This window comes from Engystomops pustulosus, chromosome 4, assembly GCF_040894005.1.
Source record: "Engystomops pustulosus chromosome 4, aEngPut4.maternal, whole genome shotgun sequence".
In the NCBI taxonomy this organism is placed as follows: Eukaryota; Metazoa; Chordata; class Amphibia; order Anura; family Leptodactylidae; genus Engystomops; species Engystomops pustulosus.
Window position 1 is genome coordinate 224,333,784 of NC_092414.1, and position 144,179 is coordinate 224,477,962.

The window sequence follows — 144,179 nt, forward strand, 5'->3', positions numbered from 1 at the left end:
GTCTCTCAGATCTTCAGAGAGATTCTAGTGTAGGAGAATCCTAGAGATCGGTGAGTGAGTGAGCAATCTCAGTCTGGCCCATACCAGAGCAGGAAGAGCCTAGCCCCTGCCTCTGAAGAGTGGAGCATTAGACTAGAGTTAGTGTAGTGAGGAAAAGGGGTATCATCTTACCTTTAAAGGTGATACCTGAAGCCCTACAGGACAAGCCGAAGCTTCCTACCAGGACACAGCTGCCTCCCAGCCTGCCCTCTACATCCAGGCTGGTGAACTATCTCCTGAGGCTCCCTCCAACTCACATCTCAGCACCCTACCTACCTGTTAAAGGCACGTTGCTGCGGTTCCTGCGGTTCAAATAAAGAACTGTAAGTTGTTTTCTTCAACTTCTGTCTCCGTCTGGTCCCTGCTAATACGGCTGCCTTCATCACCGGCACCCTGTCCATCACCCAGAGACTCACACTCGGGACATTAGGGGGTTGCCCCAGGGAGATCCGCTATAGCAGCCTCTCCCTCATCTTTTCTTGCTAACACCACCCTGCTGGAGACCTGCCAGGCTGTAGTACAGCCCTCCGGTTCCCCCGTACCAAGCACCGTGACAATAGCGTGCTTAGGCCGCAACCGCCAGCCACTCCGGTACCGCGGGCCCCGGCTGTCACCAGGCCTCACCTCAAGGGCTAGGCCCCGGTGGGGGATGTTGCACTAGTCTCATCCCCCCACCATGGGGTATAACCAGTCTCATCCCCTCTTCATGGGGTATAACCAGTCTCCTCTCCCCTCTTCATGGGGTATAACCAGTCTCCTCTCCCCACCATGGGGTATAACTAGTCTCCTCTCCCCTCTTCATGGGGTATAACCAGTCTCCTCCCCCCACCATGGGGTATAAACAGTCTCCTCTCCCCACCATGGGGTATAACGAGTCTCCTCCCCCCACCATGGGGTATAACTAGTCTCATCCCCCCACCATGGGGTATAACCAGTCACATCCTCCCACCATGGGGTATAACTAGTCTCATCCCCCCACCATGGGGTATAACTAGTCTCCTCCCCCCACCATGGGGTATAACCAGTCTCTTCCCCCCACCATGGGGTATAACCAGTCTCATCCCTCACCATGGGGTATAACTAGTCTCATCCTCCCACCATGGGGTATAACCAGTCTCATCCCCCCACCATGGGGTATAACTAGTCTCATCCTCCCACCATGGGGTATAACCAGTCTCATCCCCCCACCATGGGGTATATCTAGTCTCACCCCCCCCCCATGGGGTATAACTAGTCTCCTCCCCCCACCATGGGGTATAACCAGTCTCCTCCCCCCACCATGGGGTATAACTAGTCACATCCTCCCACCATGGGGTATAACTAGTCTCCTCCCCCCACCATGGGGTATAACTAGTCTCCTCCCCCCACCATGGAGTATAACTAGTCTCCTCCCCCCACCATGGGGTATAACTAGTCTCATCACCCCACCATGGGGTATAACTAGTCTCATCCCCCCACCACGGGGTATAACTAGTCTCCTCCCCCCAACATGGAGTATAACTAGTCTCCTCCCCCACCATGGGGTATAACTAGTCTCACCCCCCCACCATGGGGTATAACTAGTCTCCTCCCCCCACCATGGGGTATAACTATTCTCATCCCCCCACCATGGGATATAACTAGTCTCCTCCCCCCACCATGGAGTATAACGAGTCTCCTCCCCCCACCATGGGGTATAACCAGTCTCATCCCCCCACCATGGGGTATAAATAGTCTCATCCCCCCACCATGGGGTATAACTAGTCTCCTCCCCCCACCATGGAGTATAACTAGTCTCCTCCCCCCACCATGGGGTATAACTAGTCTCCTCCCCCCACCATGGGGTATAACTAGTCTCATCCCCTCTTCATGGGGTATAACTAGTCTCCTCCCCCCACCATGGGGTATAACCAGTCACCTCCCCCCACCATGGGTATAACCAGTCTCCTCCCCCCACCATGGGGTATAACCAGTCTCATCCCCTCACCATGGGGTATAACTAGTCTGATCCCCTCACCATGGGGTATAACTAGTCTCCTCCCCCCACCATGGGGTATAACTAGTCTCCTCCCCCCACCATGGGGTATAACTAGTCTCACCCCCCCACCATGGGGTATAACTAGTCTCATCCCCTCACCATGGGGTATAACTAGTCTCATCCCCTCACCATGGGGTATAACCAGTCTCCTCCCCCACCATGGGGTATAACTAGTCTCCTCCCCCCACAATGGGGTATAACCAGTCTCCTCCGCCCACCATGGGGTATAACTAGTCACATCCTCCCACCATGGGGTATAACTAGTCTCATCCCCCACCATGGGGTATAACTAGTCTCCTCCCCCCACCATGGGGTATAACCAGTCTCCTCCCCCACCATGGGGTATAACCAGTCTCATCCCCTCACCATGGGGTATAACTAGTCTCATCCCCCCACCATGGGGTATAACTAGTCTCACCCCCCCCCATGGGGTATAACTAGTCTCATCCCCTCACCATGGGGTATAACCAGTCTCCTCCCCCACCATGGGGTATAACTAGTCTCCTCCCCCCACCATGGGGTATAACTAGTCTCCTCCCCCCACCATGGGGTATAACCAGTCTCCTCTCCCCACCATGGGGTATAACTAGTCTCATCCCCCCACCATGGGGTATAACCAGTCTCATCCCCCACCATGGAGTATAACTAGTCTCATCCCCCCACCATGGAGTATAACCAGTCTCTTCCCCCCACCATGGGGTATAACCAGTCTCATCCCTCACCATGGGGTATAATTAGTCTCCTCCCCCCATCATGGGGTATAACTAGTCTCATCCCCCACCATGGGGTATAACTAGTCTCCTCCCCCCACCATGGGGTATAACTAGTCTCCTCCCCCCACCATGGGGTATAACTAGTCTCATCCCCTCACCATGGGGTATAACCAGTCTCCTCCCCCCACCATGGGGTATAACTAGTCTCCTCCCCCCACCATGGGGTATAACCCGTCTCCTCCCCCCACCATGGGGTATAACTAGTCACATCCTCCCACCATGGGGTATAACTAGTCTCATCCCCCACCATGGGGTATAACTAGTCTCATCCCCCACCATGGGGTATAACCAGTCTCCTCCCCCCACCATGGGGTATAACTAGTCTCCTCCCCCCACCATGGGGTATAACAAGTCTCCTCCCCCCACCATGGGGTATAACTAGTCACATCCTCCCACCATGGGGTATAACTAGTCTCCTCCCCCCACCATGGGGTATAACTAGTCTCCTCCCCCCACCATGGGGTATAACTAGTCTCCTCCCCCCACCATGGGGTATAACCAGTCTCCTCTCCCCACCATGGGGTATAACTAGTCTCATCCCCCACCATGGGGTATAACTAGTCTCATCCCCTCACCATGGGGTATAACTAGTCTCCTCCCCCCACCATGGAGTATAACTAGTCTCATCCCCCCACCATGGGGTATAACTAGTCTCATCCCCCCACCATGGGGTATAACTAGTCTCATCCCCCACCATGGGATATAACTAGTCTCCTCCCCCCACCATGGAGTATAACTAGTCTCATTCCCCCACCATGGGGTATAACTAGTCTCATCCCCCCACCATGGGGTATAACTAGTCTCATCCCCCCACCATGGAGTATAACCAGTCTCATCCCCCCACCATGGGGTATAACTAGTCTCCTCCCCCCACCATGGGGTATAACTAGTCTCATTCCCCCACCATAGGGTATAACTAGTCTCATCCCCCCACCATGGGGTATAACTAGTCTCCTCCCCCCACCATGGGGTATAACTAGTCTCATCCCCCCACCATGGGGTATAACCAGTCTCATCCCCCCACCATGGGGTATAACCAGTCTCATCCCCCCACCATGGAGTATAACCAGTCTCATCCCCCCACCATGGGGTATAACTAGTCTCCTCCCCCCACCATGGGGTATAACTAGTCTCCTCCCCCCACCATGGGGTATAACTAGTCTCATTCCCCCACCATGGGGTATAACTAGTCTCATCCCCCCACCATGGGGTATAACTAGTCTCCTCCCCCCACCATGGGGTATAACTAGTCTCATCCCCCCACCATGGGGTATAACCAGTCTCATCCCCCCACCATGGGGTATAACCAGTCTCATCCCCCCACCATGGAGTATAACCAGTCTCATCCCCCCACCATGGGGTATAACTAGTCTCCTCCCCCCACCATGGGGTATAACTAGTCTCATTCCCCCACCATGGGGTATAACCAGTCTCCTCCCCCCACCATGGAGTATAACCAGTCTCATCCCCCCACCATGGGGTATAACTAGTCTCCTCCCCCCACCATGGGGTATAACTAGTCTCATTCCCCCACCATGGGGTATAACTAGTCTCATCCCCCCACCATGGGGTATAACCAGTCTCCTCCCCCCACCATGGAGTATAACCAGTCTCATCCCCCCACCATGGGGTATAACTAGTCTCCTCCCCCCACCATGGGGTATAACTAGTCTCCTCCCCCCACCATGGGGTATAACCAGTCTCCTCTCCCCACCATGGTGTATAACTAGTCTCCTCCCCCCACCATGGGGTATAACTAGTCTCATCCCCCCACCATGGGGTATAACTAGTCTCATCCCCTCACCATGGGGTATAACCAGTCTCCTCCCCCCACCATGGGGTATAACTAGTCTCCTCCCCCCACCATGGGGTATAACCAGTCTCCTCCCCCCACCATGGGATATAACTAGTCACATCCTCCCACCATGGGGTATAACTAGTCTCATCCCCCACCATGGGGTATAACTAGTCTCCTCCCCCCACCATGGGGTATAACCAGTCTCCTCCCCCCACCATGGGGTATAACTAGTCTCCTCCCCCCACCATGGGGTATAACTAGTCTCCTCCCCCCACCATGGGGTATAACTAGTCTCCTCCCCCCACCATGGGGTATAACTAGTCACATCCTCCCACCATGGGGTATAACTAGTCTCCTCCCCCCACCATGGGGTATAACTAGTCACATCCTCCCACCATGGGGTATAACTAGTCTCCTCCCCCCACCATGGGGTATAACTAGTCACATCCTCCCACCATGGGGTATAACTAGTCTCATCCCCCACCATGGGGTATAACTAGTCTCATCCCCCACCATGGGGTATAACCAGTCTCCTCCCCCCACCATGGGGTATAACTAGTCTCCTCCCCCCACCATGGGGTATAACCAGTCTCCTCCCCCCACCATGGGGTATAACTAGTCTCATCCCCCCACCATGGGGTATAACTAGTCTCATCCCCCCACCATGGGGTATAACTAGTCTCATCCCCTCACCATGGGGTATAACTAGTCTCATCCCCCCACCATGGGGTATAACTAGTCTCATCCCCCACCATGGGCTATAACTAGTCTCATCCCCCCACCATGGGGTATAATTAGTATCATTCCCCCACCATGGGGTATAACCAGTCTCAACCCCCCACCATGGGGTATAACCAGTCTCCTCCCCCCACCATGGGGTATAACTAGTCTCCTCCCCCCACCATGGGGTATAACTATTCTCATTCCCCCACCATGGGGTATAACTAGTCTCCTCCCCCCACCATGGGGTATAACCAGTCTCCTCTCCCCACCATGGGGTATAACTAGTCTCATCCCCTCACAATGGGTTATAACTAGTCTCCTCCCCCCACCATGGGGTATAACTAGTCTCCTCCCCCCACCATGGGGTATAACCAGTCTCCTCTCCCCACCATGGGGTATAACTAGTCTCATCCCCTCACAATGGGTTATAACTAGTCTCCTCCCCCCACCATGGGGTATAACCAGTCTCCTCTCCCCACCATGGGGTATAACTAGTCTCATCCCCTCACAATGGGTTATAACTAGTCTCCTCCCCCCACCATGGGGTATAACTAGTCTCATCCCCCCACCATGGGGTATAACTATTCTCATTCCCCCACCATGGGGTATAACTAGTCTCCTCCCCCCACCATGGGGTATAACTAGTCTCCTCCCCCCACCATGGGGTATAACTATTCTCATTCCCCCACCATGGGGTATAACTAGTCTCCTCCCCCCACCATGGGGTATAACCAGTCTCCTCTCCCCACCATGGGGTATAACTAGTCTCATCCCCCCACCATGGGGTATAACCAGTCTCCTCCCCCCACCATGGGGTATAACCAGTCTCATCCCCCCACCATGGGGTATAACTAGTCTCCTCCCCCCACCATGGGGTATAACTAGTCTCATCCTCCCACCATGGGGTATAACTAGTCTTCTCCCCCACCATGTGGTATAACCAGTCTCCTCCCCCCACCATGGGGAATAACTAGTCTCCTCCCCCCACCATGGGGTATAACTAGTCTCATCCCCCCACCATGGGATATAACTAGTCTCCTCCCCTCACCATGGGGTATAACCAGTCTCCTCCCCTCACCATGGGGTATAACTAGTCTCCTCCCCTTGTGGGCTTGCGGTGTGGGGTATGACTAGTCTCCTCCCCTCACCATGGGGTATAACTAGTCTCCTCCCCTCACCATGGGGTATAACTAGTCTCCTCCCCCCACCATGGGGTATAACCAGTCTCCTCCCCCCACCATGGGGTATAACCAGTCTCCTCCCCCCACCATGGGGTATAACTAGTCTCCTCCCCCCACCATGGGGTATAACTAGTCTCCTCCCCCCACCATGGGGTATAACTAGTCTCCTCCTCCCACCATGGGGTATAACCAGTCTCCTCCCCCCACCATGGTGTATAACTAGTCTCCTCCCCCCACCATGGGGTATAACTAGTCTCCTCCCCCCACCATGGGGTATAACCAGTCTCCTCTCCCCACCATGGTGTATAACTAGTCTCCTCCCCCCACCATGGTGTATAACTAGTCTCCTCCCCCCACCATGGGGTATAACTAGTCTCCTCCCCCCACCATGGGGTATAACTAGTCTCCTCCCCTCACCATGGGGTATAACCAGTCTCCTCCCCCCACCATGGGGTATAACCAGTCTCCTCCCCTCACCATGGGGTATAACCAGTCTCCTCCCCCCACCATGGGGTATAACTAGTCTCCTCCCCCCACCATGGGGTATAACTAGTCTCATCCCCCCACCATGGGGTATAACTAGTCTCATCCCCCCACCATGGGGTATAACTAGTCTCCTCCCCCACCATGGGGTATAACCAGTCTCCTCCCCCCACCATGGGGTATAACTAGTCTCATCCCCCCACCATGGAGTATAACTAGTCTCATCCCCCACCATGGGGTATAACCAGTCTCCTCCCCTCACCATGGGGTATAACCAGTCTCCTCCCCTCACCATGGGGTATAACCAGTCTCCTCCCCTCACCATGGGGTATAACCAGTCTCCTCCCCCCACCATGGGGTATAACCAGTCTCCTCCCCTCACCATGGGGTATAACCAGTCTCCTCCCCTCACCATGGGGTATAACCAGTCTCCTCCCCCCACCATGGGGTATAACCAGTCTCCTCCCCCCACCATGGTGTATAACTAGTCTCATCCCCCCACCATGGAGTATAACTAGTCTCCTCCCCTCACCATGGGGTATAACTAGTCTCATCCCCCACCATGGGGTATAACTAGTCTCCTCCTCCCACCATGGGGTATAACCAGTCTCCTCTCCCCACCATGGGGTATAACTAGTCTCCTCCCCTCTTCATGGGGTATAACTAGTCTCCTCCCCTCACCATGGGGTATAACTAGTCTCCTCCCACCACCCTGGGATATAACCAGTCTCCTCCCCCCACCATGGGGTATAACCAGTCTCCTCCCCTCACCATGGGGTATAACCAGTCTCCTCCCCCCACCATGGGGTATAACTAGTCTCCTCCCCTCACCATGGGGTATAACCAGTCTCCTCCCCTCACCATGGGGTATAACCAGTCTCCTCCCCCCACCATGGGGTATAACCAGTCTCCTCCCCTCACCATGGGGTATAACTAGTCTCCTCCCCCCACCATGGGGTATAACCAGTCTCCTCCCCCCACCATGGGGTATAACCAGTCTCCTCCCCTCACCATGGGGTATAACTAGTCTCCTCCCCTCACCATGGGGTATAACCAGTCTCCTCCCCTCACCATGGGGTATAACCAGTCTCCTCCCCCCACCATGGGGTATAACTAGTCTCCTCCCCTCACCATGGGGTATAACCAGTCTCATCCTCCCACCATGGGGTATAACCAGTCTCCTCCCCTCACCATGGGGTATAACTAGTCTCCTCCCCCCACCATGGGGTATAACCAGTCTCCTCCCCCCACCATGGGGTATAACCAGTCTCCTCCCCTCACCATGGGGTATAACTAGTCTCCTCCCCTTGTGGGCTTGCGGTGTGGGTGGTCTTGTAGGGTTGGGATAGAGAAACCAGTTTTGGGAAGAACATCCGCATTTATTAACTGTAACAACATCATAATCTGTATCATAACATAAATATGATAATTGAACGTTTCGTATATTATAAGTTCTGCTCACATGAAGCCCCAGGCTAACCCCCGGGGCTCCGGATCCTGGGGGCTGGTCCATCGGAGACCCGCTTCACCCTCAGAGCTCTTCCTGGGTCTCCTCCACGTGAACATGTCCCCTCTGTCGGGGCTTCCATCCAGGAAACAGCTGGGGACATTATTTTTGGGGCTCATCCTCGAGAATACCATCTGTCCCCCAGAACTCCTTTCCAGAAAACGAGGGCTCACATCTCTCTGGGGCTTATCCCACGGGAACCCTACCCCTTCATCAGGGCTCCTGGGCAGAAACATTGGGTTAGCCTCGTTATCGGGGCTCATCCTCGGGAATACCGCCCCTCCCTCAGATCTCCTGTTCAAAAAACAGGCTGGGGGCTCTTTCTTGGGGCTGGACCTTGGGAATACGACCCCTCCCTGGGAACTGCTTTCCGGAAAACAGGTGGCGCCATCGTTCTGAGGGTTATGCCACTGGAAAGCTACCCCTCCCTCAGGGCTCCCGTCCAGGAGGCTGGTGGTGGCACATCTCTCGGGGCTCCTCCTTAGATTCATCATCCTTCTCTTAGAGTTTCTGTCCACACAACCGGCTGTGACATCATTTCTGGGGCTAATGCTTGGGAATGATCGCACCCCTCCGTTGGTAACATGATTTGTAGGGCTCATCCTTGGGTACCCCGTCTCTCTGTTAGAGCTCTTGCCCAGAAAACATGTAGAGACATCTTTTGGGGGGCTTTGGAACAAGACCCCTTCATGAGAACTTCTGTCCAGAAAAAAATTAATATCTTGTTTGTGGTTCATCTGTGAGAAGTGTTTCACTCCCTTCGAGCTCCCGTCCAGAAAACAGGTGGAGAAATCTTTGTGGGGGCTCATGCGTGGGAAGACCACCTGAGTGTGACAAACACATCACATCATGGACGGCACAAGTGCACACTCACATACAGCCCCTACACCCTCTCCAGCCACATATATACAGCCCCTACACCCTCTCCAACCACATATATACAGCCCCTACACCCTCTCCAACCACATATATACAGCCCCTACACCCTCTCCAACCACATATATACAGCCCCTACACCCTCTCCTACCACATATATACAGCCCCTACACCCTCTCCACCCACATATATACAGCCCCTACATCCTCTCCAACCACATATATACAGCCCCTACACCCTCTCCTACCACATATATACAGCCCCTACACCCTCTCCACCCACATATATACAGCCCCTACATCCTCTCCAACCACATATATACAGCCCCTACACCATCTCCAACCACATATATACAGCCCCTACACCCTCTCCACCCACATATATACAGCCCCTACATCCTCTCCAACCACATATATACAGCCCCTACACCCTCTCCAACCACATATATACAGCCCCTTCACCCTCTCCTACCACATATATACAGCCCCTACACCCTCTCCAACCACATATATACAGCCCCTACACCCTCTCCAACCACATATATACAGCCCCTACACCCTCTCCACCCACATATATACAGCCCCTACACCCTCTCCAACCACATATATACAGCCCCTACACCCTCTCCAACCACATATATACAGCCCCTACACCCTCTCCAACCACATATATACAGCCCCTACACCCTCTCCAACCACATATATACAGCCCCTACACCCTCTCCAACCACATATATACAGCACCTACACCCTCTCCAACCACATATATACAGCACCTACACCCTCTCCTACCACATATATACAGCCCCTACACCCTCTCCAACCACATAGATACAGCCCCTACACCCTCTCCAGCCACATATATACAGCCCCTACACCCTCTCCAACCACATATATACAGCCCCTACACCCTCTCCAACCACATATATACAGCCCCTACACCCTCTCCAACCACATATATACAGCCCCTACACCCTCTCCTACCACATATATACAGCCCCTACACCCTCTCCAACCACATATATACAGCCCCTACACCCTATCCTACCACATATATACAGCCCCTACACCCTCTCCAACCACATATATACAGCCCCTCCACCCTCTCCTACCACATATATACAGCCCCTACACCCTCACCACCCACATATATACAGCCCCTACACCCTCACCACCCACATATATACAGCCCCTACACCCTATCCTACCACATATATACAGCCCCTACACCCTCTCCACCCACATATATACAGCACCTACACCCTCTCCAACCACATATATACAGCCCCTACACCCTCTCCAACCACATATATACAGCCCCTACACCCTCTCCTACCACATATATACAGCCCCTCCACCCTCTCCAACCACATATATACAGCCCCTACACCCTCTCCAACCACATATATACAGCCCCTACACCCTCTCCAACCACATATATACAGCCCCTACACCCTCTCCTACCACATATATACAGCCCCTACACCCTCTCCTACCACATATATACAGCCCCTTCACCATCTCCAACCACATATATACAGCCCCTACACCCTCTCCAACCACATATATACAGCCCCTACATCCTCTCCAACCACATATATACAGCCCCTACACCCTCTCCTGCCACATATATACAGCCCCTACATCCTCTCCAACCACATATATACAGCCCCTACACCCTCTCCAACCACATAGATACAGCCCCTACACCCTCTCCAGCCACATATATACAGCCCCTACACCCTCTCCAACCACATATATACAGCCCCTACACCCTCTCCTACCACATATATACAGCCCCTACACCCTCTCCTACCACATATATACAGCCCCTCCACCCTCTCCACCCACATATATACAGCCCCTACACCCTCTCCAACCACATATATACAGCCCCTCCACCCTCTCCACCCACATATATACAGCCCCTACACCCTCTCCACCCACATATATACAGCCCCTACACCCTCTCCAACCACATATATACAGCCTCTCCACCCTCTCCAGCCACATATATACAGCCCCTACACCCTCTCCAACCACATATATACAGCCCCTACACCCTCTCCAACCACATATATACAGCCCCTACACCCTCTCCAGCCACATATATACAGCCCCTACACCCTCTCCAACCACATATATACAGCCCCTACACCCTCTCCAACCACATATATACAGCCCCTCCACCCTCTCCAACCACATATATACAGCCCCTACACCCTCTCCAACCACATATATACAGCCCCTACACCCTCTCCAACTACATATATACAGCCCCTACACCCTCTCCAGCCACATATATACAGCCCCTACACCCTCTCCAACCACATATATACAGCCCCTACACCCTCTCCAACCACATATATACAGCCCCTCCACCCTCTCCAACCACATATATACAGCCCCTACACCCTCTCCAACCACATATATACAGCCCCTACACCCTCTCCAACCACATATATACAGCCCCTACACCCTCTACAACCACATATATACAGCCCCTACACCCTCTACAACCACATATATACAGCCCCTACACCCTCTCCAACCACATATATACAGCACCTACACCCTCTCCTACCACATATATACAGCCCCTCCACCCTCTACAACCACATATATACAGCCCCTACACCCTCTCCAACCACATATATACAGCCCCTACACCCTCTCCAACCACATATATACAGCCCCTACACCCTCTCCAACCACATATATACAGCCCCTACACCCTCTCCAACCACATATATACAGCCCCTACACCCTCTCCTACCACATATATACAGCCCCTACACCCTCTCCTACCACATATATACAGCCCCTACACCCTCTCCTACCACATATATACAGCCCCTACACCCTCTCCAACCACATATATACAGCCCCTACACCCTCTCCAACCACATATATACAGCCCCTACACCCTCTCCTACCACATATATACAGCCCCTACACCCTCTCCTACCACATATATACAGCCCCTACACCCTCTCCTACCACATATATACAGCCCCTACACCCTCTCCACCCACATATATACAGCCCCTACACCCTCTCCACCCACATATATACAGCCCCTACACCCTCTCCACCCACATATATACAGCCCCTACACCCTCTCCAACCACATATATACAGCCCCTACACCCTCTCCAACCACATATATACAGCCCCTACACCCTCTCCAACCACATATATACAGCCCCTACACCCTCTCCAACCACATATATACAGCCCCTACACCCTCTCCTACCACATATATACAGCCCCTACACCCTCTCCTACCACATATATACAGCCCCTACACCCTCTCCTACCACATATATACAGCCCCTCCACCCTCTCCAACCACATATATACAGCCCCTACACCCTCTCCTACCACATATATACAGCCCCTACACCCTCTCCAACCACATATATACAGCCCCTACACCCTCTCCAACCACATAGATACAGCCCCTACACCCTCTCCAACCACATATATACAGCCCCTACACCCTCTCCTACCACATATATACAGCCCCTCCACCCTCTCCAACCACATATATACAGCCCCTTCACCCTCTCCAACTACATATATACAGCCCCTACACCCTCTCCAACCACATATATACAGCCCCTACACCCTCTCCAACCACATATATACAGCCCCTACACCCTCTCCAACCACATATATACAGCCCCTACACCCTCTCCAACCGCATACATACAGCCCCTACACCCTCTCCAACCACATATATACAGCCCCTACACCCTCTCCAACCACATATATACAGCCCCTACACCCTCTCCTACCACATATATACAGCCCCTACACCCTCTCCAACCACATATATACAGCCCCTACACCCTCTCCAACCACATATATACAGCCCCTACACCCTCTCCTACCACATATATACAGCCCCTACACCCTCTCCTACCACATATATACAGCCCCTACACCCTCTCCAACCACATATATACAGCCCCTACACGCTCTCCACCCACATATATACAGCCCCTCCACCCTCTCCAACTACATATATACAGCCCCTACACCCTCTCCAACCACATATATACAGCCCCTACACCCTCTCCAACCACATATATACAGCCCCTACACCCTCTCCAACTACATATATACAGCCCCTCCACCCTCTCCAACTACATATATACAGCCCCTACACCCTCTCCAACCACATATATACAGCCCCTACACCCTCTCCAACCACATATATACAGCCCCTACACCCTCTCCAACCACATATATACAGCCCCTACTCCCTCTCCTACCACATATATACAGCCCCTACACCCTCTCCTACCACATATATACAGCCCCTACACCCTCTCCAACCACATATATACAGCCCCTACACCCTCTCCAACCACATATATACAACCCCTACACCCTCTCCAACCGCATATATACAGCCCCTACACCCTCTCCAACCACATATATACAGCCCCTACACCCTCTCCAACCACATATATACAGCCCCTACACCCTCTCCAACCACATATATACAGCCCCTACACCCTCTCCAACCACATATATACAGCCCCTACACCCTCTCCAACCACATATATACAGCCCCTACACCCTCTCCAACCACATATATACAGCCCCTCCACCCTCTCCAACCACATATATACAGCCCCTACACCCTCTCCTACCACATATATACAGCCCCTACACCCTCTCCAACCACATATATACAGCCCCTACACCCTCTCCAACCACATATATACAGCCCCTACACCCTCTCCTACCACATATATACAGCCTCTCCAACCACATATATACAGCCCCTACAACCTCTCCAACCACATATATACAGCCTCTCCAACCACATGTATACAGCCCCTACAACCTATCCAACCACATATATACAGCCTCTCCAACCACATATATACAGCCTCTCCAACCACATATATACAGCCCCTACACCCTCTCCAACCACATATATACAGCCCCTACACCCTCTCCAACCACATATATACAGCCCCTACACCCTCTCCAACCACATATATACAGCCTCTCCAACCACATATATACAGCCCCTACAACCTCTCCAACCACATATATACAGCCCCTACACCCTCTCCAACCACATATATACAGCCCCTACACCCTCTCCAACCACATATATACAGCCCCTACACCCTCTCCAACCACATATATACAGCCCCTAAACCCTCTCCAACCACATATATACAGCCCCTACACCCTCTCCAACCACATATATACAGCCCCTACACCCTCTCCAACCACATATATACAGCCCCTACACCCTCTCCAACCACATATATACAGCCCCTACACCCTCTCCAACCACATATATACAGCCCCTACACCCTCCCCAACCACATATATACAGCCCCTACACCCTCTCCTACCACATATATACAGCCCCTACACCCTCTCCAACCACATATATACAGCCCCTACACCCTCTCCAACCACATATATACAGCCCCTACACCCTCTCCAACCACATATATACAGCCCCTACACCCTCTCCTACCACATATATACAGCCCCTTCACCCTCTCCAACCACATATATACAGCCCCTACACCCTCTCCTACCACATATATACAGCCCCTACACCCTCTCCAACCACATATATACAGCCCCTACACCCTCTCCAACCACATATATACAGCCCCTACACCCTCTCCAACCACATATATACAGCCCCTACACCCTCTCCAACCTCATATATACCGCCCCTTCACCCTCTCCTACCACATATATACAGCCCCTACACCCTCTCCAACCACATATATACAGCCCCTACACCCTCTCCAACCACATATATACAGCCCCTACACCCTCTCCAACCACATATATACAGCCCCTACACCCTCTCCAACCACATAGATACAGCCCCTACACCCTCTCCAACCACATATATACAGCCCCTACACCCTCTCCTACCACATATATACAGCCCCTCCACCCTCTCCAACCACATATATACAGCCCCTTCACCCTCTCCAACTACATATATACAGCCCCTACACCCTCTCCAACCACATATATACAGCCCCTACACCCTCTCCAACCACATATATACAGCCCCTACACCCTCTCCAACCACATATATACAGCCCCTACACCCTCTCCAACCGCATACATACAGCCCCTACACCCTCTCCAACCACATATATACAGCCCCTACACCCTCTCCAACCACATATATACAGCCCCTACACCCTCTCCTACCACATATATACAGCCCCTACACCCTCTCCAACCACATATATACAGCCCCTACACCCTCTCCAACCACATATATACAGCCCCTACACCCTCTCCTACCACATATATACAGCCCCTACACCCTCTCCTACCACATATATACAGCCCCTACACCCTCTCCAACCACATATATACAGCCCCTACACGCTCTCCACCCACATATATACAGCCCCTCCACCCTCTCCAACTACATATATACAGCCCCTACACCCTCTCCAACCACATATATACAGCCCCTACACCCTCTCCAACCACATATATACAGCCCCTACACCCTCTCCAACTACATATATACAGCCCCTCCACCCTCTCCAACTACATATATACAGCCCCTACACCCTCTCCAACCACATATATACAGCCCCTACACCCTCTCCAACCACATATATACAGCCCCTACACCCTCTCCAACCACATATATACAGCCCCTACTCCCTCTCCTACCACATATATACAGCCCCTACACCCTCTCCTACCACATATATACAGCCCCTACACCCTCTCCAACCACATATATACAGCCCCTACACCCTCTCCAACCACATATATACAACCCCTACACCCTCTCCAACCGCATATATACAGCCCCTACACCCTCTCCAACCACATATATACAGCCCCTACACCCTCTCCAACCACATATATACAGCCCCTACACCCTCTCCAACCACATATATACAGCCCCTACACCCTCTCCAACCACATATATACAGCCCCTACACCCTCTCCAACCACATATATACAGCCCCTACACCCTCTCCAACCACATATATACAGCCCCTCCACCCTCTCCAACCACATATATACAGCCCCTACACCCTCTCCTACCACATATATACAGCCCCTACACCCTCTCCAACCACATATATACAGCCCCTACACCCTCTCCAACCACATATATACAGCCCCTACACCCTCTCCTACCACATATATACAGCCTCTCCAACCACATATATACAGCCCCTACAACCTCTCCAACCACATATATACAGCCTCTCCAACCACATGTATACAGCCCCTACAACCTATCCAACCACATATATACAGCCTCTCCAACCACATATATACAGCCTCTCCAACCACATATATACAGCCCCTACACCCTCTCCAACCACATATATACAGCCCCTACACCCTCTCCAACCACATATATACAGCCCCTACACCCTCTCCAACCACATATATACAGCCTCTCCAACCACATATATACAGCCCCTACAACCTCTCCAACCACATATATACAGCCCCTACACCCTCTCCAACCACATATATACAGCCCCTACACCCTCTCCAACCACATATATACAGCCCCTACACCCTCTCCAACCACATATATACAGCCCCTAAACCCTCTCCAACCACATATATACAGCCCCTACACCCTCTCCAACCACATATATACAGCCCCTACACCCTCTCCAACCACATATATACAGCCCCTACACCCTCTCCAACCACATATATACAGCCCCTACACCCTCTCCAACCACATATATACAGCCCCTACACCCTCCCCAACCACATATATACAGCCCCTACACCCTCTCCTACCACATATATACAGCCCCTACACCCTCTCCAACCACATATATACAGCCCCTACACCCTCTCCAACCACATATATACAGCCCCTACACCCTCTCCAACCACATATATACAGCCCCTACACCCTCTCCTACCACATATATACAGCCCCTTCACCCTCTCCAACCACATATATACAGCCCCTACACCCTCTCCTACCACATATATACAGCCCCTACACCCTCTCCAACCACATATATACAGCCCCTACACCCTCTCCAACCACATATATACAGCCCCTACACCCTCTCCAACCACATATATACAGCCCCTACACCCTCTCCAACCTCATATATACCGCCCCTTCACCCTCTCCTACCACATATATACAGCCCCTACACCCTCTCCAACCACATATATACAGCCCCTACACCCTCTCCAACCACATATATACAGCCCCTACACCCTCTCCAACCACATATATACAGCCCCTACACCCTCTCCAACCACATATATACAGCCTACACCCTCTCCAACCACATATATACAGCCCCTACACCCTTTCCAACCACATATATACAGCCCCTACACCCTCTCCTACCACATATATACAGCCCCTACACCCTCTCCAACCACATATATACAGCCCCTACACCCTCTCCTACCACATATATACAGCCCCTACACCCTCTCCAACCACATATATACAGCCCCTACACCCTCTCCAACCACATATATACAGCCCCTACACCCTCTCCAACCACATATATACAGCCCCTACACCCTCTCCAACCACATATATACAGCCACTACACCCTCTCCAACCACATATATACAGCCACTACACCCTCTCCAACCACATATATACAGCCCCTACACCCTCTCCAACCACATATATACAGCCCCTACACCCTCTCCAACCACATATATACAGCCCCTACACCCTCTCCAACCACATATATACAGCACCTACACCCTCTCCAACCACATATATACAGCCCCTACACCCTCTCCTACCACATATATACAGCCCCTACACCCTCTCCTACAACATATATACAGCCCCTACACCCTCTCCAACCACATATATACAGCCCCTACACCCTCTCAGCCCGCCAAAATCCTCACTGGTGGGAAACCCAGGCTACTCGCTAAGCTCCGCCCATCTGCGCATGTGGCGCTAAGTACCTTGAAGGAGGAGCTAGAGTGGTTGCAGCCCCGCAAGGAAGAGGGTTAATCGTCCATCTTGGATTCAGGCACACGCTGCTGAGGAGCCTGCCAACCATGTGTGCATGACGACGCAAGTATCCTGCCACCAAAAAGGAGCAGCACTGATCCCCGCTGAGCATCTCCTGCCTGCCGACTGAGCGGAAAAGGGACCATCGTGCACCGGAGCTGTCCTGTCACCGCTGTTGATCCTGAGTGAGTACCATTGGGGAAGTTAAAGGAGGGCAGAGATTGTTTTTCCGAAGTTAGGCGTATATTGGAATAGTGACTGTTCCTTAAAGGGACCACATCCAGCCATCACCAGCCATCACCCATAGCAACGGACATTGACAAGCCTGCTAGCCTTTCATAATCAGGGATACTAGCCCGACCATGTCGGATCAGGAAGAGGACACTGTGCTGGAGCGACTCCTGTCGCCGGAACCCTCATCAGGGCATTGGAGTCTGCCAAACACTCCAGATAGCCCGCCTAATTCTACTACAACCAGTGCCACCACGGTGATGCCCCTGGCTATGCCCTACTATTTTGGGGCCCCCTTGTTGCCCCACTATGACGGGAAGTTACACACTCTCTCTGAATTTAGAGCTAAGGTGCTAGCTACCTTCACCCTATACCCGCTCAAGGAAGAGCAGAAAGTGGGCATCCTAACCGGGAAGTTAAAGGGACCTGCTCTCTGGGAAGTCAAGTCCTGGCCCTGAGAGGAATGCCAATATATAACCCAAATCCTCAATAGGCAGCGCTCCACCTTTGAGAAGTGTACTGCCTCCAATCTGAAACAGAAATTCTTTTGGAAAAGACAGAAGCCCCAAGAAACTTTGTCCTTTCCCTGCAGGACACGTGAAAGCTATAATTTGCCTTGACCCTAAAGGGGCTGGGAATTCCGCCCAAACTTTACGGGAACAATTTATTGATGGGCCTCTGGATAAGCATCATAAATGCCAATTAAAAATGCTGTAACTTCTTTTCTTGAGTTTAAAGAGATTGCCATCGACATCCTGGGAGAATGCTTGCCTGCTGAGCCCCAGGAGGAGTCTGAGCATGTGGATCTGGAAGATGCCGCTCTAGCCTCTTCTCCAGTGCAGCTGGCAACACCAGCTTTGAGTGGCCGAAGAACTTGCTGTCCTAGTATACAATGACCAAAATACTAGAACGCCTGGCGCAGTTGGAATAACTTCCCCCTCAAAGAGGAAAAGACCACATGATGCTTCCTTACAGCCAGCCGCCCCACCCAAACAGGCCAGACTGCGGTGTAGCTACTGCCGCAGTTACGGACATGAAGAGAACGAGTGCCGTTGGTTAAACGAGAAACCCTTGACACTACGGGACAACCTTTAAGGGAAGAACCTCTAAGTCTCCAACATTCCACTTGGATGCTGAGGTATGTGGGGACCACCCCCACTGCTACCCTGAAGTGCTGAAGGCTCTCCAGAACTCCCTACCATCGATGCCCAGTGACTCTAGGAAGGTGATTCAAGAGACCATGCAAGTTCTCTTTGCTGGCCCAGATGGAGAAATTTTTAGAGTCTTGATCAAAGATTCTCAACCTGTCCTCCTTCAACCTGGGACTGAGACACTGGTATGATGCCGAACCTGCATTGGTTATTCAAGGTCAAGACTACCAGGCCATGGTAGAACCTCTACCAGCCGATGAAGAGCTACCCATTCTGGCAGCCAGGAGCCTAATCAGTCTCTCGAGGAAAATTACCAATCAGACTGCTAAACGTGGGAGACTCCCCAGTGGATCTGAGAAGATATCAAGCTGTAGCCACTCTCTTGAGCGTTCACCCTGAAGACTTGGTGGAAACTTAAGTCAACTGAAGTGCTGAAGGTGAGCCTGCCGAGCAATCTTGGTGGCTTGAACTCAATATTGGAGATGATGATATCATTCCTACAGACTAAGTGTAATGTGTACTGGAAGTCGTCATGCAGCACCACCAGGCCTTCAGCAAACACCCGCTGGACTTTGGACAGACTACCCTGATCCAGCACACCATCCCTACTGGCTCTCATCCTCCTATCAAAGAGAGGTATCGGCCAATTACTCCAGCCCGCTATCAAAAGGTGAAGAAGCTGGTACAGGAGATGAAGACAGTCAATGTCATCCAGGAGAGCCACAGCCCGTGGTCCTTGTGAAAAAGGATGTAACTTCGCTTCTGCATTGACTATAAAAATATCAACAATATCACCCACAACGACACTTATTCGCTGCCTCTAATGAAATAATCCCTCACAGCCTAAGGGTCGGCTGCCTTCTTCTCCACCCTTGACCTGATCAGTGGCTACTGGCCAGTGGCCATAGCGCGTGAAGAAAGGAAGAAGACGGCCTTCACCACCCCAATTGGCCTGTTCACAGCAGGCCCTTCGGCTTGTGCAATGCCCGGGCACGTTTCAGTGGTTAATGGAGAGATGTTTGGGACACAGAAACTTTGAAACCATCATTCTATACTTGGATGGCATCATCATCTACTCCAAGACCTATGAGGTTCACCTCTTTCAAATCTTGACCCAGCATGGGTTGAAGGTTAAACCATCCAAGTGCCATCTGTTACAGGCTAGTGTGAAATTCCTAGGACATTTGGGGAGTGCTGATGGAATTGAGCCAGACCCGGAGAAGGTTGCACCTGTCCAGAACTGGCCTACCCTGTCTACCATCTGGGATGTCAAGAGCTTCCTGGGATTTGCCAGCTACTACAGGCGGTTTATCCCGAAATTTGCCCAGCTGGTGGCACCCCTGCAAAAGTCCTAAGGGGACTTCCCAAAGATGGCCAACGGTCTTGAGCGCTCATCGACTGGACAGCAGAACGAGAAGCTGCATTCCAGATGCTGAAACAAAGGCTGACGGAGCCTCTAATGTTAGGATATACAGATTACAATCTGTTCTTTATTATCTACACCGATGTCAACAAAAAGGGCCTAGGGGTTGTACTATCCCAGCTCCAGTATGGAACTGAAAGGGTCATAGCCCACGCCAGCCATTCTCTCTGAGAACTGGAACAAAACGACCAGAATTACAGCTTGTTCAAGTTGGAGTTCTTGGCGTTAGTCTGGGCAGTCACCGAAAAGTTCTGGTGCCCTCCTTCACAGACAACAACCTCTTGGCGCATATGAATACTGCCCAGCTTGGGGCACTTGAGCAGCGGTGGGCCGACAGGCTGGCCATTTTCAATTTTACCATCAAGTACCGGGCCAGCAAAACCAATGACAATGCCGATGCTTTGTCCCGTCTCCCTGACCAGTGGACCGGACTCTCCACTGATGCTCAAATAGAAGACATTGAGATGCTGGTGTTCTTTGCATGCTTCATGCAACAAAATTCCCAGAGAGTCTACTCCTTGCCCTCTGAAGCGGCACCTGTTGCGCAACAAGAAGAGTCTGTGCCACCCGCAGAGAAGGACCTCTATTTGAGTCTCCAGGCTGATAGCCGCGGCATAGGAAAATGAATGGACTACCTTTCCAGTGTGCAAATGCCTGAAAGGATCTGTCGACCCCAGGCTGACAGAGAATTGTCCCAACTGTGGCTCCAGAGATAGACTCTAAGCATGCATCAGGGCCTACTATAAAGGAGAACTGACTGTATCAGATCATGATTCCCAGGAGGGATGCCGAGATAGTGCTGGATATGTACCATGACCAGTCCGGGCACTTTGGCACTCAGAAGACTGAGGCTACCCTCCAGAAGCGATTCTACTGGGTGCCCAGCCTGTTCCATTGCTCGGGGAGAGCGACATAACAAAAGGGCTCCTCTACACCTCATTGTGAGTCACCGCCCTCTGGAAATTGTGGCCCTTGACCACATGAAGTTGGAGCCCAGCAGGCCCAGTCATATGTACGCGATGACTGTCATCAACCATTCTACAAAGTTTGTGGTGGCAGTGCCAGTCAGGGATCTGTCTGCTAGAACCACTGCGGTGATCCTATGGAGAAGCTTCACCCTACTCTAGGGCTGTCCGGATAAGATCCTTACGGGCCAAGGGAAGTCAATCGAGTCCCAAGTGTTCCAAGAGTTGTGTACCCTCTAAGGCTGCAAGAAGTTGTGGACCACAGCATACCACCCACAGGGAAATGGACTCTCCGAACTAGAACATCATCAATATGCAAAGGGATGACTGGCCGAAGCTTCAACCTTAGTAGGTGTATCTGTATAACAACACCACTCACTGCTTCACTGGATACATTCCATATTACTTAATGTTCGGGAGACATGGCCATCGCCCCACAGATATGGCCTTGGACATGGAAGCCCCTGTCTCCCAATCTCTGCTCCCCCAGAATTACTGGGTCCAGGAACACCAGAGGCGCCTGGCGGATGCCAGAGAAATTGTAAATCTATGGTTAGAAGAGGCCCGAGATAAACAGAAGAGAGACTTTGACCACCATGCCTGTGCAGAGCAACTTGTCCCTGGGGAACGAGTATGGCTGCGGAACAACCACTCCACCAGTAAGTTAGATAGGCGATGGAAGGGTGAGCCATACCTAGTTAGGGACAGTGTCTCCCTGAAGTCTACAAGATTTCAAGAGGAGACAGTCCGATACTCCGGGTACACAGGAACCGACTTAAAATATGCCTACGATCCTTCACCCCTCTGCCAAGACCTCTGACCCCAGTGTCCAGTCTATGATACTCTCTTTGTTCACCAATCCCCAATTTTGTTGACCTTGTGACTGTGCCTCAGTTCTGTTTGCTTGTTTCCACACCAGTAGGATCTAGCCCGGAGAGGACACCATCCCTGCAGCAGTCACCAATACAGTTGCTCCTAAAGGATGACCCTGTTCCTGAGCCTGTTGCCCTCATCAAACCTGAGGTACTTGCGTCTCCAACTCCAGTGCCTGACATCGAGGACGATGATGACGAGACTGTTACGGGTACTGCTACTTTGTAAATATTCTTTAGATTTTTCTCCCAGTTGGGATGAGCCTATTTTGTCTTTTAGAGCCAGAGGCTTTTCTGGACTCTCATCTTTATTTATTTCTAAAAGTCAAGAGACTCTCCTTGAACTCTCCCCAGTAGTGCTTGAAAGCACTTCTCTCTGCTGAATGCGGAGCTCATTCCCCTACAAAGGACTGTGTCCCTCGTACTACGAGGAGATCCTTTGTCTTTGCACCTTTTTCCCCGTCTTCAAGGACTGTGCCCAGAGAATGGACTCTGATGGATTTGAGATCTCTGAGAGATTATAGTCTCATCAAGGAAAAAGGACAGCCTTATTACTGCTGCTTTCAGTCTTATGCCTTCTTTTTCAGAAAATGGACATTTATTATTGGTTGCAATGCACTTTATGCCTTACCTTTTAGGTCAAGAGGACTTTTTATTTAATTTTATGAGGACTATCATGCATACGATGCCTTTTCTTTACAGGAAATAGACATTCCTGTTTGCCACTAAAAGTAGCTATCAAGTATATTGTAACGTTATGTAACGTTTCTAAGTAATGTACCCATTGGGCTGTACCCTTTCACGACCCGTGACGTAATAGCATGTTGCGGGTCGGCTGTGGGTGCATGGAGAGGGCTCACGGGCTAAGCCCTCCCGATAGTCGGTAAGTCTTGCTGCATATCGCAGCCAATACTTTCCAGTAACACCCGCGATTGGTGCAAGCACCAATCGTGGGTGGTAATGTGCATACTGCCACCGGCAAAGCTGCCAGCGGCTTCATCGCGCCGCCATCTTGTTTGAGATCCTCGCTCCCTGTGTTGTCATCAGGGAGCCGCGATCGGTTGCCATGACAGCCTCGGGTCTTCTGAAGACCCGAGGCTGTCTGGATTTAACCCTTTTATTACAAAGTGCTAATTGTAATGATTGAGGATGAAAATCCCCATATACTGATCATACTGTAGTATGGCAGTATAGGATAGGATCAGACAACCTGGGGTTAAAGTAGCCTAGGGAGTCTGAAAAATAGTAAAAGTAAATAAAATTTAAAAAAAAGTAAAAAAAAAAATTATAATAAAAAAACCTAAAACCTAACACGAGAGGTTGTAGGGGCTGTATATATGTGGTTGGAGAGGCTGTATATATGTGGTTGGAGAGGATGTAGGGGCTGTATATATGTGGTTGGAGAGGGTGGAGGGGCTGTATATATGTGGTTGGAGAGGGTGTAGGGGCTGTATATATGTGGTAGGAGAGGGAGTAGGGGCTGTATATATGTGGTTGGAGAGGGTGGAGGGGCTGTATATATGTGGTAGGAGAGGGTGTAGGGGCTGTATATATGTGGTAGGAGAGGGAGTAGGGGCTGTATATATGTGGTAGGAAAGGATCTAGGGGCTGTATATATGTGGTAGGAGAGGCTGAAGGTGCTGTATATATATATATATATATATATATATATCTTGAATACATAAGCTTTCTACCTTCACCCTGCTTTCATGCTCTCCCACACACGGTCACTCCACCTTTTCCTATCCTCTGTTGACTCTTCTGGTCTCTTGTAGAGGCCTTGAATGTCTCTCAGCAGCCCATAGATGTGTGCCCTGCATCCAGACCCTAGCTGATCCTCTGCTTTCTTGGGCTGTATAAAGCACATGACCTATTGAAATGGCCTGACACAATTGATCCTCTGCTTTCTTGGCCTGACATATGACACAATTTGAATTCTAAATCCTGCGCCTAGTCCGACGGCCACGCCCCTGATTTGTGTCGCATGAAAGTCGACGCGACTGCGCCAAAATCTGATCACATGCTCCAAAAACCCCTGTTAAATGCAGCGCGGAAATAGTAGGGAAACCCGACGGAAATGCGGTCCCCATTGAGCCACTCCAACCTCTTTGGAGGAGCAAAGGGGGGGGAGAGACTGTATGGTCTTTACCCACAATTAGGCCGGAAGCTGCCCGTAGGAATGTGGCTCGTCTTCGCTGGAGGGGCAGTGACGCATTCCCACCCAGGTCAAGGGTGGTGGAGCTCCTCCTGAAGATGAACTTCAGGGCTAGTGACATCTTTGCCCTGATACATCCTTATGGTACTCCGGAGTCCGATGTCAGCTTTGTTCGGCCGGAGGGCTTAGAGCTCTTCTGGTCGCATTATGAGCTGGCAAAGAACAAGCCCACCTGGCGAGACTTTGCTGTGCAAGCAGTGTCTCGACAAAACACAGTCAAGAAAGTGTGCATTCTTGTATACAGACGTTTAATTGTCAGGCACCAGGGGTAGTGGATCCACTGGAACACCGCGGACGATGATGTAAGCCGACATCTGGGAGCGGAGTCTAAGTGGTACCTGGGTTTTCACCAGGGCCTGCTGCAAAACGGGTTGGACTGCTGCGTCGTGGTACCACCAGGTAGCTCCACAGGTGCTGACCACAGCGTAGTACAGAGTCGTAAGGCAAATCCGTGGTCAGGGACAGGCAGGAGGTCGGGACAGGCCGCAGAGGAGCAGACGTAGTGGTAGGTCAGAACAGGCAGCATATGAGCGAAATTGGGAACAGAATAGAGGTCACAATGGGAAATCAGGATAAACGCACACGGCAAGGAACACAGCTTTCTCTCATTGAAACACAAAGATCCGGCAGGGGACACAGGAAGGGACCGAACATTTAACAGAAAAGGCAGCCGCCCAGCACCAATAATCGGAAGCTGGCATGCGCGCCCTAGGAGGCAGGCTGGGCTGCCAGAGCCAGCGCAGAAACGCGGTAAGGCCATAAAGACAGTGGGGGTCCCGGGGAGCGGCATGGGTGCATCTGCGACCCGGGACATGGGTCACAAGGGCACCCCTGACAGTACCGCCCCCCACCTTCGGGCTCCCCCTCTTCTTGTTCTGGAGGAATTTTTGCAGTCCACGGTCCAAGATATTGTCCTCAGGCTCCCAAGACCTCTCCTCAGGCCCAAACCCCTTCCAGTCAACAAGGAAGAACCGCTTACCTCTCACCATGTCCAGAACCTCCTTTACTCCGAAGACATCGGTGTAGTCAGCCTCAGGAGCAGGAGGAGGAACTTGCCGGGAGAAGCGGTTTAATGATGACTGGCTTTAGGAGAGACACAGCGGTGCACCCCAGGATGTACATAGTGGGAGGAAAGCGGAGGTTATACATACGCCACAGGATTAATGCGCTGCAGCACCTCGAATGGACCAAGAAAGTCCAATTTCACTTGAAGTTGGCTGCACAGAGAACGCCAGAACTGGGAAACAAACTAGACCCCTCGGTCCGATACAATATGCAGAGGGAAGATGGAAGATGTGGGTGAAGAACAAGCTGGCAAGGCGTGGAACTGACGGTAGACCTGACAGAGGAACAAAGTGGGAAATCTTCGAGAAACGCTTGTTTACCACCCAGATGACGGTATTACCCGAGGAAGATGGAAGATTGTTGATAAAGTCCATTGCCACTTGAGTCTACGGGCAGCTGGATATCAGTACTGGTAACTGACCAGTTGGATTAAGATGAAATGGCTTATTTTGGGCACAGGAAGTGCAGGAGCCCACAAAATGCCTTACATCCTTGACCAGATCTGGCCACCAGTACAAACGGGAAATGAGGGCGACAGAGCGGTGCACCCCAGGATGCCGAGCCACACGAAGGCAATGTCCCCAAGTCAGTATTTGGGGACAAATACTGATGCGCCGATGCGCCAAAATCCGATCGCGTGCGACACAATCGCGATTCCCGAAAAGTTGAAAAAACCCTACAAAAAAAGCCGCGGGACCCGTAGTAAATAAGCCGCAAGTAAGGGTTCGACCTTTGGGCCCTTTCTGGGTGAGAACGGCTCCAGCACCAACCGATGAGGCATCAACCTCTAGCAGGAACGGTCTCTCAGTATCGGACCAGGTGAGAGCGGAAGCGGAGGCAAAGGCAGACTTCAGCTTGGAAAAAGCTTCTTCAGCTGCCGGAGGCCAGAGTTTTGGATTAGCGTTCTTCTTAGTTAGCGCCACGATGGGAGAATAATGTGGTATAAACTGCCGATAGTAGATAGCGAAACCCAGGAACCTCCGGAGAGCACGTAGTCATTCTGGCCGGGGCCACTAAAGTAACGCAGATAACTACCGCAGGGTCCATCTGAAGTCCCTTGTCAGAGATGATGTATCCGAGAAAGGGAAAGTCTTTTGGTGAAATTGGCACTTCTTGAGTTTGACATAAAGGCGATTGCCACTTCTGAGGACTTGCTGTACTTGGGACTGGTAGGACTCAAGGTCCGTAGAGAACACCAGGATATCATTGAGATAGACTACGACACAGGTATACAGCAAGTCTCTGAAAATGTCATTGACAAACTCCTGAAATGCAGCTGGAGCGTCCAAACGGCATGACCAGATACTCCAAGTGCCCATCACGAGTATTGAAGGCGGTCTTCCACTCATCGCCTTTGCAGATACGGATAAGGTTATAGGCCCCACGTAGGTCTAGTTTGGTAAAGACCATGGCGCCACGTAAGCGGTCAAAAAGTTACATGAACGGCAATGGGTAGTGGTTCTTCACAGTGATTTTGTTATGGCCGTGATAATCTATGCATGGACGGAGTGACCCTACAGAAGAATCCTTAACCGGCAGGAGAAGAGGACTTGCTTATGAACCCCCTCTGCAGGTTCTCCTTCATGTAGGCTGACATACCCGCGGTTTCAGGCACAGAAAAAGGATACATGAGACATGCCCGGCAATAGGTCTATAGGACAGTCTCCATTTGCTTTTCTAAAAAGACATCGTCAAAGTCCATATATGGAGCGGGGAGACCCACCAAAGGCTTAGAAAACATTGGAGAAGACACAGTGGAGACGGGACAAGGTACCTCCAAACAGCGTGACTGGCATTCTGGTCAGCCAGTTTAGCACAGGTGCGTGGCCCTGCAACCACGGAAGGTCCAGAAGAACAGACGACGTGGACTGTGGTAGCATCTAAAAAGAAAGTCTCTCCTTGTGGAAGGCCTCACTTACAGACATAGGGGCTCAGTGCGGTACCAGACCGAGTCGTAGACACTGACCTACGAGATGACCAGCAACTTCTCAAGACGGACTACAGGAAGATAATACTGAGAGACCAAGGCAAACTTTTCTGCAGAACCGGAATCTAGGAAGGCAGAGACTTGAAAATGATTACTTGTCTCGTAACTAGTAACAGTAAGACAGGTGTTTTTAGTGGTGAAGCTTTGTTCTCACCTGGGGACGCTTCTCCCAAGAACCCTAGGTGCATGCACTCCCAGATCTGATGGAAATGTTCTGTGTAGGCATAATAGAGGCAGTGGTTCTCTTGTTGTCGCCTGGAACGCGCCTGGGAAGACAGACAAGCTCTATCCACCTGCATCGGTTCCTTTGCAGCTGACACAGAAAGTGGTTGACAAGGTCTTTGGAAGACAGGAGCCAGAGGGGGCAAACGTCGGGTCCTGACTAGCAGTCGTTCCAGATGCTGTTCCTCTGAGCACTCAGCAAACCAGATGAGACCACTCAACGTAGACGGAAAATCATGTGCAGACAGTGCGTCTTTAACCTGTCGTGAGAGTTCCTTTTTAAAGGTTACGACCAGGGCGGCTTCATTCCAGGCTAGCTCAGAAGCCAGGGTACGGAACTGTACTGCACCAACACAAGAGTCGCCTTGATGCAGGTTCAGCAGTGCAGTCTCAGCAGAAGACAGCCTGGCAGGTTCCTCAAAGAAGGACCGTAATTCAGCAAGGAACGCGGTGACAGTAGCCATGACTGGATTGTTCATCTCCCAGAGGGGAGTAGCCCACGCCAGGGCTTTCCCGGAAAGAAGGCTGATCACGAAAGCCACCTGGGCAGTTCGATACAATGTACGAAGCACTAGGTAATGAAGCCCCTGCATAACTTGGCCTCACCGTTATACTTGGAAGGCATGGAAAGATTCAGCCTGTTTTCAGCAGAAGACAATGCAGCCATAGTAATGGGAGGTACTGGACGCTGGTGCTGGGTAGCCAACAATGGCTGCAGGGTGGTGAGTTGTCCAAGTTGCTGGCAATCAGCTGGGTCTGCTGAACGACAATGGTCGTAAGGCCAGCCAGTTCAGGTAGCGGAACCTTGGCAGGATCCATGGTCGGATCTTACTGTCAGTCACCAGGGGTAGTGGACCCACTGGACCGCCCCAGACGATGACGTAAGCCAACACACTGGAGCGGAGTCTAAGTGGTACCCAGTTTTTAATGGAGCCCGCTGCAAAGCGGGTTGGACTTGCTGTGGCATGGTACCACCAGGTCGCTCCACAGGCACGACTTTGTGCCTGTAGTAAAGAGTAGTAAAGAGTCAGAAGGCAAAACCGTGGTCGGGGCACTTAGGAGGTCGAAACAGGCATCCCAGGATCAGGGATGTAGGGATAGGTCAGGACAGGCAGTGCGGGAGCGAAGTCAGGAACGGAATCGAGGTCACAATGGAAATTAGGATAAACACACAGGGCAAGGAACACAGCTTTCTCTTAGGCATTAAAACACAAAGATCTGGCAGGGGATACAGGAAGGGGCCGGACATTTAATGGAAAAGGCAATTATCAGCTCGCTGGCCCTTTAAATTTCTGGAAGCTGGCACGTGCGCACGCCCTGGGGGCGCTTGTGCCGGGCCCCTGGAACCAGCGCAGGAACGTCGCAAGTTAAGAAAGACAGAGAGGGTCACGGGGGAGCGGAAAGGGGCACGGGTTTGCATGCAACCCGGGACATGGGTCGCAGGAGCACCCGTGACTTTTATTTTCTCTTCTTCAAGTCAATCCACCCTCTCCAGTCCTCCTTATAATGCACTAATTCACCCTTTTTAGCCATTCCCCAATAGTGATGTGCAACGGTTTGAATCTTCTCATTGTTTTCTATAGTTTCACACATTGATGTATCTCATATCTTTTACAAAGCCAACATTAAAAAAACTCACTCCACCCGGGCTGCAAGGTGGTGAGAAGGTAAAGATGGGCCCATCCTGCTCACTGAATCTCCCTTTATCATCCAGGGAACTGAAGAAAGAGGAAGAAGTGTCCAGCTCCTGCTCATCTCTGCCTCCATCCATCTGCGATGCCTTATTGTTCCACAATGGGTAGGTTCTGGACCCTCCCCATTTCATAGTCTTCAATCTGTAAGAAATAAAGGAAAACACTGTAGAGTACTGCATGGTGTAGGATAATGAGGAGCTCTGTGCACCTCATTTGTAGTAATATCAAGGCTAGAGATCATGTTTTATCAACCCACGTGGTTGACTGTGAAAGTTATTTATATATCCCAGTACTCTGATTCAGGTAATACCCTTAGTTGTCGCCTCACTACTGTCACGGGTGCTCCCACGACCCACGTCTTGATTAGTAGGAGCAGCCGTGTGCCCCCGTGTAGCAGCACCCCAACCCCAACACTTACCTGTCCATGCTCCAGCGACGGCTCCAGTGGCCCGGCACGTGTGTCCCCGCCCCCTAGGGCCCGTGTGTGCACTGGCTCTGTGAAATTTAAAGGACCATGGTGCTAATTGGTGGCAGCTGATCGCTGCCCTGATATATTGCCTGCCTCTTCCTGTGACCCCTGCCAGATCTTTGTGTCGTGTTGTCTAAGAGAAAGCGTTATATTGAGACTATTGTGATCTATCCGTTGTTACCCTTGCTTTGTTCCCCGACCTTGATTCTCTGCAGCCTGCCTTCATCCTCTGCTACGTCCCTGACTCTGATCCTGTGGCGCCTGTCCTGACCTCCTGCCTGACTTTGACTCTGTCTGCCGTCGCCTAGGCCACTACCACAAGTAAGTCGCGTCTGTGGCATCCCGCTGCAGGAAGTCCAACAAGCTTTTCGGTGGGCTCTGGTGAATACTGTGTGCCAATTAGACGCCACCCCCAGGTGCCGGCTTACGTCTTCGCTCGCGATGGTTCAGTGGGTCCACCACCTCCGATCTGACAACTACCTTCCAGTTAGTCTTTCAGTGATCTACACCTCATGTTCGTGGTTACACTCATCTCTGCCAAGACACAAGCCTCATCAAGTCGATGAAGAATTATTACAGATCCGTATTGGTCCATGACTTTTGTTCTTTTCCGCTTCACGTTTTGAAGATGTTTATTCTCTACAAGGCTGAACATGTTCTAGAATATTTCACCTAATGGGAACACGTTCCTTCGCTGTGCTGAGGTGACAGGAGCGATACATCATCCAAGAAGAAGCCCTAGGATAGGGTGATTGATGCATTCCAGAGCATTGAGCGGTGACCTTTGACACCTTCCTCCCTACGGCTTTTAATGTACAGATCTGCAGAATGTCAAATATTCTCCTTCCTCCAGGTGCGACACCTGAGAGGGGGACAGGTTGTAGAGGATCTGTTATGGAATGCAGGGTATACAACATTAGATGCACTAGATCACAATCTGTAGCTGATTTTCCACATGGAAAATGTGCTGGAATTTTGCTGCAGATTAGTTACTTTGTCTCCGTTGCACAAACATTTTTTTTACCCTAAATTCAAAACTATTTGTGGCCAATTTTTATCTTATGTCAAGAAATGAGAAATCCTTTGTCCTGTAGTTTCATATGGACAGACTGTGAGCCGGCAGGAGGGACAGCCTTAGTATATCTGGCACGCTGTATGCTATATACAGGGGGCAGGAGACAGGCTGGAGGGGATCTATATAGTGGGTCAAGGCTGTCACCAAAGCATTTCACACCCCAGGCTTATACTCGAGTCAATAGGATTTCACAGGTTTTTTTCTTGTAAAATTAATGGTCGGCTTATACTCGAGTATATACGGTACTGCTATTGCAACGCCGTGCAAAGCCAGGTTCATGACTTGGGACTTATGCAAAAAGTCCTTTAAAAAGTTGCATTGTTGCTTCAGTCCCTGCTGGGGAATGCGCTTGACCTTTTATGCATTTTGCAACTTTTTGAAGAAATATCCTTTACAGCAAATAGTGCATAAGAACATTTATTAAAGGGCCAAAGCCATGCTAATGAATCTAATGGGCAGCGCAGCCCTTAAGACAGACTGCAAAAACAGCGTAGACAAACTGGGGCAAATTTACTTACCCGGCCCATTCGCGATCCAGCGGCGCGTTCTCTGCTCTGGATTCGGGTCCGGCCGGGATTTAAGAAGGTAGTTCCTTCGCCGTCCACCAGGTGGCGCTGCTGTGCTGAAAATCATCTGAATGCGCCGGAATGCACCACCTCAGACCAGGTGAAGGTAAGCGCTCCCCAAGCGACACTTTTTCGGTTTTTAAATTCGGCGGTTTTTCCGAATACGTCGGGTTTTCGTTCGGCCACGCGCCGATGCGCCACAATCCGATCGCGTGCGCCACAATCCCGGGGCAATTCAGGTACAATTGGCGCAAATCGGAAATATTCGGGTAACACGTCGGGAAAACGCGAATCGGGCCCTTAGTAAATGACCCCCACTGTCCCAAGGAGCCGCCTAATGATACATAAACCCCTGAATGTTTGAATATACAATCTGCAAATCAGATTCACTCAAACTGCAGCACCATTAGTCATACAGCGAGTATTAGGGCTCATTCACACGAGCGTAATGTGCACCAATTTGCAGCCGCATCATTTACAGCCACATATCAGTCCCCATTGACGTCTATGGCTCGCGGCCACTGTGCAGCGGGCACACGTTGTCTCACCACACCATGAACGTGCACAGTGAAATATAAGTCCTAGATTTTGTCGTGCAACCTCGGCGACCACTCTCTTCTCTGTGCACGCGGCATCTTCCTCTCCAGCTTATGGCTGTGTGTTCGCCCAACATGGATGCCTTAAAGAGTAACACTAGGAGTCCCTCAAGTAGCTGCATATGTGTTGTTCTCTCTCTCTTCTCTATCTCTCCCTATCTCTCTCTCTCTCTCTCTCTCTCTCTCTCTCTCTCTATATATATATATATATATATATATCTACAGCAAATCGATGCTATATAGCTATATATGACTACCACTGACTGGTCAATGCTGCTCTGCTTCTTGCGCAGCTCCTTCATGTAGTTTTCCACATATACGACGCTTCTCATAGCAGGAGATTTCTTCTTTTTCTTCCCCTTGAAGACTTCTGATGGAGGCGGCAGGGCGCTGAGGACGGGCTGCGCCGTTCTGTCCGATCTAGCGCTTGTTCTCCATGTTTCATAACTAGAAACCTTAAAGGATCCAGAAACAATAATTACTCACTATACACATGTTCTGATTTCATTATTATGTAGTCATTATACCATTATTGTGTGCGCTATATAAATAAAGAGTTATTATTTTCTATTTCAATAGAAATAGGGCGATTACCCAAATATGCAGGAAAAAATGTTTTATGGGAGTAGTTGTCACAAGAAAACATACACACTGTAATGGGGACACTGGAGTCAGGGATGACAGATACAACAGTGCACTCTGCTCTCCCAGTAGCCCTGCCTGCTTGCCTCCACATATCCTAGGCGATATGGGACAACCACAAAGATGGTCCCTCCCTACAGAACAGAGCAGACATTAAACAAGGCGAACCGAGTCCCATCGGGAGCGTGTCCAGGCATTGCAGGGAGGTCATACAGGCACAAGGAGGCCACACACACAATACTGAACCTCATCAGGAGCATGCCGAGGTGTTGCAGGGAAGTCATACAGGCACATGGAGGCCACACACAATACTGAGCCTCATCAGGAGCATGCCGAGGCATTGTAGGGAGGTCACACAGGCACAAGGAGGCCGCACACGATACTGAGCCTCATCAGGAGCATGTCGAAGCATTGTAGGGAGGTCACACAGGCACAAGGAGGCCGCACACGATACTGAGCCTCATCAGGAGCATGTCGAAGCATTGTAGGGAGGTCACACAGACACAAGGAGGTCACACACAATACTGAGCCTCATCAGGAGCATGCCGAGGCATTGTAGGGAGGTCATACAGGCACAAGGAGGCCACACACACAATACTGAACCTCATCAGGAGCATGCCGAGGTGTTGTAGGGAGGTCATACAGGCACAAGGAGGCCACACACACAATACTGAACCTCTTCAGGAGCATGCCGAGGCGTTGTAAGGAGGTCATACAGGCACGTGGAGGCCACACACACTACTGAGCCTCATCAGGAGCATGCCGAGGCATTGTAGGGAGATCATACAGGCACGTGGAGGCCACACACACTTCTGAGCCTCATCAGGAGCATGCCAAGGCATTTTAGGGAGGTCATACAGGCATGTGGAGGACATACACACACACACACACTACAGGAGCATGGGGCATTTATTGTGATTTCCAATTATCATTTACATGTTTATTATTCTTCACTCATTCCACAATGTTATGAATAAAGGATTGCAACTGGAATATATTGCTTTCTTCAGTAAGTAAACCTTTGCCTTGATAATATGCATTCTCGCAGCTCACATCAAGGAGCAAAATCGGAATCTTCTCTAAGGCCCCTTCTACACTTGCGAGTGTGATGCGATGAACTCGCATCACACTCGCAAGTGTAGAAGGGGCCTAAGTCTTGAAGCTGTTCTCCTTCCCAAAACACATGTTAAAAGTGGTCGCCCCTCCCCTAGACTGAACAAGCAGTCTAATTAGGACACTCTACCACCAGTAAACGGGTGGTAGATGTCCTTTATTATGAATTATTCTAACTATTTTCACATTCTTCTCCTCCTATATACTAAAATGTATTTAAAGGACTTACCGAGCCGGGCACTTTGGTGTCATAATGACTAAAAGTAAAAAAAAAAAAAAAGTAATAATGTTAGTATACTGTAAAAGCCAAGAAAGTGTGTGGGGGGACTGACATTACTTTTATAATAAGTGTAGAAGTAGTTACTAACCTCGGTTGTCTCATAAGTCGATCCCAAAACTCAGGCCCATAACGTATCTCTGGGTTCACCACGGGGGAGTGAGGAAAAATGGGCTGAGGGGGTAGACGCGTCACCGTTCGAGATCGTCTGCAGCAGTAAAAGACATTTCAGTGGTGACTTATCATAAGGGCCTTGCCCTAGTAGGTAGGTGATGTAATAATAATAATAAATCCACTTACGCCAGATAAGGAAAGTAGTTCTCGTAGCTGAGTTCATCTCCCATCTTCACAATTCCACGCTGTCTCACTGGAGTAACAACATTGTCATCGTTACCTTGCCCTTCTCTATCTGACTACATCTTATGTGTCTCGAAGAAGACAATTGACAATAAACTAGACTAAGTAGTTGTCAGTAAACTACACGCCTAGCATGGTGCTGTGTGCTGCGATGCTCAGGTGCAGGTGCCATTACCAGGGTTTGGGCTTCCTGTAGTTTATAAGGTGTAGCATATTAACTACGATTGTAAGATCTGCACAATGGTAAGACGTACACTGGGGCAGATTTACTTACCCGGTCCATTCGCGATCCAGCGGTGCGTTCTCTGTGGAGATTTCGTGTCTTCCGGCGATTCACTAAGGTAGCTCCCCCGAAGTCCACCAGGTGTCGCTGCTGCGCTGAATTCCGTCGGAGTTCACCAAGCCGGGCCAGGTGCAGGTAAGCGCATGTCCAGCGACACATTTAAAAAAAAAAAAAATACGGCGGTTTCTCCGAATCCGACGGGTTTTCCGACGGCCACGCCCACTGATTTCCTTGCGTGCATGCCGGCGCTGATGCGTTACAATCCGATCGCGTTCATCAAAATCCAGGGACAATTCAGAGAAAATCGGCACAAATCGGTAACATTCGGGTAACGCGACGGAAAAACGGGATTCGGGCCCTTAGTAAATGACCCCCAATGTGTCCACAATCCAATGTATAATATTCTGGAACCATGAAAGTCATGAGAACAAAAATAAGTGCCCCCTCTGAATTCTCTAGTGCTACATTTTATGACATAATAAACATCAATAATAATAACAACAAACAATAATAAAACTATTTATTACCATAAAAGTGCCCCCCATTTTCTGGATCCATTGTTCTCTCCAGCTCCTCATTTTTACATTGTGGGTGAGATGAGATGAATTGTTCATGCTCTGTTCTTGTAGAAGTGGAGGGACCATTGTACAAGCACTTTAACCTCCGGTATCACCCGTGACCTCTTGCGAGCATGGCCCCCATTCTTCACCTTTCCTTTATTACTCTGTAGCGTCTAAATTAGTTTGTATATTTAACCCCTTGATCTGTGCCGTGCTGCAGAATATCATTTGTTATTATTACTGTGCAGCGTTGCAGAGCAGCGATTCTTCTACTTTTCAGCCGTTCTGTTGTAGATTTGCTCCTGGACTTGGGAGAATTGTCCTGGGCTGTTGGATAGACGCTGCACATCTGACGCTACAATTGCAATTACTGGCGGTTCCGATTACACTCTCTTCCATAGGAATTAAAACGGTAAGTAGCAGCCTTGTGATATTGACCAAGTATTTGCGAATATTTTAGGCCTTGTATGCCCAAAAAGTGGAGAACAAGTTCTGATAAACATCCCCCAATAACTTCAATTTGGATGCAGCTCCAGAACAAGGCCAATTCATACAATGAGTAAGAAACCCCAGGATGCCATCCTAATCAGAATAACTGTTGTAGTGTATGAAAATGTAACAAAGAAGTAGACAAAAAGAGGAGACAATCATGAGTATTTAAAGACGGGGTTGGGGGGTGAGGACACGAGAGGGATGGGGAACCCATAAGACTATGTTCTTGAGGACTGGAAAAGCAATGGTGCTCTCTATCTATGACAGGAGCAGATCATGGAATTCCTGGGATCTGCAGAATCATTGGCTACTAACTCCTCCATTCTACATATAAACCACAGTTCCTGAATCCACTCGACTACCGTGGGAGGTTGTGGACTCTTTCAATGTCTTGGGATTACCGTACGAGCTGCGGTCGAAAAGTGACAAAGAAGACCTTCCTTAATAGTAGAGATAGTACCAGGTATGATCGACAAAAGAACGACAAAAGAACTCCATCATGCGGGGAGATGGAGTGACCCTCTCGCCAGTGACCTTATGGTAGGTGTCAAAGACTTTGTTCCAAAACGGTTGGAGGGCTGAGCAGCCCCATCAAATATGAAGTAGAGTACCCACTTCCGCACCACAGCGCCAACACACGTCTGAAATTTCAGGGAAAATTCTGTGGAGCTGAGAGGGGCATCTATACCACTTAGGCAATGGGGCTTATTTACTAAGGGTTCCGCGGCCGCGTTTCCGTCAGGTTTTCCAACATTTCAGGGATAGTGCCGCCAGGACAGGCATTTAAAAAGGGATTGTGTCACAATCGCGCCAGCTTTCACGCAACACAAATCGGGGGGGGGGGGGGGGGCGATGGACGATCCAACGGATTTGGACAACTTGGGATTTAACAAATCAATTTGTGTCGCAACCAATGCACTTACATGCACCAGGAGGAAGATGAAGAACTCCGGAGGACCTGATAGGGGAAGCGACACATGCAGGAAATTGGGCGCACGCTCTTTGTGAATCGCGCCAGAGTGCATGATCGTCGGACACTCGGTAACTCCTGTGGCCGGGTAAGTGAATCTGCCCCAATATTTTATAGTTCTTTTCCTGAGCGTTATAGGGTCGTGGTAACTTATGAGAAAATAGAAAGGCCTTATCTAGCTCTTCATCCGATAATGGTTTGCTGTGTTCTAATCCACCGCACGGAACCGTGTGCAATATGGAAAAACACTTTGGCTTCATCTGTACAAAGGTAATTGTCCCCGAAGTCTTTGGGCCTGTTCTTATGTAACCGTGCAAACTTATGCCTTATACCGTGTTCTTTTTCCATTTTTTTTTTTCCTGACGACCCCTCTGAAATCACCATTCTTGTTGAATATCTTCGGCTTATTGGGAGATGTCCGTATAACCTTCCCAGATGATTGCTTCTCGAAGGTCACTGCTGATGTATTTCCTCCTTGTGGTAACATATGCCTGATGCATCAGACCAGCAGCTTTATAGTGGAGGTCACTCTGACTGATAATCAATCGAGGACATTTGATCATCAGCACAAAGCTGCTGTTAACCCTTTTAATGCCTATCGGCACGAGGCTGCTCAGAACATCAACATTTTAGTTCAATTTTTCAAATATATTAAAATATTTTTTTCAATGTAACCACAAATCCGTGGCCATAGCAGACGCGAAGGCCCAAGTGTCAGGGCATTCAAGACCCGTATTTACTGTACAGGCAGTCCCCGGGTTACATACAAGATAGGTTCTGTAGGTTTGTTCTTAAGTTGAGTTTGTATGTAAGTCGGAACCGTATACTTTATTATTGTAACCCCAGTCAAATTTTTTTTGGTCTCTGTGACAGTTGGATTGTCATAAGAGCCAGGATAAACAATAAATCTCAATTACAGACACCTGTGATAACTGTTATAGATGATTATTGTAGCCTAGGACTAAAGTACCGTAAATTACCTATATCCAGAGGTCCGTTTGTAACTAGGGGTCGTATGTAAGTCAGGTGTTCTTAAGTAGGGGACCGCCTGTACTTTGGCACCAAACTGTAAGGATTATCATGGATGTCTGCAATCAAGCTTTTTATTAATTCTCGTTTTTAGGCCGCGACCGCTGCATTTAACCTGCCTTCTGGGGGTCTTTCCCCTACGATAGCCCCTCCCTTACGCCGTCTTCGGGGGGGCGCCAATCATTGTTATGGCAGCCCCAAGGTCCGATAAGGACCCCAGGGCTGCCTTCTGGCTTTGCCTGAAAGATGGCGTTGATGACATCATCTTAAAGGCACAGTGTCAGCCTATGCATGTGTACATCAGTATTGCAGGATATTATCATGAACAAGCAATCAGATGATTGCTTGTTCATGTCCCATGGTGGAAACAGTAAAAAAAAAATCTTATTCCATAAAAAAATAAAGCAATAAATCAATAAAAAAGCCCATAATCCCCATAACATATAAAGAGACATATAAGACAAAGAAAGTCTAAATCATAACAAAAAACCCCCATATAGTATCACTGCATCCGTAATAACCCGTAGAATAAAAGTAAATAATTATTGAACCCGCATGATGAACGCCTTAAAAAAACTGTAAAAAAACTGCCAAAAATTATGATTTTTACCTATTGAATCCCACAAAAAGATCAATAAAAAGTGATAAAAAAAAACATATGTACTCCAGAATGATACCGTTGCAAAGTACAACATGTCTCGCAAAAAAACAAGCCTTCAACCAGCTCCTTGGCTAAAAAAGTAAAAATATTATGCCACTTGGAAGACGGCAATGCAAAAAATGATAGATTTGTCCTCACATTAGGGTTTTATTTGGGTTTTTCTTAAAACGTAAGAAAAAATATTTATCTATGGTATCCCCGTAATCGTATCAACCCATAGAATAAAGATAACAGGATTATTGGGCTATACAGTGAACACAAAAAAAAAAAAAAGTTAAAAATCCAGTATAGAATTGATGCTCTTCTACTCCTGCCCTCAAAAAAAAGTTCCTAAATTTTCAACAATAGGAGATACCAACCCCAAAATCGTAACACTGGAAAAAGCATCTCATCCCGCATTCTTTTTTTGTAAATAAACACAAAACTTATCAGCCAAAATTTACCACTAAAATGAAATAAAACATGTGGAGAAAAAACTGTCTCAGAATCACTTTGATAAGTAACAGAGTTCAAAAGTTATAACCATATAAAGCGACGCAGGTCAGAATCCAAAAATGGGGCGGAGCCTTAAGCTACAAACTGGCTGCGTCCTTAAGGGGTTAACCTCTTTAATGTTTGTAAACCTGTCAGATAATGTCGGTAGTGGAATTTGCTGCCACAACAATGACATCTGTGGTCACCTGCACCAACCACAGGGTGGCATTAGGTGGACAAGAACAAATCTCAGCAACAACGCCTCAGAAGAGCGAGACATGTCCTCTCCTCCTCAGTTTTCCTCCCTCCGCGTCCTCTCCTCCTCAGTTTTCCTCTCTCCATGTCCTCTCCTCCTCAGTTTTCCTCCCTCCGTGTCCTCTCCTCCTCAGTTTTCCTCCCTCCGTGTCCTCTCCTCCTCAGTTTTCCTCCCTCCGTGTCCTCTCCTCCTCAGTTTTCCTCCCTCCGTGTCCTCTCCTCCTCAGTTTTTCTCCCTCCGTGTCCTCTCCTCCTCAGTTTTCCTCCCTCCGTGTCCTCTCCTCCTCAGTTTTCTTCCCTTCGTGTCCTCTCCTCCTCAGTTTTCCTCCCTCCGTGTCCTCTCCTCCTCAGTTTTCCTCCCTCCGTGTCCTCTCCTCCTCAGTTTTCCTCCCTCCGTGTCCTCTCCTCCTCAGTTTTCCTCCCTCCGTGTCCTCTCCTCCTCGGTTTTCCTCCCTCCGTGTCCTCTCCTCCTCAGTTTTCCTCCCTCCGTGTCCTCTCCTCCTCAGTTTTCCTCTCTCCATGTCCTCTCCTCCTCAGTTTTCCTCTCTCCATGTCCTCTCCTCCTCAGTTTTCCTCCCTCCCTGTCCTCTCCTCCTCAGTTTTCCTCCCTCCCTGTCCTCTCCTCCTCAGTTTTCCTCCCTCCCTGTCCTCTCCTCCTCAGTTTTCCTCTCTCCGTGTCCTCTCCTCCTCAGTTTTCCTCTCTCCATGTCCTCTCCTCCTCAGTTTTCCTCCCTCCGTGTCCTCTCCTCCTCAGTTTTCCTCTCTCCATGTCCTCTCCTCCTCAGTTTTCCTCCCTCCGTGTCCTCTCCTCCTCAGTTTTCCTCCCTCCCTGTCCTCTCCTCCTCAGTTTTCCTCCCTCCCTGTCCTCTCCTCCTCAGTTTTCCTCTCTCCGTGTCCTCTCCTCCTCAGTTTTCTTCTCTCCATGTCCTCTCCTCCTCAGTTTTCCTCCCTTCGTGTCATCTCCTCCTCAGTTTTCCTCCATCCGTGTCCTCTCCTCCTCAGTTTTCCTCTCTCCGTGTCCTCTCCTCCTCAGTTTTCCTCCCTCCGTGTCCTCTCCTCCTCAGTTTTCCTCCCTCCGTGTCCTCTCCTCCTCGGTTTTCCTCCCTCCGTGTCCTCTCCTCCTCAGTTTTCCTCCCTCCGTGTCCTCTCCTCCTCAGTTTTCCTCTCTCCATGTCCTCTCCTCCTCAGTTTTCCTCTCTCCATGTCCTCTCCTCCTCAGTTTTCCTCCCTCCCTGTCCTCTCCTCCTCAGTTTTCCTCCCTCCCTGTCCTCTCCTCCTCAGTTTTCCTCCCTCCCTGTCCTCTCCTCCTCAGTTTTCCTCTCTCCGTGTCCTCTCCTCCTCAGTTTTCCTCTCTCCATGTCCTCTCCTCCTCAGTTTTCCTCCCTCCGTGTCCTCTCCTCCTCAGTTTTCCTCTCTCCATGTCCTCTCCTCCTCAGTTTTCCTCCCTCCGTGTCCTCTCCTCCTCAGTTTTCCTCCCTCCCTGTCCTCTCCTCCTCAGTTTTCCTCCCTCCCTGTCCTCTCCTCCTCAGTTTTCCTCTCTCCGTGTCCTCTCCTCCTCAGTTTTCCTCTCTCCATGTCCTCTCCTCCTCAGTTTTCCTCCCTCCGTGTCCTCTCCTCCTCAGTTTTCCTCCCTCCGTGTCCTCTCCTCCTCAGTTTTCCTCCCTCCGTGTCCTCTCCTCCTCAGTTTTCCTCCCTCCGTGTCCTCTCCTCCTCAGTTTTCCTCCCTCCGTGTCTTCTCCTCCTCAGTTTTCCTCCCTCCGTGTCCTCTCCTCCTCAGTTTTCCTCCCTCCGTGTCCTCTCCTCCTCAGTTTTCCTCCCTCCGTGTCCTCTCCTCCTCAGTTTTCCTCCCTCCGTGTCCTCTCCTCCTCAGTTTTCCTCCCTCCGTGTCCTCTCCTCCTCAGTTTTCCTCCCTCCGTGTCTTCTCCTCCTCAGTTTTCCTCCCTCCATGTCCTCTCCTCCTCAGTTTTCCTCCCTCCCTGTCCTCTCCTCCTCAGTTTTCCTCCCTCCGTGTTCTCTCCTCCTCAGTTTTCCTCCCTCCGTGTCCTCTCCTCCTCAGTTTTCCTCCCTCCGTGTCCTCTCCTCCTCAGTTTTCCTCCCTCCCTGTCTTCTCCTCCTCAGTTTTCCTCCCTCCGTGTCCTCTCCTCCTCAGTTTTCCTCCCTCCGTGTCCTCTCCTCCTCAGTTTTCTTCTCTCCATGTCCTCTCCTCCTCAGTTTTCCTCCCTCCCTGTCCTCTCCTCCTCAGTTTTCCTCCCTCCGTGTCCTCTCCTCCTCAGTTTTCCTCCCTCCGTGTCCTCTCCTCCTCAGTTTTCTTCTCTCCATGTCCTCTCCTCCTCAGTTTTCCTCCCTCCCTGTCCTCTCCTCCTCAGTTTTTCTCCCTCCGTGTCCTCTCCTCCTCAGTTTTCCTCCCTCCGTGTCCTCTCCTCCTCAGTTTTCCTCCCTCCGTGTCCTCTCCTCCTCAGTTTTCCTCCCATCGTGTCCTCTCCTCCTCAGTTTTCCTCTCTCCATGTCCTCTCCTCCTCAGTTTTTCTCCCTCCGTGTCCTCTCCTCCTCAGTTTTCCTCTCTCCATGTCCTCTCCTCCGCAGTTTCCTCCCTCCGTGTCCTCTCCTCCTCAGTTTCCTCCCTCCGTGTCCTCTCCTCCTCAGTTTTCCTCCCTCCGTGTCCTCTCCTCCTCAGTTTTCCTCCCTCTGTGTCCTCTCCTCCTCAGTTTCCTCCCTCCGTGTCCTCTTCTCCTCAGTTTTCCTCCCTCCGTGTCCTCTCCTCCTCAGTTTTCCTCCCTCCGTGTCCTCTCCTCCTCAGTTTTCCTCCCTCCGTGTCCTCTCCTCCTCAGTTTCCTCCCTCCGTGTCCTCTTCTCCTCAGTTTTCCTCCCTCCGTGTCCTCTCCTCCTCAGTTTTCCTCCCTCTGTGTCCTCTCCTCCTCAGTTTTCCTCCCTCCGTGTCCTCTCCTCCTCAGTTTTCCTCCCTCCGTGTCCTCTCCTCCTCAGTTTTCCTCCCTCCGTGTCCTCTCCTCCTCAGTTTTCCTCCCTCCCTGTCCTCTCCTCCTCAGTTTTCCTCCCTCCGTGTCCTCTCCTCCTCAGTTTTTCTCCCTCCGTGTTCTCTCCTCCTCAGTTTTCCTCCCTCCGTGTCCTCTCCTCCTCAGTTTTCCTCCCTCCGTGTCCTCTCCTCCTCAGTTTTCCTCCCTCCGTGTCCTCTCCTCCTCAGTTTTCCTCCCTCCGTGTCCTCTCCTCCTCAGTTTTCCTCCCTCCGTGTCCTCTCCTCCTCAGTTTTCCTCCCTCCGTGTCCTCTCCTTCTCAGTTTTCCTCCCTCCGTGTCCTCTCCTCCTCAGTTTTCCTCCCTCCGTGTCCTCTCCTCCTCAGTTTTCCTCCCTCCGTGTCCTCTCCTCCTCAGTTTTCCTCCCTCCGTGTCCTCTCCTCCTCAGTTTTCCTCCCTCCGTGTCATCTCCTCCTCAGTTTTCCTCCCTCCGTGTCATCTCCTCCTCAGTTTTCCTCCCTCCGTGTCCTCTCCTCCTCAGTTTTCCTCCCTCCCTGTCCTCTCCTCCTCAGTTTTCCTCCCTCCGTGTCCTCTCCTCCTCAGTTTTTCTCCCTCCGTGTTCTCTCCTCCTCAGTTTTCCTCCCTCCGTGTCCTCTCCTCCTCAGTTTTCCTCCCTCCGTGTCCTCTCCTCCTCAGTTTTCCTCCCTCCGTGTCCTCTCCTCCTCAGTTTTCCTCCCTCCGTGTCCTCTCCTCCTCAGTTTTTCTCCCTCCGTGTTCTCTCCTCCTCAGTTTTCCTCCCTCCGTGTCCTCTCCTCCTCAGTTTTCCTCCCTCCGTGTCCTCTCCTCCTCAGTTTTCCTCCCTCGGTGTCCTCTCCTCCTCAGTTTTCCTCCCTCCGTGTCCTCTCCTCCTCAGTTTTCCTCCCTCCGTGTCCTCTCCTCCTCAGTTTTCCTCCCTCCGTGTCCTCTCCTCCTCAGTTTTCCTCCCTCCGTGTCCTCTCCTCCTCAGTTTTCCTCCCTCCGTGTCCTCTCCTCCTCAGTTTTCCTCCCTCGGTGTATCTCGCACCTCAATCTTTTGCCGTCGAATCTCTGTCTTTCTATTTTCCCGCTCGCGGTGACTGACAAGTGACGTCAGCGCAGGGGGCGGGCTAGCGCGGACAGGCCGCTGTGACACATCAGCGGAGAGCGTGGGAGCTGCCGAGGGACGTGTGCTGGGCGTGACCACGCTGCTGACTGACAGGCGCTGGGCACGGCCTAGCGGATGAGTGACAGGTGGCTGTGAAGGAATGCGGACACGCTTTAGGCGTGACTCCCGGATGGCGACGTGATGACGTCATCCTGTGGGCGGGGGATCCCGGCCTGGTAATGGCGGCTCCCGCCGGGTTCAGCAGCTGAGAGGACGAGGAGGAGCCGCCGGGCCCGAGACCCCGAGCGACCCCCAAACCGGAGAGAGAGGTACAGCCCCTCGTCCAAGGACCCCACATGTACTATATATTATCTATACTGACCCCCCTGCTCTATACTGTACATTATATCTACTGACCCCCTGCTCTATACTGTGCATTATATATACTGACCCCCCTGCTCTATACTGTACATTATATATACTGACCCCCCTGCTCTATACTGTACATTATATATACTGACCCCCCTGCTCTATACTGTACATTATATATACTGACCCCCCTGCTCTATACTGTACATTATATATACTGACCCCCCTGCTCTATACTGTACATTATATATACTGACCCCCCCTGCTCTATACTGTGCATTATATATACTGACCCCCCTGCTCTATACTGTACATTATATACTGACCCCCCTGCTCTATACTGTACATTATATACTGACCCCCCTGCTCTATACTGTACATTATATACTGACCCCCCTGCTCTATACTGTACATTATATATATACTGACCCCCCTGCTCTATACTGTACATTATATATATACTGACCCCCCTGCTCTATACTGTACATTATATATACTGACCCCCCTGCTCTATACTGTACATTATATATACTGACCCCCCTGCTCTATACTGTACATTATATATACTGACCCCCCTGCTCTATACTGTACATTATATATACTGACCCCCCTGCTCTATACTGTACATTATATATACTGACCCCCCCTGCTCTATACTGTGCATTATATATACTGACCCCCCTGCTCTATACTGTACATTATATACTGACCCCCCTGCTCTATACTGTACATTATATACTGACCCCCCTGCTCTATACTGTACATTATATACTGACCCCCTGCTCTATACTGTACATTATATATACTGACCCCCTGCTCTATACTGTACATTATATATACTGACCCCCCTGCTCTATACTGTACATTATATACACTGACCCCCTGCTCTATACTGTACATTATATATACTGAGCCCCCTGCTCTATACTGTACATTATATATACTGACCCCCCTGCTCTATACTGTACATTATATATACTGACCCCCCCTGCTCTATACTGTACATTATATATACTGACCCCCCTGCTCTATACTGTACATTATATACACTAACCCCTGCTCTATACTGTACATTATATACACTGACCCCTGCTCTATACTGTACATTATATATGCTGATCCCCTGCTCTATACTGTACATTATATATACTGACCCCCCTGCTCTATACTGTACATTATATACACTGACCCCCCCTGCTCTATACTGTACATTATATACACTGACCCCCCTGCTCTATACTGTACATTATATATACTGACCCCCCTGCTCTATACTGTACATTATATATGCTGATCCCCTGCTCTATACTGTACATTATATATACTGACCCCCCTGCTCTATACTGTACATTATATACACTGACCCCCCCTGCTCTATACTGTACATTATATACACTGACCCCCCTGCTCTATACTGTACATTATATACACTGACCCCCCTGCTCTATACTGTACATTATATATACTGACCCCCCCTGCTCTATACTGTACATTATATACACTGACCCCTGCTCTATACTGTACATTATATATACTGACCCCCCTGCTCTATACTGTACATTATATATACTGACACCCCCTGCTCTATACTGTACATTATATATACTGACCCCCCTGCTCTATACTGTACATTATATCTACTGACCCCTGCTCTATACTGTACATTATATATACTGACCCCCCTGCTCTATACTGTACATTATATATACTGACCCCCTGCTCTATACTGTACATTATATCTACTGACCCCCTGCTCTATACTGTACATTATATCTACTGACCCCCCTGCTCTATACTGTACATTATGTATACTGACCCCCCTGCTCTATACTGTACATTATATCTACTGACCCCCTGCTCTATACTGTACATTATATCTACTGACCCCCTGCTCTATACTGTACATTATATATATACTGACCCCCCTGCTCTATACTGTACATTATATCTACTGACCCCCCCTGCTCTATACTGTACATTATATACACTGACCCCCCTGCTCTATACTGTACATTATATATATACTGACCCCCCTGCTCTATACTGTACATTATATCTACTGACCCCCCCTGCTCTATACTGTACATTATATATACTGACCCCCCTGCTCTATACTGTACATTATATATACTGACCCCCCTGCTCTATACTGTACATTATATATACTGACCCCCCTGCTCTATACTGTACATTATATACACTGACCACCTGCTCTATACTGTACATTATATATACTGACCCCCTGCTCTATACTGTACATTATATACTGACCCCCTGCTCTATACTGTACATTATATATACTGACCCCCTGCTCTATACTGTACATTATATATACTGACCCCCTGCTCTATACTGTACATTATATATACTGACCCCCCTGCTCTATACTGTACATTATATATATACTGACCCCCCTGCTCTATACTGTACATTATATATATACTGACCCACCTGCTCTATACTGTACATTATATATACTGACCCACCTGCTCTATACTGTACATTATATATACTGACCCCCCTGCTCTATACTGTACATTATATATACTGACCCCCCTGCTCTATACTGGACATTATATATACTGACCCCCCCCTGCTCTATACTGAACATTATATATACTGACCCCCTGCTCTATACTGTACATTATATACACTGACCACCCTGCTCTATACTGTACATTATATATACTGACCACCCTGCTCTATACTGTACATTATATATACTGACCACCCTGCTCTATACTGTACATTATATATACTGACCCCCTGCTCTATACTGTACATTATATATACTGACCCCCTGCTCTATACTGTACATTATATATACTGACCCCCTGCTCTATACTGTACATTATATATACTGACCCCCCTGCTCTATACTGTACATTATATATACTGACCCCCCTGCTCTATACTGTACATTATATATACTGACCCCCCTGCTCTATACTGTACATTATATATACTGACCCCCCTGCTCTATACTGTACATTATATATACTGACCCCCCTGCTCTATACTGTACATTATATATATACTGACCCCCCTGCTCTATACTGTACATTATATATATACTGACCCCCCTGCTCTATACTGTACATTATATATATATACTGACCCCCCTGCTCTATACTGTACATTATATATATACTGACCCCCCTGCTCTATACTGTACATTATATATATACTGACCCCCCTGCTCTATACTGTACATTATATATATACTGACCCCCCTGCTCTATACTGGACATTATATATATACTGACCCCCCTGCTCTATACTGGACATTATATATATATATATATATACTGACCCCCCTGCTCTATACTGTACATTATATATACTGACCCCCCTGCTCTATACTGTACATTATATACTGACCCCCCTGCTCTATACTGTACATTATATATACTGACCCCCTGCTCTATACTGTACATTATATATATACTGACCCCCTGCTCTATACTGTACATTATATATATATACTGACCCCCCTGCTCTATACTGTACATTATATATATATACTGACCCCCCTGCTCTATACTGGACATTATATATATACTGACCCCCCCTGCTCTATACTGTACATTATATATATATATATATATATATATACTGACCCCCCTGCTCTATACTGTACATTATATATACTGACCCCCCCCCGCTCTATACTGTACATTATATCTACTGACCCCCCCCCCCGCTCTATACTGGACATTATATATACTGACCCCCCTGCTCTATACTGTACATTATATATATATATACTGACCCCCCTGCTCTATATTGTACATTATATATATACTGACCCCCCTGCTCTATACTGTACATTATATATACTGACCCCCTGCTCTATACTGTACATTATATATACTGACCCCCCTGCTCTATACTGTACATTATATACACTGACCCCCTGCTCTATACTGTACATTATATATACTGACCCCCCCTGCTCTATACTGTACATTATATATACTGACCCCCCTGCTCTATACTGTACATTATATATACTGACCCCCCTGCTCTATACTGTACATTATATATATACTGACCCCCCTGCTCTATACTGTACATTATATATATACTGACCCCCCTGCTCTATACTGTACATTATATATATATACTGACCCCCCTGCTCTATACTGTACATTATATATATACTGACCCCCCTGCTCTATACTGTACATTATATATATACTGACCCCCCCGCTCTATACTGTACATTATATATATACTGACCCCCCTGCTCTATACTGTACATTATATATATACTGACCCCCCTGCTCTATACTGTACATTATATATATACTGACCCCCCTGCTCTATACTGTACATTATATATATACTGACCCCCCTGCTCTATACTGTACATTATATATATACTGACCCCCCTGCTCTATACTGTACATTATATATATACTGACCCCCCTGCTCTATACTGTACATTATATATATACTGACCCCCCTGCTCTATACTGTACATTATATATATACTGACCCCCCCGCTCTATACTGTACATTATATATATACTGACCCCCCTGCTCTATACTGGACATTATATATATACTGACCCCCCTGCTCTATACTGTACATTATATATACTGACCACCCTGCTCTATACTGTACATTATATATACTGACCCCCCTGCTCTATACTGTACATTATATCTACTGACCCCCCTGCTCTATACTGTACATTATATCTACTGACCCCCCTGCTCTATACTGTACATTATATATACTGACCCCCCTGCTCTATACTGTACATTATATATACTGACCCCCCTGCTCTATACTGTACATTATATATACTGACCCCCCTGCTCTATACTGTACATTATATATACTGACCCCCCTGCTCTATACTGTACATTATATATACTGACCCCCCTGCTCTATACTGGACATTATATATACTGATCCCCCTGCTCTATACTGTACATTATATATACTGACCCCCCCTGCTCTATACTGTGCTATACACACACACACACCCCCTTATAGTATATGGGTTGTAATTCCTTCTCTCTGTCTGTGCAGTGATCCGGATTCTGTTCTTACATCCCGGATGTTCCCGCTCCTGAGGCCACGGACTCCATTCCTCTCGATGTGACGTGTCCTGCCTGTGCACCCCTATAATTATCATTTTGTCCTGGATACCCCCGGGGTCCTCCACCTCTCGGCTGATGCTGGTCCCTCCTGTGCCTGATCATTCTGAGCGTATACTGGATTATATCAACATGTGAAACCCCCGGAATCATGTGACTCAACGCGACCCACGTAAAGAGACAGCGGTAAGACCACCAGGTGACTGCCACGGCCGTGGGGGGCATCAGTAGTCCTGTATACAGCTGTCACCCTGCTAGACCCCAGAGCTGACAATCTAGCGCCCACAACAGACACTGTATATGCCATCACCAGGGGAGGCGCTGTCCATCAGTCTGGGGCGCTCTGCAGTCACTGATCAGCCAGGGGGCGCATCTACCACCAGGATAAAGGACTGTATGCAAATGAGCCTGAGGGGCTCCAGGCTTCCTAGGTGCTCGATGTCATGATCGTGCAGGGGGCGCTGTATGGCATGTTTATTTTAGCTCTGCAGGGCGCCATTATTTACACATTGCTCGTCCTTGTGACTCCTGGCTGGTAAATATGGTGGGGTCAGACGGTCGTGATTGTGCAATGAGCCCCGGCTCCGGGGACGACTCCGGATAATCCTCCACTCCAGGCCAGCCCGAAATATCCCAGCGTCATGTGACCTGCTCCCACGTGACACAGCTGAGTGATGGTCTGCAGCAGGTGGTGCCACACAGGAGCCAGAATACACCCTCTACTCCCCGGCTGTCAGTAACCTCCGCAAACGCTGCAGCACAGAGGATTTCAGCACATGTTACTCCCCTGTATTTACAGGAACTTGTGAATCCATGAGATCCATGTGTTGGGCACCATATTGGGCAGAAGTGGCAGTGCCTGTTGTGTGCCACCCCTTCCCCCGGCTGTGTAGGGAGGTGGCAGAGAGGTGGGATAATTGCTGAGGAATTTGTCACGTGTTATCCACATGCCAGGGTATGCAAAGTGCAATCATCTGAGGGCGGCAGCAGGGTGTGTGCCCACAGCGTCGGATATGACACATCCTAATTATCAGGTGCATGGGAAGGCTGCCATTCCCTGCCGGCCTCTGCTGCCCCCCCAGCGTGGGCACTGCCGGCCTCTGCTGCCCCCACAGCGTGGGCACTGCCGGCCTCTGCTGCCCCCCAGCGTGGGCACTGCCGGCCTCTGCTGCCCCCCAGCGTGGGCACTGCCGGCCTCTGCTGCCCCCCAGCGTGGGCACTGCCGGCCTCTGCTGCCCCCCAGCGTGGGCACTGCCGGCCTCTGCTGCCCCCCAGCGTGGGCACTGCCGGCCTCTGCTGCCCCCCAGCGTGGGCACTGCCGGCCTCTGCTGCCCCCCAGCGTGGGCACTGCCGGCCTCTGCTGCCCCCCAGCGTGGGCACTGCCGGCCTCTGCTGCCCCCCAGCGTGGGCACTGCCGGCCTCTGCTGCCCCCCAGCGTGGGCACTGCCGGCCTCTGCTGCCCCCCAGCGTGGGCACTGCCGGCCTCTGCTGCCCCCCAGCGTGGGCACTGCCGGCCTCTGCTGCCCCCCAGCGTGGGCACTGCCGGCCTCTGCTGCCCCCCAGCGTGGGCACTGCCGGCCTCTGCTGCCCCCCAGCGTGGGCACTGCCGGCCTCTGCTGCCCCCCAGCGTGGGCACTGCCGGCCTCTGCTGCCCCCCAGCGTGGGCACTGCCGGCCTCTGCTGCCCCCCAGCGTGGGCACTGCCGGCCTCTGCTGCCCCCCAGCGTGGGCACTGCCGGCCTCTGCTGCCCCCCAGCGTGGGCACTGCCGGCCTCTGCTGCCCCCCAGCGTGGGCACTGCCCACATCAAGGATGTCTACGGTGTCTACATTCCAGCACTAATACCGCTCCACACCCGGACATATGACCCGTGAACGCTCCGCATACATGTGGATCCAGTCATTGGCCACCCATCAGTATGCCAGGAATGTGAGCAGCGTGGAGCACCCACATGTGTGTCTATTATCACATTAGCAGCATGTGACTGGTTATATCACATGGTGGTGTCTGAGCACTAGCGCCCCCTGTCTATTTAGGCTGGGGCTCCTCTCGTGTTACGGGGCGGCGCCGTGTATCCCGGGGGCTCCTCTCGTGTTACGGGGCGGCGCCGTGTATCCCGGGGGCTCCTCTCGTGTTGTGGGGCGGCGCCGTGTATCCCGGGGGCTCCTCTCGTGTTACGGGGCGGCGCCGTGTATCCCGGGGGCTCCTCTCGTGTTACGGGGCGGCGCCGTGTATCCCGGGGGCTCCTCTCGTGTTACGGGGCGGCGCCGTGTATCCCGGGGGCTCCTCTCGTGTAATATGTGATATTACCCTTTACCAACAAGTTCCACACCTGAGCTAATGGGCTTCAACATTAGGAACAGGAACCGGATCTGTGGATACACTGGATAATGACTGTCACAGGCTGCAGCTTATCTCGCCCATCCCGGAGGCAGTGTCTGCTCCACCCGGTATATAACAACATCCACACCATAGAACACATATGTTCCCAATTATAATCACCTCTCAATGGAGCGGGCGGGCCCCCGGCAGGCTAGAATCCCCTCCTCGCGGGCGGGGCCCCGGCAGGCTAGAACCCCCTCCTCGCGGGCGGGGCCCGGCAGGCTAGAACCCCCTCCTCGCGGGCGGGGCCCGGCAGGCTAGAACCCCCTCCTCGCGGGCGGGGCCCCGGCAGGCTAGAACCCCCTCCTCGCGGGCGGGGCCCCGGCAGGCTAGAACCCCCTCCTCGCGGGCGGGGCCCCGGCAGGCTAGAACCCCCTCCTCGCGGGCGGGGCCCGGCAGGCTAGAACCCCCTCCTCGCGGGCGGGGCCGTTGCTGACCATAGTAAGACGAGGTGCTAACCCTTATTTCTCTCTTTCGGCAGGTCTGTTGGGTTCGTAGGTGACTCCATTCAATTATGTCGGGAGCTTCGGTGAAAGTCGCCGTCCGTGTGCGGCCCTTTAACTCCAGAGAAATTTCCCATGATGCCAAGTGTGTGATTCAGATGCAAGGGAACAGCACGTGTAAGCAGCACTTTATCTATCAATGTCCTGAGATACTGCGCCCCTCAGTGTGACCTCTCTCACAGCGTCCTGTGTGTGTCTTTCATTTTAGGTATTTCCAATCCCAAACAGCCCAAGGATGCGCCCAAGAGCTTCACGTTTGACTACTCGTACTGGTCGCACACCACGGTGAGATCCCGCTCTGTAACGCTACAATGTCTCCCATACACAATGCAGAGCAGGATCTCCTCCATGGAGCACTGCTGATGACCCCTAATCTGCTGTCTGTCACTTCCACTTATTATAAGACTACTACTCCCAGCATTCTCTGACCGGCTGCTTGTAGCAGTCTCTAGAGGTGCCGCAGCAGCTTTGCTATTGCTTGTGTAATGTGTCTGTATAATTATGTTGTGGACCCTCAACCTTGCAGGAAGAAGACCCCAATTTTGCCTCCCAGCGTCAGGTGTACAAGGACATCGGAGAGGAGATGCTGTTACACGCATTCGAGGGCTACAATGTCTGTATATTCGCTTATGGACAGACGGGAGCAGGGAAGTCGTACACCATGATGGGGAAACCCGAGACCGAGCAGCATGGGATTATACCCCAGGTATGGAGGAGTAGTATGGGATTATCCCCCAGGTGTGGAGGAGGAGGAGGATGGGATTATCCCCCAGGTGTGGAGGAGGAGGAGGATGGGATTATCCCCCAGGTGTGGAGGAGGAGGAGGATGGGATTATCCCCCAGGTATGGAGGAGGAGTAGTATGGGATTATCCCCCAGGTATGGAGGAGGAGTAGTATGGGATTATCCCCCAGGTATGGAGGAGGAGTAGGATGGGATTATCCCCCAGGTATGGAGGAGGAGTAGTATGGGATTATCCCCCAGGTATGGAGGAGGAGTAGTATGGGATTATCCCCCAGGTGTGGAGGAGGAGTAGGATGGGATAATCCCCCAGGTATGGAGGAGGAGTAGTATGGGATTATCCCCCAGGTGTGGAGGAGTAGTATGGGATTATCCCCCAGGTATGGAGGAGAAGTAGGATGGGATTATCCCCCAGGTATGGAGGAGGAGTAGTATGGGATTATCCCCCAGGTGTGGAGGAGTAGTAGTATGGGATTATCCCCCAGGTATGGAGGAGGAGGAGGATGGGATTATCCCCCAGGTATGGAGGAGGAGTAGTATGGGATTATCCCCCAGGTGTGGAGGAGTAGGATGGGATTATCCCCCAGGTATGGAGGAGGAGGAGGATGGGATTATCCCCCAGGTATGGAGGAGGAGTAGGATGGGATTATCCCCCAGGTATGGAGGAGGAGTAGGATGGGATTATCCCCCAGGTGTGGAGGAGTAGTATGGGATTATCCCCCAGGTATGGAGGAGGAGTAGGATGGGATTATCCCCCAGGTATGGAGGAGGAGTAGTATGGGATTATCCCCCAGGTATGGAGGAGAAGTAGGATGGGATTATCCCCCAGGTATGGAGGAGGAGTAGTATGGGATTATCCCCCAGGTATGGAGGAGGAGTAGTATGGGATTATCCCCCAGGTGTGGAGGAGTAGTATGGGATTATCCCCCAGGTGTGGAGGAGTAGGATGGGATTATCCCCCAGGTATGGAGGAGGAGGAGGATGGGATTATCCCCCAGGTATGGAGGAGGAGTAGGATGGGATTATCCCCCAGGTATGGAGGAGGAGTAGGATGGGATTATCCCCCAGGTGTGGAGGAGTAGTATGGGATTATCCCCCAGGTATGGAGGAGGAGTAGGATGGGATTATCCCCCAGGTATGGAGGAGGAGTAGTATGGGATTATCCCCCAGGTGTGGAGGAGTAGTATGGGATTATCCCCCAGGTATGGAGGAGGAGTAGGATGGGATTATCCCCCAGGTATGGAGGAGGAGTAGGATGGGATTATCCCCCAGGTATGGAGGAGGAGGAGGATGGGATTATCCCCCAGGTATGGAGGAGGAGGAGGATGGGATTATCCCCCAGGTGTGGAGGAGGAGAAGGATGGGATTATCCCCCAGGTGTGGAGGAGGAGAAGGATGGGATAATCCCCCGGGTATGGAGGAGGAGTAGGATGGGATAATCCCCCGGGTATGGAGGAGGAGTAGGATGGGATAATCCCCCGGGTATGGAGGAGGAGTAGGATGGGATAATCCCCCAGGTATGGAGGAGGAGTAGGATGGGATAATCCCCCAGGTATGGAGGAGGAGTAGGATGGGATAATCCCCCAGGTATGGAGGAGGAGTAGGATGGGATAATCCCCCAGGTATGGAGGAGGAGTAGGATGGGATAATCCCCCAGGTATGGAGGAGGAGTAGGATGGGATAATCCCCCAGGTATGGAGGAGGAGGAGGATGGGATAATCCCCCAGGTATGGAGGAGGAGGAGGATGGGATAATCCCCCAGGTATGGAGGAGGAGGAGGATGGGATAATCCCCCAGGTATGGAGGAGGAGGAGGATGGGATAATCCCCCAGGTATGGAGGAGGAGGAGGATGGGATAATCCCCCAGGTATGGAGGAGGAGTAGGATGGGATAATCCCCCAGGTATGGAGGAGGAGTAGGATGGGATAATCCCCCAGGTATGGAGGAGGAGTAGGATGGGATAATCCCCCAGGTATGGAGGAGGAGTAGGATGGGATAATCCCCCAGGTATGGAGGAGGAGTAGGATGGGATAATCCCCCAGGTATGGAGGAGGAGGAGGATGGGATAATCCCCCAGGTATGGAGGAGGAGGAGGATGGGATAATCCCCCAGGTATGGAGGAGGAGGAGGATGGGATAATCCCCCAGGTATGGAGGAGGAGGAGGAGTAGGATGGGATAATCCCCCAGGTATGGAGGAGGAGGAGGATGGGATAATCCCCCAAGTATGGAGGAGTAGTAGTATGGGATTATCCCCCAGGTATGGAGGAGGAGTAGGATGGGATAATCCCCCAGGTATGGAGGAGGAGTAGGATGGGATAATCCCCCAGGTATGGAGGAGGAGGAGGAGGAGTAGGATGGGATTATCCCCCAGGTATGGAGGAGGAGGATGGGATAATCCCCCAGGTATGGAGGAGGAGTAGGATGGGATAATCCCCCAGGTAGGGAGGAGGAGTAGGATGGGATAATCCCCCAGGTAGGGAGGAGGAGTAGGATGGGATAATCCCCCAGGTATGGAGGAGGAGTAGGATGGGATAATCCCCCAGGTATGGAGGAGGAGTAGTATGGGATTATCCCTCAGGTATGGAGGAGGAGTAGTATGGGATTATCCCTCAGGTATGGAGGAGGAGTAGTATGGGATTATCCCCCAGGTGTGGAGGAGGATGGGATTATCCCCCAGGTGTGGAGGAGGATGGGATTATCCCCCAGGTGTGGAGGAGGATGGGATTATCCCCCAGGTGTGGAGGAGGATGGGATTATCCCCCAGGTGTGGAGGAGGATGGGATTATCCCCCAGGTGTGGAGGAGGATGGGATTATCCCCCAGGTGTGGAGGAGGATGGGATTATCCCCCAGGACGTCTGTGATTGACCTTTCCTCCTTGTCTCTGCAGTTATGTGAAGATTTATTTTCCAGAATATCAGAGAATAAGAGCGCACATCTCTCCTACTCGGTGGAGGTAACGTATATACACAATGGGGCGGGGAGCCGCAGGTATATACCGTATACAGCAGTACTGGTGTGTGTAGGTGGTTGTGTATATGCATCGCCCTCTCCTCTAGGTGAGTTACATGGAGATATACTGCGAGCGCGTCCGTGATCTCCTCCGCCCAAAAAGTAAAGGTAACCTGAGAGTACGGGAGCACCCGATCCTGGGGCCGTACGTGGAGGACCTGTCCAAGCTGGCCGTCACCTCCTACACGGACATCGCCGACCTCATGGACTGCGGGAACAAGGCCAGGTGATGATACCCCCCCCCCCCAAATATCCGCATGCATCCGGCCTGCACGCTCCCCCCCCCACTTCCCAGCGTGCGCCCGGCCCGCGCCCCTCCCCGCTTTTCAGCGTGCGCCCGGCCCGCGCCCCTCCCCGCTTCTCGGCATGCGCCCGGCCCGCGCCCCTCCCCGCTTCTCTCAATGATCTGTGCACTGAAGCCACCTCCACGGTCTTTCCACAGGACGGTCGCTGCCACGAACATGAATGAGACCAGCAGCCGCTCACACGCTGTTTTTACTATCGTCTTCACTCAGAAGAGACACGATGAGATGACCAACCTGGACACGGAGAAGGTGAGCGCAGGATGGGACACCCCCCATCCCCTCATCCGCCACCATGGGGACACGTGACCACATGATTGTCTTTCTGTGTCGCAGGTCAGTAAGATCAGTCTGGTGGATCTAGCGGGCAGCGAGCGAGCCGACTCCTCCGGAGCCAAAGGGACCCGTCTGAAGGTGAGGAGCTGCAGAAGTGCCCTGCTGATGCCTCTGCTGTCATCCTGCTGCCCTCCTCCATTACTGAGGTCACCTGCACTAACCCTACATCTTATCATGTTGTAGGAAGGCGCAAACATCAACAAGTCACTGACCACGCTGGGGAAGGTCATATCCGCTCTGGCTGAAATGGTGAGGGTTATCCCTCCAGTGTGTGAGGCTTGTGTAGCGTCTTCTGTATGTGTAGCGTGCGCTGTCCTGTACAGTCTTCTGTATGTGTAGCGTGCTCTCTCCTGTACAGTCTTCTGTATGTGTAGCGTGCTCTCTCCTGTACAGTCTTCTGTATGTGTAGCGTGCGCTGTCCTGTACAGTCTTCTGTATGTGTAGCGTGCGCTGTCCTGTACAGTCTTGTGTATGTGTAGCGTGCGCTCTCCTGTACAGTCTCCTGTATGTGTAGCGTGCTCTCTCCTGTACAGTCTCCTGTATGTGTAGCGTGCTCTCTCCTGTACAGTCTCCTGTATGTGTAGCGTGCTCTCTCCTGTACAGTCTCCTGTATGTGTAGCGTGCGCTCTCCTGTATGTGTAGCGTGCGCTCTCCTGTATGTGTAGCGTGCGCTCTCCTGTATGTGTAGCGTGCGCTCTCCTGTATGTGTAGCGTGCGCTCTCCTGTATGTGTAGCGTGCGCTCTCCTGTATGTGTAGCGTGCGCTCTCCTGTATGTGTAGCGTGCGCTCTCCTGTATGTGTAGCGTGCGCTCTCCTGTATGTGTAGCGTGCGCTCTCCTGTATGTGTAGCGTGCGCTCTCCTGTATGTGTAGCGTGCGCTCTCCTGTATGTGTAGCGTGCGCTCTCCTGTATGTGTAGCGTGCGCTCTCCTGTACGTGTAGCGTGCGCTCTCCTGTACGTGTAGCGTGCGCTCTCCTGTACGTGTAGCGTGCGCTCTCCTGTACGTGTAGCGTGCGCTCTCCTGTACGTGTAGCGTGCGCTCTCCTGTACGTGTAGCGTGCGCTCTCCTGTACGTGTAGCGTGCGCTCTCCTGTACGTGTAGCGTGCGCTCTCCTGTACGTGTAGCGTGCGCTCTCCTGTACGTGTAGCGTGCGCTCTCCTGTACGTGTAGCGTGCGCTCTCCTGTACGTGTAGCGTGCGCTCTCCTGTACGTGTAGCGTGCGCTCTCCTGTACGTGTAGCGTGCGCTCTCCTGTACGTGTAGCGTGCGCTCTCCTGTACGTGTAGCGTGCGCTCTCCTGTACGTGTAGCGTGCGCTCTCCTGTACGTGTAGCGTGCGCTCTCCTGTAGGTGTAGCGTGCGCTCTCCTGTAGGTGTAGCGTGCGCTCTCCTGTACGGTCTCCTGTATGTGTAGCGTGCGCTCTCCTGTACGGTCTCCTGTATGTGTAGCGTGCGCTCTCCTGTACGGTCTCCTGTATGTGTAGCGTGCGCTCTCCTGTACGGTCTCCTGTATGTGTAGCGTGCGCTCTCCTGTACGGTCTCCTGTATGTGTAGCGTGCTCTCTCCTGTACGGTCTCCTGTATGTGTAGCGTGCTCTCTCCTGTACAGTCTCCTGTATGTGAAGCGTGCTCTCTCCTGTACAGTCTCCTGTATGTGTAGCGTGCGCTCTCCTGTACGTGTAGCGTGCGCTCTCCTGTACAGTCTCCTGTATGTGTAGCGTGCTCTCTCCTGTATGTGTAGCGTGCTCTCTCCTGTATGTGTAGCGTGCTCTCTCCTGTATGTGTAGCGTGCTCTCTCCTGTATGTGTAGCGTGCTCTCTCCTGTATGTGTAGCGTGCTCTCTCCTGTACAGTCTTCTGTATGTGTAGCGTGCGCTCTCCTGTACAGTCTCCTGTATGTGTAGCGTGCGCTCTCCTGTACAGTCTCCTGTATGTGTAGCGTGCGCTCTCCTGTACAGTCTCCTGTATGTGTAGCGTGCTCTCTCCTGTACAGTCTCCTGTATGTGTAGCGTGCGCTCTCCTGTATGTGTAGCGTGCTCTCTCCTGTACAGTCTCCTGTATGTGTAGCGTGCTCTCTCCTGTACAGTCTCCTGTATGTGTAGCGTGCTCTCTCCTGTACAGTCTCCTGTATGTGTAGCGTGCTCTCTCCTGTACAGTCTCCTGTATGTGAAGCGTGCTCTCTCCTGTACAGTCTCCTGTATGTGTAGCGTGCGCTCTCCTGTACAGTCTCCTGTATGTGTAGCGTGCGCTCTCCTGTATGTGTAGCGTGCGCTCTCCTGTACAGTCTCCTGTATGTGTAGCGTGCTCTCTCCTGTACAGTCTCCTGTATGTGTAGCGTGCGCTCTCCTGTATGTGTAGCGTGCTCTCTCCTGTACAGTCTTCTGTATGTGTAGCGTGCTCTCTCCTGTACAGTTTCCTGTATGTGTAGCGTGCGCTCTCCTGTACAGTTTCCTGTATGTGTAGCGTGCGCTCTCCTGTACAGTCTCCTGTATGTGTAGCGTGGGCTCTCCTGTATGTGTAGCGTGCTCTCTCCTGTACAGTCTCCTGTATGTGTAGCGTGCTCTCTCCTGTACAGTCTCCTGTATGTGTAGCGTGCTCTCTCCTGTACAGTCTCCTGTATGTGTAGCGTGCTCTCTCCTGTACAGTCTCCTGTATGTGTAGCGTGCTCTCTCCTGTACAGTCTCCTGTATGTGTAGCGTGCTCTCTCCTGTACAGTCTCCTGTATGTGTAGCGTGCTCTCTCCTGTACAGTCTCCTGTATGTGTAGCGTGCTCTCTCCTGTACAGTCTCCTGTATGTGTAGCGTGCTCTCTCCTGTACAGTCTCCTGTATGTGTAGCGTGCTCTCTCCTGTACAGTCTCCTGTATGTGTAGCGTGCTCTCTCCTGTACAGTCTCCTGTATGTGTAGCGTGCTCTCTCCTGTACAGTCTCCTGTATGTGTAGCGTGCTCTCTCCTGTACAGTCTCCTGTATGTGTAGCGTGGGCTCTCCTGTACAGTCTCCTGTATGTGTAGAGTGCGCTCTCCTGTAAGTCTTCTGTATGTGTAGCGTGCGCTCTCCTGTATGTGTAGCGTGCGCTCTCCTGTATGTGTAGCGTGCGCTCTCCTGTACAGTCTCCTGTATGTGTAGCGTGCTCTCTCCTGTACAGTTTCCTGTATGTGTAGCGTGGGCTCTCCTGTATGTGTAGCGTGCGCTCTCCTGTACAGTCTCCTGTATGTGTAGAGTGTGCTCTCCTGTATGTGTAGCGTGCTCTCTCCTGTACAGTCTTCTGTATGTGTAGCGTGCGCTCTCCTGTACAGTCTTCTGTATGTGTAGCGTGCGCTCTCCTGTATGTGTAGCGTGCGCTCTCCTGTACAGTCTCCTGTATGTGTAGCGTGCGCTCTCCTGTACAGTCTCCTGTATGTGTAGCGTGCTCTCTCCTGTACAGTCTCCTGTATGTGTAGCGTGCTCTCTCCTGTACAGTCTCCTGTATGTGTAGCGTGCTCTCTCCTGTACAGTCTCCTGTATGTGTAGCGTGCGCTCTCCTGTACAGTCTCCTGTATGTGTAGCGTGCGCTCTCCTGTACAGTCTCCTGTATGTGTAGCGTGCGCTCTCCTGTACAGTCTCCTGTATGTGTAGAGTGCGCTCTCCTGTATGTGTAGCGTGCTCTCTCCTGTACAGTCTTCTGTATGTGTAGCGTGCTCTCTCCTGTACAGTCTCCTGTATGTGTAGCGTGCTCTCTCCTGTACAGTCTCCTGTATGTGTAGCGTGCTCTCTCCTGTACAGTCTCCTGTATGTGTAGCGTGCTCTCTCCTGTACAGTCTCCTGTATGTGTAGCGTGCTCTCTCCTGTATGTGTAGCGTGCTCTCTCCTGTACAGTCTTCTGTATGTGTAGCGTGCGCTCTCCTGTACAGTCTTCTGTATGTGTAGCGTGCGCTCTCCTGTACAGTCTCCTGTATGTGTAGCGTGCGCTCTCCTGTATGTGTAGCGTGCGCTCTCCTGTATGTGTAGCGTGCGCTCTCCTGTATGTGTAGCGTGCGCTCTCCTGTATGTGTAGCGTGCGCTCTCCTGTATGTGTAGCGTGCGCTCTCCTGTATGTGTAGCGTGCGCTCTCCTGTATGTGTAGCGTGCGCTCTCCTGTATGTGTAGCGTGCGCTCTCCTGTATGTGTAGCGTGCGCTCTCCTGTATGTGTAGCGTGCGCTCTCCTGTATGTGTAGCGTGCGCTCTCCTGTATGTGTAGCGTGCGCTCTCCTGTATGTGTAGCGTGCGCTCTCCTGTATGTGTAGCGTGCGCTCTCCTGTATGTGTAGCGTGCGCTCTCCTGTATGTGTAGCGTGCGCTCTCCTGTATGTGTAGCGTGCGCTCTCCTGTATGTGTAGCGTGCGCTCTCCTGTATGTGTAGCGTGCGCTCTCCTGTATGTGTAGCGTGCGCTCTCCTGTATGTGTAGCGTGCGCTCTCCTGTATGTGTAGCGTGCGCTCTCCTGTATGTGTAGCGTGCGCTCTCCTGTACAGTCTCCTGTATGTGTAGCGTGCTCTCTCCTGTACAGTCTCCTGTATGTGTAGCGTGCTCTCTCCTGTACAGTCTCCTGTATGTGTAGCGTGCTCTCTCCTGTACAGTCTCCTGTATGTGTAGCGTGCTCTCTCCTGTACAGTCTCCTGTATGTGTAGCGTGCGCTCTCCTGTACAGTCTCCTGTATGTGTAGAGTGCGCTCTCCTGTATGTGTAGCGTGCTCTCTCCTGTACAGTCTCCTGTATGTGTAGCGTGCTCTCTCCTGTACAGTCTCCTGTATGTGTAGCGTGCGCTCTCCTGTACAGTCTCCTGTATGTGTAGCGTGCGCTCTCCTGTACAGTCTCCTGTATGTGTAGCGTGCTCTCTCCTGTACAGTCTCCTGTATGTGTAGCGTGCGCTCTCCTGTACAGTCTTCTGTATGTGTAGCGTGCGCTCTCCTGTACAGTCTTCTGTATGTGTAGCGTGCGCTCTCCTGTACTGTCTCCTGTATGTGTAGCGTGCGCTCTCCTGTACAGTCTCCTGTATGTGTAGCGTGCGCTCTCCTGTACAGTCTCCTGTATGTGTAGCGTGCGCTCTCCTGTACAGTCTCCTGTATGTGTAGCGTGCGCTCTCCTGTACAGTCTCCTGTATGTGTAGCGTGCGCTCTCCTGTATGTGTAGCGTGCGCTCTCCTGTATGTGTAGCGTGCTCTCTCCTGTACAGTCTTCTGTATGTGTAGCGTGCGCTCTCCTGTACAGTCTTCTGTATGTGTAGCGTGCGCTCTCCTGTACAGTCTTCTGTATGTGTAGCGTGCGCTCTCCTGTACAGTCTCCTGTATGTGTAGCGTGCTCTCTCCTGTACAGTCTCCTGTATGTGTAGCGTGCGCTCTCCTGTACAGTCTTCTGTATGTGTAGCGTGCGCTCTCCTGTACAGTCTTCTGTATGTGTAGCTTGCGCTCTCCTGTACAGTCTTCTGTATGTGTAGCGTGCGCTCTCCTGTACAGTCTTCTGTATGTGTAGCGTGCGCTCTCCTGTATGTGTAGCGTGCTCTCTCCTGTACAGTCTCCTGTATGTGTAGCGTGCGCTCTCCTGTACAGTCTCCTGTATGTGTAGCGCGCGCTGTCCTGTACAGTCTCCTGTATGTGTAGCGCGCGCTCTCCTGTACAGTCTCCTGTATGTGTAGCATGCGCTCTCCTGTATGTGTAGCGTGCTCTCTCCTGTACAGTCTCCTGTATGTGTAGCGCGCTCTCTCCTGTACAGTCTCCTGTATGTGTAGCGCGCGCTGTCCTGTACAGTCTCCTGTATGTGTAGCGCGCTCTCTCCTGTACAGTCTCCTGTATGTGTAGCGCGCGCTGTCCTGTACAGTCTCCTGTATGTGTAGCGCGCGCTGTCCTGTACAGTCTCCTGTATGTGTAGCGCGCTCTCTCCTGTACAGTCTCCTGTATGTGTAGCGCGCTCTCTCCTGTACAGTCTCCTGTATGTGTAGCGCGCGCTGTCCTGTACAGTCTCCTGTATGTGTAGTGCGCGCGCTGTCCTGTACAGTCTCCTGTATGTGTAGTGCGCGCGCTGTCCTGTACAGTCTCCTGTATGTGTAGTGCGCGCGCTGTCCTGTACAGTCTCCTGTATGTGTAGTGCGCGCGCTGTCCTGTACAGTCTCCTGTATGTGTAGTGCGCGCGCTGTCCTGTACAGTCTCCTGTATGTGTAGTGCGCGCGCTGTCCTGTACAGTCTCCTGTATGTGTAGTGCGCGCGCTGTCCTGTACAGTCTCCTGTATGTGTAGTGCGCGCGCTGTCCTGTACAGTCTCCTGTATGTGTAGTGCGCGCGCTGTCCTGTACAGTCTCCTGTATGTGTAGTGCGCGCGCTGTCCTGTACAGTCTCCTGTATGTGTAGTGCGCGCGCTGTCCTGTACAGTCTCCTGTATGTGTAGTGCGCGCGCTGTCCTGTACAGTCTCCTGTATGTGTAGTGCGCGCGCTGTCCTGTACAGTCTCCTGTATGTGTAGTGCGCGCGCTGTCCTGTACAGTCTCCTGTATGTGTAGTGCGCGCGCTGTCCTGTACAGTCTCCTGTATGTGTAGTGCGCGCGCTGTCCTGTACAGTCTCCTGTATGTGTAGTGCGCGCGCTGTCCTGTACAGTCTCCTGTATGTGTAGTGCGCGCGCTGTCCTGTACAGTCTCCTGTATGTGTAGTGCGCGCGCTGTCCTGTACAGTCTCCTGTATGTGTAGTGCGCGCGCTGTCCTGTACAGTCTCCTGTATGTGTAGTGCGCGCGCTGTCCTGTACAGTCTCCTGTATGTGTAGTGCGCGCGCTGTCCTGTACAGTCTCCTGTATGTGTAGTGCGCGCGCTGTCCTGTACAGTCTCCTGTATGTGTAGTGCGCGCGCTGTCCTGTACAGTCTCCTGTATGTGTAGTGCGCGCGCTGTCCTGTACAGTCTCCTGTATGTGTAGTGCGCGCGCTGTCCTGTACAGTCTCCTGTATGTGTAGTGCGCGCGCTGTCCTGTACAGTCTCCTGTATGTGTAGTGCGCGCGCTGTCCTGTACAGTCTCCTGTATGTGTAGTGCGCGCGCTGTCCTGTACAGTCTCCTGTATGTGTAGTGCGCGCGCTGTCCTGTACAGTCTCCTGTATGTGTAGTGCGCGCGCTGTCCTGTACAGTCTCCTGTATGTGTAGTGCGCGCGCTGTCCTGTACAGTCTCCTGTATGTGTAGTGCGCGCGCTGTCCTGTACAGTCTCCTGTATGTGTAGTGCGCGCGCTGTCCTGTACAGTCTCCTGTATGTGTAGTGCGCGCGCTGTCCTGTACAGTCTCCTGTATGTGTAGTGCGCGCGCTGTCCTGTACAGTCTCCTGTATGTGTAGTGCGCGCGCTGTCCTGTACAGTCTCCTGTATGTGTAGTGCGCGCGCTGTCCTGTACAGTCTCCTGTATGTGTAGTGCGCGCGCTGTCCTGTACAGTCTCCTGTATGTGTAGTGCGCGCGCTGTCCTGTACAGTCTCCTGTATGTGTAGTGCGCGCGCTGTCCTGTACAGTCTCCTGTATGTGTAGTGCGCGCGCTGTCCTGTACAGTCTCCTGTATGTGTAGTGCGCGCGCTGTCCTGTACAGTCTCCTGTATGTGTAGTGCGCGCGCTGTCCTGTACAGTCTCCTGTATGTGTAGTGCGCGCGCTGTCCTGTACAGTCTCCTGTATGTGTAGTGCGCGCGCTGTCCTGTACAGTCTCCTGTATGTGTAGTGCGCGCGCTGTCCTGTACAGTCTCCTGTATGTGTAGTGCGCGCGCTGTCCTGTACAGTCTCCTGTATGTGTAGTGCGCGCGCTGTCCTGTACAGTCTCCTGTATGTGTAGTGCGCGCGCTGTCCTGTACAGTCTCCTGTATGTGTAGTGCGCGCGCTGTCCTGTACAGTCTCCTGTATGTGTAGTGCGCGCGCTGTCCTGTACAGTCTCCTGTATGTGTAGTGCGCGCGCTGTCCTGTACAGTCTCCTGTATGTGTAGTGCGCGCGCTGTCCTGTACAGTCTCCTGTATGTGTAGTGCGCGCGCTGTCCTGTACAGTCTCCTGTATGTGTAGTGCGCGCGCTGTCCTGTACAGTCTCCTGTATGTGTAGTGCGCGCGCTGTCCTGTACAGTCTCCTGTATGTGTAGTGCGCGCGCTGTCCTGTACAGTCTCCTGTATGTGTAGTGCGCGCGCTGTCCTGTACAGTCTCCTGTATGTGTAGTGCGCGCGCTGTCCTGTACAGTCTCCTGTATGTGTAGTGCGCGCGCTGTCCTGTACAGTCTCCTGTATGTGTAGTGCGCGCGCTGTCCTGTACAGTCTCCTGTATGTGTAGTGCGCGCGCTGTCCTGTACAGTCTCCTGTATGTGTAGTGCGCGCGCTGTCCTGTACAGTCTCCTGTATGTGTAGCGCGCGCGCTGTCCTGTACAGTCTCCTGTATGTGTAGCGCGCGCGCTGTCCTGTACAGTCTCCTGTATGTGTAGCGCGCGCGCTGTCCTGTACAGTCTCCTGTATGTGTAGCGCGCGCGCTGTCCTGTACAGTCTCCTGTATGTGTAGCGCGCGCTCTCTCCTGTACGTGTCACATGTCTCACCTCTGTCTCTCTCTAATGCTGCGTATACTGGGCAGATGGACAATGAGGGGTAAGTATGCGGCTTATGATGTCATCGCTGAGGGGCGGGGCACATGCGTCCATTATAACCACATATACTGACTGATCCTCTGTCTTCAGCAATCAAAGAAGAAGAAGTCTGACTTTATTCCGTACCGGGACTCGGCCCTCACCTGGCTGCTGAAGGAGAACCTGGGTGAGTGCGGGTGGGGGGCACCCATCATATGTGGGTGTAGGAGGCGTCTCATGTCGCCCTGGCTTTAGGAAATGTAGGGGAAGGGCTTTGCCTTTGATGCCCTACCCTGAAGGGTTGTCTTAGGGCCCTGGGCAATGGTCAGAGACACCCTCTAGTTATGAGTAACAGATGTCTTTGTGCTCAAGGTGGGAATTCTCGTACGGCGATGATCGCAGCCCTGAGCCCGGCTGATATCAACTACGAAGAGACGCTGAGTACCCTCCGGTGAGTACTACAACAACTCCACTAGCCGAAGAATAGTGAGTGCAGCTCTGGGGTATAATACAGGATGTAACTCAGGATCAGTACAGGATAAGTAATGTCATGTATGTACACAGTGACTGCACCAGCAGCAGAATAGTGAGTGCAGCTCTGGTGTATAATACAGGATGTAACTCAGGATCAGTACAGGATAAGTAATGTCATGTATGTACACAGTGACTGCACCAGCAGCAGCAGAATAGTGAGTGCAGCTCTGGGGTATAATACAGGATGTAACTCAGGATCAGTACAGGATAAGTAATGTCATGTATGTACACAGTGACTGCACCAGCAGCAGAATAGTGAGTGCAGCTCTGGAGTATAATACAGGATGTAACTCAGGATCAGTACAGGATAAGTAATGTCATGTATGTACACAGTGACTGCACCAGCAGCAGATAGTGAGTGCAGCTCTGGAGTATAATACAGGATGTAACTCAGGATCAGTACAGGATAAGTAATGTCATGTATGTACACAGTGACTGCACCAGCAGCAGAATAGTGAGTGCAGCTCTGGGGTATAATACAGGATGTAACTCAGGATCAGTACAGGATAAGTAATGTCATGTATGTACACAGTGACTGCACCAGCAGCAGAATAGTGAGTGCAGCTCTGGGGTATAATACAGGATGTAACTCAGGATCAGTACAGGATAAGTAATGTCATGTATGTACACAGTGACTGCACCAGCAGCAGAATAGTGAGTGCAGCTCTGGAGTATAATACAGGATGTAACTCAGGATCAGTACAGGATAAGTAATGTCATGTATGTACACAGTGACTGCACCAGCAGCAGAATAGTGAGTGCAGCTCTGGAGTATAATACAGGATGTATCTCAGGATCAGTACAGGATAAGTAATGTCATGTATGTACACAGTGACTGCACCAGCAGCAGAATAGTGAGTGCAGCTCTGGGGTATAATACAGGATGTAACTCAGGATCAGTACAGGATAAGTAATGTCATGTATGTACACAGTGACTGCACCAGCAGCAGAATAGTGAGTGCAGCTCTGGGGTATAATACAGGGTGTAACTCAGGATCAGTACAGGATAAGTAATGTCATGTATGTACACAGTGACTGCACCAGCAGCAGAATAGTGAGTGCAGCTCTGGGGTATAATACAGGATGTAACTCAGGATCAGTACAGGATAAGTAATGTCATGTATGTACACAGTGACTGCACCAGCAGCAGAATAGTGAGTGCAGCTCTGGGGTATAATACAGGATGTAACTCAGGATCAGTACAGGATAAGTAATGTCATGTATGTACACAGTGACTGCACCAGCAGCAGAATAGTGAGTGCAGCTCTGGGGTATAATACAGGATGTAACTCAGGATCAGTACAGGATAAGTAATGTCATGTATGTACACAGTGACTGCACCAGCAGCAGAATAGTGAGTGCAGCTCTGGGGTATAATACAGGATGTAACTCAGGATCAGTACAGGATAAGTAATGTCATGTATGTACACAGTGACTGCACCAGCAGCAGAATAGTGAGTGCAGCTCTGGGGTATAATACAGGATGTAACTCAGGATCAGTACAGGATAAGTAATGTCATGTATGTACACAGTGACTGCACCAGCAGCAGAATAGTGAGTGCAGCTCTGGGGTATAATACAGGATGTAACTCAGGATCAGTACAGGATAAGTAATGTCATGTATGTACACAGTGACTGCACCAGCAGCAGAATAGTGAGTGCAGCTCTGGGGTATAATACAGGATGTAACTCAGGATCAGTACAGGATAAGTAATGTCATGTATGTACAGTGACTGCACCAGCAGCAGAATAGTGAGTGCAGCTCTGGGGTATAATACAGGATGTAACTCAGGATCAGTACAGGATAAGTAATGTCATGTATGTACACAGTGACTGCACCAGCAGCAGAATAGTGAGTGCAGCTCTGGGGTATAATACAGGATGTAACTCAGGATCAGTACAGGATAAGTAATGTCATGTATGTACACAGTGACTGCACCAGCAGCAGAATAGTGAGTGCAGCTCTGGAGTATAATACAGGATGTAACTCAGGATCAGTACAGGATAAGTAATGTCATGTATGTACACAGTGACTGCACCAGCAGCAGAATAGTGAGTGCAGCTCTGGGGTATAATACAGGATGTAACTCAGGATCAGTACAGGATAAGTAATGTCATGTATGTACACAGTGACTGCACCAGCAGCAGAATAGTGAGTGCAGCTCTGGGGTATAATACAGGATGTAACTCAGGATCAGTACAGGATAAGTAATGCCATGTATGTACACAGTGACTGCACCAGCAGCAGAATAGTGAGTGCAGCTCTGGGGTATAATACAGGATGTAACTCAGGATCAGTACAGGATAAGTAATGTCATGTATGTACACAGTGACTGCACCAGCAGCAGAATAGTGAGTGCAGCTCTGGGATATAATACAGGATGTAACTCAGGATCAGTACAGGATAAGTAATGTCATGTATGTACACAGTGACTGCACCAGCAGCAGAATAGTGAGTGCAGCTCTGGGATATAATACAGGATGTAACTCAGGATCAGTACAGGATAAGTAATGTCATGTATGTACACAGTGACTGCACCAGCAGCAGAATAGTGAGTGCAGCTCTGGGGTATAATACAGGATGTAACTCAGGATCAGTACAGGATAAGTAATGTCATGTATGTACACAGTGACTGCACCAGCAGCAGAATAGTGAGTGCAGCTCTGGAGTATAATACAGGATGTAACTCAGGATCAGTACAGGATAAGTAATGTCATGTATGTACACAGTGACTGCACCAGCAGCAGAATAGTGAGTGCAGCTCTGGGGTATAATACAGGATGTAACTCAGGATCAGTACAGGATAAGTAATGTCATGTATGTACACAGTGACTGCACCAGCAGCAGAATAGTGAGTGCAGCTCTGGGGTATAATACAGGATGTAACTCAGGATCAGTACAGGATAAGTAATGTCATGTATGTACACAGTGACTGCACCAGCAGCAGAATAGTGAGTGCAGCTCTGGAGTATAATACAGGATGTAACTCAGGATCAGTACAGGATAAGTAATGTCATGTATGTACACAGTGACTGCACCAGCAGCAGAATAGTGAGTGCAGCTCTGGGGTATAATACAGGATGTAACTCAGGATCAGTACAGGATAAGTAATGTCATGTATGTACACAGTGACTGCACCAGCAGCAGAATAGTGAGTGCAGCTCTGGGGTATAATACAGGATGTAACTCAGGATCAGTACAGGATAAGTAATGTCATGTATGTACACAGTGACTGCACCAGCAGCAGAATAGTGAGTGCAGCTCTGGAGTATAATACAGGATGTAACTCAGGATCAGTACAGGATAAGTAATGTCATGTATGTACACAGTGACTGCACCAGCAGCAGAATAGTGAGTGCAGCTCTGGGGTATAATACAGGATGTAACTCAGGATCAGTACAGGATAAGTAATGTCATGTATGTACACAGTGACTGCACCAGCAGCAGAATAGTGAGTGCAGCTCTGGGGTATAATACAGGATGTAACTCAGGATCAGTACAGGATAAGTAATGTCATGTATGTACAGTGACTGCACCAGCAGCAGAATAGTGAGTGCAGCTCTGGAGTATAATACAGGATGTAACTCAGGATCAGTACAGGATATGTAATGTCATGTATGTATACAGTGACTGCACCAGCAGCAGAATAGTGAGTGCAGCTCTGGAGTATAATACAGGATGTAACTCAGGATCAGTACAGGATAAGTAATGTCATGTATGTACACAGTGACTGCACCAGCAGCAGAATAGTGAGTGCAGCTCTGGAGTATAATACAGGATGTAACTCAGGATCAGTACAGGATAAGTAATGTCATGTATGTACACAGTGACTACACCAGCAGCAGAATAGTGAGTGCAGCTCTGGAGTATAATACAGGATGTAACTCAGGATCAGTACAGGATAAGTAATGTCATGTATGTACACAGTGACTGCACCAGCAGCAGAATAGTGAGTGCAGCTCTGGGGTATAATACAGGATGTAACTCAGGATCAGTACAGGATAAGTAATGTCATGTATGTACACAGTGACTGCACCAGCAGCAGAATAGTGAGTGCAGCTCTGGGGTATAATACAGGATGTAACTCAGGATCAGTACAGGATAAGTAATGTCATGTATGTACACAGTGACTGCACCAGCAGCAGAATAGTGAGTGCAGCTCGGGAGTATAATACAGGATGTAACTCAGGATCAGTACAGGATAAGTAATGTCATGTATGTACACAGTGACTGCACCAGCAGCAGAATAGTGAGTGCAGCTCTGGGGTATAATACAGGATGTAACTCAGGATCAGTACAGGATAAGTAATGTCATGTATGTACACAGTGACTGCACCAGCAGCAGAATAGTGAGTGCAGCTCTGGAGTATAATACAGGATGTAACTCAGGATCAGTACAGGATAAGTAATGTCATGTATGTACACAGTGACTGCACCAGCAGCAGAATAGTGAGTGCAGCTCTGGGGTATAATACAGGATGTAACTCAGGATCAGTACAGGATAAGTAATGTCATGTATGACAGCAGGATAGTGAGTGCAGCTCTGGAGTATAATACAGGATGTAACTCAGGATCAGTACAGGATAAGTAATGTCATGTATGACAGCAGGATAGTGAGTGCAGCTCTGGAGTATAATACAGGATGTAACTCAGGATCAGTACAGGATAAGTAATGTCATGTATGACAGCAGAATAGTGAGTGCAGCTCTGGGGTATGATGCAGGGTGTAAGGTAATGACCTGCGCTGTATACTCTGCCCCTCAGGTACGCAGACCGCGCCAAGCAGATAAAATGTAACGCCATTATTAATGAGGACCCGAACGCCCGGTTAATCAGAGAGCTGAAGGAAGAGGTGGCCAGGCTGCGGCAGCTCCTGTACAGCCAGGGGCTGGCAGGTGAGTCTGCAGGGTTGGGGTGACTTACCTCTGGGGTGGAGTGTAGGTTCCCTTAGTGGGCGCCTGCTCTTCCCATAAATGATGGGTCTCTATATTATCCACAGATCTTGCCCTTGAGGATGGTGTGAGTGCACCCCCTGCGTCTCTACAGTCCTCCGACCCTCTGCCAGCCTCCCCCTCCGAGCCCGGCTCCCCCCCGCCGCCTCCTCCCCTGTCACCCCCAGCCATCAATGGGCAGCCAGAGCCCTTCGGTGAGGCCGCGGATGAGGTCCCCATATGTACAGAAGAGGCCATGGAGAGGCTGCAGGAGACAGAGAAGATCATCGCTGAGCTGAACGTTACCTGGGAGGAGAAGCTGCGCAGGACTGAGGCCATACGTATGGAGAGGTAAGTATCCCACCGGGGGGGAGAGTGTGCGGGTCCGGGCAGTGCACGGTGCATCAGATCTCATATCAGTCTCTTATTAGGGAATCGCTCTTGGCTGAAATGGGCGTGGCTCTGAGAGAAGACGGGGGCACTGTGGGGGTCTTCTCACCAAAGAAGGTAAGGGATAGCCCCCGGCCTGTGCATTGCTGCCCCCACAGTTGTGTAGGTGTCATGTGACCTGTCTGTGTCCTGCTCAGATCCCCCACCTGGTCAATCTGAATGAAGACCCCCTGATGTCCGAGTGTCTCCTGTACCACATAAAGGAGGGCGTCACACGGTAATCGTCTCATCTACCACTCTCCCTCTCTCTCACTTCTCTTGCCCTCATATGCCGCCTCTCTCTCGCCGTCTTTCTCTCCTGTCTCTCTCTCTCTCTTGTTGTCTCTTGCCCTCATATACCCTCTCTCCTGTCTCTTTCTCTCCTGTCTCTCTCTCTCTCTTGCTGTCTCTCTCTCTTGCCCTCTTTCTCTCCTATCTCTTTCTCTCTCTCGCTGTCTCTTGCCCTCATACGCCCTCTCTCTCTCTCTCGCTGTCTCTTTTTCTCTCTCTCTCTTTTTCTCTTTCTCTTTCTCTCTCGCTGTCTCTCTCGCTGTCTCTTGCCCTCATACGCCCTCTCTCTCTCTCTCGCTGTCTCTTGCCCTCATACGCCCTCTCTCTCTCTCTCTCGCTGTCTCTTGCCCTCATACGCCCTCTCTCTCTCTCTCGCTGTCTCTTGCCCTCATACGCCCTCTCTCTCGCTGTCTCTTCCGTGCAGGGTCGGGCAGGTGGATGTGGACATTAAGCTGACCGGTCAGTTCATTAAGGAGCAGCACTGTCTCTTCCACTGCAACACCAATGAGAATGGAGAAGGTGCGGAGGATTATGGGGCGTGAGATCTGGGAGGTGCTAGATGGGGGTCACGCATATTTTGGGGAGGGTGCTGTGTGGATTGCTCCTCCCATGTTTTGCTCCGTTATTTCTTTGCAGTGGTCGTGACATTAGTGACATGTGAAGGAGCGGACACCTACGTGAACGGGAAGCAAGTGACCGAACCGCTGGTCCTGAAGTCAGGTCAGTGCCCCCCTCAGTGCCCAGCAGGCTGCATTACTGCCCCACTCTGTGCCCAGCCGGTTGTGTAACTGCCCCCCTCAGTGCCCAGCAGGCTGCGTAACTGCCCCACCCCCCTACTATCCCCCCTCTTCCGTGCCCAGCCGGCTGTGCAACTGCCCCCCTATATATCTGTGTAACTCTCTCTCTGCAGGTAACAGGATAGTTATGGGTAAGAACCACGTCTTCCGGTTTAATCACCCAGAGCAGGCACGGCTGGAGCGGGAGAGGAGCAGCGCCCCTGTGGAAAGTCAGGTGGAACCCGTGGACTGGAACTTTGCCCAACGGGAGCTCTTGGAGAAACAGGGAATAGACATAAAGCTGGAGATGGAGAAACGGTCAGTGGCTGTGGAGTCAGCGGGAGGCGCCCGCTGTCTGCGTTAGGCCGCGGGGGCTCGGCGGGAGGCGCCCGCTGTCTGCGTTAGGCCGCAGGGGCTCGGCGGGAGGCGCCCGCTCTCTGCGTTAGGCCACGGGGTCTCGCGGGAGGCGCCCGCTGTCTGCGTTAGGCCGCGGGGGCTCGGCGGGAGGCGCCCGCTGTCTGCGTTAGGCCGCGGGGGCTCGGCGGGAGGCGCCCGCTGTCTGCGTTAGGCCGCGGGGGCTCGGCGGGAGGCGCCCGCTGTCTGCGTTAGGCCGCGGGGGCTCGGCGGGAGGCGCCCGCTGTCTGCGTTAGGCCGCGGGGGCTCGGCGGGAGGGGCCCGCTCTCTGCGTTAGGCCGCGGGGGCTCGGCGGGAGGCGCCCGCTCTCTGCGTTAGGCCGCGGGGGCTCGGCGGGAGGCGCCCGCTCTCTGCGTTAGGCCGCGGGGGCTCGGCGGGAGGCGCCCGCTCTCTGCGTTAGGCCGCGGGGGCTCGGCGGGAGTCTGTGTGGTCATAATTGGTTCTCTCTTATTAGACTGCAGGACCTGGAGTTTCAGTATAAGCGGGAGAAGGAGGAAGCGGATCTGACACTGGAGCAGCAGAGACTGGTGAGCTCTGAGCGTCCCCTCCCCTGCTGGCGGCCATGTTGGACCTGCAGCTATTAACCCTTACCTGTCTCCCTGCAGTACGGCGATTCGGACAGCGGAGATGACTCTGACAAGCGTTCCTGTGAGGAGAGCTGGCGTCTCATCTCCTCTCTCAGGGAGAAGGTCCCGCCGGGCCGGGTGCAGAGCATTGTACGACGCTGCGGCCTCCCCAGCAGCGGCAAGAAACGGGAACCCATAAAAGTTTACCAGATCCCCCAGCGCCGGCGGCTGGGGAAGGACCCGCGATGGCTGACGCTGGCGGATCTGAAGATGCAGGCGGTGAAGGAAATCTGCTACGAGGTGGCGCTCAACGACTTCAAGCACAACAAGCAGGAGATTGAGGCCATGGCCGTCATCAAGATGAAGGAGCTGAGCCGCACCTACGGCAAGAGGGACATGGCCAACGAGAAGGAGTGGTGGAAGGCCGTGGCCCGGGATGTGTGGGATACTGTGGGGGTGGGCGAGGAGGACGAGGCCAACAAAGGGGGAGTCCAGGACCTGAAGGCCCACATAGACAAACTGACCGACATCCTGCAGGAGGTGAAGCTGCAGAACAACATGAAGGATGAGGAGATCCGCGCGCTGCGCGACCGCATGATGAAGATGGAGCGGGTGATGCCCGTCACACAGGTGAGACCCACACATACAGATCACAACAATCCCACCAGGACATGAAGGGATTGCTGGATTGTGAATGCTGCTCTGCCTGTGACTGGAGTATTAGATGTGATGTGACTGCTGCTCTGCCTGTGACTGGAGTATTAGATGTGATGTGACTGCTGCTCTGCCTGTGACTGGAGTATTAGATGTGATGTGACTGCTGCTCTGCCTGTGACTGGAGTATTAGATGTGATGTGACTGCTGCTCTGCCTGGAACTGGAGTATTAGATGTGATGTGACTGCTGCCCTGGCTGGGACTGGAGTATTAGATGTGATGTGACTGCTGCCCTGGCTGGGACTGGAGTATTAGATGTGATGTGACTGCTGCCCTGGCTGGGACTGGAGTATTAGATGTGATGTGACTGCTGCCCTGGCTGGGACTGGAGTATTAGATGTGATGTGACTGCTGCCCTGGCTGGGACTGGAGTATTAGATGTGATGTGACTGCTGCCCTGGCTGGGACTGGAGTATTAGATGTGATGTGACTGCTGCCCTGGCTGGGACTGGAGTATTAGATGTGATGTGACTGGCCAGAGGGGAAATGGGAGTGTTAACAGGGATGTTGAAGTCTCCCATGATGATGATTGGAATATCACAGGATAGAAAGTGAGAGAGCCAAGAGGCAAACTGCTCAAGGAACTGATAGTGTGAGGCAGGAGGACGGTATACTACAGCCACACGAAGAGAGAATGGGCGGAAAAGTGTGAGGGTGTGGACCTCAAAAGATGGGAAGGTAAGAGAGGGGCACAGGAGGAATGTCCTGGAAGTGGATTGTGGAGAGAGAAGTATGCCGACCCCTCCTCCATGCCTATTCTCAGGTCTGGAGCAGATAAAAAGTATAAGCCACCATAAGACAAAGCAGCGTGGGAGGCAGAGTCATCCTGCTGGATCCATGGTTCTGTGATGGCAGCAGGTCAAGGGATTTAGAAAGAAAGAGGTCATTACACACAGAGTGGGCGTTCCATAGGGCACATCTACAAGGAGTTACAGGTGGAGGAGGAGAAGAGGGGATACACTGAATCTCTATAAGGTTAGCAGGTTTCTGTGGGCCTGGGTTAGGAGAGATGTCCTCTGCAGGAGGAGAAAGAGGAAAGACAAAAGATGCTTCAGAGATTTATAAGAAGTTAATTTTTCCTTCTCAACTGAACACTGTGATAAGTTAGTGGGGTCACATAACATATACAGTATGTACATAATGTACAAAGGTGAGTGAAGAAGTGCGACATTGATGTGGATAAAGGTTAGAAAATAAAGTAGGATCCAGCTTCCAAGTCTTGTAGGAATAAATTGTAGTAAATTAAAAATCCATTTTATTAGAAAAATGTAAAAAGTTAGAACGTCACTTATACACGGGTCTGACGTTTCAAACCAAAAGGTTCTTGGTCGTAGCCTGATGTGGATAGTTGGTACTGGTGGAATAGTTGGACGATGGGCAAGTAAAACGACCGTAGCAAACTGAGAAAAACTAAAGATCATCAGACAAACATAATTGTTTTTCTCTGCCACCATACCTGTCCCCTGCCCTGTCTAACTACAATGTATAACCGCGGCCGCGTACTTGTCAGAGCACCGGACGGCGGCCGCGTACTTGTCAGAGCACCGGACGGCGGCCGCGTACTTGTCAGAGCACCGGACGGCGGCCGCGTACTTGTCAGAGCACCGGACGGCGGCCGCGTACTTGTCAGAGCACCGGACGGCGGCCGCGTACTTGTCAGAGCACCGGACGGCGGCCGCGTACTTGTCAGAGCACCGGACGGCGGCCGCGTACTTGTCAGAGCACCGGACGGCGGCCGCGTACTTGTCAGAGCACCGGACGGCGGCCGCGTACTTGTCAGAGCACCGGACGGCGGCCGCGTACTTGTCAGAGCACCGGACGGCGGCCGCGTACTTGTCAGAGCACCGGACGGCGGCCGCGTACTTGTCAGAGCACCGGACGGCGGCCGCGTACTTGTCAGAGCACCGGACGGCGGCCGCGTACTTGTCAGAGCACCGGACGGCGGCCGCGTACTTGTCAGAGCACCGGACGGCGGCCGCGTACTTGTCAGAGCACCGGACGGCGGCCGCGTACTTGTCAGAGCACCGGACGGCGGCCGCGTACTTGTCAGCGCACCGGACGGCGGCCGCGTACTTGTCAGCGCACCGGACGGCGGCCGCGTACTTGTCAGCGCACCGGACGGCGGCCGCGTACTTGTCAGCGCACCGGACGGCGGCCGCGTACTTGTCAGCGCACCGGACGGCGGCCGCGTACTTGTCAGCGCACCGGACGGCGGCCGCGTACTTGTCAGCGCACCGGACGGCGGCCGCGTACTTGTCAGAGCACCGGACGGCGGCCGCGTACTTGTCAGAGCACCGGACGGCGGCCGCGTACTTGTCAGAGCACCGGACGGCGGCCGCGTACTTGTCAGAGCACCGGACGGCGGCCGCGTACTTGTCAGAGCACCGGACGGCGGCCGCGTACTTGTCAGAGCACCGGACGGCGGCCGCGTACTTGTCAGAGCACCGGACGGCGGCCGCGTACTTGTCAGAATATAATGCTATACAAACAAAAGAATGTAAGAATACTATACTAAAATTAAATTTAGATCCAGAGAGACATGAAACATGTGGATCAAGTTCTAAACAGAGAAAAACAAACTCCTTAAAAGACAGAGATGAACATTAAATCAGGTAGGACAGAAAAGGGTCAAATGTTAGAGAAAAAGTCTTGTCTAATACAAAGGTAATTGCCATATATATCACTGCATGCTGTGTCCACGGACCCTCGGTAGTAATTAGAAGCTGCCCTGTAGGTAGGTGACTGGTAGGTAGCTGACCTGCTGTTCCTGTTCCTGAATAACCTCTGCTTTTGCCCCAAGGACGAGGTGACAGAGGTGCCGGATGATTACTCGGATGAACAGTCCTTCTCATGGTGCTCCAATGATGATGAGGCAGTGAGTAGTCATCAGGTGGACAGCTCCCCGGACCACTCCCCGAAGGGTCAGCGGGTGACTCAGCTGATGGAGAATGACGCTACTTTTCGGAGAGGGAGGATGCGGTGGTTGAAAGAAGAAAAGTCCCGACTGCAGAACCTCCAGCAGCAACAAATAAGCCGCTGCCTCCGGCGGCCTCCCGGCACCGGCAAGTTTATTCCTCCACTGGACTGCAAGCTGCGGTTCCCCTTCAAGAGTAATCCACAGCACCGCTTCTCCTGGGCTCCGGGGGCCACCTACGTGGTAGAAGAGGTAACAAATCCATGGTCGGAGGAGCGTCCGATGCCGGTGAATGAGGATGGTGAAAGGCGGAACGGCCGTCAGCGGGAGGGGGAGAACCACCAGCGGCAGAGGAGGAACTCGCTGGATGGAGGCTCCAACAGAGGAAGACGCTCCAACAGCCGCCACGGCCGGCAGAACGGTGAAGAGCAGTCATGGAGGAGGGATCAAGGAAGAGAGAATGACGGTGGACCCCCAGCAGCAAAACGTCATCCTTCGTCTCCGCAGGAGCGCCCCTACAAATACCACCCCTACACTGCACCCCCACGCATGCGACGTCAGAACTCCGCCCCAGATCTGTGCGACCGCGAGACCCCCGTATGAAGACCGAAGGAGCGAGCATGTTGTCATGAGTAGGAGGAGGAAGAGGCGGGATGCCAGGAACCGAAGGAAAAGGAACGTGTAACAACAAAGAGGAGCCGCAGCAGCTCCCACATTAACCTGAGACTTCATAACATATTTTACTTTCTGTTTTTGTTTCTGATTTTTAATGATTTTATTTTGTGTTTTTTTCGCTGCTATGAGGGAAGAACACGGCCCCTCCCACACACCCATACAATCACTGAGCATACTGTGTGTACATGTGTGTATAGGTGACAGGCGCTATATGTATATAGAAGTGGATGTATAGATATACACCTGGGTGTATATATACTACGGCTTGCACTGGTAACATGGCTGACATGAAGTTCTTGCACTCGGCGGGAGGCCGGTGTGTGACCTCTATATACAGGAGGCCGAGGACATGACCAGGAACACTAGAGATGAAGTACTGCCCCTTCCCAGACTCCTTTGCTTCTTTCTTTTTGACACTAAAGCCGCACATAGACTTGCACTGCCCGCTGTCCCCGCCCCTGAAGAGCGTCATATACAAACCTATTTATCTTGTGTTATCTTCTGTGTGTTGGAGATGAGACGTGTGTAGATGACACTACGGATACTCTGTAACCTGTAGAATATCTCCAGAAAGTGAACTGTAACCTGAAATAAAGTGCCACAAACTGCAGTTCTTGTAGGTTCCTGAGTGTGCGGTGCAAGCGTGGGCTTCCCATAGACCTCTCTAGGCGCTCTCGAGCAGCACAGTGCAAGCGTGGGCTTCCCATAGACCTCTCGAGCAGCACAGTGCAAGCGTGGGCTTCCCATAGACCTCTCGAGCAGCACAGTGCAAGCGTGGGCTTCCCATAGACCTCTCTAGGCGCTCTCGAACAGCGCAGTGCAAGCGTGGGCTTCCCATAGACCTTACGAGCAGCACAGTGCAAGCGTGGGCTTCCCATAGACCTTACGAGCAGCACAGTGCAAGCGTGGGCTTCCCATAGACCTCTCGAGCAACACAGTGCAAGCGTGGGCTTCCCATAGACTTCTCTAGGCGCCCTCGAGTAGCGCAGTGCAAGCGTGGGCTTCCCATAGACCTTACGAGCAGCACAGTGCAAGCGTGGGCTTCCCATAGACCTCTCGAGCAACACAGTGCAAGCGTGGGCTTCCCATAGACCTCTCTAGGCGCCCTCGAGTAGCGCAGTGCAAGCGTGGGCTTCCCATAGACCTTACGAGCAGCACAGTGCAAGCGTGGGCTTCCCATAGACCTCTCGAGCAGCACAGTGCAAGCGTGGGCTTCCCATAGACCTCTCTAGGCGCTCTCGAACAGCGCAGTGCAAGCGTGGGCTTCCCATAGACCTTACGAGCAGCACAGTGCAAGAGTGGGCTTCCCATAGACCTTACGAGCAGCACAGTGCAAGCGTGGGCTTCCCATAGACCTCTCGAGCAACACAGTGCAAGCGTGGGCTTCCCATAGACCTCTCTAGGCGCCCTCGAGTAGCGCAGTGCAAGCGTGGGCTTCCCATAGACCTTACGAGCAGCACAGTGCAAGCGTGGGCTTCCCATAGACCTCTCGAGCAACACAGTGCAAGCGTGGGCTTCCCATAGACCTCTCTAGGCGCCCTCGAGTAGCGCAGTGCAAGCGTGGGCTTCCCATAGACCTTACGAGCAGCACAGTGCAAGCGTGGGCTTCCCATAGACCTCTCGAGCAGCACAGTGCAAGCGTGGGCTTCCCATAGACCTCTCTAGGTGCTCTCGAGCAGCACAGTGCAGGCGTGGGCTTCCCATAGACCTCTCTAGGCGCTCTCGAGCAGCACAGTGCAGGCGTGGGCTTCCCATAGACCTCTCTAGGGGCTCTCGAGCAGCACAGTGCAGGCGTGGGCTTCCCATAGACCTCTCTAGGCGCTCTCGAGCAGCACAGTGCAGGCGTGGGCTTCCTATAGACCTCTCTAGGCGCTCTCGAGCAGCGCAGTGCAAGCGTGGGCTTCCTATAGACCTCTCGAGCAGCGCAGTGCAAGCATCCTATAGTCACCTCTGGGCGCTCACACGCAGAACGTTGTAAGCCTGGGCACCATACAGTCACCTCTGGGCACTCGTGCCGTGTGGTGTTAGCATCATATAGTTACCTGTAGGCCCTGCTGTCAGGCAGCACGACGCAAGCGTCACAGTGACCTCTAGGCGCAGCGACGTGTAAGGGTGGGCATCGTATAGTAACCTCTAGGAGCTGTCAGGCAGGTGTAAGTGTCGTACAGTCACCTCTAGGCACTCGCAGGCAGCGCGGTGTAGGCGTCGTACAGTCACCTCTAGGCACTCGCAGGCAGCGCGGTGTAGGCGTCGTACAGTCACCTCTAGGCGATCGCAGGCAGCGCGGTGTAGGCGTCGTACAGTCACCTCTAGGCGATCGCAGGCAGCGCGGTGCAGGCGTCGCACAGTCACCTCTAGGCGATCGCAGGCAGCGCGGTGTAGGCGTCGTACAGTCACCTCTAGGCGATCGCAGGCAGCGCGGTGCAGGCATCGCACAGTCACCTCTAGGCGATCGCAGGCAGCGCGGTGCAGGCATCGCACAGTCACCTCTAGGCGATCGCAGGCAGCGCGGTGTAGGCGTCGTACAGTCACCTCTAGGCGATCGCAGGCAGCGCGGTGCAGGCATCGCACAGTCACCTCTAGGCGATCGCAGGCAGCGCGGTGCAGGCATCGCACAGTCACCTCTAGGCAGCGCGGTGTAGTCTCGTAATAGCCATGGTCATGTGATGTCACACAGGCGAGTGGCTCGTTATATCCCTGGTCATGTGACGTTACATAGGCGTGCGGCTCGTTATATCCCTGGTCATGTGATGACACACAGGCGAGTGGCTCGTTATATCCCTGGTCATGTGACGTTACATAGGCGTGCGGCTCGTTATATCCCTGGTCATGTGATGTCACACAGGTGCGCGGCTCGTTATAGTCCTGGTCATGTGATTTCACACAGGTGCACGGCTCCTTATAGGCCTGGTCATGTGATGTCAGACAGGCGAACGGCTTGTTATAGTCCGGAACATGTGATGTCTCACAGGCGCACGGCTCGTAATAACCCTGATCATGTGATGTTACACAGGTGCACGGCTCGTTATATCCCTGGTCATGTGACGTTAGGCGCGCAGCTTGTTATAACCCTGGTCATGTGATGTCACACAGGCGCACGGCTCGTAATAACCCTGATCATATGATGTCACACAGGTGCACGGCTCGTTATATCCCTGGTCATGTGACGTTAGGCGCGCAGCTTGTTATAACCCTGGTCATGTGATGTCACACAGGCGCGCGGCTCGTTATATCCCTGGTCATGTGATGTCACACAGGTGCACGGCTCGTTATAGCCCTGGTCATGTGATGTTACACAGGTGCACGGCTCGTTATATCCCTGGTCATGTGACGTTAGGCGCGCAGCTTGTTATAACCCTGGTCATGTGATGTCACACAGGTGCACGGCTCGTTATATCCCTGGTCATGTGATGTCACACAGGTGCACGGCTCGTTATAACCCTGGTCATGTGATGTCACACAGGTGCACGGCTCGTTATATCCCTGCTCATGTGATGTCACACAGGTGCACGGCTCGTTATATCCCTGCTCATGTGATGTCACACAGGTGCACGGCTCGTTATATCCCTGCTCATGTGACGTCACACAGGCGCGCGGAGTGTCGGAGATCTTGGTTGTCAGGCGTTTGCACGGATTATAAAGCTGGAGATCTTGTTCCGCACATGGATCATTGTGGTGGCATCTACCGTGGTCAATGAGATAGAAATATAACTGTAGCCCGTGGCAGGGCACATGTGTATGATATGGGGCGAGCTGCCACGGGGGTCTCTCAGCTAAGCAGTGGTGGTTCTTCTGTATTACACCCCCCACGCTGCCAGACGAGGGGGCAGTGTCCTTTTTATATTTACCACTAGTTGGAGTCTTGCTTTACAACCTGCTGTAAATGTTACCAGCTCATTGCTATATCTGATAAGCCATAGACCCGAGTGTCTCTTGGGCCCCCTCCGAGGGGCAGGAATGTCATCTTTATTCAGTAAGAACATAGGACATGCACATATAAAAATCATCGGCTGAAGAGGAGAGAGTGAAGAGCTTCTCTAAAATCTGCCCTAGAGCTCGCTCTGCAGCACACAGTAGTGCTCAGGAGGAGTAATACTCTGCAGACAAAGATCCATCATATAGAATCTTCTCATATAACACTAGAAGAGATCCAGGACACCCCCTCCTAACATTTGGCTGCATTACACTGGCAGAGCCTCCTGGTGCTGCGGAGAGCACACGGCTGGCACTGATACAATCTTTGTGTCTCTGGTGTCACGGTGGGAGTCTCCACAGCGCTGACATGATCCATGGTGTTGGCATGTAGCAGGAGGAGTGGGCTGAGGCGCTGAGTACCCCCATACATGGTAGAGGAGATGCGGGCGATGCTCACAGGTGCTGTACACACCACCACTCTGTACTGGTCCTCGCAACGTGTCAGGCCTGGAGGAAAACCATGGTGAGGAGGCCTGCGGGCACACAAGGAGACTAGGTCAGGGCCACGTGTGGTGGACGCTACACGCACTGAATGATGGGAGCACAAAAAGTCACATTGAATCACAATTTAGTGTGAAAGAGATTGTGAGAATCATGGTCCCTGCTCCTGACCTCTCATCCCCTTCCTTCTGCTGCAAGATTGCTGTACTATAAAACCAGAAGCCTGCTGGAAGAAAAGCTCAATGCACAGAGCACAGCAGTGTGAGGATACGTGCCTAGGGCAAAGCAGTGTGACATACCTAATACATAGGCTGCGACCAGCTTCTGCACGACAGAGACGTGGAGGTTCTCATGGAGGAGGCTGCGGGGGTCCCCGTGTAGTGGCAGCATGAGGACCAGCAGGGCGATCAGCCCCACCAGGACGTAGAGACTGAAGAGTCCGGGAGATAGCGGTCGTTGGACGCCTGGACAAGAAAAACACCGGACATAGGAGGGAGAGAGATGACTGTGCCACCTACCCTCTGTGCACCTACCTTGTCGCATGGAGAAGAGGTGGGCGGGTGGCCGCCATGCTGTGGTGTCCCGCGCTGCTCGCTCTCTGGGCTCGGGTTTGGTTGGGTGCAGTGTTGCGGGAATGTCCTTCCTCCCGATGACGCCTCTACCTCCGCCCTCCTCCCACACCTCCACACGGAAGCGGTCAGTGGTGCCGTAGTGTCGGGCGCGTATATCCCGATGTCGTGTGACTCTACGAGAGGACGGAGAAGGTCAGGGTCACCTTACCGGATCACAACCACCGGTGCCCACCCCCAGCACTCACATGTCAATGCAGGAGTTTGGCCTCACCAGCCCCTCGGCATCAATCACCGTGTAGCGCAGAGGAGCCGTGGACAGGACTGCGGAGGAGAAGACACAGCAATGACACAGGAGCCGATCTGCCACCACATCCTGCAGCTACAGAGCGCCCCCTACCTTTATATCGCAGCACCCGAGGGAAGGGGTTGTACAGGGTGAGCACCTGCTTATGGCTGCTCTGGTCCTCGGCGTAGAATTCCAGAGTCGGAGGAAAAACAAACACCGGCACGGTGGAAAGCGAGGAGGGGTCAGCTGCCGTCCTGCCCCCTGGCTCCTCCCCTCTTCCTGGCAGACCCCTCTGCATGGCGGCACAACGATGACATCACATCCCCGAGGGCAAAGAGACGAGACTATTCCCGGGAACCTGCAGAGAAACCCGAAAGATCAGCAAGGACCCCACAGACCACCGCCGGAGCCCCTCTGATCACTGCTGGAGCCATCAGACCACCCCCCAGAGCCCCTCAGATCACTGCTGGAGCCAACAGACCACCGCCAGACCCCTCAGATCACTGCTGGAGCCATCAGACCACCGCCAGACCCCCTCAGATCACTGCTGGAGCCATCAGACCACCCCCCAGAGCCCCTCAGATCACTGCTAGAGCCCACAGACCACCGCCAGAGCCCCTCTGATCACTGCTAGAGCCCACAGACCACCGCCAGAGCCCCTCTGATCACTGCTGGAGCCCACAGACCACCGCCAGAGCCCCTCTGATCACTGCTGGAGCCCACAGACCACCGCCAGAGCCCCTCAGATCACTGCTGGAGCCAACAGACCACAGCCAGACCCCCTCAGATCACTGCTGGAGCCCACAGACCACCGCCAGACCCCTCAGATCACTGCTGGAGCCATCAGACCACCGCCAGACCCCCTCAGATCACTGCTGGAGCCCACAGACCACCGCCAGACCCCCTCAGATCACTGCTGGAACCATCAGACCACCGCCAGAGCCCCTCAGATCACTGCTGGAGCCAACAGACCACCGCCAGACCCCTCAGATCACTGCTGGAGCCATCAGACCACCGCCAGACCCCCTCAGATCACTGCTGGAGCCCACAGACCACCGCCAGACCCCCTCAGATCACTGCTGGAGCCCACAGACCACCGCCAGACCCCCTCAGATCACTGCTGGAGCACACAGACCACCGCCAGAGCCCCACAGATCACTGCTGGAGCCCACAGACCACAGCCTGACCCCTCAGATCACTGCTGGAGCCCACAAACCACCGCCAGAGCCCCTCAGATCACTGCTGGAGCCCACAGACCACAGCCAGACCCCCTCAGATCACTGCTGGAGCCCACAGACCACCGCCAGAGCCCCTCAGATCACTGCCAGAGCCCCTCAGATCACTGCTGGAGCCCACAGACCACCGCCAGACCCCCTCAGATCACTGCTGGAGCCCACAGACCACCGCCAGAGCCCCTCAGATCACTGCTGGAGCCCACAGACCACTGCCGGATCCCCTCAGATGACTGCTGGAGCCCACAGACCACCGCCAGAGCCCATCAGATCACTGCTGGAGCCCACAGACCACCATCAGAGCCCCTCAGATCACTGCTGGAGCCTACAGACCACCGCCAGACCCCCTCAGATCACTGCCAGAGCCCCTCAGATCACTGCTGGAGCCCACAGACCACCACCGGAGCCCCTCAGATCACTGCTGGAGCCCACAGACCACCGCCAGAGCCCTCAGATCACTGCTGGAGCCCACAGACCACCGCCAGAGCCCCTCAGATCACAGCTGGAGCCCACAGACCACCACCAGACCCCCTCAGATCACCGCCAGAGCCCCTCAGATCACTGCTGGAGCCATCAGACCACCGCCGGAGCCCCTCAGATCACTGCTGGAGCCCACAGACCACCACCAGAGCCCCTCAGATCACTGCTGGAGCCATCAGACCACCGCCTGACCCCTCAGATCACTGCTGGAGCCCACAGACCACCGCCAGACCCCTCAGATCACTGCTGGAGCACACAGACCACCGCCAGAGCCCCTCAGATCACTGCTGGAACCCACAGACCACCGCCAGAGCCCCTCAGATCACTGCTGGAGCCCACAGACCACCGCCAGAGCCCTCAGATCACTGCTGGAGCCCACAGACCACCGCCAGAGCCCCTCAGATCACTGCTGGAGCCCACAGACCACCGCCAGAGCCCCTCAGATCACTGCTGGACCCCACAGAACACCGCCAGACCCCTCAGATCACTGCTGGAGCCCACAGACCACCGCCAGAGCCCCTCAGATCACTGCTGGAGCCCACAGACCACCACCAGAACCCCTCAGATCACTGCTGGAGCACACAGACCACCACCAGACCCCTCAGATCACTGCTGGAGCCCACAGACCACCGCCAGAGCCCCTCAGATCACTGCTGGAGCCCACAGACCCCCACCAGACCCCCTCAGATCACTGCTGGAGCCCACAGACCACCGCCAGACCCCCTCAGATCACTGCTGGAGCCCACAGACCACCGCCAGAGCCCCTCAGATCACTGCTGGAGCCCACAGACCACCATCAGAGCCCCTCAGATCACTGCTGGAGCCCACAGACCACCGCCAGACCCCCTCAGATCACTGCTGGAGCCCACAGACCACCGCCAGAGCCCCTCAGATCACTGCTGGAGCCCACAGACCACCGCCAGAGCCCCACAGATCACTGCTGGAGCCCACAGACCACCGCCAGAGCCCCACAGATCACTGCTGGAGCCCACAGACCACAGCCAGACCCCTCAGATCACTGCTGGAGCCATCAGACCACCGCCAGAGCCCCTCAGATCACTGCTGGAGCCCCTCAGATCACTGCTGGAGCCCACAGACCACCGCCAGAGCCCCTCAGATCACTGCTGGAGCCCACAGACCACAGCCAGACCCCCTCAGATCACTGCTGGAGCCCCTCAGATCACTGCTGGAGCCCACAGACCACCGCCAGAGCCCCTCAGATCACTGCTGGAGCCCACAGACCACCGCCAGAGCCCCTCAGATCACTGCTGGAGCCCACAGACCACAGCCAGACCCCCTCAGATCACTGCTGGAGCCCACAGCCAGTGCCCCTCAGATCACTGCTGGAGCCCACAGCCAGAGCCCCTCAGATCACTGCTGGAGCCCACAGCCAGAGCCCCTCAGATCACTGCTGGAGCCCACAGACCACTGCCAGAGCCCCACAGATCACTGCTGGAGCCAACAGACCACCGCCAGACCCCCTCAGATCACTGCTGGAGCACACAGACCACCGCCAGAGCCCCTCAGATCACTGCTGGAGCCCACAGACCACCGCCAGAGCCCCTCAGATCACTGCTGGAGCCCACAGACCACAGCCAGAGCCCCTCAGATCACAGCTGGAGCCCACAGACCATCGCCAGAGCCCCTCAGATCACTGCTAGAGCCCACAGACCACCGCCAGACCCCTCAGATCACTGCTGGAGCCCCTCAGATCACTGCTGGAGCCCACAGACCACCGCCAGAGCCCCACAGACCACCGCCAGAGCCCCACAGACCACCGCCAGAGCCCCACAGACCACCGCCAGAGCCCCTCAGATCACTGCTGGAGCCATCAGACCACCGCCTGACACCTCAAATCACTGCTGGAGCCCACAGACCACCGCCAGAGCCCCTCAGATGACTGCTGGAGCCCACAGACCACCACCAGAGCCCCTCAGATCACTGCTGGAGCCCACAGATCACCGCCAGAGCCCCTCAGATCACTGCTGGAGCCAACAGACCACAGCCAGAGCCCCACAGACCACTGCTGGAGCCCACAGACCACAGCCAGAGCCCACAGACCACTGCTGGAGCCAACAGACCACAGCCAGAGCCCCACAGATCACTGCTGGAGCCATCAGACCACCGCCAGACCCCCTCAGATCACTGCTGGAGCCATCAGACCACAGCTGGAGCCCCTCAGATCACTGCTGGAGCCCACAGACCACCGCTGGAGCCCCTCAGATCACTGCTGGAGCACACAGACCACCGCCAGAGCCCCTCAGATCACTGCTGGAGCCCACAGACCACCGCCTGACCCCTCAGATCACTGCAGGAACCATCAGACCACCGCCTGACACCTCAGATCACTGCTGGAACCCACAGACCACCGCCAGAGCCACTCAGATCACTGCTGGAGCCCACAGACCACCGCCAGAGCCCCTCAGATCACTGCTGGAGCCCATAGACCACCGCCAGACCCCTCAGATCACTGCTGGAGCCCACAGACCACCGCCAGAGCCCCTCAGATCACTGCTGGAGCCCACAGACCACCGCCAGAGCCCCTCAGATCACTGCTGGAGCCATCAGACCACCGCCAGAGCCCCTCAGATCACTGCTGGAGCCCACAGACCACCGCCAGAGCCCCTCAGATCACTGCTGGACGCCACAGACCACAGCCAGAGCCCCTCAGATCACTGCTGGAGCCCACAGACCACCACCAGAGCCCCTCAGATCACTGCTGGAGCCATCAGACCACCGCCAGAGCCCCTCAGATCAACGCCGGAGCCCATCAGACCACCGCCAGAGCCCCTCAGATCACTGCTGGAGCCCACAGACCACCGCCAGAGCCCCACAGATCACTGCTGGAGCCAACAGACCACAGCCAGAGCCCCTCAGATCACTGCTGGAGCCCACAGACCACCGCCAGAGCCCCTCAGATCACTGCTGGAGCCCACAGACCACCGCCGGAGCCCCTCAGATCACTGCTGGAGCCCACAGACCACCGCCAGAGCCCTCAGATCACTGCTGGAGCCCACAGACCACAGCCAGAGCCCCTCAGATCACTGCTGGAGCCCACAGACCACCGCCAGAGCCCCTCAGATCACTGCTGGAGCCCACAGACCACCGCCAGAGCCCCTCAGATCACTGCTGGAGCCCACAGACCACCGCCAGACCCCTCAGATCACTGCTGGAGCCCACAGACCACCGCCAGACCCCTCAGATCACTGCTGGAGCCCACAGACCATCGCCAGAGCCCCTCAGATCACTGCTGGAGCCCACAGACCACAGCCTGACCCCTCAGATCACTGCTGGAGCCCACAGACCACCGTCAGAGCCCCTCAGATCACTGCTGGAGCACACAGACCACCGCCAGAGCCCCTCAGATCACTGCTGGAGCCCACAGACCACCGCCAGACCCCTCAGATCACTGCTGGAGCCCACAGACCACCGCCAGACCCCTCAGATCACTGCTGGAGCCCACAGACCACAGCCAGAGCCCCTCAGATCACTGCTGGAGCCCACAGACCACCGTCAGAGCCCCTCAGATCACTGCTGGAGCCCACAGACCACCGCCAGAGCCCCTCAGATCACTGCTGGAGCCCACAGACCACAGCCAGAGCCCCTCAGATCACTGCTGGAGCCCACAGACCACCGCCAGACCCCTCAGATCACTGCTGGAGCCCACAGACCACCACCAGACCCCCTCAGATCACTGCTGGAGCCCACAGACCACCGCCAGACCCCTCAGATCACTGCTGGAGCCCACAGACCATCGCCAGAGCCCCTCAGATCACTGCTGGAGCCCACAGACCACAGCCTGACCCCTCAGATCACTGCTGGAGCCCACAGACCACCGTCAGAGCCCCTCAGATCACTGCTGGAGCACACAGACCACCGCCAGAGCCCCTCAGATCACTGCTGGAGCCCACAGACCACCGCCAGACCCCTCAGATCACTGCTGGAGCCCACAGACCACCGCCAGACCCCTCAGATCACTGCTGGAGCCCACAGACCACAGCCAGAGCCCCTCAGATCACTGCTGGAGCCCACAGACCACCGTCAGAGCCCCTCAGATCACTGCTGGAGCCCACAGACCACCGCCAGAGCCCCTCAGATCACTGCTGGAGCCCACAGACCACAGCCAGAGCCCCTCAGATCACTGCTGGAGACCACAGACCACCGCCAGACCCCTCAGATCACTGCTGGAGCCCCTCAGATCACTGCTGGAGCCCCTCAGATCACTGCTGGAGCCCACAGACCACAGCCAGAGCCCCTCAGATCACTGCTGGAGCCCACAGACCACCGCCAGAGCCCCTCAGATCACTGCTGGAGCCCACAGACCACCGTCAGAGCCCCTCAGATCACTGATGGAGCCCACAGACCACCGCCAGAGCCCTCAGATCACTGCTGGAGCCCACAGACCACAGCCAGACCCCTCAGATCACTGCTAGAGCCCACAGATCACCGCCAGAGCCCCTCAGATCACTGCTGGAGCCCACAGACCACAGCCTGACCCCTCAGATCACTGCTGGAGCCCACAAACCACCGCCAGAGCCCCTCAGATCACTGCTGGAGCCCACAGACCACCGCCAGAGCCCCTCAGATCACTGCTGGAGCCCACAGACCACCGCCAGAGCCCCTCAGATCACTGCTGGAGCCCACAGACCACCGCCAGAGCCCCTCAGATCACTGCTGGAGCCCACAGACCACCGCCAGAGCCCCTCAGATCACCGCCAGACCCCTCAGATCACTGCTGGAGCCCCTCAGATCACTGCTGGAACCCACAGACCACCGCCAGACCCCTCAGATCACTGCTGGAGCCCACAGACCACCACCAGAGCCCCTCAGATCACTGCTGGAGCCCACAGACCACCGCCAGAGCCCTCAGATCACTGCTGGAGCCCACAGACCACAGCCAGAGCCCCTCAGATCACTGCTGGAGCCCACAGACCACCGCCAGAGCCCCTCAGATCACTGCTGGAGCCCACAGACCACCGCCAGAGCCCCTCAGATCACTGCTGGAGCCCACAGACCACCGCCAGAGCCCCTCAGATCACTGCTGGAGCCCACAGACCACCGCCAGACCCCTCAGATCACTGCTGGAGCCCACAGACCACCGCCAGACCCCTCAGATCACTGCTGGAGCCCACAGACCATCGCCAGAGCCCCTCAGATCACTGCTGGAGCCCACAGACCACAGCCTGACCCCTCAGATCACTGCTGGAGCCCACAGACCACCGTCAGAGCCCCTCAGATCACTGCTGGAGCACACAGACCACCGCCAGAGCCCCTCAGATCACTGCTGGAGCCCACAGACCACCGCCAGACCCCTCAGATCACTGCTGGAGCCCACAGACCACCGCCAGACCCCTCAGATCACTGCTGGAGCCCACAGACCACAGCCAGAGCCCCTCAGATCACTGCTGGAGCCCACAGACCACCGTCAGAGCCCCTCAGATCACTGCTGGAGCCCACAGACCACCGCCAGAGCCCCTCAGATCACTGCTGGAGCCCACAGACCACAGCCAGAGCCCCTCAGATCACTGCTGGAGACCACAGACCACCGCCAGACCCCTCAGATCACTGCTGGAGCCCCTCAGATCACTGCTGGAGCCCCTCAGATCACTGCTGGAGCCCACAGACCACAGCCAGAGCCCCTCAGATCACTGCTGGAGCCCACAGACCACCGCCAGAGCCCCTCAGATCACTGCTGGAGCCCACAGACCACCGTCAGAGCCCCTCAGATCACTGATGGAGCCCACAGACCACCGCCAGAGCCCTCAGATCACTGCTGGAGCCCACAGACCACAGCCAGACCCCTCAGATCACTGCTAGAGCCCACAGATCACCGCCAGAGCCCCTCAGATCACTGCTGGAGCCCACAGACCACAGCCTGACCCCTCAGATCACTGCTGGAGCCCACAAACCACCGCCAGAGCCCCTCAGATCACTGCTGGAGCCCACAGACCACCGCCAGAGCCCCTCAGATCACTGCTGGAGCCCACAGACCACCGCCAGAGCCCCTCAGATCACTGCTGGAGCCCACAGACCACCGCCAGAGCCCCTCAGATCACTGCTGGAGCCCACAGACCACCGTCAGAGCCCCTCAGATCACTGCTGGAGCCCACAGACCACCGCCAGAGCCCCTCAGATCACTGCTGGAGCCAACAGACCACCACCAGAGCCCCTCAGATCACTGCTGGAGCCCCTCAGATCACTGCTGGAGCCCACAGACCACCGCCAGAGCCCCTCAGATCACTGCTGGAGCCCACAGACCACCGCCAGAGCCCCTCAGATCACTGCTGGAGCCCACAGACCACCGCCAGAGCCCCTCAGATCACTGCTGGAGCCCACAGACCACCGCCAGAGCCCCTCAGATCACCGCCAGACCCCTCAGATCACTGCTGGAGCCCCTCAGATCACTGCTGGAACCCACAGACCACCGCCAGACCCCTCAGATCACTGCTGGAGCCCACAGACCACCACCAGAGCCCCTCAGATCACTGCTGGAGCCCACAGACCACCGCCAGAGCCCCTCAGATCACTGCTGGAGCCCACAGACCACCGCCAGAGCCCCTCAGATCACCGCCAGACCCCTCAGATCACTGCTGGAGCCCCTCAGATCACTGCTGGAACCCACAGACCACCGCCAGACCCCTCAGATCACTGCTGGAGCCCACAGACCACCACCAGAGCCCCTCAGATCACTGCTGGAGCCCACAGACCACAGCCAGAGCCCCTCTGATCACCACCAGAGCCCCTCAGATCACTGCTGGAGCCCATAGACCGTCCCCAGACCCCTGTATATGCTGACAATATAAAATACAGATATATAATATACAGCAGTGACATCACATATAGAGCATCAGGGGAAATTTATCAGGAGTGTCTGAGGTTAAACTGTTCCAGTTGATCAAAGCAACCAATCAGATCTCAGTTTTCATTTTATAAACAGCTGTGGGAAAACGAAAGCTGAGCTCTGATTGGTTTCCATGGGCCATTAGAGCAGTTCTGCTCCCAGAAACTTCTGATAAATCCCCATTACATCATAAGGCAGATGATGACGTCACATCCCTGGGGGCAGAGAGATCAGCCAGGACCCCATAAATACTGATGTTATCATCACACACAGAGCATAGAGATATGACATCACAATCTGACGTCACTATGTCACCCACCCCTCAGCTCAGTGACGTCACACTGCCCGAGAACTCGAGTGTCCGGAGCCGTTACCTTCCGTCATCTCGCTGGCCGCTTCCTGGTGCCCCGCCCCCGTCCCTCTCATTGGTCAGGACCTACGCCTGTCACTTGGTTGCCAGGAGACGTATCGACAGTAGAAGAGGCGGGGTCGGTAGTTCGGTGTACTGATTGGAGGAAAAGTCACCAATCGCCTTTAGCTATTCACATAAAACAGCGGACACGTAAACACTGCACTGCCAGGAGTCTGGAGATACAGGAGCGGCCGCCATTTTCTTAGAGACCAAAATCTATTCTGCGACGTAGAAATCTCCCACACAACATGGACGGCGCGAAGGGAAACCCGGGACTGCGAGGAAACCAAGTCATGTCATAGAGAAGCCAGAAGGGGGCGACAGAGACCGACCAGGGGCGAGAGGTTCTAGGTTAATGCTCCGCCTCCTGTATATATCCACACACTGTATACATATACTCCCCTCTAATCCTCCCTAATACTGTATCCCCTCTCATCTCCCCCTATTATTGTATCCCCTCTCATCTCCCCCTATTATTGTATCCCCTCTCATCTCCCCCCCTCATATTGTATCCCCTCTCATCTCCCCCCCTCATATTGTATCCCCTCTCATCTCCCCCCCTCATATTGTATCCCCTCTCATCTCCCCCCCCCTCATATTGTATCCCCTCTCATCTCCCCCCTCATATTGTATCCCCTCTCATCTCCCCCCCTCATATTGTATCCCCTCTCATCTCCCCCCCTCATATTGTATCCCCTCTCATCTCCCCCCCTCATATTGTATCCCCTCTCATCTCCCCCCCCCTCATATTGTATCCCCTCTCATCTCCCCCCCTCATATTGTAGCCCCTCTCATCTCCCCCCCTCATATTGTAGCCCCTCTCATCTCCCCCCCTCATATTGTAGCCCCTCTCATCTCCCCCCTCATATTGTAGCCCCTCTCATCTCCCCCCTCATATTGTAGCCCCTCTCATCTCCCCCCTCATATTGTAGCCCCTCTCATCTCCCCCCTCATATTGTAGCCCCTCTCATCTCCCCCCTCATATTGTAGCCCCTCTCATCTCCCCCCTCATATTGTAGCCCCTCTCATCTCCCCCTCATATTGTAGCCCCTCTCATCTCCCCCCTCATATTGTATCCCCTCTCATCTCCCCCCTCATATTGTATCCCCTCTCATCTCCCCCCTCATATTGTATCCCCTCTCATCTCCCCCCTCATATTGTATCCCCTCTCATCTCCCCCCTCATATTGTATCCCCTCTCATCTCCCCCCTCATATTGTATCCCCTCTCATCTCCCCCCTCATATTGTATCCCCTCTCATCTCCCCCCTCATATTGTATCCCCTCTCATCTCCCCCCTCATATTGTATCCCCTCTCATCTCCCCCCTCATGTTGTATCCCCTCTCATCTCCCCCCCCTCATGTTGTATCCCCTCTCATCTCCCCCCTCATGTTGTATCCCCTCTCATCTCCCCCCTCATGTTGTATCCCCTCTCATCTCCCCCCTCATATTGTATCCCCTCTCATCTCCCCCCTCATATTGTATCCCCTCTCATCTCCCCCCTCATATTGTATCCCCTCTCATCTCCCCCCCTCATATTGTATCCCCTCTCATCTCCCCCCCTCATATTGTATCCCCTCTCATCTCCCCCCCCTCATATTGTATCCCCTCTCATCTCCCCCCCCTCATATTGTATCCCCTCTCATCTCCCCCCCCTCATATTGTATCCCCTCTCATCTCCCCCCCTCATATTGTATCCCCTCTCATCTCCCCCCCTCATATTGTATCCCCTCTCATATCCCCTCTCATTTCCCCCCCTCATATTGTATCCCCTCTCATATCCCCTCTCATTTCCCCCCCTCATATTGTATCCCCTCTCATCTCCCCCCCTCATATTGTATCCCCTCTCATCTCCCCCCCTCATATTGTATCCCCTCTCATATCCCCTCTCATTTCCCCCCCTCATATTGTATCCCCTCTCATATCCCCTCTCATTTCCCCCCCTCATATTGTATCCCCTCTCGTATCCCCCCCTCATATTGTATCCCCTCTCATCTCCCCCCCTCATATTGTATCCCCTCTCATATCCCCTCTCATTTCCCCCCCTCATATTGTATCCCCTCTCATATCCCCTCTCATTTCCCCCCCTCATATTGTATCCCCTCTCGTATCCCCTCTCATTTCCCCCCCTCATATTGTATCCCCTCTCATTTCCCCCCCTCATATTGTATCCCCTCTCATTTCCCCCCCTCATATTGTATCCCCTCTCATTTCCCCCCCTCATATTGTATCCCCTCTCATTTCCCCCCCTCATATTGTATCCCCTCTCATTTCCCCCCCTCATATTGTATCCCCTCTCATCTCCCCCCCTCATATTGTATCCCCTCTCATTTCCCCCCCTCATATTGTATCCCCTCTCATTTCCCCCCCTCATATTGTATCTCCTCTCATCTCCCCCCCTCATATTGTATCCCCTCTCATCTCCCCCCCTCATATTGTATCCCCTCTCATCTCCCCCCCTCATATTGTATCCCCTCTCATCTCCCCCCCTCATATTGTATCCCCTCTCATCTCCCCCCTCATATTGTATCCCCTCTCATCTCCCCCCTCATATTGTATCCCCTCTCATCTCCCCCCTCATATTGTATCCCCTCTCATCTCCCCCCTCATATTGTATCCCCTCTCATCTCCCCCCTCATATTGTATCCCCTCTCATCTCCCCCCTCATATTGTATCCCCTCTCATCTCCCCCCTCATATTGTATCCCCTCTCATCTCTCCCTCATATTGTATCCCCTCTCATCTCTCCCTCATATTGTATCCCCTCTCATCTCCCCCCTCATATTGTATCCCCTCTCATCTCCCCCCTCATATTGTAGCCCCTCTCATCTCTCCCTCATATTGTATCCCCTCTCATCTCCCCCCCTCATATTGTATCCCTTCTCATCTCCCCCATTCAATCCATCAGCATCAGGAAGGCCTTGGATGTTCCTCCTGCCACCCAGGATAGTGTGACAGAGCTCGAAACCAGGACTGTATGTACAGTGTCGCTTCTCCCTGGTTTTGTGGTGTGTACAGAGTCTCGGACAAGATGTCGCGGTTTGGTTTTTGGTAGTTTATTGCAGCTGATGACATCATCGGAGGTGACAGATGCATTATGGGAGATGAAGCGGGTGGTGACATCATGGCGGCTCTAGCATGGCTTCTTGGCGATGCTGCTGAGGATCTGGTGCTGCTGAGCGCGGTAAACGATGACGAAACTGTCCCCAACAATCCGGCCACGACCAACATCGTCCACCCGGCCCATGAAGAGATAGGTGCCACCTGCAGACACACATGTCATGTGATAGATATCGCTGCAGAGCATCGCCTCCTCCTCGTTTGTCCTGCCAGATTATTGCACACTAGGGCGCACTCTAGGGCTCTGGCCTCACTACTTACCCTTCTTGAGGATGGGGCACTTGGGGCACTCGTTGACCACCTGGACGCTCATGGTTTGCCCGGCCTCCTGGATGCTCAGGTCTCCGGTCTTGTAGGTCTGGATGATGTTGATGCTGGCTAGCAGGGTGCCCTCCTCCTCCCCTTTAACCAGGGTCTTCACGGATCCGGTCAGCACTGTGGGGAGCCGACATAAAGGTCACTGCAGATCATTTCTTCTCTATGTAAACAATTCTACCAAGATGGCCCCAACTTTCTTACCAAACTGGTTGGCACAGAAGTGGCTTCCCAATGTCCCGGTCTTCCGACACTTCTCTGGACACTTGGCAGCTGATCCTGAAACGGGAAGAAATACGACTTAAGAGGATTCATGTGGCAACAGCGGGAACACATGGCTGGCCCGGACATGGAGCGGAGAACATGGCCACCTACTTCCAGCCTGGGGCAGACATGGACACATCTCACCTGCAGCTGATGCCGTCCCTCTGACTTTCGGTTTGGCTGGAGCAGAAGCTTTGGTGGGTTTTGGTTTTGCATTGGGTTTTGCTGTAGCTTTTTGTATCGGTTTTTCGGTGGGCCTAGCTGTTGGCTTCTGGGTGGGCTTAGCTGTGGGCTTTTGGGTAGGTTTAGCTGTAGGCTTCTGGGTGGGCTTAGATGTGGCTTTTGGGGTCGGCTTAGGTTTTGGAGGCGCCTTTGTTCCGGCTGGGCGGGCAATGCTACTTCTAGTGGGTTTGGTCTCTTCGGTCTTCTTTGGCACTTCAGAGGCGTCTTTCATTCTGTAAATGGCTTCGAATCCATCTGCAGAGACGCTCAGGTCTGAGACGAACTGCACCAACATCTCGTTCCCATCAGAGTAGATGGTCCTGAAGGAAACAAGTGGACACCCTAAGTCATGGGGTATGTCCTGTGCCCAATATCCGGGCACATGTGGCACAGGAGAGTCATCTGATGGATATCTGCATCCACACAACGACAAAATAATGTGCATTACATCAGCAAAGGAAGGGTGGTCCACAGTGACCACTCATTATCGGGGACTCTGCAACATAGCCCAACCATCGAGGTGGCCATATTGGATAGTGGAGAGCTACGAGCCATCGCTCTTCTTCTAGTCCCATTATTTCTAGGATCTCACTGCACAAAACTACCACCATGTAATTACCCCATTTCCCCATACTCACTTGGGGGGGATGTCTCCACAGAATTTCCCTATTTGATGATTGTTGTCCGTCATTCCACCATTGAACACTGCCAGGTAGTCGTAACGGCAGTAACTGTCCTCCTCAATGTCAAATTTGCCAAACGACAGCTCCACCACCTGGGAGACGGAGCAAAGGGGTCAGTGAGTACAAAACCTGCAGACCACCCCATGGTGTGAATGACTCGGGCCCCTCTAATCTGCTACAGACCTCCAGCAGCAGAATGCCCTAGCTCCCTTCTTGGCCCCCGCTTGCCCTCCACTGTCCCAGTGGATTCTTCTCACCTGGTCTTTGGGGGCCACGATGTGCCAGGAGCAGCTTACGCCACTGGGGTAATTGTTTTCTGGCCAGTTGGGGCTGGTTATACTTCCTTGGGGTTTCTCTAATTTCCCACCGCACAGCATATTGTCTGTAATGGAGATATCATATAATATGAAGATGTGTAACCCCAACCACCTGGGTTACCCCTCAGGGGGCGCTCTCACCTGATTGCTGTGAGGCTCCGGCACTATACCACGCTATGAACCCTCGCCCTGCGGTTCCTTCGTCTGACACCATTTCTAGCATCATCTGGTTGCCGGTGGACATGAGAGCGCCAGGTCGGAAGGTCCCGCACACTCGGGCCAAGCGTTGGGAGGTAACATCATGACCGTTGTAGATATTGAGGAAGTCGTAGCGGCAGGTGGGGTCTGACTCCATGTCCAAAAGACGAAATGATAGGATGACCACATGACTATCTGGAACCTGCACAACGATATATGTCACAGTCAACTCCGGCAGAGACCTCCCACCGTGACCATGTGTCTCCTGCATAGACACCACCCAAAGACCATCAGTCTGTCTCTCCTGACACTTCTCTGCATCTCCCACTACTGATTGTCTACAGATGGTCGATGTTCTACTGCTGAAAGCCCCTGTGTCTACAAAGATGTCTGATGGTTTAGGCGTCTCCTTGCGTGTCAGAATTCTGCCCCCTGGTGATGTGTGACAGTCTCCACATCTCCTGACACTCTGATAGCCTTTATCTGTATCTACTCATTTCCTTCTACTTACAATTGGTGCTCTATGTGCCTGCTGACTGTCTCTGACTCTCCTGAAGATCTGTGTCTGATAACTGTCTCTGAGTCTCCTGATGATCTTGGTGTCTCCTGACTGTCTCCGAGTCTCCTCACAATCTCTGTCTGCTGACTGTCTATGAGTCTCCGGATGATCTGTGTATCTCTGATTCTCTGAGTCTCCTGATGATCTCCGTGTCTACTGATGTTTGTGTATGATATTTGTCTCTGACTCTCCTGTTGATCTCTGTGTCTGCTGACTGTCTCTGATTCTCCTAGTCTGCTGACTGTCTTTGATTCTCCTAGTCTGCTGACTGTCTCTGATTCTCCTAGTCTCCTGGTGATCTCTGTGTCTGCTGACTGTCACTGATTCTCTGAGTCTTCTGATGATCTCTGTGTCTGCTGACTGTCTCTGATTCTCCTAGTCTCCTGGTGATCTCTGTGTCTGCTGACTGTCTCTGATTCTCTGAGTGTCCTGGTGATCTCTGTGTCTGCTGACTGTCACTGATTCTCCTAGTCTCCTGATGATCTCTGTGTCTGCTGACTGTCACTGATTCTCTGAGTCTTCTGATGATCTCTGTGTCTGCTGACTGTCTCCTGGTGATCTCTGTGTCTGCTGACTGTCTCTGATTCTCCGAGTCTCCTGGTGATCTCTGTGTCTGCTGACTGTCTCTGATTCTCCTAGTCTCCTGGTGATCTCTGTGTCTGCTGACTGTCACTGATTCTCTGAGTCTTCTGATGATCTCTGTGTCTGCTGACTGTCTCTGATTCTCCTAGTCTCCTGGTGATCTCTGTGTCTGCTGACTGTCTCTGATTCTCTGAGTGTCCTGGTGATCTCTGTGTCTGCTGACTGTCTCTGATTCTCCTAGTCTCCTGGTGATCTCTGTGTCTGCTGACTGTCACTGATTCTCTGAGTCTTCTGATGATCTCTGTGTCTGCTGACTGTCTCTGATTCTCCTAGTCTCCTGGTGATCTCTGTGTCTGCTGACTGTCTCTGATTCTCCGAGTCTCCTGGTGATCTCTGTGTCTGCTGACTGTCTCTGATTCTCCTAGTCTCCTGGTGATCTCTGTGTCTGCTGACTGTCTCTGATTCTCTGAGTCTTCTGATGATCTCTGTGTCTGCTGACTGTCTCTGATTCTCCGAGTCTCCTGGTGATCTCTGTGTCTGCTGACTGTCTCTGATTCTCCTAGTCTCCTGGTGATCTCTGTGTCTGCTGACTGTCACTGATTCTCTGAGTCTTCTGATGATCTCTGTGTCTGCTGACTGTCTCTGATTCTCCTAGTCTCCTGGTGATCTCTGTGTCTGCTGACTGTCTCTGATTCTCTGAGTGTCCTGGTGATCTCTGTGTCTGCTGACTGTCTCTGATTCTCCTAGTCTCCTGGTGATCTCTGTGTCTGCTGACTGTCACTGATTCTCTGAGTCTTCTGATGATCTCTGTGTCTGCTGACTGTCTCTGATTCTCCGAGTCTCCTGGTGATCTCTGTGTCTGCTGACTGTCTCTGATTCTCCGAGTCTCCTGGTGATCTCTGTGTCTGCTGACTGTCTCTGATTCTCCTAGTCTCCTGGTGATCTCTGTGTCTGCTGACTGTCTCTGATTCTCTGAGTCTTCTGATGATCTCTGTGTCTGCTGACTGTCTCTGATTCTCCTAGTCTCCTGGTGATCTCTGTGTCTGCTGACTGTCTCTGATTCTCCGAGTCTCCTGGTGATCTCTGTGTCTGCTGACTGTCACTGATTCTCTGAGTCTTCTGATGATCTCTGTGTCTGCTGACTGTCTCTGATTCTCCTAGTCTCCTGGTGATCTCTGTGTCTGCTGACTGTCTCTGATTCTCTGAGTCTTCTGATGATCTCTTACCGTTATTTTCCACACACATCTCTTGTTCGGAGGGTAATAGCTGGGGAATCCCTCACTGGCGATGTAGCCGGATTCTCCGCTGATGTCTCCGCCACATGGGAACTCTGGCCTGTGGGTGGGAGAGCAGAGGACGCCATATTAGAATGTGGACCAATGGGATCTGCCCACTGATTGAAGATTGATCAGACCAGGTCAGTGTCCTGACCGCGCACCCACCACTGTGTCCCCCTAAACAGCTCCTTGTCCTGTGCTGCACAATGCCAGGCGTCAGCGACACCAGGGTAAAGCTCGTGGTCACCAGACTCATTATATAGATGTGAGGGTCAGGGGGGCACATACTTGTGGCCATATAATGGTAAGGAAAAGGAGGCTGATTACAGAATGAGGCAAAACCAAATATCTCAGGAATCTCAGATGTTATATATAGAGAACAACCATTATATCCCACGTCTGCCTATGGGGGAACCTACTCAATAATATATACAGGAGAAGTAGTACTGTGCACTGTATATATATATATATATATATATATATATACAGGAGAAGTAGTACTGTGCACTGTATATATATACAGGAGAAGTAGTACTGTGCACTGTATATATACAGGAGAAGTAGTACTGTGCACTGTATATATATATATATATACAGGAGAAGTAGTACTGTGCACTGTATATATATATATATATATATATATATATACAGGAGAAGTAGTACTGTGCACTGTATATATATATATATATATATATATATATATATATATATATATATCACACAGGAGAAGTAGTACTGTGCACTGTATATATACAGGAGAAGTAGTACTGTGCATTGTATATATACAGGAGAAGTAGTACTGTGCACTGTATATATACAGGAGAAGTAGTACTGTGCATTGTATATATACAGGAGAAGTAGTACTGTGCACTGTATATATACAGGAGAAGTAGTACTGTGCACTGTATATATATACAGGAGAAGTAGTACTGTGCACTGTATATATACAGGAGAAGTAGTACTGTGCACTGTATATATATACAGGAGAGGTAGTACTGTGCACTGTATATATATATATATATATATATATATATATCACACAGGAGAAGTAGTACTGTGCACTGTATATATACAGGAGAAGTAGTACTGTGCACTGTATATATATATATATATATATATATATATATCACACAGGAGAAGTAGTACTGTGCACTGTATATATACAGGAGAAGTAGTACTGTGCACTGTATATATATACAGGAGAGGTAGTACTGTGCACTGTATATATATATATATATATACAGATCACACAGGAGAAGTAGTACTGTGCACTGTATATATACAGGAGAAGTAGTACTGTGCACTGTATATATATACAGGAGAGGTAGTACTGTGCACTGTATATATATATATATATATATATATATCACACAGGAGAAGTAGTACTGTGCACTGTATATATACAGGAGAAGTAGTACTGTGCACTGCCCATATATACAGGAGAAGTAGTACTGTGCACGGTATATACAGGAGAAGTAGTACTGTGCACTGTATATATACAGGAGAAGTAGTACTGTGCACTGTATATATATACAGGAGAAGTAGTACTGTGCACTGTATATATATACAGGAGAAGTAGTACTGTGCACTGTATATATATACAGGAGAAGTAGTACTGTGCACTGTATATATATACACAGGAGAAGTAGTACTGTGCACTGTATATATATACAGGAGAGGTAGTACTGTGCACTGTATATATATATATATATATATATATATATCACACAGGAGAAGTAGTACTGTGCACTGTATATATATACAGGAGAGGTAGTACTGTGCACTGTATATATATATATATATATATATATATATATATCACACAGGAGAAGTAGTACTGTGCACTGTATATATACAGGAGAAGTAGTACTGTGCACTGTATATATACAGGAGAAGTAGTACTGTGCACTATATATACAGGAGAAGTAGTACTGTGCACGGTATATACAGGAGAAGTAGTACTGTGCACTGTATATATATATATATATATATATATATATCACACAGGAGAAGTAGTACTGTGCACTGTATATATACAGGAGAAGTAGTACTGTGCACTGTATATATATACAGGAGAGGTAGTACTGTGCACTGTATATATATATATATATATATATATATATCACACAGGAGAAGTAGTACTGTGCACTGTATATATACAGGAGAAGTAGTACTGTGCACTGTATATATATATATATATATATATATATATCACACAGGAGAAGTAGTACTGTGCACTGTATATATACAGGAGAAGTAGTACTGTGCACTGTATATATACAGGAGAAGTAGTACTGTGCACTGCCCATATATACAGGAGAAGTAGTACTGTGCACGGTATATACAGGAGAAGTAGTACTGTGCACTGTATATATACAGGAGAAGTAGTACTGTGCACTGCCCATATATACAGGAGAAGTAGTACTGTGCACGGTATATACAGGAGAAGTAGTACTGTGCACTGTATATATACAGGAGAAGTAGTACTGTGCACTGTATATATATACAGGAGAAGTAGTACTGTGCACTGTATATATATACAGGAGAAGTAGTACTGTGCACTGTATATATATACAGGAGAAGTAGTACTGTGCACTGTATATATATACAGGAGAAGTAGTACTGTGCACTGTATATATATACACAGGAGAAGTAGTACTGTGCACTGTATATATATACAGGAGAGGTAGTACTGTGCACTGTATATATATATATATATATATATATATATATATATATCACACAGGAGAAGTAGTACTGTGCACTGTATATATATACAGGAGAGGTAGTACTGTGCACTGTATATATATATATATATATATATATATATATATATCACACAGGAGAAGTAGTACTGTGCACTGTATATATACAGGAGAAGTAGTACTGTGCACTGTATATATACAGGAGAAGTAGTACTGTGCACTATATATACAGGAGAAGTAGTACTGTGCACGGTATATACAGGAGAAGTAGTACTGTGCACTGTATATATACAGGAGAAGTAGTACTGTGCACTGTATATATATACAGGAGAGGTAGTACTGTGCACTGTATATATACAGGAGAAGTAGTACTGTGCACTTACGCAGACTAAGGGCATTTGACATCCCAAGGACTATGATGGTCAGTTTTTATAATACGGTTATGGTCAGTGCATTTGCATTTGCCCTAGTGGCTTGGGGCAATTGTATCTCTAGTAGGGATTGTCAAAAGATGGATAAAATAATTAAGAAAGCCTCCTCGATAGTAGGTTTGCAATTTGATAGATGGGAGGAACTTGTACAGTGTGGGATGATAAAGAAACTGGAAAAAATTAGAAATAATAGTAACCACCCAATGCATGGTGTAGTGCAAGCGCAGATTAGTGGTTTTAGCTCTCGTTTTATTCTTTTGCGTTGCAGGTCGGAGAGATTTAAAAAGACATTTATACCGGCCGCTCTCGAGCTATCGAATATTCTACTTAGGGGAGAAATAGGGATGTTTTAAAAAGTGAGATCATTGGAAAATGGGTACCATTTTATTACTTTATCATCTATTCGAGTAACTATCTATCGAATATGGGTGAAATTTTATTCATATTTATTGTATTGGTGTTTTTATTCTGTTATATGGTATACGTGTTCCTATGTGATTATGTTGTTATGTGAGTATATATGTGATGTCTTGTCAATTTGATGTACTGCGGAGGTGACACTTTAAGTTCCCGTTTGGGATAATAAAGTATAATAATAATAGTACTGTGCACTGTATATATATATACAGGAGAAGTAGTACTGTGCACTGTATATATATACAGGAGAAGTAGTACTGTGCACTGTATATATATACAGGAGAAGTAGTACTGTGCACTGTATATATATACAGGAGAAGTAGTACTGTGCACTGTATATATATACAGGAGAAGTAGTACTGTGCACTGTATATATATACAGGAGAAGTAGTACTGTGCACTGTATATATATACAGGAGAAGTAGTACTGTGCACTGTATATATATAGGAGAAGTAGTACTGTGCACTGTATATATATACAGGAGAAGTAGTACTGTGCACTGTATATATATACAGGAGAAGTAGTACTGTGCACTGCATATATACAGGAGAAGTAGTACTGTGCACTGTATATATATACAGGAGAAGTAGTACTGTGCACTGTATATATATACAGGAGAAGTAGTACTGTGCACTGTATATATACAGGAGAAGTAGTACTGTGCACTGTATATATATACAGGAGAAGTAGTACTGTGCACTGTATATATATATACAGGAGAAGTAGTACTGTGCACTGTATATATATACAGGGGAAGTAGTACTGTGCACTGTATATATATATACAGGAGAAGTAGTACTGTGCACTGTATATATATATATATATACAGGAGAAGTAGTACTGTGCACTGCCCATATATACAGGAGAAGTAGTACTGTGCACTGTATATATATACAGGAGAAGTAGTACTGTGCACTGCCCATATATACAGGAGAAGTAGTACTGTGCACTGCCCATATATACAGGAGAAAGAAGTGCTCAGCCTGTGGGTGTGACTGATTGCTCCAGGTGCTCTGTGTGTGAGTGAGATCCAGAAGATCCCAGAGCAGCCGGGGCCTGTATTTCTCCCCAGGGAGAGTGCAGGTCCTGAGAATGAGCAGCGGACGCCAGTCCAAGGCCTCCAGTTCCCGGACTAGGCCGGCGGGATCTGGAGAGATGCAACAACCGGCCAAGCCAGCGTCAGTGAGAAGGTCCGAGCGGAGTCACAGCAATGCAGCTCCACGCGGGTCGCAGCCAGAAATCCGTGGACGCCGAAAGGCCCCAGGTGGAGGTGAGGTGGCAGGACCCAGCAGCGCTCCTTCTGGAGCAGCCTCACAGCTTAGTGCTCACGGGGGTGACCAGGACTGGTGGGTGCGCAAGGCCCGGGAGCCTGATGTCAGCTACAGCACCCGCATTGTGAGTATGAGGAAGCCAGTAAGACCTTGTGGCGGCTCCGGGAGGAGCTGTGAGAGACCCGGGCCAAGATGGCGACTGCGCTCAAGACCAACATCCACTCTCTGGAGGGAAGGAAGACCATTATCCTACCGCACAGCGGCCCCTTCAGAGAGAAACTACAAAATGATGACCGGTTCCAAGCCATGGAGGAGGAGAAAACCCGGAGACTGAGGGGCCTCCAGTCGCAGATGGATGAGGAGGTGGTAGAAGAGACTGCGCCAGAACATCAGCAGTGTCCATCTGATCTAGTGTGAATAGTGGTGTAAATGGTGGCAGTAATGTTGTTGTAGGTGGTGGGTCAGTGGGGGCTGGTTCATCTGTCCCCCCCAGTGGCGGCATCTCTGACACATAGTTGTGCGAGTGTCGCTACTGGGGCTGCTGGTGTATTCTCCCCATCACCAGACTTTGGGGACAGCATGTTACAATGGCGCCTCTTGGGGGCCCTGAGAAGGGGAGAGAGGGGACTCGTAGGAATGTGGTTCGTCTTCAAGGCAGTTGAAATCTTTGCCTTGATACATCCCTATGGAACCCCCATTTTTGACATTAGCTTTGTTCGGCCGGAGGGCCTTGAGTTCTTTTGGGTGCAATGAGCTGCGGTAAGCGGTGTCCCGTCAAAATGAGGTCAAGAGGGTGATCGTTTTAACATGTAACGAGTCACTTTCATGTGTGGATATTATGACCTGGTTGAACAGGTATGGCGAAGTGGTGGCAGTTTCTAAAAAGAACTTGGATGAGATTGGCATCTGGTCAGGAGCCTGGACCTTCATGGTTAAGTTGAGGGATTCAAGAGGACCAGTCATCCAAATTCCCTCCTCAGCTTTCTTGGGGAGGGACAGAATCCTGATCTTTTACCAGGGACAGCCAAAGGTCTGCCACAGATGTGGTAATCCCACGCACTTTAGCGCCAACTGCCATGTGCAGAAGTGCGCATTGTGCGGGGGGATTGGTCATTTTGCCTCAAAATGTGAGCAGATCAGGTGACATCTGTGTGGTGAGCTTGGTCACCCGTTCAGTCGCTGTCCTTGCTCCTTTGCCTATATAGTTGGAGCCACGGTGGGAGAGAGCAGAGGGGTTGTTCTTGCTGTCGATGGTTCTGCTACGGCCTAAGGGGCAGAGGGGCCAAGGAAGAAAGGCCATCGGAGGAGCAGAGATCTTGGGGAGCCCCAGGCTGCTGGGGTGAGTCAAAGCCCTGTTCCTGAGACAAGTGCTGCCACAGCTGAGGCCCTGGGGGAACAGGACTTGGATGAAGAGGTCAAGTGGCTGGAGAGAGAGGAAAAGGCCATCTCCACTGGTTCCTCTCCATATGAGAGTATGGATGAGGACAATAGGAGGTGGCTAAATGAATAACGTAAGAAGGGTGCCAAAAAGAAAAAACGCAAAGCGGTAATAGCTTCTGCCGCTTCCAAGGAAGGCTAAACCACCTCCTCTTTGATTGTTTTCTCAAACTGTTTCCATGCCCTCAAGAATATCTCCTCCTCGGAAGAGGAAGTGGGGGGTAATGATCCGGTGTCAGTGGCGGTAGGTCCTGTGGGGGGCGCTTCCTCGGAGGATGAAAGGTCCTCGAGGGAGAACACAAGCCTGGAGTCTGGTGATGGGGGCGATGAGTGATGGCGACACCCACTCCGTTGGCGTCCATTAATGTCGCCAGCATTAAGTCTGATGCGGCTAGATTTGCGGCCTTTGCTTTTCTCGGCCGCGTTGAAACCAACATTTTATTTTTGCAGGAGACCAGGCTGCCCGATTTGGCGGTCGTGTATAAAGCTAAGAGGGAATGGAGACCCGGGCCTTCCTATTGGTCTCTCTTGTTTTCTCTGAATGTTAGAGACCCCCCGAATGGGAAGAGCCTACTGGAAGCTCAATTCGTCTCTCCTGGAAGAAGCAGAGATCAGACTATCCTTTGAGGACTTTCTTCAGAGCCAGGTACCTTTGCTGGGCCTTTGTATCAGTAAGTCAGAGTGGTGGGAGATGCTCAAGAAAAGGGTGGCGAGATTCTTCCGCCAGCTCTCGAGCCTCAGGAGCCTGGACAGGTACCGCCTGTATCAGGGCCTGAGGAGGAAACTCGAGCATCTCGTCTCGACTGGAGGTAGTCGTGAGGACATCTCCAGAGTGAAATCCTTGCTGAAGAGGTGTCAGTACGATAGACACGCATCTTTGGTTTTTGAGGGGAATTACGGGAAATAATGCTTGCCTGACCCTTACAAAAACTGCAAGATGTCAGTGAGTGGTAAAGTTGTCACATGACTGGTTGACAATACGGGATCCCTGAAAAGGTCCAGATCAGGGATTCTGGAGGTCGTCAGATCCTTCTACTCGCACCTCTTGGGCAGGAAGGATCTAGATCGGGATGTGATGTCGCTTTCCTGGCTGAAACTGTCCCTGAGCCAGGAGTAGACCCCTCACTTGATGTTTTGACAGGGATGATCAGGGAAGAGTAAGTCAACCTGGCGATTGAAGGGCTCACCCTCACCAAATCGCCTCTCCTCTAGGTGTAGAGGATGTCCCCTGTCTATGGTGATGATACAACCTCCTCTCCTCTAGTTGTAGACATTGCCCCCTGTCTATGGTGATGGTAGAACCTCCTCTCCTCTAGGTGTAGAGGATACCCCCTGTCTATGGTGATGGTAGAACCTCCTCTCCTCTATGTGTAGAGGATGGCCCCTGTTTATGGTGATGGTAGAACCTCTTCTCCTCTAGGTGTAGGGGATACCCCCTGTCTATGGTGATGGTAGAACCTCCTCTCCTCTAGGTGTAGAGGATGCCCCCTGTCCATGGTGATGGTGGAACCTCCTCTCCTCTAGGTGTAGAGGATGCCCCCTGTTTATGGAGACGGTAGAACCTCCTCTCCTCTAGGTGTAGAGAATGCCCCCTGTCTATGGTGATGGTAGAACCTCCTCTCCTCTAGGTGTAGAGGATGCCCCCTGTCTATGGTGATGGTAGAACCTCCCCTCCTCTAGGTGTAGAGAATGCCCCCTGTCTATGGTGATGGTAGAGCCTCCTCTTCTCTAGGTGTAGAGGATGTCCCCTGTCTATGGTGGTGGTAGAACCGCCTCTCCTCTAGGTGTAGAGGATGCCCCCTGTCTATGGTGATGGTAGAACCTCCTCTCCTCTAGGTGTAGAGGATGCCCCCTGTCTATGGTGATGGTAGAACCGCCTCTCCTCTAGGTGTAGAGGATACCCCCTGTCTATGGTGATGGTAGAACCTCCTCTCCTCTAGGTGTAGAGGATACCCCCTGTCTATGATGATGGTAGAACCTCCTCTTCTCTAGGTGTAGAGGATACCCCCTGTCTATGGTGATGGTAGAACCTCCTCTCCTCTAGGTGTAGAGGATGTCCCCTGTCTATGGTGATGGTAGAACCTTCTCTCCTCTAGGTGTAGAGGATGCCTCCTGTCTATGATGATGGTAGAACCTCCTCTCCTCTAGGTGTAGAGGATGCCTCCTGTCTATGATGATGGTAGAACCTCCTCTCCTCTAGGTGTAGAGGATACCCCCTGTCTATGATGATGGTAGAACCTCCTCTTCTCTAGGTGTAGAGGATGCCAACTGTCTATACTGTCAGGTTTTTGCTCATCTTCCACCACCATGACCCCAGGTTATTCCTCATCTCCTTCCACCATGACCCCCAGGTATCCTTCTCACTTATTGCTTTCCTTATTGGACCAGTTAACCACATTGGCCTTTTCTTGTTTCTCTTTTATGCTTTTTCCTATATTTTTTAGAATATTTGTGAAAACATTTTTTCGGTGCTTTTGTCTTTGAGAACATTTTCCTTGTTTATGCCTATAAGGTCCTCCCTTAGCTGCTGAAAATTTGCCCTCCTGAAATTTGAGTGTTCGTTGCCCCTCCACTAATGCTGTTAGTAAAGTGTAACATAAAGTCAATGATACTTTGGTCACTATTACCCAGGTTCCCCCCCAAACATGTAAATGCCCCCCCACCTCTTTTTTGGCCTTGTCCTAGTTGTAATAGGTAATTTTATGTTCTCTATGTAGAGAGGTGGGAGATTTCTCCCCTACCCCCGTCTTTATTGGGGTAATTGAAGTCCCCCATGATAAGTCCTTCCCTGTGTTTTGAAGCCGCATCTATGTGACTCATCACCAGTTCCTCTGCTGCCTCCATTATATTTGGAGCCTTATAACAAACCCCTAGTAATATTTTATTATACTTTTTCCCTCCCCTCATCTCCACCGACAGGGACGGCACATTTTATGCGAGACCCAATTCCCCCGAAGAGAGAATAAAGCAGGAGTTTGAATTATTGATTAGTGGGACTCTCTACCCAGGTGGAGCGTCTGGCCAAAACAGATCCTCTCTCTTATGGCCATGGATGCAGAGGGTGCAGCTGTCCCAGCCAATGTATCAATGGAGACTGAAGAAAATTTGGTTTCTAGTGGTGGTACTGGTGGTGGTAATACTAGTGGGGGCTCATCTTTGCTGGAGGGGCGAGGTCCTACAAGGCCAAAAGCAGTAGAGCTCCTTCTGAGGATGAATTTTAAGGCAGCTGACATCTTTCCCTGTGGCACCCCCAATTTTTACATCAGCTTTGTGCAGCCGGGGGAAACTTGAGCTTTTTTGGTCAAACTATTAGATGAGGTGCAATGTGCTTGGCTGGTGTGAATGCACTGTCCCATTATGGGGCCAAGAAGTTGACTGTTTTAACATGTAATGAGTCACTTTCTTGCAAGGCCATTATGACCTGGCTGAACAGGCATGGCAAAGTGGTGGTGGTTCCCAAGAAGAACTTGGATGAGTTTGGCTCCTTGTCAGGAGCCTGGACCTTCATGGTTAAGTTGAGGTGTTCAGGAGGCACAGTCACCCACATTCCCTCCTCAGCTTTCTCAGGAAGGGACATAATTTTTTTTTATACCAGGGATATCCATAGGTTTGCCACATATGCTGTGATCCCATGCACTTTAGCTCCAGCTGCCAAGGGCAGACGTGCACATTGTGCAGTGGGATTGATCCTCTACACAAACTGTGGACAGATTAGGTGCCATCTGTGTGGTGAGCTTGGTCACCCATTCATTCCTTTGCCAATATAGTTGGAGCCCCATAACGAGAGAACCAAGGCATTGCTCCTTCTGTAGACGACTCTGCTAGGGTGGAAGGGGCAAAGGGGCCAAGGAAGAAAGGCAAATTCATGTCACTTGAAAGCGACTTGAAAATGTTGAAAGAGCAGAGAGTTTGGGGAGCCCTAGTCCTGTTCTGGACACAAGTGCTGCCACAGCTGAGGCCCTGGGGGAACAGGACTTGGATGAAGAGGTCAGGAGGCTGGAGAGAGAGGAAGAGGCCATCTCCACTGGTTCGTCATTTTATGACAGTATGGATGAGGTCAATAGGAGGTGGCTACATGAAAAACATAAGAAGGTGCCAAAAAGAAAAACCGTAAAGATACAACTTCTTCAGCATTTCTAAGGTCACACCACCTCCCCTTTTAATTGATCTCTCTAACTGTTTCCAAGCCCTCAAGGAATTCTCCTTCTCAGGCTGTGGGTCATGTGGGGGGCTCACAGTCTCCCTCCTTGGAGGATGAAAGTTCCTTGGGGAGGGATAGTGGCCCAGAGTCTAGTGATGGGGACAATGAGTCTGACAGTGAGGTGACCGAGAGCGGTATGGATATGTCTGTCTCCCTTAAACAAAGAGGTTGCTCCTCAACAGGGGTGGGGAAAAAGAAAGCCGTCTAACTCGATCACTCATGATGGCGGCCCTCACTCCGCTGGCGTCCATTAATGTCGCCAGCATTAAGTCTGGGGTGGCCGGCCACCCCAACCTGTCCCTGTGTTTCAGCGCATGATAGAACGGTAAGTAAATGTTTCTTTTTTATGCAGCCCCCTTTTGAGGCCGCTCTTTTGAGGTTGGGTCTGGTGTTTTCCACGGTTATCCCTTCACTGTACATGTTTGTAATTCACCCATTGCTGAGGAGGGTTGATCGCAGTCTGTTGTTGGAAGTCGAGATGGACCCCTGGTAGCCACTCTGTTGGTATTAGTGTATGCTGATGTCATCATTTTGGTGTCCTTGATAGGGAAGGCCCATTAGGAAATATTGGAGGTTGACCACTACTCAACCGGGATAAGTGTGAGAATCTCTATCTGGGAGAGGGGGATCCAGGCTTTGATCTCTCGGACACTCCTTCATGGCCCCATAGAGCAAAGTTCTTAGCATTGAATTTGGCCAGGAGAATTGCCCCATTCAAAACTGGGACGGCAGGCTTAAGATTGTCCCTCAGAAGGTGGACCAGTGGAAGGGTTGGTCTTTGACCCTCAGAGAAAGGGTTAATCTGATTAAAACTTACCTGCTCCCATTGCTGATTTATCTGGGCAGTGTGTGCATGTTGCCAGAACCCCTCTGGACTCGGGTCTACAGTCTGTTCTTCCAGCTGTTATGGGGGAATAGGCTGAACCTTATCAAGAGGGAGGTTACTTACCGCACGAGGAGACAAGGAGGGTTGTGTATGGTCAACCCTGTGGTGTTCCTAGTGAATACCTTTCTTAAGATCAATGTAGCAAACCTCTGGAAAGAGAGGGCTCCTCCGTGGGTATACTCCTGTAGGGGATGGTTTCGGCCTTTCTTCCAGGAATGGGAGACAGGAGGACAAGTGACATCTTCTGGGTTACATTGTCTCAGGTTCCGAAGGTGATTCACCAATTGCATCTGGGAATGTGGGAGATCAGCACTCTGGAAACTCCTCGACCATGGGGTTCTGTTGACCCATTTCCAGAAGCCTCTGGCCCTCAGGGATTGCCCAAGTCAGGATCTGAGGGTGGGTTTTAGTTTGTTGAATTCCATCAGGATCCCCTTGAAGTTTTGGGACGTGACTTGGCGCTGCTTCCATGGAAAGCTGTGTGTGAGGGACAATCTGAAGTGTAGGAGCTCTGAGGAAAGGGGTTGTCCCCGTGAGGAGTGCGGTGGCCTGCTGGAGAGCATGGACCACTTCCTGCTTCAGTGCCCCTATAACACAGAGGTGTACAACCGGGTGGGCGCTTCCATCCATTGGCCCGGGTTGGCCGGTCTCTCCTATGCGGAGTGGGCCTATGGAGCATTCAGAGGCCTGGGTGGCCGGGACCGCTGCACGTTATTCCTAGTTAGACTAGTGGTCAGGTACCACATGTGGAACGCACGGTGCTTAGTATCGACGCAGCGTAAAATCCTCCCGCTGGATGAGGTGGTTAGGAACATTCTGAGTGACCTGGTGAAGGTGCGCTCTCTGGAGTATGAGAGGCTGGGCACGGGGAGGGCCTCTCTCCTTAGTGTCCCTTAGTCTGTCCTCTCCCTCCTGGAGAAGGTGCGCTCTCTGGAGTATGAGAGGCTGGGCACGGGGAGGGCCTCTCTCCTTAGTGTCCCTTAGTCTGTCCTCTGCTCCTGGTGAGGGTGCGCTCTCTGGAGTATGAGAGGCTGGGCACGGGGATGACCTCTCTTCTTAGTGTCCCTTAGTCTGTCCTCTCCCCCCCTGGTGAAGGTGCGCTCTCTGGAGTATGAGAGGCTGGGCACGGGGAGGGCCTCTCTCCTTAGTGCCCCTTAGTCTGTCCTCTCCCTCCTGGTGAAGCTGCGCTCTCTGGAGTATGAGAGGCTGGGCACGGGGAGGACCTCTCTCCTTAGTGTCCCTTAGTCTGTCCTCTCCCTCCTGGTGAAGGTGCGCTCTCTGGAGTATGAGAGGCTGGGCACGGGGAGGGCCTTTCTCCTTAGTGTCCCTTAGTCTGTCCTCTCCCCTCCTGGTGAAGGTACGCTCTCTGGAGTATGAGAGGCTGGGCACGGGGAGGACCTCTCTCCTTAGTGTCCCTTAGTCTGTCCTCTTCCTCTTGGTGAAGGTGCGCTCTCTGGAGTATGAGAGGCTGGGCACGGGGAGGACCTCTCTCCTTAGTGTCCCTTAGTCTGTCCTCTCCCCTCCTGGTGAAGGTGCGCTCTCTGGAGTATGAGAGGCTGGGCACGGGGAGGGCCTCTCTCCTTAGTGCCCCTTAGTCTGTCCTCTCCCCTCCTGGTGTTGGGCTGATGCTGCACTGTATAGGTTGAGGCTTGGAGGTAATGATATGTGTAGTTATTATGGTGTTTATGTTAATAGACTGTATATGTAATATGTTAGTTATGTGATAGGTGAGGGGTTATTTTCGTGATATTATCTCCTTATTTTCTTTAGTTCTCCTTTCCTGGCAGTGATGGGCGGGGTGCTATGGGTGCTATGGGTGCTGTGCCACGTTTCTATTACATTATGTAAGTCGGTATCTGATGGTTTATGTCATTTTTTTTTTTTTTTATGTTGTTTTATATAAAATAAAAAAGAGTTACAGGAAAGAGAAGCCATGATGTGCCGGCAGTATCTGGACATTTCTGGATTATTATTCCAGATTACTGTGGATTACGGCTTTGTTGTGTGCGATAGTCTGCAGTAGTGGAATGTGCTGGTGGCCGCGGCAGGGAACATCAGCTGACCTGGATTGGCGCCACGCGCTCCCGCTACCCGGCCGTGTAGTCAGAGGCCAAGTCTTCTCCTCTCATTAACCCCTCGGTGTCAGGGGATAGACAGCGAGTCCTGTGTCTGGGCCTGACAACGGCTGCGGGTCCAGGATGGTCCCCCGCACCCCCGGGCCCCTGAGCATGCAGATTATCCTCCACACTGGGCCCTTTATATGGACACACACCGCTCATTGATTCCTGACCCCACAACCTTCCCATTTACTGAACTTCATACAACTTTAATTGGATATAAAGAGTCCGGAGGAGGAAGGACTGGAAGGTCTCCAGGACCCGCAGCCAAAAAGGGCGAAGACCCTGAATATTCATCCCTAGAAAAACTACAAGGAACCTCAGCGGGAGACCAAGGGACAAACCCTGCGGGGAAACCTGCCCGGAGCCACCAGGTCATTGCTCACAATACACCCCCCCCCCCCATTCCTGGATGTCCGGCTGTGATTGGCCGCAGTGGAAAGTGACCACAGGTGAAGGCTCAAAGTCCAAAGAGTGATCAAATATTTAATGGATATGGAGTCCGACCCCTGCACCCAGCACAACATCACCCATCAAAACCTCTCTACTAGAGCACGTCCACCCTACTACATCTCTATCTGCAGCACGTCCACTCTACTACATCTCTACCTGCAGCACCTCCACCCTACTACATCTCTACCTGCAGCACGTCCACCCTACTACATCTCTACCTGCAGCACGTCCACCCTACTACATCTCTAGCTGCAGCACGTCCACTCCACTACATCTCTAGCTGCAGCACGTCCACCCCACTACATCTCTACCTGCAGCACGTCCACTCCACTACATCTCTACCTGCAGCACGTCCACTCCACTACATCTCTACCTGCAGCACCTCCACACCACTACATCTCTACCTGCAGCACCTCCACACCACTACATCTCTAGCTGCAGCACGTCCACTCCACTACATCTCTAGCTGCAGCACGTCCACTCCACTACATCTCTAGCTGCAGCACGTCCACTCCACTACATCTCTAGCTGCAGCACGTCCACTCCACTACATCTCTAGCTGCAGCACGTCCACTCCACTACATCTCTAGCTGCAGCACGTCCACTCCACTACATCTCTAGCTGCAGCACGTCCACTCCACTACATCTCTAGCTGCAGCGCGTCCACTCCACTACATCTCTAGCTGCAGCACGTCCACTCCACTACATCTCTACCTGCAGCGTGTCCACCCTACTACATCTCTACCTGCAGCACATCCACTCCACTACATCTCTACCTGCAGCGCGTCCACTCTACTACATCTCTAGCTGCAGCACCTCCACACCACTACATCTCTAGCTGCAGCACGTCCACTCCACTACATCTCTAGCTGCAGCACGTCCACTCCACTACATCTCTAGCTGCAGCGCGTCCACTCCACTACATCTCTAGCTGCAGCGCGTCCACTCCACTACATCTCTAGCTGCAGCACGTCCACTCCACTACATCTCTAGCTGCAGCGCGTCCACTCCACTACATCTCTAGCTGCAGCACGTCCACTCCACTACAGCTCTACCTGCAGCACGTCCACCCTACTACATCTCTACCTGCAGCACGTCCACCCTACTACATCTCTACCTGCAGCACGTCCACCCTACTACATCTCTACCTGCAGCACGTCCACTCCACTACATCTCTACCTGCAGCACGTCCACCCTACTACATCTCTAGCTGCAGCACGTCCACTCTACTACATCTCTACCTGCAGCACGTCCACTCCACTACATCTCTACCTGCAGCGTGTCCACCCTACTACATCTCTACCTGCAGCACGTCCACCCTACTACATCTCTACCTGCAGCACGTCCACCCTACTACATCTCTACCTGCAGCACGTCCACACCACTACATCTCTACCTGCAGCACGTCCACCCTACTACATCTCTACCTGCAGCGCGTCCACTCCACTACATCTCTACCTGCAGCGCGTCCACTCTACTACATCTCTACCTGCAGCGCGTCCACTCCACTACATCTCTAGCTGCAGCACGTCCACTCCACTACATCTCTAGCTGCAGCACGTCCACTCCACTACATCTCTACCTGCAGCATGTCCACCCTACTACAGCTCTACCTGCAGCACCTCCACACCACTACATCTCTACCTGCAGCATGTCCACTCCACTACATCTCTACCTGCAGCATGTCCACTCCACTACATCTCTACCTGCAGCATGTCCACTCCACTACATCTCTACCTGCAGCATGTCCACTCTACTACATCTCTACCTGCAGCACCTCCACCCCACTACAGCTCTACCTGCAGCATGTCCACCCTACTACATCTCTACCTTCAGCATGTCCACCCTACTACATCTCTACCTTCAGCATGTCCACTCTACTACATCTCTATCTGCAGCATGTCCACTCCACTACATCTCTACCTTCAGCATGTCCACTCCACTCCACTACATCTCTACCTGCAGCATGTCCACTCCACTCCACTACATCTCGATCTGCAGCACCTCCACCCCACTACATCTCTACCTGCAGCATGTCCACCCTACTACATCACTCATCATAACTTATCCTCATATCCTTCAACACCTTCTGTCTAACTACTACACCTCTCATCTATGCCCTACACCTCTTTATACCTTACCCTCTCTTCCTTCCATTAGACATTTTGTTCCAGAATTATACTATATGTCCCTCCTCTACAACCTCCATGCTACTACTACACCTCCCATCCCTCCTCTACAACCTCCATGCTACTACTACACCTCCCATCCCTCCTCTACAACCTTCATGCTACTACTACACCTCCCATCCCACCTCTACAACCTTCATGCTACTACTACACCTCCCATCCCTCCTCTACAACCTCCATGCTACTACTACACCTCCCATCCCTCCTCTACAACCTCCATGCTACTACTACACCTCCCATCCCTCCTCTACAACCTCCATGCTACTACTACACCTCCCATCCCTCCTCTACAACCTCCATGCTACTACTACACCTCCCATCCCTTCTTTACACCTTCTGTCCCACCACTTACCTCTCTATTTCTCCACCTCCCTGCACTACACCATTGTCTTCTCTCTTCTGCAGCTGGGAGCTGCCCTTGGATCCTGCACCCTCTGACCTACCTGAGGCTTTGGGTGCTGCAGAGAGCTGGGGCTGCACTTACCTGGTGTGGTTGGTGTTCTGTGCCCAGCAGAGTCCGGGGCAGAGGATGAGGCAGAGTAGCAGAGCCGAGCGCATGGTGCAGAGCTGAGTGGAGCAGGAATGAGGCAGCAGATGAGAGACTGAGTGAGTGTGAGCTACAACTACCAGGACCAGGGGGGCGGGGGTGATGGGAAACAGATGTGCAAGTGTCCTCCCCCCCCCAACTACACTCACTACATACTCAGCACTGTACACACACTCACTGACTGCACACAACACTGCACACTCACTGTGTACTCTACATGTAAGTGCCCCTAGTGGTGGTGTATAATCTGTATGTAGTGATCTCCCCCTAGTGGTGGTGTATAATGTGTATGTAGTGATCTCCTCCTAGTGGTGGTGTATAATGTGTATGTAGTGATCTCCTCCTAGTGGTGGTGTATAATGTGTATGTAGTGATCTCCTCCTAGTGGTGGTGTATAATCTGTATGTAGGGATCTCCCCCTAGTGGTGATGTATAATGTGTATGTAGTGATCTCCTCCTAGTGGTGGTGTATAATGTGTATGTAGTGATCTCCTCCTAGTGGTGGTGTATAATGTGTATGTAGTGATCTCCTCCTAGTGGTGGTGTATAATCTGTATGTAGTGATCTCCCCCTAGTGGTGGTGTATAATGTGTATGTAGTGATCTCCTCCTAGTGGTGGTGTATAATGTGTATGTAGTGATCTCCTCCTAGTGGTGGTGTATAATGTGTATGTAGTGATCTCCCCCTAGTGGTGGTGTATAATCTGTATGTAGGGATCTCCCCCTAGTGGTGGTGTATAATCTGTATGTAGGGATCTCCCCCTAGTAGTGATGTATAATGTGTATGTAGTGATCTCCCCCTAGTGGTGGTGTATAATGTGTATGTAGTGATCTCCCCCTAGTGGTGGTGTATAATGTGTATGTAGTGATCTCCTCCTAGTGGTGGTGTATAATGTGTATGTAGTGATCTCCTCCTAGTGGTGGTGTATAATGTGTATGTAGTGATCTCCCCCTAGTGGTGGTGTATAATCTGTATGTAGGGATCTCCCCCTAGTGGTGGTGTATAATGTGTATGTAGTGATCTCCCCCTAGTGGTGGTGTATAATGTGTATGTAGTGATCTCCCCCTAGTGGTGGTGTATAATGTGTATGTAGTGATCTCCCCCTAGTGGTGGTGTATAATCTGTATGTAGGGATCTCCCCCTAGTGGTGATGTATAATCTGTATGTAGTGATCTCCCCCTAGTGGTGGTGTATAATGTGTATGTAGTGATCTCCCCTAGTGGTGGTGTGTAATCTGTATGTAGTGATCTCCTCCTAGTGGTGGTGTATAATCTGTATGTAGTGATCTCCTCCTAGTGGTGGTGTATAATGTGTATGCAGTGATCTCCCCCTAGTGATGGTGTATTATGTGTATGTAGTGATCTCCCCCTAGTGGTGGTGTATAATGTGTATGTAGTGATCTCCCCCTAGTGGTGGTGTATAATGTGTATGTAGTGATCTCCCCCTAGTGGTGGTGTATAATGTGTATGTAGTGATCTCCTCCTAGTGGTGGTGTATAATGTGTATGTAGTGATCTCCTCCTAGTGGTGGTGTATAATGTGTATGTAGTGATCTCCTCCTAGTGGTGGTGTATAATGTGTATGTAGTGATCTCCTCCTAGTGGTGGTGTATAATGTGTATGTAGTGAGGTCCTCCTAGTGGTGGTGTATAATGTAAATGTAGTGATCTCCCCCTAGTGGTGGTGTATAATCTGTATGTAGTGATCTCCCCCTAGTGGTGGTGTATAATCTGTATGTAGTGATCTCCCCCTAGTGGTGGTGTATAATGTGTATGTAGTGATCCCCCCCTAGTGGTGGTGTATAATCTGTATGTAGTGATCTCCCCCTAGTGGTGGTGTATAATCTGTATGTAGTGATCTCCCCCTAGTGGTGGTGTATAATATGTATGTAGTGATCTCCTCCTAGTGGTGGTGTATAATCTGTATGTAGTGAGCTCCCTCTAGTGGTGGTGTATAATCTGTATGTAGTGAGCTCCCCCTAGTGGTGGTGTATAATCTGTATGTAGTGAGCTCCCCCTAGTGGTGGTGTATAATCTGTATGTAGTGAGCTCCCCCTAGTGGTGGTGTATAATCTGTATGTAGTGATCTCCCCCTAGTGGTGGGGTATAATCTGTATGTAGTGAGCTCCTCCTAGTGGTGGTGTATAATCTGTATGTAGTGATCTCCCCCTAGTGGTGGTGTATAATGTGTATGTAGTGAGCTCCCCCTAGTGGTGGTGTATAATCTGTATGTAGTGAGCTCCCCCTAGTGGTGGTGTATAATCTGTATGTAGTGAGCTCCTCCTTGTGGTGGTGTATAATGTGTATGTAGTGATCTCCCCCTAGTGGTGGTGTATAATGTGTATGTAGTGATCTCCCCCTAGTGATGGTGTATAATGTGTATGTAGTGAGCTCCCCCTAGTGGTGGTGTATAATGTGTATGTAGTGAGCTCCCCCTAGTTGTGGTGTATAATGTGTATGTAGTGATCTCCCCCTAGTGGTGGTGTATAATGTGTATGTAGTGATCTCCCCCTAGTGGTGGTGTATAATGTGTATGTAGTGAGCTCCCCCTAGTGGTGGTGTATAATCTGTATGTAGTGAGCTCCCCCTAGTGGTGGTGTATAATGTGTATGTAGTGAGCTCCCCCTAGTGGTGGTGTATAATGTGTATGTAGTGATCTCCTCCTAGTGGTGGTGTATAATGTGTATGTAGTGATCTTCTCCTAGTGGTGGTGTATAATGTGTATGTAGTGAGCTCCCCCTAGTGGTGGTGTATAATCTGTATGTAGTGATCTCCCCCTAGTGGTGGGGTATAATCTGTATGTAGTGAGCTCCTCCTTGTGGTGGTGTATAATGTGTATGTAGTGAGCTCCTCCTAGTGGTGGTGTATAATGTGTATGTAGTGATCTCCCCCTAGTGGTGGTGTATAATCTGTATGTAGTGATCTCCCCCTAGTGGTGATGTATAATCTGTATGTAGTGATCTCCTCCTAGTGGTGGTGTATAATCTGTATGTAGTGATCTCCCCCTAGTGGTGGTGTATAATCTGTATGTAGTGAGCTCCCCCTAGTGGTGGTGTATAATCTGTATGTAGTGAGCTCCCCCTAGTGGTGGTGTATAATCTGTATGTAGTGAGCTCCCCCTAGTGGTGATGTATAATCTGTATGTAGTGAGCTCCCCCTAGTGGTGGTGTATAATCTGTATGTAGTGATCTCCCCCTAGTGGTGATGTATAATGTGTATGTAGTGATCTCCCCCTAGTGGTGGTGTATAATCTGTATGTAGTGATCTCCTCCTAGTGGTGATGTATAATGTGTATGTAGTGAGGTCCTCCTAGTGGTGGTGTATAATCTGTATGTAGTGATCTCCCCCTAGTGGTGGCTGTATAATCTGTATGTAGTGATCTCCCCCTAGTGGTGGCTGTATAATCTGTATGTAGTGATCTCCCCCTAGTGGTGGCTGTATAATCTGTATGTAGTGATCTCCCCCTAGTGGTGGTGTATAATCTGTATGTAGTGAGCTCCCCCTAGTGGTGGTGTATAATGTGTATGTAGTGATCTCCTCCTAGTGGTGGTGTATAATGTGTATGTAGTGATCTCCCCCTAGTGGTGGTGTATAATGTGTATGTAGTGATCTCCCCCTAGTGGTGGTGTATAATGTGTATGTAGTGATCTCCCCCTAGTGGTGGTGTATAATGTGTATGTAGTGAGCTCCCCCTAGTGATGGTGTATAATCTGTATGTAGTGATCTCCTCCTAGTGGTGGTGTATAATCTGTATGTAGTGATCTCCCCCTAGTGGTGGTGTATAATCTGTAGTGAGCTCCTCCTAGTGGTGATGCATAATGTGTATGTAGTGAGGTCCTCCTAGTGGTGGTGTATGTAGTGAGCTCCCCCTAGTGGTGGTGTATAATCTGTATGTAGTGATCTCCTCCTAGTGGTATTGTATAATCTGTATGTAGTGATCTCCCCCTAGTGGTGGTGTATAATCTGTATGTAGTGATCTCCCCCTAGTGGTGGTGTATAATCTGTATGTAGTGATTTCCTCCTAGTGGTGTATAATCTGTATGCAGGGATCTCCTCCTAGTGGTGGGGTATAATCTGTATGCAGTGAGCTCCCCCTAGTGGTGGGGTATAATCTGTATGTAGTGAGCTCTCCCTATTGGTGGTGTATAATGTGTATGTAGTGATCTCCCCCTAGTGGTGGTGTATAATCTGTATGTAGTGATCTCCTCCTAGTGGTGGTGTATAATCTGTATGTAGTGATCTTCTCCTAGTGGTGGTGTATGTAGTGATCTCCTCCTAGTGGTGGTGTATAATGTGTATGTAGTGATCTCCTCCTAGTGGTGGTGTATAATGTGTATGTAGTGATCTCCCCCTAGTGGTGGTGTATAATCTGTATGTAGTGATCTCCTCCTAGTGGTGGTGTATAATCTGTATGTAGTGATCTTCTCCTAGTGGTGGTGTATGTAGTGAGCTCCCCCTAGTGATGGTGTATAATCTGTATGTAGTGATCTCCTCCTAGTGGTGGTGTATAATCTGTATGTAGTGATCTCCCCCTTGTGGTGGTGTATAATCTGTATGTAGTGAGCTCCTCCTAGTGGTGATGTATAATGTGTATGTAGTGAGGTCCTCCTAGTGGTGGTGTATGTAGTGAGCTCCCCCTAGTGGTGGTGTATAATCTGTATGTAGTGATCTCCTCCTAGTGGTATTGTATAATCTGTATGTAGTGATCTCCTCCTAGTGGTGGTGTATAATCTGTATGTAGTGATCTCCTCCTAGTGGTGGTGTATAATCTGTATGTAGTGATCACCCCCTAGTGGTGGTGTATAATCTGTATGTAGTGAGCTCCTCCTAGTGGTGATGTATAATGTGTATGTAGTGAGGTCCTCCTAGTGGTGGTGTATGTAGTGAGCTCCCCCTAGTGGTGGTGTATAATCTGTATGTAGTGATCTCCTCCTAGTGGTATTGTATAATCTGTATGTAGTGATCTCCTCCTTGTGGTGGTGTATAATCTGTATGTAGTGATCTCCCCCTAGTGGTGGTGTATAATCTGTATGTAGTGAGCTCCTCCTAGTGGTGATGCATAATGTGTATGTAGTGAGGTCCTCCTAGTGGTGGTGTATTTAGTGAGCTCCCCCTAGTGGTGGTGTATAATCTGTATGTAGTGATTTCCTCCTAGTGGTGGTGTATAATCTGTATGTAGTGATTTCCTCCTAGTGGTGGTGTATAATCTGTATGTAGTGATCTCCCCCTAGTGGTGGTGTATAATCTGTATGTAGTGATTTCCTCCTAGTGGTGGTGTATAATCTGTATGTAGTGATTTCCTCCTAGTGGTGGTGTATAATCTGTATGTAGTGATTTCCTCCTAGTGGTGGTGTATAATGTGTATGTAGTGATCTCCCCCTAGTGGTGGTGTATAATCTGTATGTAGTGATCACCCCCTAGTGGTGGTGTATAATCTGTATGTAGTGAGCTCCTCCTAGTGGTGATGTATAATGTGTATGTAGTGAGGTCCTCCTAGTGGTGGTGTATGTAGTGAGCTCCCCCTAGTGGTGGTGTATATTCTGTATGTAGTGATCTCCTCCTAGTGGTATTGTATAATCTGTATGTAGTGATCTCCTCCTAGTGGTATTGTATAATCTGTATGTAGTGATCTCCTCCTAGTGGTGGTGTATAATCTGTATGCAGGGATCTCCTCCTAGTGGTGGGGTATAATCTGTATGCAGTGAGCTCCCCCTAGTGGTGGGGTATAATCTGTATGTAGTGAGCTCTCCCTAGTGGTGGTGTATAATGTGTATGTAGTGATCTCCCCCTAGTGGTGGTGTATAATCTGTATGTAGTGATCTCCTCCTAGTGGTGGTGTATAATCTGTATGTAGTGATCTTCTCCTAGTGGTGGTGTATGTAGTGATCTCCTCCTAGTGGTGGTGTATAATGTGTATGTAGTGATCTCCCCCTAGTGGTGGTGTATAATCTGTATGCAGTGATCTCCTCCTAGTGGTGGGGTATAATCTGTATGCAGTGATCTCCTCCTAGTGGTGGTGTATAATCTGTATGTAGTGAGATCCTCCTAGTGGTGGTGTATAATCTATATGTAGTGATCTCCCCCTAATGGTGGTGTATAATCTGTATGTAGTGATCTCCCCCTAGTGGTGGTGTATAATCTGTATGCAGTGATCTCCTCCTAGTGGTGGTGTATAATCTGTATGTAGTGATCTCCCCTAGTGGTGGTGTATAATGTGTATGTAGTGATCTCCCCCTAGTGGTGGTGTATAATGTGTATGTAGTGATCTCCTCCTAGTGGTGGTGTATAATGTGTATGTAGTGATCTCCCCCTAGTGGTGGTGTATAATGTGTATGTAGTGAGCTCCTCCTAGTGGTGGTGTATAATGTGTATGTAGTGATCTCCCCCTAGTGGTGGTGTATAATCTGTATGTAGTGATCTCCTCCTAGTGGTGGTGTATAATCTGTATGTAGTGATCTCCTCCTAGTGGTGGTGTATAATCTGTATGTAGTGATCTCCTCCTAGTGGTGGTGTATAATGTGTATGTAGTGATCTCCCCCTAGTGGTGGTGTATAATGTGTATGTAGTGATCTCCCCCTTGTGGTGGTGTATAATGTGTATGTAGTGAGCTCCTCCTAGTGGTGGTGTATAATGTGTATGTAGTGATCTCCCCCTAGTGGTGGTGTATAATGTGTATGTAGTGATCTCCCCCTAGTGGTGGCTGTATAATCTGTATGTAGTGATCTCCTCCTAGTGGTGGCTGTATAATCTGTATGTAGTGATCTCCTCCTAGTGGTGGCTGTATAATCTGTATGTAGTGATCTCCTCCTAGTGGTGGCTGTATAATCTGTATGTAGTGATCTCCTCCTAGTGGTGGTGTATAATGTGTATGTAGTGATCTCCTCCTAGTGGTGGTGTATAATGTGTATGTAGTGATCTCCCCCTAGTGGTGGCTGTATAATGTGTATGTAGTGATCTCCTCCTAGTGGTGGTGTATAATGTGTATGTAGTGATCTCCTCCTAGTGGTGGCTGTATAATCTGTATGTAGTGAGCTCCCCCTAGTGGTGGTGTATAATGTGTATGTAGTGATCTCCTCCTAGTGGTGGCTGTATAATCTGTATGTAGTGATCTCCTACTTGTGGTGGTGTAAAATGTATTGGGGGGAGGGGGGGTGGTCACATGTGCTGCCTTCGGACTACAGGAAACAAAAATGTTGGTGAGCAAATTTTCCTACTCCTGGTCATCCTCAGGCAGCACTGAATGAGACGTGAGAAGTAATAATACAGTGTGGGAATAACATGAGGCAGCCGCACTAAGCTCTCTTATGCCGATGGCCGCCCCGGAGCCTACATCCAGCCCGGGGGGTTTTACGGAGGTTGAAGGGTTTGACCAGACTGCGGCGTTAGATACCTGCTCCAGTGTAATCTCAGCCCAGGAAGACGCTGCTGATCTGGTGGCATGTGCTGTGAGATTCCATGGGGAAGGAATATCCTCCAGCTGGTAACATAAACACTTGTGATCCACCTCGAGGAGGTTGGTCGCCCTTGTCAGGACCTCTGAACTGTATAATAATACAGATAGCAGAGCCCTGCTCTCTCCACATCCAGAGCCCGCAGGATTGTTTGTTCTTCCTAAGAAGACTAAATCCCCAGGACAGGAAGAAAACCTGGCATTGTACGAAGGGTCAAACAATCCTCCATAATTCTCATGTTTGGCTCATTACACGAGAAGGCCTGGATCTCACTTATTCTTCGAGCAGAGCAGATGGCCACCAGGAGAGAAGATGTAGGGCCATGTCCTGGATTGGCTCAAAGGCTTCTGAGCTAAGTGTTTCCGGATAACCATCAGGTCCCATGATGGAAGGGGAGGATAAACTGGGCATAAACAGCACAGGAGAGCCCGGCAATGGAGACCCCGACCAATGAGAGATGGAAGGCGGAGACAGCACAGGAGAGCCCGGCAATGGAGACCCCGACCAATGAGACATGGAATGCGGAGACAGCACAGGAGAGCCCGGCAATGGAGACCCCGACCAATGAGACATGGAATGCGGAGACAGCACAGGAGAGCCCAGCAATGGAGACCCCAACCAATGAGACATGGAATGCGGAGACAGCACAGGAGAGCCCGGCAATGGAGACCCCAACCAATGAGACATGGAAGGAGGAGACAGCACAGGAGAGCCCCGCAATGGAGACCCCAACCAATGAGACATGGAAGGAGGAGACGGTACAGGAGAGCCCAGCAATGGAGACCCCGACCAATGAGACATGAAATGCGGAGACAGCACAGGAGAGCCCGGCAATGGAGACCCCGACCAATGAGACATGGAAGGCGGAGACCGCACAGGAGAGCCCAACAATGGAGACCCCAACCAATGAGACATGGAAGGCGGAGACAGCACAGGAGAGCCTAGCAATGGAGACCCCGACCAATGAGACATGGAAGGAGGAGACAGCACAGGAGAGCCCGGCAATGGAGACCCCCCAACCAATGAGAGATGGAAGGCGGAGACAGCACTGGAGAGCCCGGCAATGGAGACCCCGACCAATGAGACATGGAAGGCAGAGACAGCACAGGAGAGCCCGGCAATGGAGACCCCGACCAATGAGACATGGAAGGAGGAGACAGCACAGGAGAGCCCGGCAATGGAGACCCCGACCAATGAGACATGGAAGGAGGAGACGGCACAGGAGAGCCCAGCAATGGAGACCCCGACCAATGAGAGATGGAAGGAGGAGACAGCACAGGAGAGCCCGGCAATGGAGACCCCGACCAATGAGACATGGAAGGAGGAGACGGCACAGGAGAGCCCCGCAATGGAGACCCCAACCAATGAGAAATGGAAGGAGGAGACAGTACAGGAGAGCCCGGCAATGGAGACCCCAACCAATGAGAAATGGACGGAGGAGACGGCACAGGAGAGCCCCGCAATGGAGACCCCAACCAATGAGAAATGGAAGGAGGAGACAGTACAGGAGAGCCCGGCAATGGAGACCCCAACCAATGAGAAATGGACGGAGGAGACGGCACAGGAGAGCCCCGCAATGGAGACCCCAACCAATGAGACATGGAAGGCGGAGACCGCACAGGAGAGCCCGGCAATGGAGACCCCAACCAATGAGAAATGGAAGGAGGAGACAGCACAGGAGAGCCCGGCAATGGAGACCCCCCAACCAATGAGAGATGGAAGGCGGAGACAGCACTGGAGAGCCCGGCAATGGAGACCCAACCAATGAGAGATGGAAGGCGGAGACAGCACAGGAGAGCCCGGCAATGGAGACCCCCCGACCAATGAGAGATGGAAGGCGGAGACAGCACAGGAGAGCCCGGCAATGGAGACCCAACCAATGAGAGATGGAAGGCGGAGACAGCACAGGAGAGCCCCGCAATGGAGACCCCAACCAATGAGAGATGGAAGGCGGAGACAGCACAGGAGAGCCCCGCAATGGAGACCCCAACCAATGAGAGATGGAAGGCGGAGACAGCACAGGAGAGCCCCGCAATGGAGACCAGGCACCAGGTAAACGGCGTATACACAGGGAACATTTGCACAGAATAACAAAGTTAAACGTACCGCAAAGATGGCGTCCTGTGTCGTGCAGGGACCCTGTAACACACGCAGGTTTTCAGAAGGCTACCCAATAGTAACAGTCCCAAAGGCAAGGACACCCCGGCCCGTGGACAGGGAGCCAAACCAACATGTCTCCTGGAGTTACTTCTTGTCCACGTGAGCTCATTGCCTTGGGGCTTTCTTATAGGAAGACAGCGGCCAATCACTACTGCTAATTCATTGTTATCTTCTGTCCAATGGGAGATCATAGACTTAACCCATTCAGTGCTGCCTGCGGACGACCAGGAAACTGGCTGCATACACTGAGGGCGCATTCACATGATGCGTTGTGCTGCGTCGTGCGTTGAGTTTTTGACGTATTCAACTGGCTTCATCCTTGATCATGCGCTAAGGTTACATTGGGGGTCATTTACTAAGGGCCCGAATCGCGTTTTCCCGACGTGTTACCCGAATATTTCCGATTTGCGCCGATTGTACCTGAATTGCCCCGGGATTGTGTCGCACGCGATCGGATTGTGGCGCATCGGCGCCGGCATGCGCGCGACGGAAATCGGGGGGCGTGGCCGAACGAAAACCCGACGTATTCGGAAAAACCGCCGCATTTAAAAACCGAAAAAGTGTCGCTTGGTGACCGCTTACCTTCACCTGGTCCGAGGTGGTGCATTCCGGCGCGTGGAGATGATTTTCAGCGCAGCAGCGCCACCTGGTGGACGGCGGAGGAACTGCCTTCATGAATCCCGGCCGGACCCGAATCCAGAGCAGAGAACGCGCCGCTGGATCGCGAATGGGCCGGGTAAGTAAATTTGCCCCATTGTGTTTCCACTGCATCTGCTAAAGGTGGAAGCCAGTGGAATGCGTCAAAAACTCAACGCATCATAAATGGGCCCTGAGGACTCTCTATACGCTCTGCATACGCCGTGGACTCTCTATACGCTCTGTATACGCCGTGGACTCGCTATAGGCTCTGTATACGCCGTGGACTCGCTATAGGCTCTGTATACGCCGTGGACTCGCTATGCGCTCTGTATACGGCGTGGACTCGCTATGCGCTCTGTATACGGCGTGGACTTGCTATGCGCTCTGTATACGGCGTGGACTCGCTATGCGCTCTGTATACGGCGTGGACTCGCTATGCGCTCTGTATACGGCGTGGACTCGCTATGCGCTCTGTATACGGCGTGGACTCGCTATGCGCTCTGTATACGGCGTGGACTCGCTATGCGCTCTGTATACGGCGTGGACTCGCTATGCGCTTTGTATACGGCGTGGACTCGCTATGCGCTCTGTATACGCCGTGGACTCGCTATGCGCTCTGTATACGCCGTGGACTCGCTATGCGCTCTGTATACGCCGTGGACTCGCTATGCGCTCTGTATACGCCGTGGACTCGCTATGCGCTCTGTATACGCCGTGGACTCGCTATGCGCTCTGTATACGCGCTCCTGTGATGTCATCCTCCTTGTACCTTGGACAGGTGCGGTGTCTGCACAGTGTATAAGGATCCTCGCCCATCAGACATGATAAAAGTATATCCCTTCTTTATTTCTAGCTGCGGTCACTACTTCTTCCTGCACTGGTTACGTCCCACCTTATTCTTCTTTTTCTGGGGTGAAGCCTCCACCATTATCGCAGGGGGCGGGGCATGGACAGCGATGGATGGCGGATGGGTATTATGCTTCTTTGTGTTATTCTGGTTACATTTATAGATCAAATAGAAGAGGAAAGCGTTCTTATACCTGGAAGATAGGACAAGCATTAGATTGTCAGCTCCTACGACACCTTCTCATCTCGCTCGCTCCTCTGTCCCTGCCCCTCGCTCGGTCGCTCCTCTGTCCCTGCCCCTGCCCCTCGCTCGCTCCTCTGTCCCTTCCCCCCTCGCTCGCTCGCTCCTCTGTCCCTGCCCCTCGCTCGCTCGCTCGCTCCTCTGTCCCTGCCCCTCGCTCGCTCGCTCCTCTGTCCCTGCCCCTCCCTTGCTCGCTCGCTCCTCTGTCCCTGCCCCTCCCTTGCTCGCTCGCTCCTCTGTCCCTGCCCCTCGCTCGCTCGCTCGCTCCTCTGTCCCTGCCCCTCGCTCGCTCGCTCCTCTGTCCCTGCCCCTCGCTCGCTCGCTCGCTCCTCTGTCCCTGCCCCTCGCTCGCTCGCTCGCTCCTCTGTCCCTGCCCCTCGCTCGCTCGCTCCTCTGTCCCTGCCCCTCGCTCGCTCCTCTGTCCCTGCCCCTCGCTCGCTCGCTCCTCTGTCCCTGCCCCTCCCTCGCTCGCTCGCTCCTCTGTCCCTGCCCCTCGCTCGCTCGCTCGCTCCTCTGTCCCTGCCCCTCGCTCGCTCCTCTGTCCCTGCCCCTCCCTCGCTCCTCTGTCCCTCCCTCGCTCCTCTGTCCCTGCCCCTCCCTCGCTCCTCTGTCCCTGCCCCTCCCTCGCTCCTCTGTCCCTGCCCCTCCCTCGCTCCTCTGTCCCTGCCCCTCCCTCGCTCCTCTGTCATTGCCCCTCCCTCGCTCCTCTGTCCCTGCCCCTCCCTCGCTCGCTCGCTCCTCTGTCCCTGCCCCTCCCTCGCTCCTCTGTCCCTGCCCCTCCCTCGCTCCTCTGTCCCTGCCCCTCCCTCGCTCGCTCGCTCCTCTGTCCCTGCCCCTCCCTCGCTCCTCTGTCCCTGCCCCTCCCTCGCTCCTCTGTCCCTGCCCCTCCCTCCCTCGCTCGCTCGCTCCTCTGTCCCTGCCCCTCCCTCGCTCGCTCCTCTGTCCCTGCCCCTCCCTCGCTCGCTCCTCTGTCCCTGCCCCTGCTCTGTCCTGCCCTTACCATGGGATGTTGTTATCAGCGGCCACAATCCTCAGGGGAGAGCGGAATGGATTAAGAATGGGAGGACTGGCCAAGCCCCCTGTGGCTACAGAGACCACCTGCGCATCCACCTCACAGCTGTACTGGGAGCACTCGGAGAAGTAGGCTGGAACCTTCATTACCTGGAACACAAGGCAGATATCACACCTACACCCTGCAGGGCGACACCCGGGGCCTACACCCTGCAGGGCGACACCCGGGGCCTACACCCTGCAGGGCGACACCCGGGGCCTACACCCTGCAGGGCGACACCCGGGGCCTACACCCTGCAGGGCGACACCCGGGGCCTACACCCTGCAGGGCGACACCCGGGGCCTACACCCTGCAGGGCGACACCCGGGGCCTACACCCGACAGGTGGAGGGACTCCTTACATCATAGATCGCTATAGTATATGTGGTAGCCCGGGGCTACCCTTCTCCAGCATGGCCCCCATTACGAACCTTAATGCCCAATGTGACCCCTAATTACTTCCCTATAATTTATGGCATTCTGTCTATTCCTTTGTGTTTGCCACCATCTCTTGCTCACTTCCGGTATTGCCAGCTATACTGTCTATCTGCTTGAGGGAAAGGGTTAATATCTCTAATGTAAACTTAATGTTAATTCTGGTCTGCACCGGCTTCAGTGATTGGTTGGATGTCTTCAACCCCTCCCAGAGCGGAAGTTTATTAATACTCCCTCTGGCTGAAGATATTGGGCAAATTTACTTACCCGGTCCTGTCCAATCCCCGATTCGGACGGTCCGACCAGGATGAAGTCCGGCGCGATTCATGAAGCTCGTGCGCCCGAGTTCCTGCATCCAGCGCCGAGGTCCCCCAGAGTTCACCTTCTTCTTCCCGGTGCATGTAAGTGCTTGTCTTGCGACACAATTCAAGATGTTAAATCTTGTGAGTTGTCTGACGGCCCGCCCCCCGATTTCTGGCGCTTGCAAGCCGGCGCCGATGCGTCAAATACCGATCGTGTACGCCAAAATCCCCTGTTAAATGCCCAAAAAAATGCACTCCGCGGTCCCTTAGTACATGAGCCCCATAGAGTTCTAACAGTCTAAGACTGGGTAAGAGACTAGCAGCCTGCAGCTTCTGTCTTCCTTGAGGGAGCAACTCTGCCTCTCCGTACACAGCCTGCCTAAACTGCTGCCCAATCGGTCAACTTCTTTTCCAGCTGTAAGCCATAGGACCTGCATCCAACCACCAGCTACCCCTGACCGGGCAGGAAGGACCTACTGCCTCACACTGTAACCATTGCTGTGCTGGAGACTGTGAATAAAGGGACTGTGAGTTTGACGTTTATTTCCTCTGTGTCCACATGTGATCACTGGCTGCCGCTAACATCTTGGGTCTCCCCTTCACCAACTGCCCTGAGATCCCTACATCAGACATGCACCGGAATACCCCAGGGGGATCCCTCCCATCTTCTAGCAGCCCCTCACATGGAAGAGGCCTGTTCACCTGGTCCAAGCCACCTGTGACATGACTAGCAGCTGCCCCCACACCTAAGGACAGGCCCAGCGGGAGGATGTTGCACAAACACACAGAAACGGGGAGGGGCAGGATCATTGCTCCTCCTTCTGTCTGTATCACCCTGCAGGGGGAGGGGCAGGATCATTGCTCCTCCTTCTGTCTGTATCACCCTGAAGGGGTGGGGGTGCAGACTTATAGCTCCTCCTTTTGTCTCTATCACCCTGCAGGGGGAGGGGCAGGATCATAGCTCCTCCTTCTGTCTGTATCACTATGTGAGGGGAGGGCCAGACTCTTAGCCCCTCCTTCTGTCTGTAAGGACGTACCTGCAGTCGTGGTAGTGTACTTAGCCAGGTATCATCCAATCCAAAGCCAGAGTTGAATCCTGCAGACAGGGGGGTGGACATATTAGACGATAGAGATGGTTCTGGTTCTGTATATCAGTGTTATACATACTGTACATTGGTTTGGCTCCTGAAATGGGTGGAGCTATAATGTTGGGTCCCGCCCCCGCTTAGTGACTGTATGTAATACGAACCAATGACGAGGTCAGGCTTGGCCACTTGTAGGGTGTGGTAGGGCCGCGCATGCACCTTGACGTTTATCCCCCGCAGGCCTCGGTCACTGTCCTCATAGGTAACGTGGGAGCAGACCACCTCGGACCCCTGTGGAGACGCAGCGTTATTACACGCGGTCAGGACCCTCGCAGACCCTGCTCCTCCCCGTTCTCACCTTCTTATGGATGATGAAGCTTCTCTCATCGTCCTCCGCAGGAAGGTCACTGCCTACAAACACCAACTCCAGGAGCACATGGGGCATCAGCACTGCCAGCTCCTGCCAGGAGGGGGCGCACAAGTGTCAGGTGATTACCCGCCATTATAACAGCGCCCTCCGGTGGTGGCAGCGAGACTCACCCAGAAGAGCAGGATGTTGTGGTATTCTGCTCCGGCCGAAGCGATGTGGATCTTCAGAGATTGTTTCTTCAGAATATTCACTTCTGGAACTAGAGAGAAACAAGGAGGTGACACAACCCCAAATCCTGGCCACGTCTCAGGTCACGCCCCCTGGAGGTGGAAGGGCGACCGATGGACACAACTCTGGGGTCACAAAGGTCGCAGGTTTAGGGTAACAATCTCAGGGGGTCTGGCAACCTTCTAAAATAATCTGACGCACTGACTGCTCTTAGTAAATGAGCTCTGTGCTATAAACGGACCCTGTCACCAGCTTTTACCCCACTAAATTACTACCCCCTCGGGTTGGGTATGGAATTTTTTTCTTCTGTGGACAGAACATGACGTTAGAAGAAAATGGTGGAGCCTGGCCCCATGATCCGGAGCTGGTGCCCACGCTCTTGGGATTAAGCCTCCTTTCTGGTGCAAACGTGTCTGAGTCCCTCCAATGCCCCGTGTTGTAACCCCGCTGGGAGTCCCTGCTTACCAGTCGGTTGTCATGCTTGTATCTACTGTCATTGCAGAATGTGATTAGTAGACTCCTGGGCATCTGCGGACATACATAGGGGATCTGCTCTACAAGTCCTTGCCTCCAGACAAACCGTCCATCCAACCCTGTGCGTCCAGCTCCGGGACAGGAATTTGTATCCATGAAGTGTTAGAAGCTTTAGGGGTTTATTCCAGAGGTTTTTCCAGCACCCAACTGGGAAACAAGTAGAGATTGGTGATAGAACTAACCGTCCTCATCCAGCTCATAGCCAAAGGAAGGTCCAAGGTGGAATCCATGAGGTCCGTAATTACCGTCTCGACTGAAAACAACATCACGACACCAGTCGCCCTAAAGACGCCGACCTGCAGGTGCCCAAACTACCAAAACCACAGGAAGTTCCTGAAAATAGCAAGGAAAGACGACTCAACACTTCCAATTCCGGTGTCTGTCCTGCGGCCCCAGTTCTGCACCCGGGGTGTTCACGGAGGTGGTGACAGTGGCCCTCACACTTCAAGGAATTCATATCAACCCTCTCCTGGAGAATTGGGTGGAGATGGCCCAGACACCAGAGCTCCTCGTGAAGCTCCTGTAGATAACACTCACCATGCCGAGAGACCATGGGCTCCACATAAACCTGGAGAACTCCCAGCTATGTCCAGCCACCAGGAAGAAGTCTCTGGAGCTCATAATGGACTCATCCAAAATGATGCCCATGAAGAGGTCAGTGAAGACACCAGAACACGTCTGTGCCGGCTGTGATCACCATAGGAGCTCATCTGAGGAAGATACAAGCCTCCATTCTCCACCAGTGGTCCAGGTGTCCCCAGTAGAAGGACAAGAACACGATAATTCATCCGTCTGCTGTTCGAGGACTGAAGTGGTGGTTCAGGAATCCTTTCGAGGGCAGGTCAATCCGTCCAGCCTCCCCGATTGTACCATCAACAGATGCATCCAACTGGGGCCAGGGAGCCCACCTGAAAGCTGTCGGGGTTCAGAGAGACTGGACCAGCGGAGAGAAGATGCTGAGAGCTTGATCTTCTTCAGGGTGAAGATGTGGTAGTCCCCTTGGACAACGTGGCGGTGGCACTAAAAGCCCATCCTTGTCCAGGGAATGTGCCACTGTCAGGAGATGGGCAGAGGCCAGAGTTGGACCCTACGTGCAGCACACCGGGCAGGGCACTGTGAACACAAGGGGCGACTGGCTAGGCCTCAATCCTGTGCAGCCTTCAGAGAGGTCCCTCAACCCCGAGCAGTCTTCAAGCTAGTGACCCAGAAGATGGGAAACCCTCAAATGGCCTCCAGGAACAATGCACAACTTCTGGGAAGAAGATCCCTTCCGAGTAGATGCCCTCTCTCTCATTGTTGGGAGGGGGGGGGGGGGGTCCTGTATGTATTTCCCTGATTCCACTCATATGGAGAATCCTTCAGAAAATTACAAGACACTGGTTATTGTCATTAGGCCATTTTGGCCAAGACGGGTTTGGTTCCCGCTTCTAATAGCCCTGTCAAAGGGGGAATAATGGAGACTCCCTCCCCAGACCTGGAACATCTACATCTCACGGCCCGGATGCTGACCCCCACAATACATTTTGTCATTGCTTCATAACAAACATGTCAGGTGATTGTTAATTAACCCTTGTTCTTCTGCCCAATAGGGGATGTGCTGCCTTCGGACTACAGGAAACAGGAGCAAATTTTCCGTATTAGCGTTGCCTTTTTAGGTGACATCTTACCCATTTAACTATTGAAATTTTCCTCCAAAGTCATAAACAAATGAGCAGAGAACAGTCATGAGATGAGTCGTCAAGAGATGAGTCACTTTTAGAGGCTAGAGGAGAAGCCCCACTTAAGGAACCTCCACTTATGGCCTATTTCACCTAGGACCATGCTTTTGGGTATACTCACAGTGTGATGCAGGCAATTAAAGGCATAGAGGGAAGTCAGAGGTCCAGTTCCCGCCTCTTTCTTGTCTCCCGTTCTGTACGTTACAGAACCACAAGCTGGATGCCATCTGATGAAATTCTTTTCTTTACTATTTTTCATATAAATGAAAATGCTAGAAAGGATATTCCATACCTAGAGTAGCTTAAAGAGGACCTTTCACCACCTCAAACATGTGGAGGTGGATTTCCCATTCGGTAGGGGCTGCTTTACAGATTCAGCCCCCAGTGTTGTGGAGGTATCAGTCCCTGTATCTGACCATTGATCCCTGTCAGGGAGGAGGAGCTGGGGCAAGTAGAATGCTATCAGAACACAATCTTAGCAACAGTGGGGGCTAGAAATAACATTGAAAGTGCCCCTTAATTGGTGTAGCAGCCCCTGCAGTGTGGTATGTTCATCTCCATATGTATGAGATGGTCAAAGGTCCTCTTTAAGGAGGTAAAATCTGGTCTTAGGTTTCCTTCATAAATCTGTGTGTGTGGTATATACCCTGCCGGTACATATCTAAATGTGTAGCATATCCCCTGCTGATATATATCTATGTGAGTGGTATATCCCCTGTTGGTACATATCTATGTGTGTGGTATATTCCCTGCTGGTATATATCTATGTGTGTGGTATATCCTCTGCTGGTATTTATCTATGTGTGTGGTATATTCACTGCTAGTATATATCAATGTGTGTGGTTTATTCACTGCTGGTATATATCTATGTGTGTGGTTTATTCACTGCTGGTACATTTCTATGTGTGTGGTATATTCACTGCTGGTACATTTCTATGTGTGTGGTATATTCACTGCTGGTACATTTCTATGTGTGTGGTATATTCACTGCTGGTACATTTCTATGTGTGTGGTATATTCACTGCTGGTACATTTCTATGTGTGTGGTATATTCACTGCTGGTACATTTCTATGTGTGTGGTATATTCACTGCTGGTACATTTCTATGTGTGTGGTATATTCACTGCTGGTACATTTCTATGTGTGTGGTATATTCACTGCTGGTACATTTCTATGTGTGTGGTATATTCACTGCTGGTACATTTCTATGTGTGTGGTATATTCACTGCTGGTACATTTCTATGTGTGTGGTATATTCACTGCTGGTACATTTCTATGTGTGTGGTATATTCACTGCTGGTACATTTCTATGTGTGTGGTATATTCACTGCTGGTACATTTCTATGTGTGTGGTATATTCACTGCTGGTACATTTCTATGTGTGTGGTATATTCACTGCTGGTACATTTCTATGTGTGTGGTATATCCACTGCTGGTACATTTCTATGTGTGTGGTATATCCACTGCTGGTACATTTCTATGTGTGTGGTATATCCCCTGCTGGTACATTTCTATGTGTGTGGTATATCCCCTGCTGGTATATATCTATGTGTGTGGTATATCCCCTGCTGGTATATATCTATGTGTGTGGTATATCCCCTGCTGGTATATATCTATGTGTGTGGTATATTCACTGCTGGTATATATCTATGTTAATTTATGTGAATCTGTGTATTATCAAGTAGAGCATTCAGGATGAGATACTGTTGAAGGTTTAGATAAATGGAGCCCCGAACCAAAGTTTGCCTTGGTGCCCCCTGGAGTCCTGTAAAACCACTAGGCTTATTGATGGAAAGTACAGGGCATTGTATTTGTCCCCTCCCCCATCCAGGGCACTTCTGGATTTAGCGTACACGTGCCTGGGTATGTCCCTGTACTCACAGTGCTGGGGGACAAGCTCGCAAATGATGTAGTAGATGGTGAGAGGGTAGGTGAGGAGGGCAGCTACGGGGTTGTTAAGACTCAGTCCTCGCCAGTTATAATACTCCTTCCAGGACACTATAGGGTGACACAACACACAGGTCAATAAACTTGCTCCTGATTGGTCATGTCAATAAAATGCACATCGTCTAGGAGCCACCTACCCAATGAGCTCCTGAGACGTTCTTTAGGCTGCATCCTGAGGAGGACGTCTGTGTCCTTCAGGAGAGGCTCTCCTCGTCCTCCTGAAATTTACAAGCATTGGTTAGGTAGAGCGCCTCCACTGGTCCTTGTATGGTAGTGCTGGTCTACAATATACACACCCTCCATGTTCCAGGCCTGGCAGGCGTCCTGGAGGCCTCTGGTGTGGTAATGGATGCTCTCCGCCGCCCAGTATCCGCCGGTGAGACTGCGACTGCTCAGGAAGTGCTCCTTGTCGAACGAGCGACTCGTCACATCTGAAAAGATAAGGACAATGGCGGGAGGAGGAGCAAAGTGTAAGGCGGAGCTCTGCAAGTATTGTAGTCGTAGTCAGCAGCTGTAGTCGTAGTCAGGGACCTATGAACTTCCCACCAGTGGCCACCAGAGGCCCAGTGTGAAGTTTTCGGACCACCTACTCCTCCACACCTGATGGCCACTCACCCTTGATGAAGTGGAAGGGCAGCTCGCCCAGTGCCTCCTCCTTCTGCATGAACTGCTTCATCTTCTGGCACCAGAACTCATGGCTGATGTCCCGGGGGCTTTTGGTCCAGTTCTGCACCTTACAGATGTTGGAACAGTAGAGGACGGCGTCACATCTGTCACTGCGGGAGGAGGGATGTGGTCAGTGAGGAGACCCCCCAGTGAAATATGGGGGGAGGGGATGTAGGGAGTGGGCCGGAGGGCAGAGGGTTAATACGGCTGCATGTTGTATACTGTGCTGTTCTGGGGGCTGGGACTCGGGCCAGAACCCTCTACCTCCTGATCCGGGATGATTTGCAGATGTCTTCAGTATGTAATAATGCGGCCTCCCGGGGTCTGTGTGTGGGGGATGCATGGTACACACATATACATACACTATATATCACCCCCGGGGCTGTATACACACATATACATACACCATATATCACCCCCGGGGCTGTATACACACATATACATACACCATATATCACCCCCGGGGCTGTATACACACATATACATACATCATATATCACCCCCGGGGCTGTATACACACATATACATACACCATATATCACCCCCCCGGGCTGTATACACACATATACATACACCATATATCACCCCCGGGGCTGTATACACACATATACATACACCATATATCACCCCCGGGGCTGTACACACACATATACATACACCATATATCACCCCCGGGGCTGTATACACACATATACATACACCATATATCACCCCCGGGGCTGTATACACACATATACATACACCATATATCACCCCCGGGGCTGTATACACACATATACATACACCATATATCACCCCGGGGCTGTATACACACATATACATACACCATATATCACCCCCCGGGCTGTATACACACATATACATACACCATATATCACCCCCGGGGCTGTATACACACATATACATACACCATATATCACCCCCGGGGCTGTATACACACATATACATACACCATATATCACCCCCGGGGCTGTATACACACATATACATACACCATATATCACCCCCGGGGCTGTATACACACATATACATACACCATATATCACCCCGGGGCTGTATACACACATATACATACACCATATATCACCCCCCGGGCTGTATACACACATATACATACACCATATATCACCCCCGGGGCTGTATACACACATATACATACACCATATATCACCCCCGGGCTGTATACACACATATACATACACCATATATCACCCCGGGGCTGTATACACACATATACATACACCATATATCACCCCCCGGGCTGTATACACACATATACATACACCATATATCACCCCCGGGGCTGTATACACACATATACATACACCATATATCACCCCCGGGCTGTATACACACATATACATACACCATATATCACCCCGGGGCTGTATACACACATATACATACACCACATATCACCCCCGGACTGTATACACACATATACATACACCATATATCACCCCCCGGGCTGTATACACACATATACATACACCATATATCACCCCCGGGGCTGTATACACACATATACATACACCATATATCACCCCCGGGCTGTATACACACATATACATACACCATATATCACCCCCGGACTGTATACACACATATACATACACCATATATCACTCCCGGGCTGTATACACACATATACATACACCATATATCACCCCGGGGCTGTATACACACATATACATACACCATATATCACCCCCCGGGCTGTATACACACATATACATACACCATATATCACCCCGGGGCTGTATACACACATATACATACACCATATATCACCCCCCGGGCTGTATACACACATATACATACACCATATATCACCCCCGGGGCTGTATACACACATATACATACACCATATATCACCCCCGGGCTGTATACACACATATACATACACCACATATCACCCCCGGACTGTATACACACATATACATACACCATATATCACCCCCGGGGCTGTATACACACATATACATACACCATATATCACCCCCGGGGCTGTATACACACATATACATACACCATATATCACCCCCCGGGCTGTATACACACATATACATACACCATATATCACCCCCGGGGCTGTATACACACATATACATACACCATATATCACCCCCGGGCTGTATACACACATATACATACACCATATATCACCCCCGGACTGTATACACACATATACATACACCATATATCACCCCCGGGGCTGTATACACACATATACATACACTATATATCACCCCCCGGGCTGTATACACACATATACATACACCATATATCACCCCCGGGGCTGTATACACACATATACATACACCATATATCACCCCCGGGGCTGTATACACACATATACATACACCATATATCACCCCCGGGGCTGTATACACACATATACATACACCATATATCACCCCCGGGGCTGTATACACACATATACATACACCATATATCACCCCCGGGGCTGTATACACACATATACATACACCATATATCACCCCCGGGGCTGTATACACACATATACATACACCATATATCACCCCCGGGGCTGTATACACACATATACATACACCATATATCACCCCCCGGGCTGTATACACACATATACATACACCATATATCACCCCCGGGGCTGTATACACACATATACATACACCATATATCACCCCCGGGGCTGTATACATACATATACATACACCATATATCACCCCCGGGGCTGTATACATACATATACATACACCATATATCACCCCCGGGCTGTATACACACATATACATACACCATATATCACCCCCGGGGCTGTATACACACATATACATACACCATATATCACCCCCGGGGCTGTATACACACATATACATACACCATATATCACCCCCGGGGCTGTATACACACATATACATACACCATATATCACCCCCGGGGCTGTATACACACATATACATACACCATATATCACCCCCCGGGCTGTATACACACATATACATACACCATATATCACCCCCGGGCTGTATACACACATATACATACACCATATATCACCCCGGGGCTGTATACACACATATACATACACCATATATCACCCCGGGGCTGTATACACACATATACATACACCATATATCACCCCGGGGCTGTATACACACATATACATACACCATATATACCCCCCGGGCTGTATACACACATATACCATATATCACCCCGGGCTGTATACACACATATACATACACCATATATCACCCCCGGGCTGTATACACACATATACATACACCATATATCACCCCCGGGCTGTATACACACATATACATACACCATATATCACCCCCGGGGCTGTATACACACATATACATACACCATATATCACCCCCGGGCTGTATACACACATATACATACACCATATATCACCCCGGGGCTGTATACACACATATACATACACCATATATCACCCCGGGGCTGTATACACACATATACATACACCATATATCACCCCGGGGCTGTATACACACATATACATACACCATATATCACCCCCGGGCTGTATACACACATATACATACACCATATATCACCCCGGGGCTGTATACACACATATACATACACCATATATCACCCCGGGGCTGTATACACACATATACATACACCATATATCACTCCCGGGCTGTATACACACATATACATACACCATATATCACCCGGGGGCTGTATACACACATATACATACACCATATATCACCCCCGGGGCTGTATACACACATATACATACACCATATATACCCCCCGGGCTGTATACACACATATACATATACCATATATCACCCCCGGGCTGTATACACACATATACATACACCATATATCACCCCGGGGCTGTATACACACATATACATACACCATATATCACCCCGGGGCTGTATACACACATATACATACACCATATATCACCCCCGGGCTGTATACACACATATACATACACCATATATCACCCCCGGGGCTGTATACACACATATACATACACCATATATCACCCACGGGCTGTATACACACATATACATACACCATATATCACCCCCGGGCTGTATACACACATATACATACACCATATATCACCCCCGGGCTGTATACACACATATACATACACCATATATCACCCGGGGGCTGTATACACACATATACATACACCATATATCACCCACGGGGCTGTATACACACATATACATACACCATATATCACCCCCGGGCTGTATACACACATATACATACACCATATATCACCCGGGGGCTGTATACACACATATACATACACCATATATCACATATGTACGTCCACCATGTGTTTATGTCTGAGGGTCTTCCATCTGTAGTAAGACTCATGGTGTGTACTAGGATTTGGCCTCTAGTTGGCGCCGTCACATGACACTGTATATAGATTTATGGTACAGCCAATAATCTGGAGGAGGAGGCGCCGTATAGTATATACAAAGTACACACCGACCAATCAGAAGCTAGAATTCATTCTGATAAGACCACCCAGGTGTTTGTGATGTAGGCCCCTCCCTCTGGATGGGGTCAGCCCTCCCCTGACCTTTCCCCTTTGGCCTCAGGCTCTTGACTCACCAAGGTGTTAGCACGACCTCAAACTTCCTTCTCCTGCACACGTGGCAGCGCTGCACCGTCTGGGCAGAGAAGACATAGTTGGCGCAGGACGCCCAGCCTCTCATCGGGGTCTTCTTCACTGCCACCCCCAACGAGGAAAGGTTCTTCACAAGAAATCTGCCGATATGTGACAGGGGGGAGGGGCATAACATGAGCTGAAGACCACCTCAAAATCAGCAGGGGGTCACAAAGTGCACGAGAAAAGAAAGTGCCCCGCTGCTCTGATCTCATGGGGAGGGAGCTCCATCACTACACGAGGGGAGATGCTCTGCTACTTACAATGACCCCCGATTATATGACCATCGGCCAGCAAGACCACCTCTATGACAGCAGAAGTTCTGGATGTATGTAGCCACAATGCCAGGAGGCTCATCACATGTGATCTTAGGCAATGGATTTACCTTACTCTATGATCTGTCTGAATTTGTTGACCATCAGCCAGTGTTACCACCTCTATGACAGCAGAAGTTCTGGCACTGGAACATCGGGTTTGTGTAAGCACAGTGCCAGGAGGTGGAGACTCATCTGCTTTGATCCTAGAGGATGGATTAACCTTTATAATCTTCTAAGGAGAGGATTACTACCTGACCACTAGTCAGCGTGACCACCTCTATGACAGCAGAAGTTCTGGCACTTAGTGATCTGGAACATCGGGTTTGTGTAAGCACAGTGCCAGGAGGTGGAGAGTCGTCACATGTGATCTTAGGCAATGGATTTACCTTACTCTATGATCTGTCAGAATTTGTTGACCATCAGCCAGTGTTACCACTACTATGACAGCAGAAGTTCTGGCACTTAGTGATCTGGAACATCGGGTTTGTGTAAGCACAGTGCCAGGAGGTGGAGACTCATCTGCTTTGATCCTAGAGGATGGATTAACCTTTATGATCTTCTAAGGAGAGGATTACTACCTGACCACTAGTCAGCATGACCACCTCTATGACAGCAGAAGTTCTGGCACTTAGTGATCTGGAACATCGGGTTTGTGTAAGCACAGTGCCAGGAGGTGGAGACTCATCTGCTTTGATCCTAGAGGATGGATTAACCTTTATGATCTTCTAAGGAGAGGATTACTACCTGACCACTAGTCAGCGTGACCACCTCTATAACAGCAGAAGTTCTGGCTTTTGCAGGTTTTGAGCATCAGATGTTTGTAACCACAATACCAGGAGTAAGGACAGTCAGCAAATGTGATCTTCGAGGATTCATTTACCTTACTTTAGGGAGCAGATTATTCATTGACCATCAGCCAGTGTGACCACCTCTACGGGCATCGAGTGTGGGTAACCACAATGCCAGGAGGAGCAGGGATCATCAGTGATCTTAGATAGGCCATTGTCTCCACCATCAACAATCCATCTTCCTTTTGATGCATCAGTTAGTAAGTAACATGTTTAGGTCCATGACCACGTATGATGAGTGTGGACCCTTCTATCTACAGCTGTAGCGGTGGTCCCTACTTGGGGTAATGAGGGGGGGCACTTACTTTTCTCACGACGCTGTGACACCTGTGTGGTTCCCCTCCTTACCTGTGTACAGGTGGGTCTCCGATGGCCACTCTCAGGGGTCTCCGGGATTGGCCGTTGTCCATGGGTAGCGCCATGCACTGGCACAGCAGGTGATACGCCCGCAGCTTGCACGTGTACTGGACGCGATTACTGCTGCACTCTGTGTCCATCAGGAAGTCGATGCCCAGCACAGCGCCCGTCTCCTCCACCACTATCAGCAGGTACTTGATATGGCGCACGTCATCTAAGAAAACCAGGGGAGAAGTGACCAGGGGGCACCAACTGTTATTACACCAGGGGGCACCAACTGCTATTACACCAGGGGGGCACCAACTGTTATTACACCAGGGGGCACCCACAGTTATTACACCAGGGGGGCACCAACTGTTATTACACCAGGGGGCACCAACAGTTATTACACCAGGGGGCACCCACAGTTATTACACCAGGGGGCACCAACTGTTATTACACCAGGGGGCACCAACAGTTATTACACCAGGGGGCACCAACTGCTATTACACCAGGGGGAACCAACTGTTATTACACCAGGGGGAACCAACTGTTATTACACCAGGGGGAACCAACTGTTATTACACCAGGGGGCACCAACTGCTATTACACCAGGGGGCACCAACAGTTATTACACCAGGGGGCACCAACTGCTATTACACCAGGGGGCACCAACTGCTATTACACCAGGGGGCACCAACTATTATTACACCAGGGGGCACCCACAGTTATTACACCAGGGGGGCACCAACTGTTATTACACCAGGGGGCACCAACAGTTATTACACCAGGGGGCACCCACAGTTATTACACCAGGGGGCACCAACTGTTATTACACCAGGGGGCACCAACAGTTATTACACCAGGGGGCACCAACAGTCATTACACCAGGGGGAACCAACTGTTATTACACCAGGGGGCACCAACTATTATTACACCAGGGGGCACCAACTGCTATTACACCAGGGGGGCACCAACTGTTATTACACCAGGGGGCACCAACTGCTATTACACCAGGGGGCACCAACTATTATTACACCAGGGGGCACCAACTGCTATTACACCAGGGGGCACCAACTGTTATTACACCAGGGGGCACCAACTGTTATTACACCAGGGGGCACCAACTGCTATTACACCAGGGGGAACCAACTGTTATTACACCAGGGGGCACCAACTGCTATTACACCAGGGGGAACCAACTGCTATTACACCAGGGGGAACCAACTGTTATTACACCAGGGGGGCACCCACAGTTATTACACCAGGGGAAACCCACAGTTATTACACCAGGGGGCACCAACTGTTATTACACCAGGGGGCACCAACTGCCATTACACCAGGGGGCACCAACTCTTATTACACCAGGGGGCACCAACTGTTATTACACCAGGGGGCACCAACTGCCATTACACCAGGGGGCACCAACTCTTATTACACCAGGGGGCACCAACTGTTATTACACCAGGGGGCACCAACAGTTATTACACCAGGGGGCACCAACTGTTATTACACCAGGGGGCACCAACAGTTATTACACCAGGGGGCACCAACTGTTATTACACCAGGGGGCACCAACTCTTATTACACCAGGGGGCACCAACTGTTATTACACCAGGGGGCACCAACAGTTATTACACCAGGGGGCACCAACTGTTATTACACCAGGGGGCACCAACAGTTATTACACCAGGGGGCACCAACTGCTATTACACCAGGGGGCACCAACTGCCATTACACCAGGGGGCACCAACTGTTATTACACCAGGGGGCACCAACAGTCATTACACCAGGGGGCACCAACAGTTATTACACCAGGGGGCACCAACTGTTATTACACCAGGGGGCACCAACTGCTATTACACCAGGGGGAACCAACAGTTATTACACCAGGGGGCACCAACAGTTATTACACCAGGGGAACCCACAGTTATTACACCAGGGGGCACCAACTGTTATTACACCAGGGGGCACCGACAGTTATTACACCAGGGGGCACCAACTGCTATTACACCAGGGGGCACCAACAGTTATTACACCAGGGGGAACCCACAGTTATTACACCAGGGGGCACCAACTGCCATTACACCAGGGGGCACCCACAGTTATTACACCAGGGGGCACCAACTGTTATTACACCAGGGGGCACCAACTGCCATTACACCAGGGGGCAACAACTGTTATTACACCAGGGGGCACCAACTG

At 51.5% G+C, this 144,179-nt stretch overlaps 5 protein-coding genes across 12 annotated transcripts in view; 1 reads left to right on the plus strand and 4 right to left on the minus strand.

Moving 5' to 3' along the window:
- Window positions 1-8,390: 8,390 nt before the first annotated feature.
- On the minus strand, window positions 8,391-44,305 carry INCA1 (inhibitor of CDK, cyclin A1 interacting protein 1). The gene is made up of 7 exons (XM_072150023.1): window positions 44,088-44,305; window positions 35,276-35,342; window positions 35,067-35,183; window positions 34,928-34,955; window positions 33,208-33,398; window positions 30,183-30,378; window positions 8,391-9,345 (listed from the first exon to the last, which is right to left on the minus strand). Exons 2-7 carry the CDS (start codon window positions 35,317-35,319, stop codon window positions 8,473-8,475), a joined length of 1,449 nt encoding a protein of 482 aa, XP_072006124.1. The 5' UTR covers window positions 35,320-35,342; window positions 44,088-44,305; the 3' UTR covers window positions 8,391-8,472.
- A 10-nt stretch (window positions 44,306-44,315) lies between these two features.
- KIF1C (kinesin family member 1C) lies at window positions 44,316-78,316 on the plus strand. The gene is made up of 22 exons (XM_072150022.1): window positions 44,316-44,476; window positions 49,561-49,814; window positions 52,490-52,628; window positions 52,720-52,796; window positions 53,038-53,217; window positions 56,141-56,206; window positions 56,310-56,488; window positions 56,705-56,816; window positions 56,901-56,978; window positions 57,084-57,149; window positions 65,572-65,647; window positions 65,833-65,911; window positions 70,760-70,890; window positions 70,995-71,277; window positions 71,358-71,433; window positions 71,514-71,593; window positions 72,071-72,165; window positions 72,283-72,366; window positions 72,557-72,740; window positions 73,291-73,363; window positions 73,442-74,032; window positions 76,918-78,316. Exons 3-22 carry the CDS (start codon window positions 52,523-52,525, stop codon window positions 77,632-77,634), a joined length of 3,333 nt encoding a protein of 1,110 aa, XP_072006123.1. The 5' UTR covers window positions 44,316-44,476; window positions 49,561-49,814; window positions 52,490-52,522; the 3' UTR covers window positions 77,635-78,316.
- A 3,319-nt stretch (window positions 78,317-81,635) lies between these two features.
- LOC140128369 (motile sperm domain-containing protein 1-like) lies at window positions 81,636-92,035 on the minus strand. Of its 3 annotated transcripts, none has more exons than XM_072150024.1 (6): window positions 91,908-92,035; window positions 83,092-83,338; window positions 82,940-83,015; window positions 82,656-82,867; window positions 82,422-82,586; window positions 81,636-82,154 (listed from the first exon to the last, which is right to left on the minus strand). In XM_072150024.1, the coding sequence occupies exons 2-6, from the start codon at window positions 83,276-83,278 to the stop codon at window positions 82,123-82,125; spliced, it is 672 nt and encodes a 223-aa protein (XP_072006125.1). In that variant the 5' UTR covers window positions 83,279-83,338; window positions 91,908-92,035; the 3' UTR covers window positions 81,636-82,122. The 3 variants fall into 3 exon arrangements, with proteins under 3 accessions (XP_072006125.1, XP_072006126.1, XP_072006127.1); XM_072150025.1 differs by having other exon boundaries at window positions 91,853-91,967; XM_072150026.1 differs by lacking the exon at window positions 91,908-92,035 and adding an exon at window positions 91,720-91,776.
- Window positions 92,036-94,983: 2,948 nt separating this feature from the next.
- Window positions 94,984-116,314, minus strand: LOC140128371 (procollagen C-endopeptidase enhancer 2-like). Its single transcript, XM_072150028.1, has 9 exons — window positions 116,073-116,314; window positions 99,430-99,538; window positions 97,006-97,264; window positions 96,805-96,929; window positions 96,503-96,639; window positions 95,787-96,184; window positions 95,583-95,657; window positions 95,325-95,498; window positions 94,984-95,207 (listed from the first exon to the last, which is right to left on the minus strand). Exons 1-9 carry the CDS (start codon window positions 116,144-116,146, stop codon window positions 95,077-95,079), a joined length of 1,482 nt encoding a protein of 493 aa, XP_072006129.1. The 5' UTR covers window positions 116,147-116,314; the 3' UTR covers window positions 94,984-95,076.
- Window positions 116,315-127,207: 10,893 nt separating this feature from the next.
- Window positions 127,208-144,179, minus strand: part of ZMYND15 (zinc finger MYND-type containing 15) — a 29,860-nt gene continuing 12,888 nt past the window's right edge. For 5 of the 6 annotated variants that reach the window (XM_072150029.1, XM_072150034.1, XM_072150030.1 and 2 more), the window contains 12 exons: window positions 141,987-142,209; window positions 140,419-140,574; window positions 135,754-135,914; window positions 135,435-135,569; window positions 135,276-135,356; window positions 135,073-135,189; window positions 130,882-130,970; window positions 130,700-130,801; window positions 130,506-130,632; window positions 130,294-130,352; window positions 128,470-128,630; window positions 127,208-127,422 (listed from right to left, as the gene is read on the minus strand). In XM_072150029.1, the coding sequence (XP_072006130.1) occupies window positions 127,245-127,422; window positions 128,470-128,630; window positions 130,294-130,352; window positions 130,506-130,632; window positions 130,700-130,801; window positions 130,882-130,970; window positions 135,073-135,189; window positions 135,276-135,356; window positions 135,435-135,569; window positions 135,754-135,914; window positions 140,419-140,574; window positions 141,987-142,209 (1,589 nt within the window). In that variant the 3' untranslated portion in view covers window positions 127,208-127,244. The remainder of the gene's footprint in view (window positions 127,423-128,469; window positions 128,631-130,293; window positions 130,353-130,505; window positions 130,633-130,699; window positions 130,802-130,881; window positions 130,971-135,072; window positions 135,190-135,275; window positions 135,357-135,434; window positions 135,570-135,753; window positions 135,915-140,418; window positions 140,575-141,986; window positions 142,210-144,179) is intronic. The other variant, XM_072150033.1, reaches the window with a different exon arrangement.

Excerpts from the sequence above, each read along its gene's own strand:
- KIF1C (XM_072150022.1), top strand. The coding sequence starts at position 52,523 with ATGTCGGGAGCTTCGGTGAAAGTCGCCGTCCGTGTGCGGCCCTTTAAC. Across the intron at positions 72,367-72,556 it reads ACCGCTGGTCCTGAAGTCAG|GTAACAGGATAGTTATGGGT; the intron begins GTCAGTGCCCCC and ends CTCTCTCTGCAG. Across the intron at positions 73,364-73,441 it reads CACTGGAGCAGCAGAGACTG|TACGGCGATTCGGACAGCGG; the intron begins GTGAGCTCTGAG and ends GTCTCCCTGCAG.
- LOC140128369 (XM_072150024.1), bottom strand. The coding sequence starts at position 83,278 with ATGCAGAGGGGTCTGCCAGGAAGAGGGGAGGAGCCAGGGGGCAGGACG. Across the intron at positions 82,868-82,939 it reads CCAAACTCCTGCATTGACAT|AGTCACACGACATCGGGATA; the intron begins GTGAGTGCTGGG and ends GTCCTCTCGTAG. Across the intron at positions 82,587-82,655 it reads CCTCTTCTCCATGCGACAAG|GCGTCCAACGACCGCTATCT; the intron begins GTAGGTGCACAG and ends TTTCTTGTCCAG.
- INCA1 (XM_072150023.1), bottom strand. The coding sequence starts at position 35,319 with ATGGGAGATGAACTCAGCTACGAGAACTACTTTCCTTATCTGGC. Across the intron at positions 35,184-35,275 it reads AACTACTTTCCTTATCTGGC|ACGATCTCGAACGGTGACGC; the intron begins GTAAGTGGATTT and ends TTACTGCTGCAG. Across the intron at positions 9,346-30,182 it reads CACCTTGCAGCCCGGGTGGA|GTGGTCTTCCCACGCATGAG; the intron begins GTGAGTTTTTTT and ends TGTCACACTCAG.
- LOC140128371 (XM_072150028.1), bottom strand. The coding sequence starts at position 116,146 with ATGCGCTCGGCTCTGCTACTCTGCCTCATCCTCTGCCCCGGACTCTGC. Across the intron at positions 99,539-116,072 it reads CAGAACACCAACCACACCAG|GCCAGAGTTCCCATGTGGCG; the intron begins GTAAGTGCAGCC and ends TCCCACCCACAG. Across the intron at positions 96,185-96,502 it reads TGTGGAGACATCCCCCCCAA|GACCATCTACTCTGATGGGA; the intron begins GTGAGTATGGGG and ends TGTTTCCTTCAG.